General features: G+C 34.3%; 7 protein-coding genes, 1 long non-coding RNA gene and 1 pseudogene across 9 annotated transcripts; 8 read left to right on the top strand and 1 right to left on the bottom strand.

Annotated features, from left to right (window-relative positions):
* Nucleotides 1–28808: 28808 nt before the first annotated feature.
* On the bottom strand, nucleotides 28809–29834 carry LOC140007525 (uncharacterized). The gene is made up of 2 exons (XR_011814840.1): nucleotides 29721–29834; nucleotides 28809–29107 (listed from the first exon to the last, which is right to left on the bottom strand). It is a non-coding gene; the product is annotated as an uncharacterized lncRNA (long non-coding RNA).
* A 2653-nt stretch (nucleotides 29835–32487) lies between these two features.
* LOC113689409 (protein FAR-RED IMPAIRED RESPONSE 1-like) lies at nucleotides 32488–34663 on the top strand. The gene is made up of 2 exons (XM_027207183.1): nucleotides 32488–32554; nucleotides 32652–34663. Exons 1-2 carry the CDS (start codon nucleotides 32488–32490, stop codon nucleotides 34661–34663), a joined length of 2079 nt encoding a protein of 692 aa, XP_027062984.1.
* Nucleotides 34664–43712: 9049 nt separating this feature from the next.
* Nucleotides 43713–48768, top strand: LOC113689408 (uncharacterized). The gene is made up of 3 exons (XM_072050862.1): nucleotides 43713–44044; nucleotides 44129–44428; nucleotides 47960–48768. The coding sequence occupies exons 1-3, from the start codon at nucleotides 43768–43770 to the stop codon at nucleotides 48550–48552; spliced, it is 1170 nt and encodes a 389-aa protein (XP_071906963.1). The 5' UTR covers nucleotides 43713–43767; the 3' UTR covers nucleotides 48553–48768.
* A 6260-nt stretch (nucleotides 48769–55028) lies between these two features.
* LOC113689405 (probable polyol transporter 4) lies at nucleotides 55029–56476 on the top strand (annotated as a pseudogene).
* Nucleotides 56477–64084: 7608 nt separating this feature from the next.
* Nucleotides 64085–73836, top strand: LOC113690396 (DNA repair protein RAD16). Of its 2 annotated transcripts, none has more exons than XM_027208278.1 (16): nucleotides 64085–64324; nucleotides 64580–64678; nucleotides 66103–67307; nucleotides 67806–67928; nucleotides 68026–68099; nucleotides 68737–68800; nucleotides 68915–69061; nucleotides 69191–69276; nucleotides 69494–69563; nucleotides 70363–70485; nucleotides 71066–71296; nucleotides 71677–71781; nucleotides 71862–72014; nucleotides 73105–73193; nucleotides 73290–73370; nucleotides 73489–73836. In XM_027208278.1, exons 1-16 carry the CDS (start codon nucleotides 64297–64299, stop codon nucleotides 73559–73561), a joined length of 2751 nt encoding a protein of 916 aa, XP_027064079.1. In that variant the 5' UTR covers nucleotides 64085–64296; the 3' UTR covers nucleotides 73562–73836. The 2 variants fall into 2 exon arrangements, 1 of the variants encoding a protein (XP_027064079.1); XR_003448431.2 differs by having other exon boundaries at nucleotides 64137–64324; nucleotides 71848–72014.
* Nucleotides 73837–74880: 1044 nt separating this feature from the next.
* Nucleotides 74881–78376, top strand: LOC113690901 (uncharacterized). The gene is made up of 2 exons (XM_027209022.2): nucleotides 74881–75322; nucleotides 77839–78376. The coding sequence occupies exons 1-2, from the start codon at nucleotides 75046–75048 to the stop codon at nucleotides 78219–78221; spliced, it is 660 nt and encodes a 219-aa protein (XP_027064823.1). The 5' UTR covers nucleotides 74881–75045; the 3' UTR covers nucleotides 78222–78376.
* Nucleotides 78377–81354: 2978 nt separating this feature from the next.
* On the top strand, nucleotides 81355–81885 carry LOC113690450 (dirigent protein 22-like). The gene has a single exon (XM_027208356.1). It carries the CDS (start codon nucleotides 81355–81357, stop codon nucleotides 81883–81885), a length of 531 nt encoding a protein of 176 aa, XP_027064157.1.
* Nucleotides 81886–83542: 1657 nt separating this feature from the next.
* On the top strand, nucleotides 83543–84538 carry LOC140007322 (uncharacterized). The gene has a single exon (XM_072050052.1). The coding sequence runs from the start codon at nucleotides 83543–83545 to the stop codon at nucleotides 84536–84538; it is 996 nt and encodes a 331-aa protein (XP_071906153.1).
* Nucleotides 84539–114620: 30082 nt separating this feature from the next.
* On the top strand, nucleotides 114621–115160 carry LOC113689404 (pterocarpan synthase 1-like). The gene has a single exon (XM_027207180.1). The coding sequence runs from the start codon at nucleotides 114621–114623 to the stop codon at nucleotides 115158–115160; it is 540 nt and encodes a 179-aa protein (XP_027062981.1).
* Nucleotides 115161–144179: the final 29019 nt, after the last annotated feature.

The raw sequence follows: 144179 nt of genomic DNA, 5'->3' as shown, positions 1-144179 counted from the left end.
ACATTGATTATAACAAACTGATCATATAAAACATAACAAAAGCATATAAACACATAATATCACACAAACACTTAACACATAATCATGATATCTAGATGCAAGATCCTAAAAAAGCGATAACACATAGCACGTAAGCATGCAAATCACACAAAGCAAAAATAAAACAAATAAAGCCCTATCTATTACATTAAGGGGCCCTGACTACAATCTAAGGGGGGGAAGGAATAAAAATAAATAAATAAACTCCTAACTATTACATATTCTATCTAAATACAGATCTTGAACCCCCTAACTATTATAACTTGACATTTAAATGCCTTTCAAATAATTACATTAAAATAAACGCACAAAATTAAAGTATAATTAAATAATTAAAGAGATAAATAAATGAAAATGAAATAAAACATTCAAAATCATGCAATTACACACATAAGACACATAAGTGCACATAGAGTCAAATAAAGTAAAAATAAGGGATAGAGTGTACCTCCCTTGAGTTGGAATCCTAATGACACGAATTTACTTATTTACCCTCCAAAATAATAAAAGGGGTCAAGACATCAATTTAATTAGCAAAAAAAAAATCACATGAAATGGAAATAAAACTAAATTGAATCACTCAAAGCACCCAAATAGACTAAACAACCCATATTCAAAGGTTTAAAGTAGACAAGGACCCAATTGAGAGAATTATAAAAGCTTTAGGGGTCAATGTATTATTATTGCAAATGTTAAGGGTCATAAATGAAGATAAATTAAAATTAACGGCTTAAGAAGAAACCCATCAAAACCAAATGATAAAATTCATAAAAAATAAGTGAAGACCAATTTGATACGATTAAACAACAAAATTTCCAAAATTCCACAAAAAATCAAATCAAAACTATAAATCTAGAGAAAGTTCTTAAAATCTCCAAATTCATCCTAAAATCCATGAAAAATCTGTCCACAAATCATATTAAAGCATGTCAACAACAATTCAGATTTCGAAGGGACAAAATTGATTGCATTTTCCTAATTTGGGCCAAAGCAGCATTATGGGAAACTTGAGGGGTTAAAAAAAATGCAATTTTAACAATATTTCATGCAAGCTACGAAGGCTTTCTGCAACAGAAGCTATTCTTCTGCAATTCACGCCCGCAAAGTTTCTACACCTTTCAGCTATTCATCATGCAAATCTATCGCACAACAATGAAGCCAAGGGAACTACACCATGCCACTTTGATAGGAACAACAATCCCACCCCCCTAGCAACAAGAACATGAACCAAATTTCCCAACCTTGATAAACTAAACTTCAGGGATGGAAACATGCAATGCGGGAAAGAACAAAAGGAACAAGAGACTGGTAAAGCAACCATGCATGACCGAGATAATGCTAAATTGAAACCAGAATCAAACAAATGTGAGCTCAGACTTTGGTTAGAACAACTAAAAGTCTAAAAATGAAAGAAAAAGTCACGGCTGCAACAGTTTTAAACTACTTGTTGCAGTCTAATGGTATACTGCACATTGCTACTTGAAGTCGCAGCAAGCACATACATGGGGTACTATCAAACAACAAGCAACACCCAAAAGATAGTTCAAGCCATTCCAGAAACTTCAGCAGCCCAAAAGATCGATTTTTTTTTTTTTTTAAATATTGCTACAACAAAGTAGAGAACTCTAATTCTATTGCAGCGACTCTCGGTTCCTTACAAGAGTTCCAACATACTCAACCAAATATTGACTCAACGTATCAAGACCACTTAAGCATGAAACAGGGAGGGACCAAACGACGTTGGAAACAAAATGGTAAGAAAAGTACGAGCCATCAGACCTGGCTATACCCAAAACACAGGTAAACAATGAAAAGAAAGCAACTTTAGCCTGTGAAATGCAAGTGAAGGCAAAAAAAACAGCAAGCTGTCTCCCGTCTTTCGGCTACATTCACAGGTTATGAATTCCGGGACTTTCATGTCAAGAAGTTCAAACAAACACCAAACTTTACTCTAGCCATCAAGACACAGTATTTCAACATCTAAGCATGAGTAGGAGCCCAGAACCTCTGGTTACACAGACCAGATTTCATACGGAATGGAAATGGACAAGAAAAAGGGTTGAAGACTACCTGTTCACCGACTTGGATCTGAAACCTTAGCTTGAGTTTGATGTAGAGATCAACCCCAGGCTCTGATGAAGAAACCTTCTCGTAGCTTTCTACCCCCAGCCGCAAAGTTCTTCCTTTTCTTTTAGATTCTACTCTGCTTCCTTTCTTTCTGCTTTTTCTCCTGCCCAGTTCTCTTCATTCTCTGTTTTCCTTCGATTTTTCCGTTCCTTGCCCTCTCTGGTTCTTCCCCTTCCTCCTCTCGTTTCTTGCCTTTCCCAGGTTTTCTCCCTCAACCCCGTAACCTCTCCTGTATTTTTTTCCCTCTTCACTCGTAAACCTACAGTTTCCTTCTTTTGCCTAGCCGCCACTCTTCTTTTTTCCTATCTTCCTCCTTTCTATTTCTTCCCTTTTCTCTTCCTTTTTCCCTCTCTTTCCCTTCCTTTTTCTCCCACACGGTGGTTCTCTCTTCTATCTCACGGTTTTCTTTCAGCTATCGTACTTCCGTCACACACACAATTTCCTTTTCTCTCAAACCTCAGGCTCTCTCTCACTTTATCTCCCCTTCAGCCGTCACACCCCGATTCTCTCTATAGCCGTCACTTTTTTTCCTTCTTAAACCCTCTCATTTCGTGGCTTTATATAGGCATCCAAAACCTAGCATCTAAGGTGCAGACTTGCTGCCTTTTCCTTTGATGATTTCTAAGCCCTTTCCAGTCGTTTAGGATTGGCTTCTGTAAAATGCTTTTGGTACGGAACTATTGCTGTTTTCTATGCATAGATTGAGAAATTAGCTGGAAGAGATGGGAACAGATCGAGGCCTTGAGAATTAAAGCCACATATGAAAATGAACCAATCTTGAGGATTGGAAAAGGTGCAATCAACCTTAGTTGTCCTTTAGAAATAAGAAATAAGAGGGTGCTTGGTTGGAGGGTATAGGAATCAAGAATTGGATTGAACCCCAAAATTGTTGCTTGGCTAATGGGTATAGGTTTTGAAATCTTGGAATGATTCATGAAAAATCAGCCACTCTCTATACCCAAGTAGATTGGAGGGTTTTGATGAATCCCACATTTGATTCCAAAATCTTTAAAAAAAAAATTATTTTTGGGATTTTTTTTAAATATATACTGGCACTGTTTCTATATATATTAATATTTATTTATTTATATATATATAATATTTTTTATTTCAATTTTGTTTTATAATATGTATATTAATATATATTTAATATATATATTAATATACATATTATAAAAAAATTGAAATATATATTTATAAAATATTTATACTTATATATAAATATATGTATATTTATTTCAATTGATATAATATATCTAATATACATATTAATATCAATATAATTTTTATATATAATAAAATATAAATATTAATTGAAATATACATATTATAAAACAAAATTGAAATAAATATATTTATATATTTATATAAATACATAAAAATAAATTTATAAAGATATATAAATATATTTTAAACAAAAATATTTATATATAAATATATATTATTTATTTCATTTTATATAATAATTTATATATATAATATACATAAATGAAATATACATATTAATATATATTAATATACATATTATAAAACAAAATTGAAATAAATATATTTATAAAATTATATTTTATAAATACATATAAATATATTTTAAACAAAAATATTTATATATAAATATATATTATTTATTTCAATTGATATAATATATATAATATACATAATTGAAATATACATATTAATATTACTATAATTTATATATAATATACATAATTGAAATATACATATTAATATACATATTATAAAACAAAATTGAAATAAATATATTTATAAATTTATATAAATATACATAACTTCGTGATTACCATCTTTCTTTATTTATGCTACTGACAGTGTAGATCTACAAGTTTAGATCTTATTAGATAAGACTGGTTAACTTCGTGATTACCATCTAATGTATTCAAGTTTATTCTAATTTTGATAGTTCTGATTTCACAACTTTGGATCTGATTGAATGACATGGATCCAGTAAGTGCTAGCATCCGGTCCAGGTAAGACCATGGGATTTGGCTCTGTAGGGGTGTTAAGGTTCTTGGGACATACTCCAAGACGGGGAAGTGTCACAAGATCAGATTCAGGGAAAATGGGTTTTTACTATCAATTTTATGATTTTGTTTGGAAATATGGTCGTCATGCATAGTTAATCTTTCTCAAAAGATTTAGATCTATTCTCGTAGGTTTATTTTACTATCTTTATTATGATGGAAATATGGTCGTCATGTATAGTTAATTCTTCTCAAAAGGTTAGATCTTTTCTTGTAGGTTTCACACTATCCTTTATAATCTGATTAAGAAAAATAGTTTATCCTCCATGGATCCCGAAGGATTCTGTGCCAAAGGGAAGAGGATTATAAGTTGTTTAAATCTTTTTCTGTGTTTAAAAATTTTATTTTATTTTCTTGTTTTATTCGATAATGACTTCTCCAGTTAAAACATACTTTATTTCTTCTAATTCTTCTTTAAACAACAAACCTTTAAATAATCTTCAAACTAGAATTAATCGGATAGAACAATCAATTCTTATACAAAGAAAACTAGAAAACGAACCTTCTAAATTTCAGATTAATGAACAACACATTAGATCTGAATTCTTTGCAAACCACAATCATTTTAAAAGAAAACAATTTTTTGACAAATATCAGGGAGAAACCCGAAAAAATATACAAGAAAATTTTTATGACTTTTTGACAAAAACAAAACAAAATATTCATTTCTTTAACTGGTATGAGTCCCAAACATCTCCGGAGTCGTCCTCACCAGAACTCATAAGTCCAGTCCAAACAACCGTATCAAAACCTGCATGCTCTATGTCAAAAACCATAAAAACACAAGATTCTACACCTGATCTCATGGATCAGGTCCAAACTATGTCAAAAATCATAAATACTCAAGATTCCACATTAGATACCGTGGATCCAATACAAACTAAACCAGAACCCTTAGATCTATCCATAGATCTGCCTCAGACAACCCAGACACTACAATCCTCTCATAAACTCTCAGAATCCATAGATCCATTAAAATCAAATCATATAAACCCAACAGATATAGATCTGCCAGAAATCTATCAAATCCAATAGATTTACCAAACCAAGAGTCTATTGAAACTTTAAAACTTCTGATTTCGGGACAATCAATTAATAATCCTGTTAATTCTACTAGTCTTGATATTAGAAAAGACATAGGATATTCCTCAATAAATGTCTTAAATAAAAATCAACCTAGTATCAAATCTATAACTGATGAAAATGTTCAAACAAATATTGATTCCTTGAAAACAATTATTAAAGAAACTGTTGATATTCCTTTTCAATCTTTTCCCAAACCAATGGTTATTAGAAATTCACCAACAAATATTATTTCTTCTAAACAAGAAAACCAGTTAGTTGAAACCCAGTCAACTAAAGATATAATTCAAAATTCTTTACAAATATTTATTTCAAACTTATTTCGTGATTTTAATATCCCTTCCAATGATAAACATATTTCTCGAAAAAAATTCAAAAGAAATTCCTGCAAACAATAATCAGGAAGCAATTCCTAAATTATTTATATATTCTTTTATAACTAACAAACAGCTGCAACCTGATGAGTTGGAGGTATTTAATATTGAGTACCCAAGCCTCAAGGTGGAATTTCATACAGAAGAAACATGGTTATCCAGCAAATACAAGGGACAAACTGAGGAGACATGGATCTTCAACAAATTAAAGAGACAACCTCAAATACAAGGAGCATCTGAAAAATCGGATCTGACAAATCTATCTAGATCTCGAATCAATATTCCAAGATCTATCAGACCCAGTAAAGGGAGCCAGAAAACCCAGAAATCCAAGAAGAAATACATCCAGCCTTTATATTCTTGGAAGAATAGAGTTGATCATCCTTCTATTCAAACAAAAAATAAATGGCAAGCTATCGGACGAATCAAACGAAAAATTCATACAAAGTCTTCCTCGGCAAAATCAGTCACCAAACAAGAGAATCAGGCAGAGTCTGCTTCAACAAAATTGGTCATTCATGAAATTGAAGTCAGAATTGACCAAGAGGCAGCCTATACCCATGCCAAGAAGATTCTTACAGTCTATCCAGAAAAATACCTTTTCAATCTTTTTACCCAATTCATCCCAAAACCTCCTCTTCCAAATACCTATTTCTCAAACTTGCTTTTCAGACCTCTAGAAGACCAAAAATTTTGGACTAAACAAAACTTTCCAATTCCTTTACTCAAACAAGAGTTCAAAATTCAAAGAACTTTCTTGATCAAAACCATACAAAACAATCAAGGATCTTCTATTCTCAGTAAATCATATTCCAACTCTTTTTATACTTTCAACCGAGAAAACATCTACCCTCAAAAGATTCATTCTGATATAAAATCCAATATCCTTCAACACTCATACAATAAGGAAGACATCTATGAATGGAGCATAGATGGGATATTCAGATACAATCTTCCGATGACATCTCAACAGATGACAACCACAGCTATGTTTAATCAACCATTACGTGGATGCAATCAACTAATTGCTTATGTCCTATTCATAGGATTTATTGGGCAATTCAAAGGTTGGTGGGAAGAACATCTCATCATTGGAGACAGAGACAGAAATATTATTCACAACATTCTAGTCACAACCAACAAGGATGAATCTAATCTACAAGATGGGAACATCCTGCCAAAAACAATGTTATTTAATATCCTAGGTATATTCACATCTGGTGATGATTCTGGAATAGCCGAAGGGGATTCATCAAAACTATTCCCAAGCTCCAGAAGATATCAACATATATTCCTGGCAAGGTCAGACAGAAACAAAGTTCACAACAAAGATTTCTCCAAAAGCCTTATAGGTTTACAATATGTGAACGATAAGCCTTGGGAAGAAACAACTTGTGAACAAGACCAACAAACAGGCTGGTTTCCCAAACAACCTGTAGAAGAACAGTCACGAGAGAGAAATCTTGGATCCTCTTACAAACAGTTTGGGTCATTAAGTTGCTATACAAGGCCCAATAAAAAGTCCAAAACTATAGGCCTTAAAACCCTTTCTTCTCCCACAAAACAGCTAACCTTATTTATTCCCAAAACTCATCCATCCAGAAACACAACCCAATATTCCCAATACAACCAAAATTCCAATATTTTGAGACTAGCAGCCCAATTGTCAAATCCTCTAATCGAATCAGATATTATCAAATCTGAACGAAGAGAAGATTATGACAAATACATATCAATATCTTCTTTCCCAACCATTAGTGATGAAGATGAAAAAGAAGGACATATGATGACCAAAAATCAGAACATTCTTTTCAGCATCATTAAAGACATTCTTGAAACAAAACAACCATATTTAAACCAAATTTTGGATCCTTTGAAAAGTCTTCTCTTTGACATTCTAGAAAAAATTCCTAGACAAAATCCTTGTAAACCAGATACTGATGGTTTCCAAGATATTCCTGACAAATTCTTCATTCAACCCATGACCTTACAAAAAGAAACCATTAACCTTGAAAACCTGAATAACAATTCTCAGTTATTTCAGGAATATTCGATCCAAATACAATTACTAATTATTGATAATTATGTAATCAAAACAAAAGCCCTAGTTGATACAGGGTCAGATCAAAACTATATTCCTAAAAATCTTACTCCAATGCAACTTTTAGAATTCCTTAGAATAACCAATAATCCTAAACTTGATATTGAATTCAAATTTCCAAATAAACAAGATCAATTCTCAGATACTTTCTTCTTGACTGAGTATTTGACTAACCATATCATCTTAAGAGCATCATTTCTCAATCAATTGGCTCCATTCCTCTATAAAGGGATAATATCCCAATTTTTTAAACTAACTAATTCTTTGTGCAGAAACATGGCAGGTGAAGGAAGTTCATCATCATATTCAGAAGAGAAAAACTATCTCTTCGATGGATACTCTACTTGGGAACAAACATCCCACGAAGAAATATCCAGCATTCAAACTAATGAAGACCAAACATCATCAAATCAGAATCAAACTAATTGGGAGTGGATCCCCGAGGAATCATCTTCAAACTGGATACCTGCGGAATCTACTTCAAACTGGGTACCCAATGAAACAATCTCAAGTCAATTCCAAGTAATTGATGAGACTTCAACAATAAACTGGATTTAGGAAACTGAAGAAGAAGAAAATCCATTCCTAATTCCTGAAGATCCTACTACTCAATCCTTCCAAATCAAACTCAGAGACGATGCATTCTCACGCCTCTGGACAGAATATCACTACTTGGAAAACGAGCACAAAGAATCCAGAATCAGAAACTTTGATAGTGTATTCTTTAACCAAGACACCAGTGAAAGAATTCCTATCTATCATATACACAAATACAATCACGTTGGGGTAAGAGAATCAAATTACTCCATACAAACTTTGAAGGAACAATGCTTCATGCAGAGAAGATACATACAAAGAATGGTTCTCAACAAGTATTTACTTGAGAAACGAGGAGTAAATACACGACATTACAAACAATGGATCAAAGAAGCATTAGAAGAATTATCAGCAATGATTTGCTGAACAAATGCTTCTAGACGCATTCAAGCTGGCTCAATCGGAACAAAAATTCAGAAAAAAATCATTTTTACTGTAGCACCGGAAGTACTGTAGCGGTCCGGCAAGTACTGTGCATGCACGGCAACAAAAGATAAAAAAGCACTGTAGCGCGACTGTAGCGGTACTGTAGCAAACACTGTAGCGGGTACTGTAGCACTACGGAAAAATTTGCTATAAATACCCCTCAAACCCAACACATTCCACACACCATTTTTACACCATTTCTTCAAGTCTCATTCTCTCTCTAGCTTGAAGAAACTCTCCTCCCTCTCTCTACAAACAAATTCTTAGTTTTTATATTTCTAGTTTTAGAATCATACAAAGGAGCTTGTCCAAGCTTCATATCCTTGTAAGTTTTCTTTTCTTTTCTTTTATTCTCATATACAATCAATCAAATGGTTGGCTGAGTCACCTACATTCATATTCATTTACTTGTTTTATTTTATTTTGTTTATACTAACCATACATGGCTGGTTATACCGCCTGATCTAACACTCTAACTTGTTTTTATATTTTATTTACATTCTGTTTATACATGGTTGGTTCAACCGCCTATACTAACTAGTGGCAGTCCGACTGCGACCCACTTCCTAACTTTTATGCTTTCCCCCTCTTAATTCTTTACTTGTTCCTGGTTTAAGGGGTTAACCCTCTACTCGTCTATTACCATCTAATGTATTCAAGTTTATTATAATTTTGATAGTTCTGATTTCACAATTTTGGCTCTGATACCAGACGGGACAAGGGTTAGCCCCTTAAACCAGGAACAAGTAAAGAATTAAGAGGAGGAAAGCATAAAAGTTAGGAAGTGGGTCGCAGTCGGACTGCCACTAGTTAATATAGGCGGTTGAACCAGCCATGTATAAATAGAATGTAAATAATAGAATGTAAAAACAAGTTAATGTTAGCATAGGCGGTATAACCGACCATTGATTGTTAGTATAACCAAAAACAAATAAAAACAAGTAAATAAATATGAATATAGGTGGCTTAGCCAACCATTTGATTGAATATAAGAATACAAGAATATAAAAGAAAACTTACAAGGATATGAAACTTCAAGCTTCTTTGTTTGATCTAAAAACTAAAATATAAAAACTAAGAAACTTGTTTGTAGTGAGAGGGAGGAGGATTCTTCAAGTTAGAGAGAGAATGAGACTTGAAGAAATGGTGTAAGAATGGTGTTGGATTTGAGGGGTATTTATAGCAAATTTTTCCGTAGTGCTACAGTACCCGCTACAGTATTTGCTACAGTACCGCTACAGTATTTTTTTTGTCTTTGTTGCCGTGTATGCACAGTAACTTGCCGGACTGCTACAGTACTTCCGGTGCTTCAGAAAAAGTGATTTTTCTGAATTTTTGTTCCGATTGAGCCAGCTTGTATGTTTGTATTCTTAGCAAATTGTTGCGGATAACTCTTGTTTTGTTTCCTGAATCATTTTGTCAAACTCAGGAACTTGTATTCCCCCTTGATGCTTGATCCAATGTTTGTGAAGAATAAGTCTCTGAATTTTTCTTCGCCTCATGAAGCTTTGATTCTTCAAACTGCGAACTGTATTGTTTGTTGGTCTTGCCACAATGTTGTCATGTTGGTATTGAAGACATGGAGGAATGCTTTGTCCAGTTTCAGTGTTGTAGAATACAACATTGTAGAATCTTATCCTGTCTTCCCTGCATTGTTGTTTGTAGGAATAATATTCTTTTGCAATAGAATTATTAGTAAGGTAATTGGGTATCCATTCGTTGACTAGTGCTGAGTTTGTCATTGTTCCTGCAAAACAGAATCTGTTAGTTTTTTAAAGAAAGGTAGGAGGGCATTAGGATCAAGAAATTGGGGTATTATGCCCTCGTTTGTAGTAAGGTGAGGAATAAGTTTACGAATGAAGGGTATTCCAAAAGTAACATTATTGGATAATTTTTTGACTAGAAGAAAGGTATTTTGAATGGATAAGGAGGAAAACTGGATTTGGACATTAGTTAATTTGAAATTAACTTCAAGTTTAGATCCATTAGCTCCTCTAAGAATTTCATTGTTTTGTTCAAAGAATTGAGGTGGAATAAGGCTTTCCAGAATACAGTTTTGGTCAGCTCCAGTATCAAATAGAGCTTCAGTTTCGATCACATAATTATTGCTAATTAGTAATCGAATCTAGACCAAATAATCCTTGTCTTCTTTTGGTTTTTTAGATAGTTGTTCTAGAAATTCAGAATCCTCCTGGTTGATAGGTTCTTTTGATGTTTGGTTTTGAAGAACAGGGCTGTTAAGGTCTTGTTTGGCTTTGATTGATCTAATTTCTTCTTTAATTAGATCAATTTCTGTTTGAAGGTGTTGAAGAGTCAAAGGTTTAATAGGTTTAGAGGGAAACCTATCAAGAATTTCTGTGAGATTGTAGGTTTTGAGGATTCTAGGATCTCTGGCTAAAGGATTTGAAGAATTTGTGGCTTGGTTCAGGGATTCTTTGAATTTGTCTAAATAGAGTTGTCTCTTCTCTATTTCAGGAGTGTCTTCAATGATGTCAAGAAGAAGGTTCTGATCTTTTCTCAAAACATTGATGGTATGACCTCCTTCTTCTTTATCACTGGTGGGTTGTAAGGAAGAAGATGTTGAAACATCATCTTCCAAATGATTGAGATAATCTTCTTCTTCTCTTTCAGAATCAGTTTCTGAATCGATTAGAAGGTTTGAAATTTGGATTTTAACCTGATCATCTAAATCCAAGGTACTGATCCTTTGGTTGAGTTTACAGTAACGAGCTATATGCCCGGGTTTATGGCATTTGTAGCAAATTGGAGAAGAGTTTGGTATTTGAGGAGATTGTATAGGTAAAGGTTGTTTGGGTTGATATTTCTTTTTGTATATGGGTGGTTTTTCAAGATGTTTTGTAGGCTTGGGCCGTTTGTGAGGTTTTTTGTAACAACTAGGCAACCCAAACTGTTCACAAAAGGATCCAAGGTCTTTTCTCCTTTGGGCTCGGTCCTTAGCGAGTTGTCTGAGCATTTTGTCTTGTCTACATACTTTGAGTGCAACTTGTTGAATCTGACTGGTTAACTGTCCATAGGTTATTTCTTCCCATGGTACAGTTTCATTGTATTGAGTCCTTAGTTCTTCTCGAACAAGGTCTCGTAAAGATTTTGGAAGACCATCAAGGAATTTTTCTTTCCAATAGGCCTTGTTGCCATCTGTCCTGGAATATATTCTGGTTAAGAATGTATTCTTGTACCATCAGAAGTCTGAAAGACTTTTGCATTTGAGATTGTTTAGCAACTCCGATGATTTTTCCCTGAATATTCCTGGATCACCTACGAATGTCTTTGCAATAGTGAATATTAAGGTTGCTACCGCATCTGAGATAGTGTCTCCATCTCGAAGAATTGGTTCACCATTAGTATCCACCTTGACGGTATTGAGAATGTTGTCTTTGTCTCCTGTAGTGAGGTGTTCATCCCACCAACCTTTTAATTGCCCAGTAAATCCTGTTATTAGGATATGAGCAGTTAATTGGTCAGTGCAGCCATGCGATGTCCTGTAAGCTGTTGCCACCATTGTCATTTGTTGGAGGATTGTAAGAATGTTGTATTCAGAAATCCCATCAATGCTCCATTCATATATATTATTAGCATTATATGAATTTTGCAAGATATTGGGTTTTTCTTCAAGAAGAATATCTGGATAGGTGGCTCTGGAATAATATAGTTTTTGTGGATTTTTCTAGTTGGCAATTTGGTTCTGTGAAGAAGAGGGTAATTTGTTTAAGGTCAAAGGCTCTTGAGGTTCTCCTTTGGTAATGGTGCAAGCTGTTTGGCTAACACTTGTAGAACCTTGGTTATTTGACCCTTGTTTAGACAATGGGGTAGAAAAGGATTGTTCTATTTTGGCTATTCGTTTTTCTAATTGGGTTAAGGGTTTGTTTTGAAGTTCTTGTTGAAATTTGGTTGGTATTTCACGAGGTTTGAAAATTGGGTTTGATGAAGAAATGGTTGTAGAAGGATTTTTGGGAATAGGTCGGGTTAAAAGATACTCTCCAAGTGTTTGGAGATACTTGTTGGTGTAGTTGTTTTGCTCATAAATTCCCTGGATGTCCTTGCTATTAATTGCTCATTCATCCTGGATATTTTTGAGCTTGAATGGCTTGGCATGAATTTCTGTTGACTTGTATATGAAGGTTTTTGACTTGGATGGTGGAAGTTGTGTTTGGATTTCTCCTTCAGCTGTTTGCCACCTTGTTACCACATTTGTTGTTTGCCAAAAAGGATAATCAATCCCTTTTCTTTGTGAATATACTTCAAACCAGTCGAAGAACTGAATATGTTGATTTGTTCTTCTAAGAAATTCATAGAATTCTTCTTGTATCTTTTGTCGATGTTGTCCCTTGTATTTTTCAAAGAACCACATTCTTTTTGAATAATTGTTGTCAGCATTGAATTCTGTTCTGATATTTTGTTTATCCCAAGAAATCACCCTTAACTCATCAAGTTGAGGACGATTTTCTGTTATTGATGAATATGTAGGAGATCTAGGAAGTCCTTCTTGTTCCGCATCATCAGAGGATTCATCTTGGGCCTTTGAAGAAATAGGTTTGCTGGTTGCATACCTTGCCTGTGGAATCTTAGAAGAAAGATCTAGATCTTGTAGTCTGGTTGAAATGGAAGGATTCAGTGGTCTGTCTGAAACTGACCTTCTTCCTGTTGAGTATCTAGGCATATCTATACCAGTTGTTGATGATGATGATGCCCTGAAACTCATGGATCTGTTAAATTTGATTTGAACAGCTCCAGAAGCAAATTGTTGAATGCTTGAAACTGATGTATTTTGTATTGGATCTGCTGGAGCTACTTCTGGAAGAACCCAACTTTCTGGTAGTGAGATCTGGTTCCAAGTGATAGATCTTGGGACTGTAATCCTAGATCTGGCCAGATCTGTTTGGAATAGGACTGTTTCTCCTTTTTGTAATGTCTTTAAGGATCCTGTCCTGAATGCTAAATTCATGACTTTGTATTGAATTCTATAAATGATAGCCACAGGAAGAGTCCCAATTTTGACTCTATAATTGGCAGTTTTTATGTTTAAAGTTAAAGTATCTAGAATATTTTTGTCTTTTAAAGAAACTGTAAAGTTTGGAAAACAATCAAAATATACTGGTCCACCACAAAGGCTAGTTTCTGCCATACCTAGGAGGGAATCATTGAATTCTAAAAATCTGCTATCTCTAAAACAAAGGAGTAGGGATGTGTCGAGTCCTTTTTTTGTCAAAGGCTTAGCTGCAATTTGTACTAATCCAAAATGAATATAATTGTATTTTTCTTTATGTTTTTCTATTGTTCTTTTGGATAGTAGTTTAATTTCTTTATGATCAGCATCTAAAGCTATAGTTTGTTCTACTGTTTTAATTGTATAATCCGAAGTAGAAAACATCCATTTTCTATCTCTTTCATAAATATCAGTTTGAGTATATTTTGGAATTTCCCAATTGTCTATATCTTGATTGACATCTTGTATATGAATTTCTTCTTTTAGTTTGTTGTTTCAAGAAGAACTAGAAGATACAGAATTTGTTCTGAAAAAGGATGCCATGCGTAATGATAGGTAAAAATAAAAATAAGTTCAAATAAATGAATAAACTTTGTATTCCTCTTCCCTTTGGCACAGAATCCTTCGGGATCCATGAAGGATAAACTATTTTTCTTAATCAGATTATAAAGGATAGTGTGAAACCTACAAGAAAAGATCTAACCTTTTGAGAAGAATTAACTATACATGACGATCATATTTCCATCATAATAAAGATAGTAAAATAAACCTACGAGAATAGATCTAACAAATCAACATATTCAGTTCTTCGATTGGTTTGAAGTATATTCACAAAGAAAATGGATTGATTATCCTTTTTCGCAAACAACAAATGTGGTAACAAGGTGGCAAACAGTTGAAGGAGAAATCCAAGCACAACTTCCACCATCCAAGTCAATCATCTTCACATACAAGTCAACAGAAATTCATGTCAAGCCATTCAAACTCAAAAATATCCAGGATGAAGGAGCAATTAATAGCAAGGACATCCAGGGAATTTATGAGCAAAACAACTACACCAACAAGTATCTCCAAACACTTGGAGAGTATCTTTTAACCCGACCTATTCCCAAAAATCCTTCTACAACCACTTCTTCATCAAACCTCATGAAATACCAACCAAATTTCAACAAGAACTTCAAAACAAACCCTTAACCCAATTAGAAAAACGAATAGCCAAAATAGAACAATCCTTTTCTACCCCATTGTCTAAACAAGGGTCAAATAACCAAGGTTCTACAAGTGTTAGCCAAATAGCTTGCACCATTACCAAAGGAGAACCTCAAGAGCCTTTGACCTTAAACAAATTACCCTTTTCTTTACAGAACCAAATTGCCAACTGGAAAAATCCACAAAAACTATATTATTCCAGAGCCACCTATCCAGATATTCTTCTTGAAGAAAAACCCAATATCTTGCAAAATTCATATAATGCTAATAACTTATATGAATGGAGCATTGATGGGATTTCTGAATACAACATTCTTACAATCCTCCAACAAATGACAATGGTGGCAACAGCCTACAGGACATCACATGGCTGCACTGACCAATTAGCTGCTCATATCCTAATAACAGGATTTACTGGGCAATTAAAAGGTTGGTGGGATAAACACCTCACTGCAGGAGGCAAAGACAACATTCTCAATACCGTCAAGGTGGATACTAATGGTGAACCAATTCTTCGAGATGGAGACACTATCTCAGATGCGATAGCAACCTTAATATTCACTATTGCAAAGACATAAATAAATATATTTATATATTTATATAAATATAAATATAAATATATTTATAAATATATTTTAAACAGAAAATTAATATTTATATATGAATATATATATATATGGTGGATAGGTATGTGGAATAAGCATTTGAACGAGAAAAAAGAAATATATGAAAAGAAAAAAGAAATTAAAGGTAAAAAATTGATTATTAAATTTGATACCCATTGCTTACCAATATTTACCAAGCACCCCCATTTGTAATTATACCTTTGTCCAAAACCCATACTAATTTTTTGTAAATGATTCCAATTACAATTCCGATTCCTAAACATGAACCAAGCGGCCCCTAAATGTTTCATACATTGATAGTAGCGAAAAATTCTTTACACTAATAGGTCTAGATATAAGTCGTGTATCGAAGTGGAAAATTTAATGTGAATGAAGAATATGTGTCATGAGATTAGATCCAATCGTGTAAAAAACTTTTTCCACTAGCACAAGAAAAAACATTTTTAGTTCTAGAAACAGTAGATGTTTTTCAAAGAAAATATAACATCTATGGGCTAATTTCAACTAAGAACTTGCAAAATAGAAATTACATAAGAATATTTGTTAGCAACAGTCCGAGAATTTTATTTATCTATTATAGTATAAAGCGAGATATATGTGCAGTAACATAATAATATTCTTAATGAATTTTAATTCTCACAATGAAATATATATAGCAACATTTACAATTAATGATAATATAAGAAGGGCCTAATTAAGCAGATAGGTATTAATGACAAAATTTCCAAAAATACAATCTTAGACGTGCAGGAACTTTCACCAATTTTATTTAAAAACCAAGGTTAAAAAAAAAGAAAAGAAAAGAAGAAGATGATAATGAAAGTAAAGTGTATACAATTTTTTGTAAAATATTGAAAGTAACACATATAGTACACAGTTTTCTCTATGATGTTTTGTCTTTGTTTTTACCTTTTGACTTTTCCGTTTTCTTTTTTCGAATTTCTTCCAAACCTTTCTAGAATTAGAGAATAATGAGAATTTGGAAGAACTGCTTTTTTCTTTTTCTTTTTTTTTTGGAAGAACTGCTTCAAATTGGTAAAGGCTGCCAATAACTTTAGATAAGAGTCATCAGTGGTTCTCTTATGACAGGTTGTCGAAGCCTGTGCAATAATAAAACCTGCTCAAACTAAAAGTGATTTCTGTAGATAGCGGTGAGCAGGGTCGATTCTACAGGGATTGGGAGTAATTGTTTCTTTTCAAATTCACAGTAACCAGGGGGGTGTTTTTGTGCAGAGAGTGACAATCAAATAAATGCAAATAAAATCCAAGGAACTACTAGAAATTAAATAACAATTTACTAAAATCAGACGAGTGATAATTAAGGATCTAGCCAAGAAATAACTTCAGCAATGGTTCACCTAATTGATCATTGAAGCAAAGGCAATTCCAATTATTTACTAATAAATAAGTTATAACTGCCACACAAGCGATGACAGTCAACCCCTCCTTACTGTGTCGGTGATCAAGGTACGCCCATTAATCACTGCTCTAATTGGAAAACAATCCTAAGTACGCCCGTAGAATTTAATTCCCCAATTGCCTTACGTATTAGAGGAGCCCTATTCTAACCAAATAACACACTACCAGGGTTATTTTAGATTAGCCCGCGTATTCCCCTGACACAAACCTAATCATGCCAGTTGTCACTATTTTAGAGCAATTAAACAATTACGGATTTAATGCCCTAATTGACAATAGATTACCAAATCAATTAATTATCCGGATCCAAAACAATCAATTAATCAAATAATCATAAGTACTGCAACCAAGGAATATGCGAATACCAATAAATAAAAAAAAGATAAAATTAAATCGATTTCACAATTTTTAGGCGAATCACAGCCTCCGTTGTTCCTTGACTAGACAAGGGATTTAACTCATCCCTTGTCCACTCCTACGAAAAAGAAAAGAGACTAAAGATGAAAGGAGAAATCAAAGGCTAAACTCTCCTGACATGCGTAGGAAGAGTTACGATTTTTCCAATTGTTTCTCCTTACATCCGTGGAGAACCATTACTAAAAGCTAAAGAAACAAAAATCAAAGCTAAGAATGCTAAGTGCTGCCTCACATTCGTCAGAGAAAAGCCAGCGAAATTCCCCAAAAAGAAAAGTCAACAATGAACAATACTAGGCTCCTCCTCCCCTGCTGCAATTCCTCCCCCTTTATTTTCCTTTGTGCGGCGCTCTCCGAAGGAAAGAAGGCTTCGGCCCAAATTACCCAAAGAAGGGCTCGCGTCTTTTTTTTTTGTTCCTAAAATGCCCCTGAACTACGGACAGCTACTGAACCTCCTTTTCTGTCAAATTGGCTCTTGTTATGGTATTTTCGATCTACTCCCTGAAATAAATGTAAATTATGAAAAGTGAGTAGAATCTAATAATTAATCCATATCAAGTCAGGTAATAGGGGAAATTAATAATAAAATAAATGATAAAATTGCAACCTATCATCTTAGCACAAGTGAAATGAATTACCAGCTAGACGAGAACCTAGAGGATGATTGGCTGGTTTTAGACCGAATAGAATAAAGACTGTTCTCCAAGCCCTTGGCACCAAGTTGTAGCTAACTAAATAATGCGTTTGGATAGATTACGTATTATTTAAAATATTATTTGAAATAATTATTATTGTATTTTTATGATTAATATATGTGAGAAAAAAAGGTGATTGAAAATATTAAAAACTATGTTAGAAAATATGTTTATGATGCAAGTGAAATAATATTTAAAACATTTGGGAGAAATACAGTTTTGGATATCAATGTTTAGCATTTGTGCAATTTTGGTACTTAAAGTTTTGACAAAAACAAATTTAGTCTCTAATATTTGGTACTCAATATGACTTTAGTCCTTAAAGTTTTGGTAAAAACAAAGTCCCTAATGTTATCAATTTGAAGCAGATTTAGGACAATTAACCGATTTCTTCAAATATCAGTGGCATCAATCATGTGTAGCAACGTGTTTGTTGAATTAAACTCCTTGAAAAAGAAACAAAATAACGACTAATTTTGAAGTATAAGAATAACTCATGTGATAACATGCTAATAACTAATTAACCAAGAAACAAAAAAATTATTAATCTATATGAAAAAAATTAAATATTGCGATTTTTTTCTCCAAGCTGTGGGGATGGAGAGTGAAAATGAGTTCTGGATAGATGAACTGAATGTTCCAACTAGTTTTAGTAATTTATAGTTTAAAAAATTTTCTTCTATTTAGTAGCTAATTAATTAGCATGTGAGTTGTTACTTCTTAATTTTTGTGGTTTAAAGTCAGCTATTATTTTGCTTCTATATTCTGAAATATAATATAATGTACATATCACTACATGTGATTAAATTCTGTCACTAATTAGGAATACTTCTTCAAATGTCCTAAATATGCTTTAAATTGGATCTATTAAGGATCAAATTTGTTCTTACCAAAACTTTGGGAACTAAAAGTAAACATGCATTAAACATTGAAGACTAGATTTTCTTTTGTCAAAAATTTAAGGAGTAAAACTGCATAGAGACTAAACATTGCAAATTAAAACCGTATTTTCTTCAAAAAATTTTGTGTCCAAACACACATTATTAAGGCCCACTAAATTAGTTATAGCTAGCTCGATAGAGATATTGTTGTGTTTGGAACTTTGGATGTACCATTATTTGGCAAATTTTATTTGTTTGCATCACAAATAAGTTTTTAAATATTTTTTTATCTTTTCAATTCTCTCTTTTTATCTCACATACATAACATAACAAAAGTGTGCAGTAATTATTTTAAAAAGATATTTCAAATAATTTTCTATCGAATCACTCTTATTGGTTGATTTCTTGAAATATTTATCCTTAAAAATGTTTGAATCTTGAAAATTTTACTGGCATAAGTAGGTAGGTTCGTGTTGAGGTGATGAAATAACTATGGATACTAAGAGTTCACAAACTAACTCAATACGCGTGACATAAATTTTCAAAATAGAGACAGAATAAAACCTTACCTCCCATGAATGATCATCAAAAGTAGAACAACACTTTTATAATACATCCAGAGTTCTCTCAATTTTTTTTCTTTTTTTTACTTAATTAAATTTGGCCCTTTAAAGTTCTTTCATTTTCTTAATTTTATTTTTTCATTTATGTTTTAGTGGAAATTTTCGGAGACCATTTTAAAAACAAGAGAATTAAGAACCTTAATTGGTGCGAAATAGGGAAATCGAGGTCCATGTCACAATTGATTGACTGTGAGTAGAGTGACTCAAAATTTTATTAAATTTGTTTTAAATACAAGAGAATTAAGAACCTTAATTGGTGCGAGATAGAAAAATCGAGATCCATGTCACAATTGATTGACTGTCAGTGGAGTGACTCAAAATCTTATTAAATTTGTTAAAATTATTGAGAAATCAATATGTAAGGATGCATTCGAGTCCACTCGAACTTGAGCAGTGCACTGTTCGATGGCCGACAATACGTAACATTTCATCTCTTAAACTAGGAAAATTTGCCAGCAGTGTTTCAAATTGATGATGAAGGCTATTTGTAACGTCCACAGAAGTCAAATGGATCGCTGGTTCCGTCAAGACAACTGTAACCTTCACAGCAAGTTGACACCGACACGGTCCCCCAAGGAGGATTTGTCCTCGGACCCCTTAACTTTTGCAAAATTTGCATTTTATCTACATTAATTGCCCCCAAAGATGTAAAATGTACAAATTCTCCTTTCTATCTACCCTCCCCCTTAAATGATTTGAAACTTTATAGCGATCCAAGTACAATGATATCTCTGAACCAGTACAAACCAATCGTAATTATGCTCCTAAAGAAAATTTCCTCCTTTGATGCATAGCCTTCACTAAACATATATTACCAAACTTAAGCAAGTTAAGTAGTTATCCAAACCCTTCACTAAACATATAGTATTAGTTAAGAAAATACTCCAGTTTGTGTAAGCCCATTTTTCACATTCTTGATCTTCTCTACCGGCCTAGGTTACATTGCTGTTCTCACGATTTTCCTAGAACAATGTCCATTTTCGAGCCAGTACATGATTAAAAAAATTTTCATATATTCAAGTAGAATAAACTAGTTTAATTGCAGAATAAATGCTGAAACAAATACAAAAAGTGTACCGCAAAAGTTGTATATAACAACCTACTTTCCTTAATTCCTGAAACGTTATTTGTTTTCTTGAATTATTTGCTTGACCGTACCATGGAGTCCATGGACCTTGTATATATGACATTTGGATGTAATTATTACATTCTCCATTTGACAATAGAATCCAAGGATAATATATTAAATGAATGATATTATAATTTTGAATTTTTAGTCAAGTAGATGCTTATTCTAGGAGAAAAAAATAAACAAGAATATAAGACATGACAGTAACGTGTTTTACTCTTTTTTGGGCATAGACATAAACATAGTTAAGATTAATGGGAAAGATGGCATATATATCCACTATTCTTGCTACAAAAAAATAAAAAGGGATAATGGAGCAACATGACACCATTGAGATTTCAAAACGTAGGTTAAAAAAAAAAAAAACCATGCATGATCAGAATTCACAAGATTCATTAGGCTTGAAGGCCAAGTAAAGTGGACAAGAATAATTGTTGGCTAATATTAGAGAGTCTTTTTTATCCATTGCACCATAAAGCTTTAATTTATATTGTTCTGTAAAATACTACTAATCTTTGATGGGCTTAAGTCACGAAATGAAAACTAGCTACATTTGTATTAAAAGAGTGAAAGGGGATAGGACAGATCCCAACATTGCCAAATACACAATTTCTCGACCTTTTGTGTACCCAATTTTTTCCCCCAAAGTCACCTTGTACTAGGGAGGAGGGTGGTTTGGCACTAGGATAAGGGAAAATGATATTTTACATCCCAAAAGTTTGGGGGCTGGACCATTTTTCCTTTCTAAAGTTTAAGTGAAAAAACAGTTGGACCCTGTAATTTTAATTTTTGAGCAATTTAGTACAATTGACGTGAACCAGTTTGGACGGAAAAAGTTTAGAAATAGTTCATTTAATTCTTCAACTTTTTTGTGCAAAGTATCTTTTAGTCCCTAATGTTTTAAATTTTCTCATTTAGTCCTTTTATTTTTGTTTAACACCAAAGTAGTCTTTATTTCACCTCTTTCCTTCCACCACCAAGCCCGGCGTTGCCGGTGCCAAAATTTTAACTATATATCCTCTTTTAAACTGCTTCCTTTCCATTTAATTTTATTTTGCTTTTTTCTTTCTTTTTTTGTTTGTACTTACCTCAACCATTTTTCCTCTATTATTTTTATATAATTTATTCCTTTTGCTTGAAATAGAAAAGGAAGAAACTATATGTAAAAGATTAAGATTACTCTTCTATGCATTGTCAATGTATCTTTTTATATAAGCGATTGAGTTCGCCTAGTTCCTCTTGAGCGTTAACGATCTGGTAAATCACAGCGATATCCCCGACTACATGACTTGATCCTATACGACAATTTGGAAAGAAAATTTCGACATGTACCTGCTGTAAAGAAAATTTGAGAGGCTAGAACAGCGAGGAAGCTCGAAAGGGACGTGAAGGGGGACACAGAATTAATGGCGCATATAAAGTGAATCAGAAAGAGGACTGGAAAAGGTGCAATTAACCCGAAGTAATTTTAGCCCATGCATTTAGCGCGGGATTTTTTTTTTTGTTAGCTGTGAATTTGTATATGATATGAATAACTTAAGAAAGAAATATCAGCAACATTCTTGTATTGTTGTTCTATTTACTTTAGAACATTATTGTATTTTGGATGTTCAAATATCAGATTAATTCTTAATAACTTCTACAGTTTAGTTTATTATAATGTGATAATATCCATCAAATACTGCAATGCCGAGAAAAAATTATATGTATTCTTTGACATAGTAATTAAACTGTTACAATGATTATATATCTACTATCTACAACAACTATGTACTTATTGAATTGAATATAGAAGATGTAACAACCTATTTCCTCATGAGCGAATATTTAGTTTCTAGCAAAGTTAATAGATTTACCAATTAAGATTATACTGAACAAAGAATGGATAAGAAAAAAATTCAAATTTGTAAAGAAAAAAAGTTAAAGTTATTAGAACTAGAAGAGAGAAACGATGAGAGAAACCCAAATAGATTTTCTCTTCAATTAGATATAAAGTTAAAAATATAAATAATTATATATTTAATGAGAAACCAATTAGATAAAAGTTGTTGAATGAGGCTCAAATAGAATAATAGGCTGAGTATCTGGTTGCCCCATCAACTCTCTTTAATTAAACATGCCACCTTAGTGCTTTCAGACATGCGCGCACACACACACACATATATATATTTATAGAAATTGTGGAATAAAACTCTCGAGAATCTTAAATAGATTTCTCTTTCATTTATTTGCTTAAATTTATTCTTTTTCCAGCCTTACTTTTATGAGTTAATTTTTCCTGCGCAATCATTTTGTGCCACCTGATTAATGACACTATAATGTTCTTTACCTTTTACCACTTTAAAAGATTTAGAGTCATTTTTTTGACAATTAAGAAGATCAACAAATTAAGGAAGGGAAGATTGGTTTGGCAGTTAAGAAGTTACATTGGATTACCAAACTTTCATGAATGAGGTGTTGCAAGACTACGAATCGGCAGTGTAAAATGGGTTTTTATTGACGGTACAGGAAATATTTTTCTTTCCTTTTTTTTTAAATATGTTTCATTGGAATTTTCTGCCTACTATTCCATAGACAAGGTATTAGGAGATTTTGCAGCAATGCTTCAAGCTGATGACGCTGGATTACTTTTTCAAAAGTAATGGATCAAATGGAAATGGGGTAGGCAACGCCCTAAAGATTGATGGTCATGATTTGATTAAAAAAATATAAAACTCAAATCACATCTTATATATAGATTTCAATCTCCTTCAGAAAATTTTGGTTTATAATTATAAGTTATTGAAATCGAGTTACATTTCAACAAATGAAATTACATCATGTTGAATTAGAGAAAAATAGTTCGAAACGGTTTTTCTGGTGACTAAGCTTAGTAACTATGCCTTGGGCATCATTTTAGATGAGAAACATTGGTTTCCTTAGTGGCAAGTAAAGTCGCTTGTAAAGTTCATTCGAGCCTTTGCTCGTACTTGTAAATCTTTTGTCAAGTAATACAATCAATTATCATTTTGGAAAAAAAAAATTAGAGAAAAATAGTTCGAAACGGTTTTTCTGGTGACTGTTCGGGCCTTGGTACCAAGTCAATGATTGTTTACTCAAAAGGTCAAATGAAGCCTCCCAATTGATCACCGGCTCCATGGTCTGTACCAAAAAGTCGAACAAATACTGGCAAGTTGACTCCACCGATCACCAACACCGTCCACAGATGATGATGTGCGGGTTTTAGATCCAGCGGAAAAGAAAGACATTTTCTTCGGCCTTTACACTAATTTAATGTTCACCAAATTAGTTGAGCATCTTTAATAAATGTTACAACGAAATCTTACTTATATAAAATAATCATGGATAACAGGATAATAGTCTACAGCATTTCTCAATACATTTCTCAAGACACTTTGTAGAGAAAAGAAAAAAAAAAAAACTATTGCCTCAACCGCGGAAAAGTTTGTAATTCAATTACTTGGGACATTTGAAAAACGAATGTTGCTGAAGTGATAATTCCACATATGTTGAAATCGACCTAAAAAATTACTATGTTTTTAACCAAGAATAGGTTTTGTACGTCATGGCCATTATTCTGATTTGTTTACATGCACAAATTTGGATATATATTTGGAGATGTTATCAAAATTAAAATACCGAAATCATGTTAAAAATTCTCAACCAGAAATATAGGCCAGTTTGCCAATATCCCTAGTCTTCACCAGACTTGTAATGCATGGTTGTTCGACACGAAGGTGTAATCAACAATATAGATACTCAAAGCAAAGACTGCTACCTTCTCAATGATCTCATATTCCAACAATAAAAGCAAGAAAGGGGGAAAATTATTACTTGCTAATTGTAGGTACAAATACTTGATGGCATGGCCTATCATGAGTCCAAGACTAGATCAGAATCTTTCATAGACATTTCATACTTTTCCATTTGTTTTATGCCATTAATCAATTCTCGGAGCTCCATCACAAGAGCGAGCAGATGTGTAGGTGTCTAATAGTAAAGTACGCTGGAAGAGTTGGGTACCAATCCATAGCTGTGAATTTTAAGGGCAATCTATACTAAGTTATCGCCTCACCTCTACACCCACGGAAAATTTTAATAGATTTGGTTTTTGTGCAAACAAAGCTCTAAATATTTGTACCAAGTGGGTTAAATCTTGCACAATTGGAAAGGTATTATGCAAGTTATGGTCAGTAAAAAATAAGAGTTGTATTCTTAAAATTTATGCATGAGAAAAAGCGAGTTAGTACTTACTGAGTCACTTTCAGTAGTATTGAAAATATGCTCCAAAGATGCATCAGAGATTGACTTGGCGGCCATATAATCAATTTAATGGCTCCCGACTTCCCGCCACATCTCCCCAACGGTTTAGACGCGTTGAGTAAGAATTGCACATGCTTACATTAATGGTGTATTGACAATCTTAGCAATCTTGCATGGAAACCTGTATAAATGCCAAGTCTTATGGTGCAATAGAGCAAGCCAAAGTGAACTCCGAAGTGTAAACCTAGTTAACAGTATGGGTTCTCCTTCTAGAAAATGCTTTTTTGTGTTTCTTCTTCTCTTGAGCATTGTCTTAGACTTGAGCATAACAACTGCTGGTGATGCCAAACTTGAGAAACAATGGGGGGAAGATGGTTGTGGAATTGGTAGGAGAGGCTGTGGTAGTAGGGGAAGGGAAGAACGAGGGTTAGGTGGAGTTGGAGGAGGTGGAGGAATTGGTGGTGGTGCAGGAAAAGGTGGAGGGTTTGGAGCTGGAGGTGGTGTTGGTGGCGGTGCCGGGGGTGGAATTGGTGGCGGAGGAGGTTTTGGAGGCGGTGAAGGTGGAGGAGTTGGTGGTGGTGCTGGAAAAGGTGGAGGGTTTGGAGCCGGAGGTGGTGTTGGTGGTGGTGCAGGGGGTGGAGTAGGCGGTGGAGGAGGTTTTGGAGGTGGTAAAGGTGGAGGAGTTGGTGGTGGTGCGGGAAAGGGTGGTGGGTTTGGAGCAGGAGGTGGTGTTGGTGGAGGTGCAGGTGGCGGAGGAGGTTTTGGAGGCGGTAAAGGTGGAGGAATTGGTGGTGGTGTCGGAAAAGGTGGAGGGTTTGGAGCTGGAGGTGGAGTTGGTGGTGGTGCAGGGGGTGGAGTAGGTGGTGGAGGAGGTTTTGGAGGCGGTGAAGGTGGAGGAGTTGGTGGTGGTGCTGGAAAAGGTGGAGGGTTTGGAGCTGGAGGTGGTGTTGGCGGCGGTGCAGGGGGTGGAGGAGGTTTTGGAGGCGGTGAAGGTGGAGGAGTTGGTGGTGGTGCTGGAAAAGGTGGAGGGTTTGGAGCCGGAGGCGGTGTTGGTGGTGGTGCAGGGGGTGGAGTAGGTGGTGGAGGAGGTTTTGGAGGTGGTAAAGGTGGAGGAGTTGGTGGTGGTGTTGGAAAGGGTGGTGGGTTTGGTGCAGGAGGTGGTGTTGGTGGAGGTGCAGGTGGCGGAGGAGGGTTTGGCAGTGGTGGAGGTGGTGGCATTGGTGGTGGGTCAGGTCATGGTGGTGGACTTGGAGCAGGAGGAGGAGTAGGTGGAGGCATTGGTGGAGGTGCAGGAGGCGGCGGCGGCGCCGGTGGTGGTGAAGGAGGTGGTGTCGGTGGCGGTTTTGGCCATGGTGGAGGTGTTGGAGCAGGTGGTGGAGTAGGAGGGGGCATTGGAGGTGGAGCTGGAGGAGGTTCTGGACATGGTGGTGGATTTGGTGCTGGAGGAGGTGTAGGAGGTGGCGCCGGTGGAGGATTCGGAGGAGGAGGTGGTGGTGGAAACTAAAACATTTCTCCTGGGATCAGTTCAACATTGGTCCTTTGTTTTCTTGAACGTATGTATTACCACGACCCTAGGCTATGGTTCGGTGGAGCTCGTTGATTTCCTTGGATTAGTTGCATAATATGATGGAAATTTTGGAGAAAAGGACGTAGGTCCTGTTAAATAACAATTAATTTACATGTACTACTAAACGTTTCCTTGTTCCCCTTTCATGCAAGATCTGCTACTAGTCTTCCTCCTCCTTTTTTCTCTTTCGAAACATCCATTCTGGTTGACTCGTTTGAAAGCGAAAAGGTTTCACAATTACTGAAGTCAGAATAAACTCAAATAGTAATATAGTTTGAATAATATCATATTAATTAACATGTTCCCAGAATTATTAATTCTCATGGCTTATTGAAAGACAAATATATTAAGCAAGACAAAAGTAAATTGTTCTTCTTCTTAAGCAGGGCCTATGGCCCATTACTAAATTGTTGCTATTAGCTCTATGAGACTCAATTCTCGAGTACATGCGAAATATTTGAACCACATTATGGAAGTCGAAATGAATGAATTCGATGCATTTTGCTAAAGGAAATTGTTCAAAAAATTTTGACCACAACATGTATGATTTCAATTCTAATTCCAATTAAATTGAGGAAACAGCCTAAAACACCCAATTATTTGAGTTCACAATGACATACCTATATTGGCAAATATAAGACGTTGAATGTACAGAAAGACATAGATTTGATTGCCACTTTAAGTTAGCTTAGTTGATAAAGATGGACTAATTTCTTACAAAAGGTCGTATATTTAAATCTTGTTGTCAATATGAATGCATGCTTTAACCAACTGTGGTGGATTTGATTAGATTACAAGAATTAGGAAGACCCTAAATTACTGCTCCACTGCCTTTAGAACCTCCAAAAATCTTGCTAGTATCTATCAATTTTGTCTCTCACTCTTTACAATTTACAATTGAATACCGTAACAAAACACCCAATATATAACCCACAATATTCGATAAATAAGAAACAAATAAACCTGGACAATAAACTACTGAATAAAGACTTAATGGGAGTGTTTTTCAAAAACTAATTTTTCAAATACAATAAAAATTTTTAAAAAGTACTCTAAAAGGTAATCTAAAAATTAGTTTAAATTTTTTTAAAATTTTAAAAAATGTGTCAAAATATATTTTAGAAACTCTTTTACTCTTAAATATTTCAAAATATTTTCTGAAAATATCCCAAAATATAATCTAAAAACTCTGTTACAGCAAAATTTTTCAAAAACACGCTTAAAAAGAGCTAATCCAAACGGATGTTCTTGATCTCCTAAACAACTAAATTACCAACGCTTAGACCAGAACAAAAACTTTTAAACTAAAAATAGGAAAAATTATCCTTTGGAAGTTTGCTTTAATTATCTCAATTGTAGTTCTACTACCTTTAAGCCAAATCCAGGTGTCATGCTATAATTGAAGCCACTCTTGCAGTAGGAGTACTCCCAAACAGTCTCACAATTCTTGTTATAGCTCTGTAGCAATATAGAACTTGCGTCTGAGCTAGCCAGACTATATATTAGGAACCAGCAAGCGTCTTTCTCCTTATAGTTACTTTCCCTTCCCCACAAATTCTGGGTTTGTTGCATCCTAAAAGGCTGTTAGGCACCAAAAATTACCCTAATATCTACCTTCATCTTTTATTTTTATTTATTTTTATTTTTGTTTTTGGTTCTATCTTCATGATTAAATACAAATAGCGACCATGGACAATGTAACAAAAAATAGACTAAATTGGAAATTTACTCCACAAATAGTCTTACACTCAAGGAAATGTAACTTGCCCTTAATAAGACCAATCGGCTATTTTTCTTTTCTGTTGAAAATAAAAACAAATAAAAAGACCACGATTCATAACGCTTTAAAATGAATACTTTCAGAAACCATATACGTCGAAGCAGATATATTTTTACTCATAAAATTTCTGGTAATGCTTCTTACTTAGTCCTAAATTGGTCACGATTCTTTCTTTTAACATAGACTAATGAGCATCACTCATCATCAGCATGGGAGGACAATCTTTAGTGCTACGTAGATTTTGTATTACTAGGAGACGATCACCGCACTATGCGCGGTGTTTAATTGTAGAGTATGCTCGATGATGCCCAGTACTGTATAATGAAAGATAAATAACAAAATAAATAACATAAAAGTTACATTGAAATTGGCTCTATGAATGTAAATTTCAATCTTATCCAAAGGAAATAAGACATAGAACTAAAGTTATATTGATCCAAAAGTACATTAGTAATGTAAATATCAATCACGTTTGGAGGAAACAAGATATACAATAAAAAGTTACATTGATCCAAAAGTACTCTAGTACCTATACTTTGAACAGCTAACTATACTCTTGTTTCGTAGTGCTTTTTGGGCACCTCAAATTCTCAAATAACTTCTTCTGCCATAAGGTTTTCACCACAAAATACTCCAATATCAACATGCAATCAACAATACTCCTCCAATGAAACTAAGAGACTAAACTTCGCCTGTAATCCTTAGTTCTGATCAAGTCAGGTACAAGAAGAAAAAGAACTTTCAGAGAACATTGTGCAAGTTTCTAGTCTGGGGAATTGAAAAGTTAAAACATATATGACATAAATGTAGAAAGCAATTACGGAGAGCCAGCAAAAAAAAAAATCCCAGGGGCAAAAAGGAACAGTTAAAATTCATTAAAAAAAAAAATTCAGATTTTGATCAAAGCAAAATTATTATCAGAATCTGCTAATGGCAGTCAAGCATTATCCTACATCCATGATAATCCCATCAAATAAGAACTTATTAAAACAAACCACTATGATTGCATACTGTATCCAAACAAATTGCCATTTAGGCATTTGATTTGTCTCCAACAATTTCAGCCACATGGTTAATAATCTTCTATGCCAAGCATCATTGTATGCCTTGAATATCAAGAAAATGACTGGCAAAGCGTGAGACAACAAATTCAGAAAATGTGAAAGAAAAGAAAAAAATGAACTACACGAAGAAGATTTTTCACATTTAGCTATTTATGAAAGAACAACAAAATTTGAAAGAAAGGAAAAATCTGCTTTCACTGTGTTTGTTGACAAAATTATATATCTTAGATTAAATAATCAAATCTAAACATGCTACCTCTTGCTGTTCAATTCGAACCCATTTTGAGTGGCGTAAATAAATCTTAAAGCTTTTAGCAGAATTACCATCACTAATGCTTCAAGCTTCATCACGATCCACTTGAATTAACCTAAAGAGGAATAATATTAAATAGGTTAGTCGAGCAAAAACACAACTTGAAAGATAAGGAATCTAACAGCTAGCAAATAAGCAGCAAACAAACGAAATGGACGCACAAAATAAGTAACAAAAGGTAGTTCAGCATGGAATGCAAGGCTGCTTGTAATTTCTATCCTTCAGTTGTAATAGTACAGGAACCGGAGCTGAATAACTCCTTGTTAACCCAACATAGTCATCCAAAAATTTCGGAAAGAAGTAAATAAGCTTCCACAATTCAAAGCCAAAGAAGTGAGACTCAAACAAGATGCAACCAACGACATAGCAGAAAATACAAGTGATAGAGACCGAATCTAAATAGCAAAATATAAAAGAAAGAGGGAAGAGAGGAGAACCAGAAACACTAACCTGTTTGGCTGCAGAAAAAGCGACGGGGCAGAATCAAAGAAGAGTAGGCGATACCACGATAGATAAAATTGAGCATACAAAAGCTAATAGCGAGAAGAAATAGAACAAGAAAAAATAAATCCGTGTTAATAGACCAAGTGCAATGAAAAAATTAAAGGGATTAAACTGGTGCGGGAGAAAAGAAAGAAACCGTTCTTGAAAAAAGAAGGCAATAACTAAGTAAAATGACAAGCAATAAGAAAAAATAAGTAAAATAAGAAGGCAATAAGCTAATTATTTTTTGGAAAAAAGCTCAACAGCTGCAGAGAGACTAAGTAAAACGATCTTGGAGCAAGACACTCACCAGCAAAACAGCAGCAATAGCAACTTTGCAAGCTGAAACAAAGCCAGAAAATTAGCAATGAAAAAGTCAAAAAGAAGCAAGAGCAAGAGAAGAAGCAAGTTGATAGCTAACCTTTGTTCTGTCCAGCGAAAAAGCAACCGAAAGGGATTAGAAGGAAAAATGCAGCAGCTGCAGATCGACCACCGATCATGATGGTAAGCCGCCAAGGTCCTGCTAGGACAAACCAGGCAATGCTAACAACCATTGTACAAAGGGAAAACACAGAATTATCCCTGAACAGAGCAATGCTGAAAGATGATGTTTAGCAGAAGGCAACAGTGACGGCTACTCCATTTTTACAAACATGACCATGAGTAAGAGACAAAAAGAAAGAGAAATTGAGCAAATCGAAAGATAAAGGCTGGGTAGTATAGTAAAATAGAGGTCCCAACTTTCCCATCAAATACAACTCCCCACCAAATGAAAGTAATCGGAAGTGACGGCTGAGGATGCATTTGATTAAGATGCGCGGAAAGCAGATTAAAAAATCGATGCAAGCAACGGAAGAGTGCAACCTTCCAGACAAATATACGAAAGAAGATTTTGTTCAGGAAAAAAGATATTAATAGAGAGGCATTTTTTTGAACAGTTAAAAATGCAGGCCAACTAATTAATCATTAACAATAACAAATAAAAAGTGACGAGGAAAAACCAACAATTAAACATAATTTTGTTGGACAATAGGATAAATAAAACGCGTTATTAATTAACTGCCGACAATTAACAATGAGAAATTGATAGGTAAATATGAGTGTCAAGAGAAAAAGCAGTTGCACTTTTTTGCTAATCCAACATATTGGGTTGATAGGGTGTTAATTGTTAATAATTTTATTGTTAATTTTTCCCTTTGTCCTTGTCAAATATTGTTTTAATTATTAATATTTACTTATATTTGGTATTGGGATTTAATTTCAAGGAATGGAGCAGGAAATTATGAAAAAGGGGATAATTTCTGGAGAAAAGGGAGACTTCTAAAAAACTTCACAAACCTGGCCCACGTTGCTGAGAAGAAACGGACTTCCAGCTCCCTTTTGCCGCAACGGATCTTCTGTCCCATATTCTGTGTCACTCCCTGTCCCACTTTTTACTATATTGCTATTTCTCCTACATAAACATCATGTTTTAGTTCTTTTTTGTTTCCTTAAGATTCAATAACTATTAATTCAGTAATACACAAGCCTCTGAAGTCAACCTGAAGCCTCTGAACTCAAAGAATTTATGCAAAGGGATTAATGGGTTCCTTCAAATACTTACTCTTTTCCTCAGTCGTTAAGTTTCGGGATTTCTTTTTTGGGTCTCTGTTGATTAAAGATCTATTTGCTTAAGATGTTTTTTGTTCAAAAATTTTTGTGCTTTTTGTGTTTGTATTGTACCTGTTGATGCGTCTTGTTGCTTTTTATATGTCAAATAAAAGATGAGCATTCTGTGGTGGCTTTCACACGATGCACGATTCCATGTTAACAAGACTGGATTAAATGTTGGATGTTCTTCTGCTCGCATCATACAATCAGTGCCACCCTCTAATAAAGTAGGCTTTTTCTACTACTGCTTTAGATTTTTTTAAGTCCTATTATATATCTAGACATGTACAAGGAAGAAACAATTTTTTTGTAGCCTATATGCATTTAGTTATTAGTCGCACGAAGCCTGAAGCACCAATATGGTTTTAACTACTGCTGAATGGACTAATTAAAAATTCAACGTACTGTGATAGTTAACGTGGCAAGTCTACAGTTGGCTTTTATTTGTGCTTTGTTTACTAGAGCTCATATGCCCTTTGTTTACTGTTTGGTCTTTTTGGGAGGCCTTTTTCTTGTTGAGTTAGATTAAATCATCACTCTATAGTATTTTATTATGTCCTTAACAATTCTTCGTGTAATGCATGTTGCAGTGACCAGCATGCAAATTTCTTTCTGCTTTTCATTTCCTATGGTCTATGATACAGGTCATTTGTTGGGTTTTGGGGGAATATGGAGAATGATTTGCCAACTCATGAAGTCCAATCATGTCGTAAATTGGACTTTGAAGATGTTGACTTGCAGAGATAAATGAGAATGCCTTACCTCTTTGTATTACTGATGGCAATCAAGGAAATCAAATTTTTCTTCCTTTGGCTATACCAGATGACTTGGTCCCGAAACTTGGCATGGAATTCGATACTGAAGTAGCAGCCAAAAATTTTTACCAAAAATATGCTAAAGCATCTGGTTTTGGAACTCGATTGAGTAAGGGACATAAAGACAAAAATAGTGATTTGATGTTGGACAGGATTTTTTGCTGCTCCCGTGAAGGAAAAAAGCCAAAAGACAAACGCAATATGATTGTTAAGTATCCTCGTCCAGAAACAAGATGTGATTGTAGTGCAAGGATGAAAATTAGCTGTAGACAAGGTGGAAAATACCGTGTTGTGCAATTTGTTGCTGAACATAATCATGAGCTATCAACTCCAAGCAAAACTCATTTATTCAGATCTCATAGACAAGTGACAATGGCACACGAGGCTGAAATAGATATGGCACGAAGTTGTGGAATTACACCAAAACAATCGATTGAACTGATGTCGAAACAAGTTGGTGGACGAGAAAATCTTGGATTCATTCGAGATGATTTAAAAAATTACTTACGATCCAAAAGATCCATACCAATGATGCAAGGTGACACAGGAGGAGTCTTAGAGTACTTACAAGGGATGCAATTAGAGGATCCAAATTTTTTTTACGCCATTCAAGTAGATGAAGATGACTTGATAACTAACATATTTTGGGCTGATGCAAAGATGAGAACGGATTTTGCTCATTTTGGTGATGTGGTTTGTTTTGATACAACTTATAGAAAGCACAAAGATGGGAGGCCAATTGCATTATTCGTTGGTGTAAATCATCATAAACAAACTACTGTTTTTGGGGCTGCTTTGTTATATGATGAGACAATTGGAACATTTGAATGGCTGTTTGACACATTTGCTAAGGCTATGATGGGAAAAATACCAAGAACTATTCTTACAGACCAGGATGGAAGAATGGCAACGGCTTTGGCTTCTCAATGGCCAACAACGTATCACCGCTTATGTATATGGCATATCTATCAAAATGCAGCAACGCATCTAGCTGATGTCTTTAAAGATTTTCAAAATTTTGTGGCGGATTTTAGTCACTGCATATATGACTATGAAAATGAGAATGATTTTTTTGAGGGATGGAGTGAAATGCTAAAAAAGTATGGTCTAGAAGACAACAAGTGGTTGAAGAAAATGTTTGATATAAAAGAGAAATGGGCTTTAGTGTATGGGAGAGAAACCTTTTATGTTGATATGACCACAACCCAACGAAGTGAGTCCATGAACAGTGTGATAAAGAAGTATGTAAGTTATAAACATGACTTACTTGAATTTTTTGAACACTTCCAAAGGCTGTTAGATGATCGTCGCTATGATGAATCCGTAGCAGATTTTAGAGGCAATCAAAGTACACCGGCAATGACATTTCCTTGTAAGATTTTACAGCATGCAGCAAGTATATATACACATGAAGTGTATGAAAAATTTAAGGAGGAGCTATGCAAAGGGATTGATTGTAAATGGGAAATTGATGGTGAATTAGGAAATCAATTGATTTACAAAGTTACACCATATGGTAAGACTTCCCACCATCTTGTAACTTATGGTTCATCCATGAATTCAATTTCTTGTAGTTGTAAGAAATTTGAATTTGCTGGATTTTTGTGTTCACATGCACTAAAAATATTGATGACTCTGAATATTGTAACAATTCCGGATGCATATATATTGAAGAGATGGACAAAAGCAGCTAAAACAGGAAATGTACATGTTTCCAGTGAAAGTAGCCCGGAAATGGAGTTAAAGGCAAAATTAAGTTTTCGTTACAAAGAGTTATCCTATCTATATATGCAGCTGATGACAAAAGCTTCTGAATGTGATGAAGCTTATCAAATTGCTAAAGATGGATTTTGGAAAATGTCAGAACAAATGGATGCATGTTGTCTCTCTTTAATTATATCAGGAATTTGGAATTCCAATAGAAGACATTTACAATAGGCGAAATCCTAAAAACAGGACACAATTATTGCAAGTAAGCAAATATTATGCTTTTAATTTGTGTTGTTTCTTATTTATATTAATTTTTTTATAGTATTATACTTTTACAAGTGTATAGCTATTTTTATAATGAAGGGTGGTCTTCTATTTCTTATTTTTTGGGCAGACGTTGGACCCTAACTTCTACCAAGGCTATGATTTGATGTCTTCAAGTTCAATAGCACACCAGCAGCGTCAATGAGTTTTGTCCAAGTAAGAAAAAATCTTGATTAATTACTTAATCTTATATTCATCCTTCATAATCAGGAGTTATTATTCTGGATATGAAATTAGGAGTTATTATTGGCACTTCCGTTGACATTTTTTATTATTTGAGCTAGACAAAAATATTCATCCTTCATTGAGTTCACTATCACTCCCTTGCTATCAAACTATGATTAAAATGAAATGTAGGGGTGTTTTTATATTTTACATGTAGAAAAGTCAAGTGGAGTGAACAATTCTGTAAAAGATGACTTTGATAATCTGGTGCAAGTTGATCTACCGAACGAAAAAACTGTTGACAATAACTTTTTTCTGTGCATATGGTATATCTATATGGGATCAGGAATAATGCACTTTTTGCACGTTGAAGCTCAATGAAGGATGAATATTTTTGTGATAGTGAACTCAATGATAGTGATATTTTAATCACAGCTGACAATAACCTTTTCCTGCTTTTCATAATCAGATCATCCAAATTTGATGTATTTAGGGTTGGTATATGTATATGGGATCAGGAATAATGCACTGTATGCACTGTGAAGAGTTTTCTGCATATATTAGTTTGATAAGTTACACTTATAATTCAATACATTTGCTAACTTAGCATTTGTTTTTTGTAGGCACAAGAACTGGGAAATAATGATGATAGTGATCAACAAGTTGCTAAACATGAATGATCAGGGCAAAAATCTTGGATGGTGTGAAGTTATACATTTATACACCTCGGAATCTATCCACTATTTTCTTTCTGTTCCCTTGTAGAAGAGGGATCATAGATTTTTATACACATTCCATTTTGTTTTCCTCTTTCTGAGGTTTGAGCACAATGAAATTGATGATTATGCTGTCAAAATTCAAATAATGCTAAAAGTCGTAGAGAAAATGAACTAGAATGAAAAAATTGCTATACAAAATTTATATTGATGTGCAGGACATAATGAACTAGAATTGCGGAATCAAACCATAACGTTATGTTTTAAAGCCACAAAAGCAATCCATGGCGACCAAAGCCAATAATTTTCAACTTTGACATGAAATAACATCTTAGCTGCACTTAATCAGACAAGGGGAATATCCACAACACCTTCCCAGATATTTGGGATTTCACTTATCATCTTACAATCAAAGCAAAAGGCTAACGATCTCACACACAATTAACTTGAGTCTGCATAGCTCTAGTCTCTCTCAAAGATACTGCAACAATATATGCTTAAAACACGCGAACATTGAAGGGAAGCATGCCAACCCCTTATTCAGTAATAGTAGTGGATCGAAATAACATGAACCCCTAGAATGCAATCTCTGAAGCAGAATTTACTTCGGAAGTCTCTAGAATGCAAAAGCAAGACATTGTAAATCAAACCAATCGTAACAAGCTCTAGAATGCAATCTCTGAAGCAGAAACAGAAGGAGAGGCTTTGTGCAGGTCAGACACTGCAATACAGCATTGGCATATCAACTGCACAGTAAAATGAAAGAAATATTGAATATACTTGACAAATAATAAAAAATCCTATGAAATTTGTTTCAGTACATTATTGCATTAAGAGTCTGTACATTTCCTATATCTATAAAATTTTTCTAGAGCTATTGATATGTAAAAGCACAAGAAAAGCAGGAAAAATTTTGAAGAAATACCTGTTTCCACAATTTATAAGACCTCTTGGAGACATGTTGAAAACTTCATACTGAAAGGACTTCACAAAATCTTCATACCGAAATAGCATCTGTAAAATAAAATAAAAAAATTTATCCATAAACTTTCATGAATGACTAGGCCCAGAATACACCATTTAGATTCATCAATCAAGCAGCTTAAGAACTGGCAAACAAAATCTTTGCTGAAATGTTTCAAACAGATGCATTGCTCCTATTTAATATTTTTGCTCTATCTGTTTAAATGATAATAGAATTGCTCCTATAATTCAGACCTTAACTTTCTTATGCTGGTCAGAATTTACTTCTGAAGTCTCTAGTCTCTCAAGTTTTGAAGGCTTCATGAAGCCAATCATCTTCATAATTCCTATGCCAGTAACACCATCTTCATAATTCCTAGCATCTTTTGTTCGATTAATTTCTGTTTCATAACCAATTGTTAAGTAAACATCACAGATCAGCAGGGACAAATCAGAAAATGATGCTTCTTTCAGACTTACTAGACTCATAACAATTACTCTTAAGCCTCAGAAGAGAACAACTAGATACATTTCTTAGGAATAAAACTAAGAACAATTAGATATATCTTTCCAAATCCTTTATTTTAAATCACTGTAATTTTGTTATGCATTCTAGCAAAACTTGTTCAGTAAGAATTATAGAATACCGCAGTTAACCACAGTTCATATACCGAAGATAAGTTTTATATTCCTACAGTATATGCAGATACAAATTACATGCAAATGTGTTCAAAACCAATACTAAGATCATACCAGTACCAAACAGACTTGCACCGTTTACAGCGAGTTGTACTTTGACCCAAAGCATCCTGCACACTGATGAGTTGAATTGTTTGGCAAGCATAACACAGGGACAACAGTAGTAGCAGTCATTGCTTCAACTCTAAGAGATTCTTCAGCTGCCTGTTGAGTAAGCAAACTAACCCTCTCTTTTTTTTTCGTTGACTCGCTCCATTTTCCTAGCAAGATATATGTAACCAGGGGAAGCACAACAAAGACCAGAAACAAAGCTGGTATATTTAGTTTCCCTTGGCTAAAGCATGTCCTCACCAAAACAATCATGTCCCGTTTTCCTCTAAAACCTCTTTGGCATAGCAGATCGCACTTAACTACATGTAAGAATTATAGAAACAACACAGAGATCAGCTAAGTAGACCACATCATCAACTTCATCATTCAACTCAATTCACTAATCTGCTGCACATCATTATATAAGTGAGTATCAACCAACCATCACAGTTAAAGGCTATGACAGCTATAATTTGAGAACAGATTTCAGAAAGGAGTCACAACAAATCCGAATGACAGAATAATGGGCAAAGAAAACTACGGGAAAACAAAGGCAAGAAAAACCTACGAAAAAAATGATTCATGACGCCTAGGCATTTGATCGAACAGGTGGGGAGCTTCGTCCAGTTGCCCATTGATCACTCATAATCTGAAGAAAGGGCTCCGGAGAATGACCACGAAATTGGGGTTCCCAATGTTTCTCCACGCTATTAGAGATGCGCTAACCTTGGGATGCTTTACTCCTAACCCCACAAGGTTCCGAGATGGAGCACAACCTGAGTCTCGGTTAAGAACGGCGATTTTTGTGCTTTCACACGGCGCACGATTCCACCATCAGATTTCCTTCGACTTCGTGACGAAGGACATAGCATATGATCATCAGCCGAAATCATGCCACCAGGCATTTGAATTGTGAGTGATCTCTGATGAGCTGATGAGTGATATCTGACGGAAGCTTTTGAGGAGGAGTGAAATCTGATGGGATTCTGATTTCGTGGCCTTGTGGGGGGTTTTTTTTTTGTGCCTTGTTTAATCTTTAATTTTGTTTTTTGGATTTTTAGTTTAATGGATTTTGGTTATAGTGATTAAGTTTTTCAATCCGATTAATCGATTAAATAATTAAACATGATTCGAATTGGATTGTTTTAGGATTTGATTTATAAAAGGACACTTGGCAAGTTTAAAAGGGGTGGGACAGGGTGTGATACAGAGGATCCGTTGCGAGAAGGACATTGAGACCTTTTGTCTTTTCTTTTCCTTATCTTCGGCAGAAACAAACGGAAATAGTGGGAGGCTGAGTAGCATTTGGAAACGAAAAGAATAGGGAGAAAACAATTCGTCAGAGCCCCACTTTTACTTGTACTCTTGCTCAATTCGGTAGGGACCCACGGACTAAGGGGCATTAGTGATTCTTTTGGCTTTAAAAAAGGGGAAGAACGTATAGAGGCGGGGACGGTGGCTAGCATAGTTTAGTTTTATTCTTTTTTAGTTCTCTGATGGCCTGGACCTCAGTACAAAATTACAGGGAGATTTTCTCATGAGGCGTGGCTAAGTTTCTCATTTAGTCGAAGGTCAATTTGAGGACTCGGTTCCGAACATCTGTGAGATCTAATTATTTTATTTATTTCTTTTATTTATTGGTATTTGTACGTTTCCTGATTTAATTGCCTATGCTTGTTATGTTATTTGAATGTCAAAGACCCGATATTCGAGTTAACCTAATGATCTAATGCCAAATTAATTGATTGAATCCGTAATTGTTCAATTGATTAATACCAGTGGCGGCTAGCGTGATTGGTTTCATGTTAGGGAAACGTATGATCTAACTTAAACAAACCCTCGTAGCGTGTTTGTTGGTTAGGGTTGGGTTTTTCTAATTATTAATGCAATCGAGTAATTAAATCCTATGATCGTACCTAGGGTTATTTCTTAGTTAGGGAAATAGTTAACGGTTGTACCTTAACTATCGAGAAATTAAGGAAAGACTGGTTGTTCATCGCGTGTATGACAACTATAACCAATCTATTAATGAATAATTGAATTATCTTTGCATCGATGATCAGTTGGGTGGATCGTGTCTGAAAAGTTGCACCTTTGGCTAGAGTCATATTGGTTATTGATTAATTTCTATTTATTTCTATTAGTTGTTTTATTAGTTAGTTAATTAGTTATTTTATATTCTCAAAAAAAACCCCCCATACTTTGGACTTTAAAAGAAACGAATTATTCCCAGTCCCTGTGGATTCGACCCTACTCACCGCTATATACAAAATTTATATTTTTCTCGAGTAGGTAATTATTATTGCACAGGCCCGACACCCTGTCAAGAGAAAAAGCAGTTGCACTTTTTTGCTAATCCAACATATTGGGTCTAATCAGGCAATAAATAATTGTTAACAATCAATCGTAAAAAATGATAATTATTATTTGTTTTGGAAAAAAAGTTTTTTTTTTTGCTAACAATTGAAGGAATCGCTAATTAAACACGATCCATTGGATGACCAAAAAGAAAGACATTATTAAATAGCCATTAACAATTAATTACAAAGTATTGATAAATAGATGCAGTTTGGTGGAAGGAAAAAAGGGCCATTTTTTTGTTAACACGATCCATTGGAGCCAAAAAAAGAGCGGCCAAATAAACAATGAATCATCAAGAGGAAAAAAAAGTGAAATTACTAATTAACTAACGAAGCATTAATGGCAAAAGGGCATCTATTCGATAAAATCTAAAAAAAATCGATAATAAAAAAAATTTTTGGAACAAAAAAAGGGCCTTTTTTTGGCTAATAGCTGCAAGGAAGCGCTAATTAAACACGATTTATTGGATGACCAAAAAAAGGCACTATTAAGTAGCTATTAACAATTCATTTGTGGGAAAAAAAAGTAGCTATTAACAATTAAGCGCAAAGTGTCGGTAAATACATGCAATTGGGTGGAGGAGGAAAAAAGGACATTTTTTATTCATACGATCCGCCTAAGCATAAAAAAGAAGCGACTAACCAACAAACCATTAATCGGGAAAAATGAAAGTATTAATTAACTAATGAAACTTTAATGGCAAAAAGGGCTTTTTTTCGATAGCATCCATAAAATTAAAAAGGTGATAATTAATTTTTTTCGGGCAAAAAAGGCCTTTTTTTTGGCCTAACAACTGCAAGAAATCACTAATTAGACGCGATCCATTGGACGACCAAAAAAAAAGCATTATTAAGCAGCCAGCAATAATGAATTACAAAGTATTAGTAAATAGATGCAATTTGGCAGAAGACTAAAAAAGGCCAGAAAAAAGAGGACATTTTTTCGATAACAATCTAAAAAAAAAAACTTAACATTGCATTAACATCTAACCAATCAAAAACAAAACAATTCAAGTGAGCATAGAAAAAAAAAACGTTAGGGAAGGAAAAAAGAATGCCAAATTTCATCACAATTGACCAATCAAAAATCGCCACATCAAACAATTAGGAGGACTACCACCAATCGACGAATCAGAGGACGACAACTCATCAAATTGGAATCAATTGGAGGACTACCACCAATCAGCCAATAGGAGAGCGCCACGTCAGCAATTGGGTTCAATTGGAGCAATTGCATTCACACATAGACTATATGTTTTAATGACTGAATAAAATCCTTGTTTGTCTGTTTGTTTGTTTCTTGCCTTAAAAAAAAAAATCCTTGTTTGTTATCTTCAGTCCAAAAAATTGGAAATGCACCAGGTTAAGCGAAAAAGTTAACTTCAATCCTTTGAGTCAGTTAATGTAAAGAATACGCGTTTCTCTCAACGATGGTTTTGTGTGTTGCTTCTTCTCTTGAGCATTGCCTTGGACTTGAGTGCAATCGCTCGTGGCAATGGTGATTGTGGTGATTTTGGTCGGAAAGGTGCAGTGGCAGGGAGCAAGAATTACAGTGCTTCTTTGCAGAACCAAAAAAATTCACCAAAAATATATAGGAGATATATTTCACAAAATCAATGCATATGGAGAGACAATTTGCATACATAAAAATATGTGTGGAAGAAGAGAAATACTATCAATAATAATCTATTAATTACATTATAAGAACAAAACTCTTAATCCTTCGCTCTTCCCAACTGACAATAATAATAAAATTCTCTATTTATAAACTACATGACTTAGTAAACAAGTCTTATAACCATAAAATATTTCCTAATAAGATACTAATTCTTAAACAATGAAACTACCATAATTTGACTCCAATAGATTTACTAAAACCCTAACTTAGCTGAAACACTACTAAATAACAATATAAAAAATTTCTAATTTTGAGTCTTGATTTAATATGCCAACATTCTTGGAGCTAATAGAAATTTTGCTGTTGCTTCTAGTGACTTAATTGACTTGAAGATTGTTTTGGCAATTGATAGGTTATAATGGATTAGAACGTATTAGGATTACATACGTTATAACTTTGAGAGCTACAGGCGCTTATGAACCATTATAGGATTTCATAATTTTGATATAAGTTTGTCTCTCAATTTAATTCTAATCTTATCTCTAAAATTTTAGATATACCTATCCATGAAAAGTAAACAGTCTCATGATCTCATAAGATTCGAAAATTGCAGCGTCTTTGATGCAACTATAGTCCAAATAGATTACCAACTTTAATGAACGAGTTACTGCAAAACTATGAACTAAAGGACACACTTGCGTTTTTTTTTTTTTTTCATTTTTCAATATGTCTTATTGGAATTTTCTGCCGACTATTGTCAAAATAAGAGATGCAGGAGATTTCGCAGCCATGCTTCAAGTTGATGGTGCTGGATGATTACTTTTTCAAAAGTACTTGACAAATGATTCTATATTCAAAATGTCAAATAAAGACTGCCAATTGATCACTGGTTCTGTAGACTATATATAGTCACCATGCCCAAAATTAAGGTCAAACAAATACTGGTTAGTTGACTTCAATGAGCTTATTATCCAATGGGAAAGAAAGACATTTTTCTTCGGCATTAGGACAAAGTTAATGTTAACTAAATTAGTTGTAAGATACATCTTTAATAAATGTTACGAAGAAATTCTACTTATATAATAGTCATGCATAACAGGATAATAGGTTACAACATCTCTCAATACACGTAAATCTTCACACACACACACACACACAATTTTGACGAATCCATTTTAATAATGTTAATGCCATTTACTTCAATCACTTTCAATTGACTTTATAAACCAAAAACCTCCCCGAATCACAAGTTCAGAACTTAGTTCTCAACTAGTAGTTGTCTTTAATCTCTTTGACTACTTGAGCCATTTTAGCCGTCTAGAGTAACTTCTTTTACAACTTAAAATTGCGTTAGTTGTTTTCCACAACTGTAATTGTTGTCTAAGGGACAATTTTACGTGAAATTACAACTCCGAGGGTTATCGAAAATTCCCTTTTGTAAAGAAAAAAATTATTAGCACAACCATTGCAAAGTTTGTAATTCAATTAAAAAGTACATTTGAAAAAGAAATGATGCCAAAGTGATAGCTCTAGAGTATCATATGTCAAAATCCCCCAAAAAGCAAAAAAAAAAAAAAAAAAATGTCTTAACCAACAAGAGTGTTGTATGTCATGGCCATTCTTCCTATTATTTTGCAAGCACAATTTTGGATACATAATTGGAGATGTTGCCAAAATTGGACAAAATACTGGAATCGTGTCAAAAAATCTCAACCAGAAATACGGGCCATTTTGGCCATCCCTAGTCGTCACAAGACACGTAATGCATCGTTGTTCAACAATGGAGTTGTAATCAGCAATGTATGGCTCTATGCAAAGACTGCTGCCTTCTCAATGATCTCAGCGCCAAGGACAAGAGCAAGAAAAGGGGAAAAAAAATTATTACTACTTGCACGTTGTAGCATGGTAAAAATACTTGATGTCATGGCTTATCATGAGTCCATCTCAAGCAGATATGCAGGTGGCTAACAAATTTGGTTGCTGTGCAAGCAAAGTTCTAAATATTTGTGGCAAGTGGGTTGAAATTAACTTGCGCAATTTGAAAAGTAATATGCAAGTTATGTCTGTAAAAAACTAGAAGTTGTATTCTTAAACTTGAATGCATGAGAAACACCGACTCAGTAATACTTTTCCTTTTTTTTTTGTCAACATATTTGAAAATATGCTGCAAAGATGCATCAGAGATTGACTTTGATGGTCACTTCATTAATTAATGGCTCCTGCCATATCTCCCCAACGGCTGTGACGCGTTGAGTAAGAATTTCTAATGCTTACATTAACGGTGTATTGACAATCTTGGCACTTTCGCTAGTAAGGTGAAGCCTATATAAATGCCAAGTCTTGGGGTGCAATAGAGCACACCAAATTGAACTGCGAAGTGTGAACCTTGTTAGCAATATGGGTTCTTCTTCGAGAAAATGTGTCTTTGTGTTTCTTCTTCTCTTGAGCATTGTGTTAGAGTTGAGTGTAACAACTCTTGGTGATGGCAAGCTTAACAAAGAATTGAAGGAAGATGGTTGTGGAATTGGTAGGAGGGGTTGTAGTGGTAGGGGAAGGGAAGGACGAGGGTTATTTGGAGTCGGAGGAATTGGTGGTGGTGCTGGACAAGGTGGAGGGTTTGGAGCTGGAGGCGGTGCTGGCGGAGGTGCAGGTGGCGGAGTTGGTGGAGGAGGAGGTTTTGGCGGTGGTGGAGGTGGTGGCATTGGGGGTGGGTCAGGTCATGGTGGTGGATTTGGAGCAGGAGGAGGTGTCGGAGGAGGCATTGGTGGAGGTGCTGGAGGAGGAGGCGGCAGCGGCGGCGGTGGTGGAGGAGGCGGCGGCCAAGGAGGTGGTGTCGGTGGCGGTTCTGGCCATGGGGGAGGTTTTGGAGCAGGTGGCGGAGTAGGAGGTGGCATTGGAGGTGGTGGGGGAGGCGGTGGTGGTGGAGGTGGAGGTGGTGGAGGAGGAGGAGGCCTCGGAGGAGGTTTTGGACATGGTGGTGGATTTGGTGCTGGAGCGGGTGTAGGAGGTGGAGCAGGCGGAGGCGTTGGAGGCGGTGGAGGATTCGGAGGAGGTGGTGGTAGTGGTGGTGGATTTTAATTATGTCCAGGCAGGACTAGTTCAAGTGTTGCACTTTGTTTTCTTGAATCCCATGTCTAAGTATTACCTCCCTGGCCTATAAATGGTGGGGTGGAGCTCGTTAATTTCCATAAATCAGTTGCATATTATGGAAATCTTGGAAAAAAAAAAGTATGTATGTCCTATTAAATAAATAACTAATGCATGATTTTCATGCCCTACCAATTAAACACTTCCAGATTTCCTTGTTCCCTTTTTGTGCCAATCATCCGTCATTTTATGCACTTGTGTGACGAGACCTATAAAACCTCACTGATTTCCGTGAATCTAATTTGACAAATATTGTGTAAATTTGGTATCTAACATATTTTACTGCCAAAAGGAAACCTTTTATTATGTGTAAATTTACTGAAGAACCAAAATTATACGAATTTACTGAAACATTTGGACCTCGTTTGGCTCTTCAAAATTATACCAAAACAGGCTTATTAATTAATTCCAATCTTTTGGTTAAAACTGATTTCATTGATAGCTGATTTTGTCTCTGCTGTGTGCTGTTTCCTTCGGTTTTGATGAGAATAAGCAGTGCTAAATTTCCTTCTAGACAATGGCCTTCGTTTTACAAAGTGCATTGCTATTATGTGCGAGGCTTTTGAACTAAAGACAATTCTATACATTTTGCTAAAGACAATTGTTCAGAATTTTTTTTTTTTTTTAAAGTTGTATGATTTCAATTCTAATTCCGATTAAAGTGAAGAAATAGCCTAAAACATTATTTCCTTGACACAAATATTTGAGTTCGCTATATTGGCAAAGCATATTTTACGTCAAATGCTTAGCAGAATGAAATATATGAATCTTATAAGATTACAAGAATTAGGAAGACCCTGAATGAATTACAGCCTCCGGTGGCTCAGTTGTTGTTATAAATGAAGAAAAGGTTTTTTAGTACATATAAAACTACGTATTAATCTAACGTTTATAAAACACATCTAAGTTTCATATTAAGCTCGCCTGAATTCTAAACAAAATTGCCTTTACAATTAATACTCAAACTTTCACTAGTCTCTCTTTTGCCTCGCGCTCTTCGTAACTAAATACAATAACAAAAATTTGAAAATAAGAAATAAGCAGGAAATAAACTACCAAATAACAGCTTAATTTCCTAAATAGTTAAATTACCAGAAATTATATTAGAGCAAAAACTTCACAAATCAGAATAGAAAATACTATTAACTTTCAGAAATTTGGTCTAATTATGTCGATAGTTATTCTACAACATTTTAAGCCAAGCCAAATCCAGGGGCCATTTTTGCCGTAGCAATACTACAAACAATCTCACAATTCTTGTCATAGCTTAAATCCAATTATCTTTCCCCTCAAATCTTGTTGCACCCTAAAGGCATTTAAGCTACCAGAATCGCCCTAATATTTACCTTTTCATCAGTGAAGTTCTTTTGGGTTCTACCTTCATGGCTAAAATATAGATACCAACGGCGGACATTGGAACATAAAACAGACTATTTCAGAACATGGTTGGAAGATAATGGTAGGAAAAATTAAGTCAAAAAAGGAAATCAAACTGACTTGCCCGAGTAATACCAAACCTTTATTTCTCTTTTCTCATGCAAAAAAAAAAAAAAACCATGAGTCTTGAGCTTGGAAAAGAATACTTTCAAAAACCATATACTTCAAAGTAAATACAGATGCACTCATATAAAAACTAACTGGGCGATGCATCTTAGGCTTTTTCTTTTTCTTTTTCTTTTTCTATTCCTAAATTGGTATAGACTAATTAGCATTATTTGTTAGTATTATTTTCAATTAAAAAGTGCAAATGCACCAGGATAAGGCGTCAACGGTTGACCACCCTAACTGTATACAACCATGTGAACAGTTGATCCGCCGCTTTTTTTCCCATAACGGCGATCAGATCGCCAGTATGGAGATTTTCCGTGGTCGTTGACATTGAAATTTGATCTAGTCAAACGTACATTAATGGATATTTATTTCAAAGAAATTTAAACTTGACCAATGTACGTTAAAGTCTAATTATTCGACAGTATTTGACAATGGCTACATTTTTTTTATTGACAGTATAATGGCTACATTTAAGTAGCTGGTAATCCTTCCATCCTAATAATTGGCTTGGTATTGTTTTAATAATGAATCTTTTCTACGCTTCAGCATTAGATGAATGACAACTATACAAATTTTGAATTTGAAATTCAACTTTTGTATACATATCATGAATCTAACGGTATAGTGTATACACTGTCAGTATTTACTCTTGTTTTAATATTTGACCTCAACAATTGTCAGTGCCAAATGCATATTGCATTAGACAATATAGATCATAAAATAGTAATTTTAAAATAATAAATGCAGATATTAAAATTGTAAAAAAAAAATCTATCTCTACACATAGTTTTTAGAGGTTTAAACATTTTCTTGCAACTTTAAATATTCCTCTTTGACCCTCAAAACAAGGGTAAAAAGATACTAACCTCTCCAAAAAGAAAAAAAACACACACACGCGCGACACACACGCGCTTACACTTGATGCCTAGTCAAACTTACTAATTGCAGCAAATAACCAATACTTTCCAACAAAACACGCTCTATTGATGAACTTAACATAACTTCAAATGACTACCATAGATTTTTTTTTTCTTTTTCTGTGTACCCTTTTCTCTAGTAAATTTATTTTAAGTTATCTATTTATTGAACTACTACAGAATCAAATTTTCTTCAAATTCCAACTTTACTGTTCATTATCAAAATGCTGGAATTTTATCATTAATTGCCCTCAGCAATTGCTCTAACAATTATTAAACCCATCATCCGAGATATACCTAGTTTCACTTAATAGGATACAAACTAATAATAATAATACACTTGCAAAAACAAATAGAAAGGTTTAAAGGGGAAGGCCATTTACTTCAAGAACGTAGTTTCCATAAGAAGAAATTTATGGCCGATTGGCCCCAGTGACCATAGTTTCCATATGCATTAATCGTAGCGTGTCAATTTGGAGTAAAATAACTTAGTAAATCCTTGTCGGTGGAATTGAAAACAAGCACAAGCGATCCATTGGATTTGACTTTGAATATCTCTTCATTTAATGTTCCCGCCTCAATTTCTCTTATCTTCCCAACAACTCGAACGCGTCGTACAAGCCATGCAACAGTGCATGCATTAATTACGTAGCGAGAATTGAAAACCCTATTGCCAACTTACTACTTTTGGTAGTACCTTTAAGGAATTAAGCCTCTATATATACCCATGTCTAAAGGCCAGTAGAGCAAAGCAAGTTTGAAAGTTTGAATTCTTGTAAGCATTATGGGTTCTTCTCAAAAATGGTTTTGCGTGCTTCTTCTTATCTTGAGTGTGGTGTTAGAATTGAATGGAGGTGGTGGTGTTGGAGGAGGTTCAGGTCATGGTGGCGGATTTGGAGCTGGAGGTGGTGTAGGTGGTGGTGGAGGACTTGGTGGTGGTGCTGGTGGAGGAGGAGGAGGGGGTAGTGGTGGAGGCGGTGGCCTTGGAGGTGGTTCAGGTCATGGAGGTGGGTTTGGAGCTGGTGGAGGTGTAGGTGGTGGTGCTGGAGGACTTGGTGGAGGTGCTGGAGGAGGAGGTGGTGGCGGTGGAGGAGGTGGCATTGGTGGTGGCTCTGGGCATGGAGGAGGGTTTGGAGCAGGAGGTGGAGTAGGGGGTGGCATTGGAGGAGGAGCAGGTGGAGGTGGCGGCGGAGGAGGAGGTGGAGGTGGAGGTGGAGGCGGTGGTGGCATTGGAGGTGGTTCTGGCCACGGTGGTGGATTTGGTGCCGGAGGAGGTGTTGGAGGTGGGGCAGGTGGAGGAGTTGGAGGTGGTGGAGGATTTGGAGGTGGTGGTGGTGGTGGTGGAGGAATAGGGGGAGGATCAGGCCATGGTGGTGGTTTTGGAGCTGGTGGAGGTGTAGGAGGTGGAGCTGGAGGCGGTGCAGGTGGTGGTTTAGGAGGTGGCCATGGAGGTGGAATTGGTGTTGGGGTTGGAGTAGGCATTGGCGTAGGGGCTGGTGCTGGTGCTGGCAAGGGCGTTGGTGTTGGTAGTGGTTCCGGCAGCGGTGGAGAAGGTGGTGGACAGTAGAGATGCTGCTGCTTGTAAACCCATCCATGCAGATTCAAAGTTTCAACCCACATTCTGCTGTCAAAACTTAAATGAGTGCTACTTTTTTGTCCTTTTTTCTTTTCTTTGTTTTCTGCTTGAGCTGCAAAAAGTGTACCAGTAAAATGAATATGTTCTCGTGATTAATTGTAATATCATTACTACAACTAAAGCAATGCAATGCCATTTTCTTCCGTATCTATACAAGATTTAATTATTCCATGCAGATTGAACTATGAAAGTCCACTGGAAAATGGCAGCACAATCTTGTAATATAAAGAAAAATCTCACACTACTACTCTTTGTTTTCTTTCTAAACTTGGGTAGGAAATGGAAAGAAGAGCCCAGAAAGAGGAATGGAATATGTAACAATAGAACTATATATGGTTTTGACGTGGGTAATAAGAGTTCTTAACCATTGATTTAAGAAGAAAGTGGAACGTACAGACAATTGATATGTATAACAAGAGTTTCCTTACCAACAATTTCTAGGAAAACGTTATTTGCACTTCTATTTTTGTTAATCATGCTTTCACTATCATTTTAATTATATATTTTTCATATATTAATTCATATAATAAAATAAATAATGAGACTGCAAATAACAAACAATGGAGTACAAATAACATTTTTCAAATTTTTATAATGCTAAAATTGCATCTAAATGTATTGTCAAAGATAAAGTTGCCTTTGAAGAAGATAAAATTTTTCCCACTCTATTTAATTTTTGGGACGTCAAAGACATCAAGAAGTGCAAGAATCCTTTGTTGGTGACATCCTTAGTTGCGGAGTACGATGTCTCTGCATATTCATATCAACTTTTTCTCTTGACCTGTATTTGCCATGCATTGGGCAAATCTGAGTTTACAATTTATTCAAAGAAAAGATATACTAGTTACTTTTGGACCCATTTAATATGGAAAGCTGTCCCAGTCTTAACTATATTAATTATTTCGAAGAATAATTCATGGGAGTCAAAAGCAGCAATTTTTTTTCTTGAAATTTTTTCAAAGAATTAATTAAGAAGTGTGTATGGATAGGAGATTACTTCAAATATTATTTGAAATAAATACTGTAGTACTTTTTTGGAATGTGATATATATGAAATAAAAATGTGATTAAAAATATAAAAAGTTGATTAGAAATTGTGTTTGTGATTACGCAATCGAAATAATATGCTTTGCTTATAGGGACCTTATGGATCCTCACACATCTTCTTATTTTACAGGCTAATATATATTTTATAGCTCATACTATTTCCATATGATTATTGGCTTGTTATTTTCAGAAATAGATGTTATTTCCTCTTTCTTTTTTGCTTTTTTGGATCCTATGGACTGACTTGTTACATTGGAACGAAACCAGGCATCGCAACACAAATAACATCTAAAACAAGAAGAGATTTGAGAGAGGATAACTTTTTTATATACTGCCAGTGTATAATTTTTTCTTTACACTAACATATTTAGATTCTATTACATATATGAATTCAAATTTGAAATTTAAATTATGTACATATGGCATATATTTAAAACTATTAGTATAAAATATTCACTCCACTGTCAGTACATAAAAAATTAATCGTTTAAGAGATGCTAGTGGTTCCCCTGAACTTTGGAACACCTGTTTGGCACGTTGAGACTCATTTTAGCTAGACGATCGGCACAGAAGTTTATTTTTCTCCATGGGTGTCAAAATAGATATTTAGTTCTTAAGTCGATCGTCAAAGACTGTGGAATAGTTAATTAATTACCTTGAAAAGTTTCAACTAATAGTAATCTTTGGACTATATTACTACATGCCAGTCGTTTTCATCTTAAGAATAGTCCATAGGTTGCTATATTATGTTCCCCTGTGACAGAGGATCTTTGTCATAAGAAGTGGTTCGATGTCACCGTCGTTACAAAAGAGTAAATTTTATTTACTCGTGGGAAGTAAACGGAAATTGTGAATTTTTCATAGTGAATCCGCCCAACTTTTATTTAATTAGTGTAGTTATTTTGTGTTCTTAGTAAACCATGATGATAGAAACCATTAATTATTGTATCATGCAATAAGGATTAGGGGTGTATATTGTCATATGCAGTACAAAAATGAATGTAGACACAATAAAAATTAGTAATGGCAGAAGAGTGCAATGTAGACACTATAAAAATAAGGATTAATTTTATACACACTATCAGTATATGCACTATCATCATTAAATGACATATGTGCAAAATTTATTCCTGTGTCATTCATCTAACTGTAACAGTGCATGCACTGACAATGTATATAAAAGTTACTCTAAAAATAAATGTAGACATTAAATAATAGATGTAAATATTAATACAAAAATAGGTAAAAGCACAATAGATTTTCTCTCTCGTTAAAATTTGAGTCTAAAAATTTGTTGTAATTTTTAATCTTATTATATTAGTGTCCACATTTACCATATTACTGTTTACATTTATTATATTTATTTATACTCTATTGTGCTGTAGTCACCCGTTCCTTTATCCATGCAATAATACTTGTCCATGTCAAATATGTCCAAGTGGTTGAAGTTTCAAACACTTAATGCGTATAACCAGGGGTGGAATTAAGGTGGGGGCACTGGGGCACGGGCCCTACTAATCCCCTTAAATTCCTATAATACTTATACAATTTTAATATAATTTTAAGTGTGCCTCCAGAATTTTCTTAGAAAGGATGTGAAAGAATTACGTGATTTTTTAAGTTAGTTTATAAACTAAAATTCTAAAAAGATACGTGGGACACATTCCATTTGAAATAATCTAAAAAAAGCTTTTTCATTTCAACTAGCAAGTACTAATCATATCATTCACTTTCTTTGGGCTCCACTCTCCAATTTCCCTTCCCTCCTCTGGTCCCCTATTTTTTCCTCACAACCGAGAGTCAATACCTTCCACAACCAAGCAGCTAGCTACTCTTTTTCTTGATCAATTCATCTAATCATATCATTCACTTCCTTTGTCCCCATTTTCCAATTTCCCTTCCCTCCTCTGGTCCCCTATTTTTTCCTCACAACCGAGAGCCAATACCTTCCACAACCAAGCAGCTAGTTACCCTTTTTCTTGATCAATTCACCTAATCATATCATTCACTTCCTTTGTCCCCACTTTCCAATTTCCCTTCCCTCCACTAATCCCCCATTTTTCCTCCACAATCGAGAGCCATTCTTACTTCCACGACCAAGTTAGTTATCAAAATATAAAAACTCGCAGTAAACAATTTTAAATAGTTTAGTTTTTTTTTTGAAATAAAATTATTATTATATTAATAATTTTGAATTTGTCTTTTTATGTTTTTCATGGAATATATGCATCATTTGTACTTGTTGGTGATTTTTTTTTTGTTAAAAAACTAGAAAAAATGTAGATAAAAAATTTTAGTATTGCTTTTACCCCCACTAAGAATTTTTTCTGGCTCCGCCACTGGGTATAATTAGGTAATGGCAGAGTGTAAAAATAAAATTTTGACTAGCCGAATTGTTTAAACGAGCTAAAGCACTTTTTCTCTAATCAACATGGTTACTTGATTGGGTCTAACAATTTTTAGTTCACTAAAGTTAAAGTTTATTCAGATTTTACTTATTGATGTAGTGACGTTATAAATTTTTAACAGAATAAAGGTAAAAGATTAGTTAAAAGGAAACAGGGATTTAGTTCTCTAAGGCGCAATGTAGAGTATGAACAAAACTCAAGAAAATTAAGGGGTGCAGTAGAGAATATAAAATTTCAGGCTGTGCTTGGATTAAGTGTTTCTAAAATATTTTACCATAGGCTTTATTAGCTAAATATAACTTTATATAGTATTTTTTTTGGAGTGTTTTTTCAGTTTTTTGCGTAGTTCTTAAGCATTGACACCCTTCCTCTTCCGGCCAACCATTGCCTGCCGTCACTTTCTTTCCTTTCCCCTCCTTGACCCTGCCTAGAGTTCAAATCACGTTTCCCTTTCTTCCACCAACATCAAGCTAGCAGCAACCCCTCCCCTCCACACCCTAACTGGCCACCCTGTTTGCTGTCCCTTGCCACTCATTTCTTCTCCCCTCTCCTTGATCCCAACTGACACTCCCCGTAGTTACCTTTAGGAACTGTCAACGGACCAGGTTTTCAGGAACCAACTCGAACCCGCTCAATATTTTTGGATACGGATATAGTTATAATTCTATTGACTCGAACTTGATCCAGACCCTTTATACTAATCTGAAAATGGGTTGGTTACGGAATATTGAATTTTGACCCGGTTCGAACCGAATATGTTTGAATAAGTAATTGTTTTGACCATATGTTTGGGTATTTAATATTTGTTTGGATCTTCTAGGAGTTGTAATTTGTAGGCCTTAGAATAATTATCTAAAGTAATTTGTGATGTTTAATTGGGATTTGTGGTGTGTAATTAATATTTTTTTTTAGAAAGACATTTTCTTCATTTCTTTGCCTAAGATTTTTTGTCAGGCATACTTGACTTGTATCTGAACCTGATCGGATCTAGATCCCAGAGAATAAGTTCAAAACTCGTCGGGTATTTGGGTTAAATCTAGTACAAGTATAGTTAAGAGAGACTAGATACGAAATATTCAATTCCGATCCGGATCTGACCCAATGATAGGCCTAATCACTTTTAACCCTATTCCTGTTTCCTCCCAATTTGGATGCGACAAAATATTGGTCCTATAATTAACTAAATACACGTCTCATCATGACCCTTAGAAGAAAGAAAACTATTTCTATATCTTATGTAACAAATACACCAATCTACACCCCAACATGACCCAATGATTTTTTTTTAATCATTCTATCCCTTCTCGTACCCTTCCAGCCTTGATTGTGCACATCAAATTCTGAACCTCACAATAGATAGACTCTAAAAGTCCTCTCAAAACCACTAGACTGGCCCTAGTAATTACATAGTCATCATGGTTCATTTATTACTTGGAGAGTTGTTCAAATTATGAATTCGCCCTTATGGTTTAGCCAAATTTTATTGCCTTTCTCTATTATTTTTAAGATCCAAATCCAAATGATGGAAAAAGTGAAATGACAAAAGTGCCTATTGCTTAAGCATAGTTACCTCCCACATGATTGGTCCAAGTCAAGGAAAACAACAAAAAAAAAGAGAAAGAGGGGGAGTGGGAGTTAGGAATAAGGCTAATGGTCCCCTATGGGCACCATTAGTAGGTGGAGTTTTTGAAATTTTTGGGTTGAAGGTTTAGTTTGTTGGGTTTTTTTTTTCTGATTATTTTACTAGGTTTAAGTGTTGGTATACTATCTTTTGTCCATATTGCCCTTCATTTTGTTTGATTTTTGACTATCTTACCCTTGTTGGTCTTTAATACCCTCGTACTTGCATTGGAGATTGTTATGTAGGATACATTTTTAGTCTTTTTCTCTTGTTGAAATCTAACAATATTGAATATTCAAATTTTCAAGCATCATTTCCAGCACAAATTCATGCGGTGCTAAGTACGGTGGTAGCGGTAGTTAGCGGTGATGTGCTGTGTAGTGCATGTACTATGAGCATTGGATTGAAGTTAGGTTTAATCTGATAGTTAAAGTGATCAATATATACACTACTCTGGTTGGAATTGTAGTTACATAAATGTCAGTGGAGACAAATATATATGTTCACAGTGAGATCTTCAGGAGATTATCTTAACATTTGGTTTGAAATTGCAATTTACAAAGAGGGTCAGCCATTGGTTAGTTTAATTTTCATTTGTTTTATGCTTCTTAGTATACTATGTTAGTGGAATTTCGTATAGTTTATCGTTGATGTAAGAATCATTGGGTATCTTTCAACTGGCCTCATGTTCTTAGTTGCATGTGTTCTATTTGTGCAGATATTATCTGTGCTCTATGAATCTTCTAGTATTTCAAGTTTTCCTGAATGACCAGTTTCTACAAAGGGGCGATCCTGAGGTACTCGAGGACAAGCGAAGCGGATTAGGGTAAAAAAAATAGCGATTTGATATATTAGAGTCGGATCAGCCATTTGTCGATCGGGACGGGTACTTGACCCGTGCCCATCTCTAATATTTATCCAAATACCAACATTGGGAAAAATGCACTTTTCATCCTCAAAGTTTGGGTTGTTGACCAATTTCACCTCAAAGTTTCACCCAAAACACATTTCATCCTCAAAGTTACGTTATTTTGGCCAATCAAGGACAATTGACAGAAAACGAAAGATAATTATTTAATTGGGATGGAACTTTGCACGTGAGAAGCAATTTCCCGTCAGATCCAACTTTATACCGGACAAAATCGGGTCAAACCAAACGGAGCCAATTTTTCTAACGGATGAAAATTTGGAAAATAGCAAAAGGGAAAAAGCTGCATTCTTCTCCTTCTTTCTTCTCCATTCTTCAGCCCTAAAAGTTTTTTTGGCCAATCTCACCGTCACAATTTTGAGCATCTGCTGGCAAGAAGGCATAGACAAATATTCATTAAATAACCTCCATCCCTAAAATTTCCATTAATTTTGGGATCCTGCTTGGTTATGTTTCAAATTATGCCTTCTCAGGGCTGCCCGTACACACAAATTGGAGGATCATGCTTGCCGTTGGGATTCTCCCTTCAGCTTTCACCTGTTTTGCTCTGTTTATCATCCCTGAATCTCCGCGGTGGCTAGTAATGCAAAGCATGACGACCAAAGCTAGGTTGGTGCTTCTCAAAACAACTGAAAATGCAAAAGAAGCAGAGGAGAGAATAGCTGAAATACAACTAGCTGCAGGGCTCGCCAACGCTGGAAAGCACGAGGAGAGATCTATATGGCGTGAATTACTAAATCCGTCACCCGGGGTTAAACGGATGCTCATTGCAGGTTGTGGAATTCAGACTTTCCAACAGATCACAGGTACGGATGCAACTGTGTATTATAGTCCTACAATCTTTAAAGTTGCCGGGATCAAGAGCAGTTCGGAACTTCAGGCTGCAACAATTGCCGTGGGGTTTACCAAAACAGTCTTCATCCTGATAGCTATTTTACTTATTGACAAAGTAGGTAGAAAACCACTTCTTTATGTGAGTACAATTGGAATGACTGCTTGTTTGTTCATTATGGGATTAACTCTCTCCTTCCTGGGGAATCGTCCAATTGGGATAAAGTTGGCCATTCTCTGTGTATGTGGAAATGCAGCATTCTTCTCAGTGGGAATTGGCCCAGTTTGTTGGGTTTTGTCCTCTGAAATCTTCCCTCTAAGGTTACGAGCTCAAGCATCCTCCATTGGGGCTGCGGGGAATAGAGTTAGTAGTGGCCTGGTTGCTATGTCTTTCCTAACCATTTCTCATGCTATATATAGCAGGTGGAACCTTTTTTGTCTTTGCAGCAATTTCAACTCTTTCCGTTGCTTTTGTTTACAAGTGTGTCCCAAAAATGAAGGGGAAATCACTAGAGCAAATTGAAAAGCTTTTTTAGACTGATGCGCATTGGAAAGGAGGCGAAGTGGAGCTTGGAGATGTTGAGCATCTAGTGCTGAAGCAATGATAGTGATACTGGCTTGAATGTTTGCAGTCCTGCAAATATAAATCTAAGGACCAATATTTATAGACAAATATTTCTTACGGGCCACCGAGAGCAACCAAGGAATCTTCTTCCCGGATTCTCGCCACGCCAACAGATGCTCATTTTTGTTCTCAACCCACAATTGCAGAATGGAGTTGATGAACCACTAGAGACTTCAAAACTTCTGCTCCTCATTCGGCAAAAATGAGACTTCAGAACCACTGGCAAATGCTCTAGGATGAAATGTTTAAAGATCCAAAGTAGAATTTTGTGGTTGCAGAAAGGCGTATGCAAATTCCCGTCAATTATTAGTGGTTCTAAAGTCTTGTGGTTCTGAATATCCAGAGATTGGCAAAAAAATTTTGTGGTTGCAAAAAGGCAGGGAAGAAGGAGAAGAATGTTGGTTGTCATCCGTTGCAAATTATTGTTCCGTTAAATATGGCTCCATTTGGTTTTACCCATTTTTTGTTGGGTTTACAGTTGGTTCTAACGACAGATTTGCCATTTCCCGTCAATTGTCCTTGATTGGCCAAAATAACGTAACTTTGAGGATGAAATGTGTTTTGGGTGAAACTTTGAGGTGAAATTGGTCAACAACCCAAACTTTGAGGATGAAAAGTGCATTTTTCCCTACCAACATTACCCTCACTAGTCAACCTCATATTTTCATTGATTTTGTTAAACCTATTATCCATCAATTACTCCTTTTCTTCCTCTTTCTCATTAACATAACATGGTTTTGTCAGCTTCTCTCACTTCCCCTCCAATCTTGCCTTCCAATCTCTCTCCATCTTTCCTATTTTATAATTTTTTTCATTTTCTTGAAACTTTTGCAGCATGTGGTTCAAGATATTTTGCATAATACTCTTCTCTATTTCGCTCTTGCTATTTTTCCATCACTATCAATAAGTTTTTCTTGGCTTTTTTTTATTCCATTATGTTTTTATTAAATAATCTCTGCTTACAATTTTTTGGAGTGCCATAAATTTCGATTAAATTTGCAATGCAATTTTGTTGCAATTCTAGAGAGATTCAAGTTTTCATCTTTTGAGTAATTTTTGTTGCAATTATAGCAATATATATATATATATATACATATATATATTTGCTATTCACTCAAGCAGCACTGTGAAATTATAGGCTCTGTATAGAGTTTTTTCACGTTTTGCATCAATATGAATTTGGGTTCAATTATAAATGATGAGTAAGACCTGTTACTTGCATAGGAGTTGTTTATGAATAGGATATTATAAAAAAATATATATATATGTCTATGAGCTATTGGAAATCGACTTAAGTACTAGAAAACTTTTACACAAGATCATAATAGTAATTTAGCTTGTAATATTTTAGTAGGTATATAAAATCTAAACCATACTTAAATGCATGTTCTAATTTATGGCCAGAATATTAGATTAACATTTTTCTGAGTTTCCACAGAATGAAAGGTTATCAACCTGACTTCAGGAATCCTTAATCAGTTAAGAGCGTATTTTGTTTCATGTTCCTATCTCCTACTTAATGTTATAAATAGACTGTAACTATACTATATATCATCTCACGTTCTTGTGAATATACTAGGGGGAAAAGCCCACACGACGTGTGGGAGTTTAGTGCCTATAATTAAAAATGATTAATAATCATTATTTGGTATTTTGTAGTATAAGAATTGAAATATGACAATTTTAATATATGATATTAAACAGAAAAATCATAAGTTACATATTGAGTTAAAAAATATACTAATATGCAATGAAACAGAATTATAAGATATGATCAACTACTTTGCACCTAACCTAATAAAATAAAAAACCTACTTATATCTGCTCATGCACTTTATGGATATTAAAATCTATTGTTTAGTTTGAATTTGATCTTAATATAAGGGCAGTCCATCACATTATCTTGTCATATAAGTGAGATTTGAACAATTAGCATATTTGAAAAAAATTATTGCTAGTGGAATTTCGGTTCTTGCAAGCCAAATTCTTGAATTTATATTGATTCCAAGAACATATCATCATGAGACCTCCACATTCACCAATCAATCAATTATGATTTATTGTATAATTTAGAACATATAGTAAAGCATCTCCTTCTTGATAGGGATTACAATCACTAAATATCAGTTTTTGATCTAGTTGCAAAGATATACAACAACTAACATACTAATTTAGAGGAATAACCACATCAAATAAAGTACTAAAACATCTTAGACCACTCAATTCAAGAAAACAATTAAAAGTAATAAAGTACATACTTTAGATTTACAGCCAAATAGTTCTAAGTAGATAGCTAAATCTATTGGCAAATCAAATGAAGTGAAAAATTTGCCTAAATGAAATCATCAATTAAATAGCAAATAATTTGAAAATTATCATAACTAATAGTTAAAACAACAAAAGTAGATGCAATCTGCATATGGATAAATTTATGATGATAAACTTACTTTAAACCACAAATAATAATTAACAAATGTGATCTCCTCCCTATCATGCTTATCTAACATGGACAATTGAATTAAAACACTAAAAAATTATCGCACATACAACCATCAAGATTACAGATTTTTTACAACCAAAAAATAGATTGGTTAAAGAAAACATACCTATTGAGATTTCTTACAACTAAAAAGTAGATTGGCTAAAGAAAATATACCTATTGAGAAATGTGTTGCAAAATGGGGAAGAGGAGTAGCTAATGTAGCAACATCCGAATTTAATAGGCTACATGATTGTGATGAAAAAAAGTTGTAAGTAAATGAAATGAATTTGAGCAGATGGGGTAACGACCAAGAAAACAAACTTCTCCACTAATTGGCATTAATTGTGTCTTAATATCTATATATCATAAGTTTGCAAATAATTGATGAGAAATGCTTTAGGAAATTAAGAGACTTAGATGTTAATACAATTAAATGATTAGAAGAGCTTTTTATGTAATTTCACTAAAACACAAGCTGAATTTAGTTATACCTAGTGTTCAATCGGATATCTATCACCCCTAGCTTTAAATTTCTAAAAGGACATCTAAGTAATTACAACAAAACTAAATTAGCTATAATGACTTGTATTTAATACTCCAATTGCACTTCAAATACTTTTACATTCCCAAAATAGCCCTACCCTTACGGTTGAAATCCAAAGAATATTTTTCCTCTAAACTCATTCTTATATAGTATAAGGATATTTGTTTCTAGATTGTGCAAATGGAAAATAAGGTTGGTAATTAATCAAGTTCGAATATAAAAAATTAAACTAAAAGAATTACAATATAAGAAAAGACATGATAAAAAACTCAAAACCAAATCAATGTGTTATGAAAACAATAGATAAATAAATTAAAGAGATTGAAGAAGTAGTCAAGCTTCTCAATTAATTAGAGAGAAGAAAACTAGGCCTAACAAAATCAATGAGAGAATATATAAGGTTGACTAGTGAGAATAATGTTAGTATTTGGGGAAAATTGCAGAAACCTCCCCTGAGATTTCTGACATTTGCACTGACCTCCCCTATCAATTTTGAAATAGCATTAACCTCCCCTAGAAAAAGTTGGAGTCAATTTAAAAGGTAAAAGTGTGTGAATTTACTAGAGTACCCCTAATTGTATTGACTTTACCAGATGAAAGGTTTGAGTACTTTCATCAAAACCAACGTTTAATTTGTTAAACAAATTAAACTAATCAAACTATTTCTGTATAGTTAAATTAATTAACTAATTAACTAATTAACTATTAACTAATTAACTAATTTCTATTTATCTAATTAACTAATTAACTAATTTTTGTTTATCTAATTAACTAATTAACTGATTATCTAATTAACTAATTAACTAAAGCTGTTGTTTGTCGGAAACTAACAAACTATTTGCATGTTAAACTAATAAACTAATTAATTGCTTAACTAATTAACTAACTAATTATCTAATTAACTAATTAACTAATTTCTATTTATGTAATTATCTAATTAACTAATTAACTAATCAAACTATTTCTGCATAGTTAAACTAATTAACTATTAACTAATTATCTAATTAACTATTAACTAATTAACTAATTAATTAATTAACTAATTAACTAATTTCTACATAGTTAAACTAATTAACTAATTATCTAATTAACTAATTAACTAGTTAACTAATTAACTAATTAATTAATTAACTAATTAACTAATTTATGTTTATCTGATTAACTAATTAACTAAAGCTGTTGTTTGTCCGAAACTAACAAACTATTTGCATGTTAAACTAATTAACTAATTAACTGCTTAACTAAATAACTAACTAATTATCTAATTAATTAACTAATTAACTAATTTCTGTTTATCTAATTAACTAATTAGTTAATGCGCTAATTGGTTAATTAGCTCCACAGGCCAACGAAATTGGTTAATAGCGCATTAAATATAAAACCTGCCAGTTTCCCATAAAGAGCTGGCATGTTATGGGCAATTTTTTTTTAAACATTCACATATTTAATTTATGTTAAATACAAAACATACTAGTTTTCCTTTGAGTGCTATTTAACCAATTTTCCCCATAAAGAGCTGGTATAAAACATACTACAAAACCTGCCAGTTTCCCATAAAGAGCTGGTATGTTACGCATTATTTAACCAATTTTTCATATTTAAACAAATTTATGAAAATTAAAATAACGTATTTGAAAGTTGCATTTTTATTTGGAAGAATGCATTCTTTCGATGCGTTTTCCACCCTTTGGGAAGAGACTCAAAAATCGCCACCCTTTAGAAAGTTAGTTTAAAAACTCTCTCTTTTTGAAAATTTACTCCTTATTAATACGGTCACTATATTTATTTTCTAGTATTAATTTTTGTTATGGTTTATGATTTTCTTATATTTTATCAAAAAACTTAATAATTATTGTAGTTACAATTATGGAGATGTTAATTTGTCATATGTGTAATTCTTTTGTTTTATAAGAATTGTTATATCAGGGATAAATTTGAAATTTAATTGCATTTAATTCCAAAACACTCATCAAACCAAGCTAGATATTGGAATGAAAAATATGTTGCATTTATACCCTCTAAACTTGCTTGATCCTTAATGCCTATGCCTCTCCCTTGTTAATACTAATTATCAAGCAAGATCAGGGCAAAATTGGAAGAAATTTATTATCTCATTTCTACAAATAATTTTTTAATGGGACATCAAGCCTCAGGGAAGGTTTCTGCAACGAATTGTTCCTGTTCGGGGGTGCTGAATGCCATTTCTAAACCTAGAAGGAAGTGCAAGTGTCAGAAACCCCAAAGGAGATTTCTGCATTTATCCCTAGTATTTGAATAAATATTGCTCTGGCAAGAAGATTTTAGCTCTGGGAGTATCGGTGGTATCGCCAACCAACGTCACCTAACAAAAGAAGAAGAAAAGGCTACTGCTTAGAAATTGCTGAGTTATTGCAGCAATAATTGGTTGAACACTTATACCTTCGTTGAATACAAAAAAGAAAAGAATTAACAATAGTCTAATCAGCCTTTAATGCTCAAAGATGAGAAAGGTGAACAAATTCATTTCACCAAAAGTTAAAGCATCAATAACTTGTACATAATGCAAAAAACATACATCTAGATATGTTTCTATGGATGGAATCCAACTTGTATTATATATTTTTGCATCAATTATTGTTTCCCAAGGCTTGATGCTCTATGGTTAATTTATTCCTCTTTTGTGACAATTTTTCATGAAAATTTGTTGGTTGTTGGAGAAGTTCAGAACTTGGTTAATTGAATGACAATGGAAAGACATAGTCGCTAATTGTGACATATCCAAAATCAATTGAATATCAATGGATTGGGTTAAGGAAAAGAGAAGTGTTATCCATTTGTAACTAACACCTCGATTGGAAATTGACATGAAAAGCCTAAATTCGTTACAGGCTTCTAGTTAGAAACAATTTTGATGTTTACATTGGCGGCTAACAGGCTTTTGAAAGCACTCCAAATCCCTCAAAAAAAAAGGTAAAAAAAAAAAGCACCTATGGTAATTCTAATACACAGAAAAGCTTCTCGTGATTTCAAAATATACAACATGACACGCCATACTTTGAACTAAATTGTAAAGGTGATGGAATCTGTTAAACTTAATTGATGAAATGACTAAAATGCTCGATATAATTAAGCAAAAGACAGCTCAAAAAATCATTTGTTTTATTCTCTAGATAGAGATAATTGAGTGTTAAGGGATAGAACATGTATATTTGTTTAAAATTAGGTATAAAATTTTTTTTTAGGTTCCAATAAATCATTTCCGTTAAATTTAATGAATTCCGTCACCTTTACAATTTAGATCAAAATACGGGATGTCGTGTTGTATATTTTGAAACTACGAGTGACTTTTTTGTATATTAGATTTATCACATGAGACTTTTTTGTATTTTACCAAAAAAAAAAAAACACTCCAAAGTCCATCAATCAAAGAATAACTCTTTTGATTTAAATCACAAATCAAGACAAAGGTGGACATGAAGAGAAACGAAAACAAAGACCAAGTTTTGGAACTTTACCTTTGTATGATACTAAGCATATTCTTAAACTTTTTCATGTCCAAGGATATTTGTGGAAGCCAAGCCAAGACCTTGGAAAAGACATGGAGGCCACAAAACCCTTTACATACGGGCCTACTACCAACTCCAACAGCATATTTACCACCCCCCCCCCCCCCCCCCCCCCAATTTTTGAACAAAATTTCATCAAAATTAATTTTGGACATACCATTCCCATGAGGATGCCATTACATGAAAGAAGCCGAATTAGTTTAGACGAAGTTGTCAATCATTCAACCTGCATTTGCTTCATGATACTTTGTGGAGGAACTTAGATATAATCACTAAATTCATATCTCTCTGTGTTGGGTACTGGAGTGAAGTGTACCCTTTACAAGAAGATTGTGGAGAACAACTTAGCAATTCACTTTTACCCCAAAAAAAAAAAAATTAGCAATTCATAGTGCTGATTGGACTACTTTCAAATTAGATTATCTAGATTAAAATAGATAATTGTGGGCTATTTTACAAAGATGAAGTTGTGGGCTACTTTCAAATTAGATTATCTACTTTCAAACTAAATACAAGGGGGAAATTGTGGGCTATTTTACAAAGATGAAGATGTACAACTTTCACAGGATGGTATAAGGGTTACTCTAAAACCTTTTATTTAGTCATTGATGTCCAATTAAGGATAGATGAGCCGCTTATATGTCCAAATTGGATTATAAATTATTTGAGATAATTTCGAAAAAAAATACTGTAGCATTTTTTTGATATGATGTATGTGAGATAAAAAAATGATTGAAAAATGTGTTGATGATGCAAGCAAATCAGTGTATGTAAATAAGGTGTAATAACATACAATCCAAACACATTCTACATATAAAGGAGTTTTAGTTCAAAAGTAGCAGTATTGACACTTAACGTGTTCTTCAATATGTACTAGTGAACATAATAACATTTTAGAGCATTTACTAATTGCATATATTTAGTTTTGTTAATGGAAACAAAAAGGCATAAGATATTTTCTATTTCAAAGTGTAGGAATCAAAAGTAAAACATCCCATAAGTTATAAAAAAGAAAGCCTTTTTTTCCCTATAATATATCTATTAAGAATGAATAGCAAGATAAGACATTGGTTGCTTAAAGTACAATAATTACTTTTTTTAGTAAAAAGAGTCCAATATGTAAATTTCACCTTCTTCCTTTCAAAATCAAAAAATTACATCCTCTCGCGTATTGCCAGTCCACAACATTTTCTTTTCCAATTCTAAAGGACTTGTTTAATTTTTGTACATATGCAAATATGCCCCAAAAAAAATTCTATATTACTCCATTTTCGAAGAATTCAATTAAAATCCAAAGCGCTGATATCCTTGTACACATTGCATCAATACTTGTACCTCTGAAAATAAAAAAGAAACAAAAAGAGAAGAAATTCTCATTTGTCCTTAATCCTTTTTCCACAATATAAAATGTATACTTTCCCGCCGCGGAGACGAAGTAGCCTTTCTTTGCTCTCTTTTTCTCACTCTTCCCCACACACTGACACAGTCACACGGTAGAAAGACAAGAAAACACGCACACGACTGTTGAGTGACCCCTTTCCCCCTTCTTCTTCAAAGTCAAGAAAACCCACCAAATTTTCGTTCTAATTTGGAAAACCCAGAAAATCCCTAATCCTACTTTTCATTTTCCTTCTTGTTTTAGGGATGAATCTCCGTTCTCGAGCTTCAAAAGGTACCGTTCCAAGAACCCTGCTGTTTATTGGTTGCTGACTTGCTGTTTGTCTTTCTTTATTTCCTTATCTACTACTCTTTGCTTGATCATTTGGTTCATTCAAATCGAAATGGGATGTCTTTTATTTAGCTTTCATATTTCTGGGTTTTTTGTGGAAATAGATTTATAGATGCTTATTGTTGTTTTTTGAATTCTTCTTCAAAAGACGTGTCCTTTTTTTTTCTGGGCTGAATTTTGATTATGATGTGGATGCAGGAAAAGATATTGTTCAATATATAGAGAGCTCTGATGATGATGAACAAGGCTGTACAGATTCTTCGGATTCTGACATTTATATAATAAGTGATTGTGAAGGTACAAATATGCACACACAGATAGTTTATATTACTTCAATAAAAATTGTATTTTTGCAAATATGAATGCCAGGATGAAAGATTTATTGATTTGTCTCTTTTGGATTGTTTAATTATATTTAATATTAATTCGACTAAATAGATAATGACGAAGGCCAAGCACAAGGACCTCTAGTTTTTGCCCTTTTGATACTTTGGCCAATTTTGTAGTGGAATGCACACGATTGTAATGAGAAACATGGAGTACATTTTTTTTTTTTTTTTTTGCCTATTTTCCTGTTTGAAAGTTTAATTATGTTAATAATCACTGCTGTAGTAATGCATGTAAAAGCTAATGCTTTGGTGTCATGAAACTGTGAGTTTTACTATGGAAAAATTTGGTAATTGGTAAGTAAATTGTCCGATAATAACTGAGATGGTGAGTTAGATTAACTCTTAAAATGTCGGAGGTACATTACATTGTGGGGATTTTGCACGCACATGTCTTTGTATCTCTGTGTGCGTGTGTATAGGGTTGTAAACTTTGGCGGTTTCTTAGTAGTATGAGAAAAGACTGTAGCTTGAGATAGAGCTTTTGTGGAGTTAAGTGTATGTGTACGAAAAATGTAAATAAGTTTTGCTGGGACGAGTCTGTTATCCTATTAAGAATACTATCTTAATTAGTGAAAGCCACATGGATTACCTTGTGGCTCTAGCTGTGCTGAGCTGTCTAAAGTTCATGAAAAGCTTCTTGTCTAAATCTCTGACCCAAGGAATAGGAATAAACCCCTTTTTGGGTGCTTATAATAGTTTTGAGGTTGTTATTGGATGAATGGCAGTTTGTTCCATCATCAATTGCAGTTTCAATTTGCTTCTTCACTATACGAGTGTGAACTGCTTTTTTCTTTTTCTTGGTTCGCTTTATCACAAGTTGGACATTTTCAAGTTGGAAAAGATTTTATGATTTGGTTAGGAAATTTCAGCATTAATTAGTGTTGAATGGTATATTCTTGGCACGGTTACCATAATTTGCTTTCATGAATCAGATTTAAAGATATATAGTCGGTCTTATACGTTGGTGTCCTCTGCTTTTGGTGGGGTATGAGTCATTTGGGAAACATTAATTAAGAAAATCTGGACTACATTAGCTTGCCTGCTTGTGCTGACTTGTTCAATTATTTGCAAGTCGTATTATTGCCGTGTTTATCCATCAAAGATGGTTTTTATATTAGTAATGGCAGCTTGAATTTTCTGTATTGTCTATGGACTAGCATTTTCTTGGTATGATCAGCATGAGTTCAATACATGGTCACATTTGAAAGTATCTTCATGCTTTTGATTTAAATCACATAGAAGGTACAGGAAGACAATCCGGGAAATTACTTCTTATTAGTCAGACTAGTTGTTAATTTCTAGCACTTTTGTGTAACTGATTTGGGTATGCAGATGAAGTATGTATGCACATGTTGGATGAGCATGAGGGAAAGGATATTCCAGACATAAATCTTGAACCAACTTTTGAGATTTCTGACGATGATATCCAGGATAAGGTGTCAAAGAGGAGGAAAGTGGGGCCTGTGAAAAGGAGGGGAAGGCGGAGGAACAAAAACTTGGATGTGGTCCTTGTAAGTGTTGACAGAGATAGAGAGTGCAATCAGATGGATACTGTTTTTGAGGATGTAGCTGATCAATCTGAGGAGAAAAGTTTGAAAAGGAAGAGTAAAGGGCATAAGAGGCCAATATTAGTGTGGGAAGTATTGCAACATGAAATTGAGAGATGGATTAAGGAGAATGAAGCTAATGATGTTGACTTGAGTAACCAGAATGAAATTTTGGCAGAAACTGTTGAGCCACCTGCCAATTTGATTATACCACTGCTCAGGTACCAGAAGGAGTGGTTAGCTTGGGCACTAAAGCAAGAGGAGTCCACCACAAGAGGAGGCATTCTTGCCGATGAAATGGGGATGGGAAAGACAGCCCAAGCAATTGCACTAGTTGTGGCTAAACAGGAGATCCAAAAGGCAATCAGTGAACCCAGTTTAGTAGCATCTGCTCCCAGTTCCTCCAGCACATTTCCAGCAGTCAAAGGCACTCTCGTAATATGTCCATTGGTGGCAGTGGTTCAATGGGTAAGTGAAATTGACCGTTTCACCACAAAAGGTAGCAATAAGGTTCTTGTTTATCATGGATCAAACAGGGGAAGGAATATTGACCAGTTTTCCGAATATGATTTTGTTATTACCACCTATTCCATAGTAGAGGCTGAGTACCGGAGAAATGTGATGCCACCTAAACATAAATGCCAGTGGTGTGGAAAGTTACTTTATGAGCACAAGATGTCTGTTCACCTGAAGTATTTTTGTGGGCCTGATGCAATCAAAACGGCTAAGCAGTCAAAGCAACAGAGAAAGAAGTCAAATTCAAAAACAACAACCTCGAAGCAGAACTTAGAGTTTGATGAAGATGATGCCTTTGATTCGAATGGTGATATGCAAAAGCGAGGTCGTAAGAAGGGTGCAAAGACTTCGAATGGGATCGGAGGGTCAGGAAATGCTTTCGCTTATGGTATTCCAGCGGATATTGGAGAGTCATCTTCTACAAAGAAATCTATCTTGCATTCTGTGAAATGGGAGCGCATCATTCTGGATGAGGTAACCGTTTTGAGTCTGATGTTATGTACATATCAATACAGTATCAGAGGCGTCAAAACACAATGTTTTTCTTTTTTTTATTTTTTAATTCATTCTCTTTTCAAATATTCAAACTTTTTTGTCATTTTTCATAGGATCCTATTCATGTTACGGAACAAACTGGTAATGTTGTTAACCATGTGCTCTGTGCTAATAAAAAAAACTTCACATCTATGATTTTTAATTATTGGTTTGTGTGTATGTTGACTTCTTATTTTGAGAATAATTATGACCTCATGTTTTGACGATTGCTGTATTTGTTGCTGGGACTTTCAGATTGTTTTGGTTTTGTCACTTATGGCAATTTGCAGTCTGGGGTGAACCCAATAATAAGTTCTTTAGTGAAATTGCATTATTTTTATTAGCATTTTGAAATCTCTTCGCAGAGATGTGTTTCAAGTGCAACTGATTAATATTAGAAAGATTTACTTCTCAGTGGTTCATTATATTTTGAAATAGGCTCATTACATAAAAGATCGACGCTCTAGTACTACAAGAGCGGTGTTTGGTTTACAATCTTTGTACAAATGGGCACTCAGTGGTACTCCACTCCAGAATCGTGTTGGTGAACTCTACTCCCTTGTAAGTGTATTTGCAAATTGTAAGATTTTTTTTCCACAAAAAGCAATTGGTTTGTTTTAGATCTATTATTCATTGACTTTGTTTTCCTTAATACAAGGTACGCTTCTTGGAGATAGTTCCTTACTCTTATTACTACTGCAAGGACTGTGATTGCCGATCACTTGACTACAGGTATTATCTAACCTTGTTTAGACCCTCTACATTTACTGTCAAATAAAATAGTGAAAAGACACATTTTGCATGCATACAACTAGAGACAACTTCACTTGTCAAACAAAATCTGTCCTCCACTTTTTCATTACAGCTAAATTGCTGTACAATATGGTTGAAACTCTTACACATGTTTAAGAGCGAAGGCAAGATTAGGTGTTGACTGATTAATGATTATCTGGAGTGAGTTGTAAAATAGTATAATCAATACAAATGCACTTGATTTTGTTCCAATATGCGCCCAAAAAAAAAAAAACAATTTATAAAAGATAAAGTTGTTTATGATAGGCAGAGGATTTGGTGTTCATGCGGCCTTGGCACTTTAGTAGCTTTGAAATTGCAAGCTTTCATGTCTTCTTTGTCATTGTATGTGGGGTTGTTCACTGGATTTTAATAGGATTATAATTGACTTATGCACCTACTGATTTATAATTTTTAACAGAATATGCTTGTTATTATTTGTAGAAAGCAGATTATAACTGTACTGTGATTGATGTTGCATCATGGTGGCATTGTAATTTTTGCTGGCTGTTAGAACATTTTAATTATTTGTGTTTTATAACTGATATTCTTCAAAGAATAATTTTTTGACTTGCAGCACCTCAACTGATTGTCCACACTGCCCCCATAAATCTGTCAGGCACTTTTGCTGGTGGAACAGAGTATGCAATTCAGTTCATCTTTTTCATTTTTGTATTTTTCTTTTTGCTTTTTTACTGGGGCTTGAGTGGTATCTTTTACTGAAGTTATCTGGTAATGAAATGTTGTCCTCGTAGCATGTTGCTTCTCCAATAAAATATGCTGGAAATCTTGGGGAAGGGAGAAAAGCAATGCTGTTGCTGAAGCATAGGATTTTAAAAAGCATAGTGTTAAGACGTACTAAAAAAGGCAGGGCTGCTGATCTGGCACTTCCCCCTAGGATTGTAAGTTTAATGTGCCTCTGATGACTATATGCAATCTCTAAATGTGTTTAGATTTCTGTTGAAGATTTTACTCTATGTCCTTTCTTTGTTGTAACACATTTTCCTTCTCTTATCTGTGACACATTTCAGGTTACCCTGAGGCGGGATGAACTTGATATCAAAGAAGAAGATTATTATACATCACTATATAATGAAAGTCAGGCACAATTTAATACGTATGTGTTTTAATGCGTCTCTCTTTTTTGGTTTAGGTTTGACAATATTATTATTCTGAGTGTATACTGGGAGCAGTTGCTTGTTATATGGCTATATTGTTGATTTGACACAATTGTTTTCTTATATTTGTTGGTTGATTTTCAAAGATTATCCTCTGAACAGAGCATTTGATTATTATTGTTACTTTTGGTTGGGTTACCTTTCTTTCATGTGCAGATATATTGAAGCAAATACTTTGATGAATAACTATGCCCACATATTTGATCTTCTCACACGCCTGCGGCAGGTTAATTAAAACTTTAGTAATTTTGACTTTCTATGACTTTGATACCCATTATTCCCACTTTCTGGACTTTCTTTTCTTTTCTTTTGCTTGCCTTACATGGTTGTTCCATGGTTTATTGGTTATTTTTGTGTCTAAATGCATATACCAGTGCACTGGTTGTATCATTTGAAATGCCTTCTTCTGGCTATTACTCTCTCTCTCCTCTCTCTCTCTCGTTCAGATGATTGAGATATTGTAATTTATATCTGATTGTTAGCCGTGATAATTTGGTTTTACCTGTTGCTCAGCAGCTGAATGTTTTTTTTCCCTTCTTTTGTTCAGCAAGCAGCTGGATGCTATTAATCTTTGACTTATGAGTTCATTTTATAAGAATCTATGTGTTTCTTAAGATTACATGCGATCCATTTGACAACGCCAAATTATGATAGTATTTCAATTTGCTGCTCTTTGCCTAATCTAAGTCCATCATGTGAACCTAGAGTTTATTTTTACCAAGGCTTTGTTTCCAATTTGCTTCATTTCTTCTAGTGATGGCTTTGGATAGTTCTGCTAATGCGTAATGCCATTGGCTTTGCTGAATATTTATGTATACATTATTTGGACTTAAGTAGGAATTGACAAGTTGGTAGATGCATCTCATGAATTTTCTAAGGTACTACCAAGTATATCCCTGGTAATGTATATCCACTTATATTGTGCTGCCTTAGATTAGGACGGTTGAGATATAGATTCAAGATTTTTCAGTTTTTCAGGAAAAAATTTGTTCCACTGTCTGATGAATTTCGGTTTGTGATTGTAGGCTGTTGATCATCCTTACCTTGTGGTGTACTCTAGCACAGCTGCTGGAAGAGGTGGAAGCATAAGGAATGCTCCCAGTGGTGAAGTATGTGGCTTATGTCATGAGAATGCTGAAGATGCTGTGGTGGGTATATTATTTGCTTATATCCCTTGCTACTCACTGATCTTTTTCATCCGGTCCAGATTTGCTTTTTCTTGACAACCATGCAAGGGAGTTGGAACTCTTGAAGTTCAGCTCAAGACAGAAGATTTAGGTTTTGCAATAAAAGAAAAAGGAGATATTTGAACTTGCAAGTAGAACTTAGAGAAAAGCCCTCTCTTGGCGGTTAATTAGTAGATATTCCTTGCCACTTTTGCAACTGGAAAAGGGACTTAGTGTTTGCAGAGCTGAAAAAGCCCCATATGTAAGCTCTCTGTAATTGATGTAAAAGGTGGGATGCAGGTGGAATGCTAATAAGTGAGATTGTCATGGATTGTCTAGCCTACCAAGAGTGCTGATTGTTGAATAGAGAATGTGAAGTTTTAAGCACTTGTGAAGCCTAATTTTGCTTCAAATCACAAATAATTGATGGAGTTTTTGTTCTGAGCTAGCTTTATTCTTTGATGATCGTGAATTATGGCCTACATATTCAGTTGATTAGTTTTTAGAGGGTTAAGATGGTCAGCAGATTAATCAGTTAAGTTGTTGGTTTTCATTGTTTCAGGTGACTTCATGCACTCATGTATTTTGCAAGTCTTGTTTAATTGATTTCTCCGCTAGCATGGGACAGATATCATGCCCATCTTGTGCAAAACTGCTTACTGTGGACTTCACAGGAAACAAGGAAAATGAGGATCAGATGCCTAAAACAACTATTAAAGGATTTAAGCCATCAAGTATTATTAATAGAATCCGGCTGGATGATTTCCAGACAAGCACAAAAATAGATGCTTTGGTAAACCTCCTATTATGATTTTGTTGTTTTCATTTAATATCTGTTCATGTTCTCATTCTTTTTACGCTCATCGGCAGAGTTCCGTTGGTTTTGCTTGTAACTGGTTATGCTCAGTTGTGCGTTAAAATTTAAATTAGGCTGAGGTTTATGCCTTTCAATTTCTATAGCCTTGAAAGGTTAGAGAATCATGCTCTAAATTTTTGTTTTTCCACAATAAATGCACAGCAACAGCATTTGCTCTCAGTGGCTTGCATGTCTTGGAAATATGTGAAAAGGGATCAAAGTAGAAATAAAAAATGTTAGACAAGCAGGCTTTTTCTGTATTTTACAACAAACTACTTGTGGAACTAATTTTCTTTATTCTCATTTTTTGATGTCAGAGGGAAGAAATCAGATTTATGGTTGAAAGGGATGGGTCTGCAAAGGGAATTGTTTTTAGCCAATTCACGTCATTTTTAGATCTGATACATTACTCCCTCCAGAAGGTGAAGTGTCTTGTGCTTGTTTGTTGATTTATATTCTGTCAAGCAATGAAACTCAAGAAATGGCAGGTACCCTTTTGCAGTCTGGGGTTAGTTGTGTTCAATTAGATGGATCAATGTCTATGACTGCTAGAGATGCTGCTATAAAACGATTTACTGAAGATCCTGATTGCAGAATATTTTTAATGAGTCTCAAAGCAGGAGGTGTTGCACTCAACCTCACTGTGGCATCTCATGTAAGTCACCGTTTCTTGTTCCTGATGAGACTGCTGTATCACTCTCCTGGACTAAGTCATTAAAAGTTTTCCAGTGCTTGATTACTGTTAGGATACTGACCTTTAAATACATGCAAACCGGGTCCTGTATCTTTCCTTCCTTCCTTGGTTCTAAATAATACCAATAGTATTGAATTAGCTGCTGGTATGATGAATTGCTAATTCATATCGGCCAGCTTGTGGAATTTTACTGCTTATGCACAATCTTGTGAGAAATCGTGGTGGCAGGATAAACATGAGAGGCAAGTTAGGAAGAAATAAGGGAGAAATATCTGGGTGAGTATGATTTCTCAAGTGTAGAACGAACTCAGGTGTTAGGAAGGGAGAAGAAGGGTTTCCTTTTCTTCTTAATTACTTTGGAATTTAATTTGTTTGAAAAGGAATAGAGGAAGAAACTAGTGCTGCATTCCTGGCCTCAGAACACTAATTTTTGGGTCAGTGGATATGAGCAATAACTTGCTGTTTATGCGTTCATAGCTAGGTTACCTGTAGATAGGGCTTTTTTTAACACAAACATTTGTTGAGAAGAATATGGAAATGAATCACTCCCAAACAAGCACTACTTTACGCGGTGAGGGAGTAAATATTCATCTTCGTGCTTACTGCTTAGTGGCACATGAGGCTTAACTTGAGAAGCTCAGCATTTTTTGGTTAGATCTATATGTACCCATTTCAGCTTCCTTTGTGTCTATGGATGCATTACTGTTTTATTTACCTGGAAGCGGGAATCTGACGTAGTAGAGGTGTGACCGACGCATAATGCATGAGAGAGAGAGAGAGAGAGAGAGAGAGAGAGAGAGAGAGAGAGAGAGAGAGAGACTTACACTCAAACATGCACCTCAATGTGCAAGATACTCTGGATTGATTGAGCTTTATCTTGCAGCCTTCGAGCATCTGTTGTTTCATACTACGAAAGTGGGTATATTTATTCTGTCGGCGGATCAACTCCAGATTTCTAATATAGTAATGAGATACTATGCTGTGCTCACTTACATTCTTTTGAGACTGTCATTCAACTTCATCGATGGCTTATCTTTCCCACTTTTTTTAGGTTTTTTTGATGGATCCGTGGTGGAATCCTGCAGTTGAAAGGCAAGCCCAGGATAGAATTCACCGAATTGGACAGTTTAAACCAATCAGGCCTGTTTGCTTTTCCAATACATAATACTTTTATAGTCTGCCTTAAGGTATATATGGTGTTTCAACCTATTTACAGTTTAACTTGTACCCTTGCAGAATTGTGAGGTTTGTTATCAAGGATACAGTTGAGGAGAGAATCTTAAAGTTGCAAGAGAAGAAGGAACTGGTCTTTGAAGGGTAAGTTAATCTTCAATCAACCTTTGGTAAACACCTTTTTTCTTTTTTTCTTGTAATAACTGCCAAAATTTTGTAGGTGACTAAGTCTATTTGTACATACCTTGTTGATCTTTTGCAGGACTGTGGGTGGCTCTTCAGAGGCTTTAGCAAAACTGACGGAGGCAGATCTCAGATTCCTGTTTCTTACTTGAGCAAAGACCCCAATTTGCAATCCATGTAATGCTTTTTGGTGGGTTTCTCCCAACTGTCTTATTTTGTAAGCATCTTAATAGACTTTGGAACTACCAAAACTCGACCGCATAGCTGCTGTTAAGTTTGTCCTTCTGGGCAACTGCTTTTAATCTATCCCTAGAACCTGGTCATACCATGAAACCTGTCCTTTTCTTGTTTGTGATATTGGAAATTTGAACTTGAAATAGCCTGTTTGCTATTCAGCTATCGAATGTGAATGATTGTGTTTGGACAACCCTTCTGTGGCCAACCCCCACAATACTTGAGTTTCCATCACCTTCAATGTTTCAGCAAAGGTTGAAGAAACACTCAACATGACAGAGGCTGATTTTGTTCAAGAAAATCCCAGATAGGTCGCTTTGCCTAAACACATTATCAGAAGCCATTGAAAGAAACATGTAGACTACAAGAACTATAGTTTTCGGGTTCAACTGCTGAACAAGCAAACCGACTTGAAAATCACAACGCAAGACTTTGTTTTACAAGAATCAACCACAAGAACATGGAAAATAGTGATGGAATGAACTTATTGCGGAATCCGGGGGCTGGTTTAGGTGGGGATGTTTTAGCCATTTAACCGGAATTGTCTATTGCGGCTCTATGTCAGCACACGTTAATAAAACAAAAGGATTTGTTTCAGAAAATTAATTTTATTTGTCCGGAAAAGAGTGAATACTATTTATCTTTAACGAGCGTGTGTTTAGTGCCTGTTAATCACTTGTCATAAAACGAGTCAATTCAATCAAATCTTCAATTAAAAATAAAGTCAAGAGATTGTAAAGGAAAAATAAAATGTTATTTTCCATGTTATATATGGTTTTTAACTATTTATTCTATTCTAAAACAACTAAAATTTTTCTTTGTTTTCATTTCTTATATCTAAAATTTGGGTGAAAATTTTTTATTGATAAATGATGTCTATACTCCAAAATAATCTTCCGACCTTCACTGACAAAAGGGTAGAGGATGTCAGAAATTATTTTTGAAGTGCAAATATCACTTCGTAACAGTCTACCCTATTTGTATGCGTAGCTGGCTTCCGAAGTCTAATTTTTTTGCATTTTTATGTGTAAAGCATTTTAGCTATTGCTCGTTAAGGGAGGACGGATGGGTCTGGATGGCGTGGGAAAATGAGTGTAAGTGGAAAGCGTTGAGTTCGAAATTTTTCACTAAAATTTTAAAAGAGTTATTGCTCATTAAAATAGTAAAATTTCGTTTGCCAAATCCAATAAAGAAATGCCACAATGGTTCTTTAGCACTACTTACAGACACCGACAGCACGCGCAACCCACACTGAAACAACCGGTCAACCTTCACACATTCAAATTCCAGCAACCCATGTAGACTCCCCAAATTTCCATACAAAACCCAGAAATCCCTTTCCATCCCCCTTTCTATTCAGCCAAGAATTGAGAAAATTCAGCCAAAAAAAAAAAGAAAAAAAATGATACAACTGTTTTTCACTGTGATATTCTGTGAAATGGCAGTGATTTTGCTGCTATTGTTCAAAACCCCCTTGAGGAAGCTTGAAATCATGGCTCTTGATCGAGTGAAGCGTGGAAGTGGACCTCTTGTTGTCAAATCTGTGGGTGCTACAGTTTTGGTGATGATGACTTATTCAGTATACACGATTCGAGAACTCAATTCTCGACCCGTTGAGTCCTTCAACCCAACTGATCAAGTGCTCTTGGCTTATGAAGTTTTAGATACTTCACTTATGGGTAAAAATTAGTACCCTTTTTCAATATCAGATACTAGTTACCTAGTACTTTATTTTTTTTTAGCTTTTTGTGTGCGTAAATTTGTGGTTCCCCCAACCCCTCCTCCTAACAATGGGTTTTTGCTCAGATTGTTTGATTATTAAGTTATTTGGTGGGAAAGGGAAAAATGTTTTGTCCTTGAAGGGATGGAGAAATTACTCGATTAATCCTATGTATGACTGTTCTGCAGTTGGTGTTTGTATATGTTGTTATTATGTGAAAATGGTTTGATGTCAACGAATTTTGAGGTGCAGGGAAAAACTAGTGGAATTGGGCTGTAAAGTTTATTTTTCTGTGTACAGTTTTGGCTTTACTCGATTAATCCTATGTATGACTGTTCTGCAGTTGGTGTTTGTATATGTTGTTATTATGTGAAAATGGTTTGATGTCAACGAATTTTGAGGTGCAGGGAAAAACTAGTGGAATTAGGCTGTAAAGTTTATTTCTGTGTACAGTTTTGGCTATGTAAAACTGTGTGACCTTTTTTTTAGGGTTTTCATTGTTCTTATTTATTTCCGGCTTAGGCAGAAGTGATCGAGATAACTGTTTTACAGGTATTAAAGTTGTGATATTCAGGTTGTTGGTCAAATGCTGGTACATAGAAAGCTTGAGGTTGAAGTTTTAAGGCAGTAGAATTAGTTCTCTTTTACAATTCTAGGTGAAGGAAAAGTTAAAATGATGATGAAAATGAAAAACAATTTTTCATAAAGCTTCGCCTCTTAAGTTGAATTATTAGCTGTTGTAGGAAGACGTTTAAATTGAACGAACTGATGGAAAATGAATTCTGAAAAATTGTATCAATGGAATAGAACTATTTAAGACTCTTGAGATGCAGTCCCTGAGAAGAATGTTTGTGGTGTCTTAATATAATGTTTTAGATGAGAGATAAAAATGCACTATAGTTAAATAAGATAAAGAAACATGTTGCTATTGTGCTACTGTGTCTTACGTCGGAGATACGGTATATGGTGAAGGAACTGTTGTCATGCTGGTTGAAGCATTGAATGATAAGATGTATTAGAAATTCAACCTCGTAGATTTCAATGGATCGGATTGTGAGCAAGTATTAAGCAAATATAGGATGGCTGACTGCGAAGCTTGATTGTTGCAAGTAAATTCTAGAATGCTTTCCTGGTTTTTCCTCTCCTTCTTAACCATCAAGTAGTGGGAAGTGGGCTACTTTTATGAGGACGGCCTGCAACACAGGTTCCCTTTTTGAATGGTGACCTGCACTTTAAGTTTTAAAGACTGACAAAAAAAAAAAAAAACAATGCGATGATTACAGATTTGGGTCTCTTCAGAAGGGAGGATTACTTGAATACAAGTCTCAAGATTTCATGGATTTGATGGTCCTTCACTTTAACTTCCTCTCTTTTGTTTTTGTGTGCCATCTGTTGGTCAAAATCACCTGTGTTCATTCTTCACCTTCCTTAGTATTTTCTAAAGGAAAGAAGGTCTTTTTGTCATCCCTCGAGTTATACTGGATCGTAAAATGGATAAGAGGTTATAACTTACAACACACAGTTGATGCTTGACCTGGAATTGTTTGAAGATGTTTAAACCTGAAATTGTGAACAGAGATCAGCCTTTGTGCATCAGATCTCTTCTACACTGGTTATCTGTCAAACTGGCTGCTGAATTGCATATAATTGCGGGGCAGAAAATTTGGAACTTCATGGGGTCAAACTAAAAAGCTAGAAATTTGTGAAAAAGAGAATAAGAATCCCTAAGCTTTTGTGATAACAATGAATGTATAATGACAAATATTGATTTTTGTAAATGTTGATTGATGAATATATTAGTCTTTCTAATCAAACTACTCTACTAAGCAAATGTTGGATTGCTTGTATGCATAGAAATTTGTGAAAAAGAGAGTAAGAATCCCTAAGCTTTTGTGATAACAATGAATGTATAATGACAAATATTGATTTTTGTAAATGTTGATTGATGAATATATTAGTCTTTCTAATCAAACTACTCTACTAAGCAAATGTTGGATTGCTTGTATGCATAGAAATTTGTGAAAAAGAGAGTAAGAATCCCTAAGCTTTTGTGATAACAATGAATGTATAATGACAAATATTGATTTTTGTAAATGTTGATTGATGAATATATTAGTCTTTCTAATCAAACTACTCTACTAAGCAAATGTGGGATTGCTTGTATGCATGTATTTATCATGATGCAGCAATAGTAGTGCATAATTCGATTCATCGGAAGTTTGATGAAGGCTGTAAAACATATAGGGTGAGAATGTTTTCTTTAGTTAAGCACGATAAGTACATCCATTTGGTCCTGTTGTTCAACTGTGACAAGCTATTAACGGTTTGAAGGATCCCCAAATTGGTAATAGTATATTTTCTCTTCATTTAATCTTGTCCTAGATCTAAGAAATACAAAGTTTTGCCCCCAATCAGATGTTTCTTACAACTCCACTCTCCTATTTAATTTTATTAATAGCTATTCATGCTATGTAGGATTCTCGCTGTTTCTTGCGCTTATGATAGACAGGCTACACCATTACATTCGCGAGCTTCGTATTCTCAGAAAGACCATGGAGGCTGCTAAAAAACAAAGCAGAGAAGTTGATGAGGGCAAAAAGGCAAATGGAGCAGAGGTCAATGCCTTAAAGGAGGAGGTAACTGCTATGAAGACAATGATTAATATTCTGGAATCTGAGTGCAAGGCCAAAGAGAAAGAGTTGAAAGCGGCAGAAAGCAATTCTGAGTCTCTTAAAAAGCAATCTGAAGGTTTACTTCTTGAATATGACCGCTTGCTGGAGGACAATCAAAGTCTCAGGAGCCAATTGCATTCACTTGATCAGAGCTTGGCCAATTCTGATGGCAAGAAGAACATGTAGTAGTTCCAAACATATGGTCATGGGAAACCAGCTTCTATGGCTGTTCAGAAGCTGGTTCTAAGTATGTAACCAGGAACATTTTTTGAGGTATTGTTCTGTTGCAGAGACTTTTGTACGAGATTTATGTGGAGGAATCCTAATGAGCTTTACTTAAATGGTGGCGCCAGTATGATCATAATCACAGTTATTTTTATAATTGTTGCGATTATTATTGCATCTAATAGGGTTATGTGATTAAGCAGTTGCCTGGATCAGTTATCTTTGTATGTCCTATTTCTGATGCACTCGGTTTCTTCAAGGCAGTAGGGTATCCCCCTTTTCTCCAAGAAAATCTAATGATAGATAATAATGTCGTATAAGCCTTTTACATCTTTACTGCTCTAATCGAAGGCGTCAACCTGGAAATTTCTGTATTGATTTGCCAAACATGGTTGGAGAACTCAATTGTATGTGCCACCCTTGCCATCAACTTCAAGTCTCAGAACAAAAAGCAAGTAGTTATGCTGCCTGTCTTGGTTGGTTGGTAATGCTATGAATTGGTTTAGCAGTACTTCGTCAGATACGGATGGGTCTTGATGGGCTCAAACAATCTTCATTTTTTGATCTTCTGGTGCAATTGACCACCAATAATGGCTTAAAGATAAATTCTAGAAAAAGGTATTCATCAAATTTGCTTTCCAGTTTTCATGCATTCGCATCCTAACTATGATGAGATACAACTAATAAATTCGTGTGGACACCACATGGAATTCTTCCTGCCCAATTGATGTCTAAATAGATTCCCTACTATAGTTTATGTTTCCATTAACCTTTATCTCTAGGTAAAACATCTTTGTAAGTCACATTCAGAAGTTAATAAACGCCTTTTTTTTCACACAACCTTATCAGTAATTCATAAAATTTTGATTTAGTACGCTAAAGGCCCTTTATTCGAAGTTTTCATTCGCCTAGCATTGGTTATTTTAGTTCCTTTAACACGACTATTCTAGTGCAAGATGAAGAGTTGAACACGTCTTATTGACACGATTATTTTAGTGCAAAATAAAGAGTTAAATATGAATACGATAGGATAAAGTGAAGAGTTCAGATAATGTAAATAAGTTTTTTTTTTTAATGTGATACCAAGGCTTCTTTAGCGCAAAAAAAAAAAGTAATTCCCTTGTTGGCATAAAGTGATATTTTCTCGAGGAATCGATTGCTTGGAGTTTATCATCCCCGAGGGATTTCTTGAAAACCTACTTCACAAAAAGGTACCTCGAAAAGAATGCTTGTGTCAACTTTAAGCTCTCGTAGATTGAGTACCTCAATAGAAGACCAGAATTATGGAGTTATACACTCAAGTACGATATACTCTAGGTGCTTGCTAGTTATTTTGTCTAGAAGCATTTTTGGGTAGAAAACTAGAAACAAACACATCATAGGATTTTCGTTGCTATCCACAGCCTGCTCTAGGATTAGGTGTTGCCTCTATTGTCAAGAAATGCTCACAAAAGGTGGGCAATTGGATTTTTTTTTTCTCTGTTATGTCTGAACCAACTTGTATTTACCCCCCAAGGATTCATTCTTTACATATTTGGTCTTGATTTTCTGGTCAAATCTCATGCCTATATCTCCCATTTCACTTTTTACACATTTGATCCCCAAATATAAGGTTTTTCATAGGTCATTTACCAGCATTCGTTTATTAAACTTCATCCACCGTTTTTCTCCGAAAAGTCTATATTGCAAAGATATTCTAAATTTTAAATTTATATTTACGTTAGTTATCATTTATCTAATGTTGTATACACTATAAATGTATAAAAAAATTTTTTTTCTTTATTTAACCAAAATTTAAATGCCCTTAAAAATACTAAAAAATACGTTAATGTTATAACATCGGATAAACATTCCTAATCGAGACATATGTTGAAACTCGAAAGTGTGAATTGGGAAATGCGCAGTAACGTACTAGCAGTGCCAGTACTACTACTGAAATTCAATCGATTACTAACCAATGATTGAATCACATTTCCTCGTCAAAAGGATCGATTTGATTATTCTTTATTTAGTTCTCAAATGTTATAAGTCAATTCTAAACTGTTGTATCCAACGATTTAGAATGGTTTTATAACGATTTAACCATTATTGACGGGGAGGATGGAATTGGATTGGATGATAAGGCAGGACGGATTATAAATAGAAGCTCTTGAATTCCCTTCCACTTATAAAAAAAAAATAAAAATAAAAATAAACCATTATTGATAACCCAAACATAATGGTTCAATAATTTTTTCCTAGTTAACCAAACTGTTAACACATGTAGTAATAATTCTTGATCACATATCTTTTGAAGACATCTGGTGACGTAGTAAAACATTATATAACATCAATATGGCAAAACTTCATGCGTTCAGTCTTAAATAAATGAAGTTTAATAAAATAAATTTCAATTTAAGAGATTAAATGTGTTAAGTTGAGAACTTATGGGGCTAACCAACTACGAGTAGTTGGCTATCAAGAGAATTTTTTAAATGCTACTTGGGTGTAGGTCAAGAGATCAAATCTCCTTACCTACATTCTAAAATTCAGGTTTTTCTGAAAATGTCATCAGCGGGTGTGTAGGCATCCGTCTGAATCGGTGATGGTTCAATTCTCTTCAAATTCTCCTTCCGCCTCTTTTGGTCACCCCTCCTCTATTATAGAAAAAAGAACTTATGGGGCTGGACACTCCTTTTTTTGGGCTGACAAAACAACCAACAAATAATTTTATTGTCAAGGTGGTGTTGGACACTAGATGTGTTTTCTCTCAATGGACAGCCCGTCTCTATCCACATAAAAAACAAACATGAAGTCAGAAAATCGTAACCATTGCTAATCTATTACATATAATGGTTCAGAGCCACTTGATTCTCATTTCTTCATCCCTATGGGGGAAAAAACATATTTGAGTATCTAATCTATAACTTCTCAAAATTGGAATAATGAAACAATGCAAGCTTTTTTAGTAGTTACATTTCTTATGGCCGGCAATGTTCTACGTTTCCTTCCCCCTCTTCCTCTGTAAACTATATAAGCAGGCAAATTCCTCAAGAAATGGACACCATAAGTAATCCAATTGTCAATCTTTGCCCATACTTGTAACCTTTTCTCAATGGCTTCAAACTCAATCAAACTCTATTTGCTGTTGATCCTTGCTTTAGTCAGATGCTCAAAAGCTGAATTAGGAGAGCTCAAGGAAACAAGCATGACCATATATTTCCAAGATCAATATGGAGGGCCAAATGCCACTGTAGCCCAAATCCTACCGGAAAATCCAGACGGCCATCTTAGTTTCAAAAAGTTTGGGGCCATTTTTTGCACTGACGATCTCGTAACAGAAGGCTTTGATGTAAGTTCAACCCAGGTTGCAAGGGCCCAAGGTGTGTATATAACCTCAGCATTAGATGGTTCTAATACTCATGTTCTGGTGTCAATTGTCTTCAATAATGGTGAATTCAAGGGCAGCACATTGGAGGTACAAGGTGCTAGTGCTCAGTTTGAGAGGGTGAGGGAGGTGGCAGTCGTCGGCGGCACCGGAAAATTCCGGTTTGCTCGTGGATATGTTACTTTTGAGACTATTCACATCAACTCAGCAGCTAACCTTGCAGTTATTCAGTGCAACATCACAGTGTTACATTACTAAAAGCACTACTTTCCTTTATTCTTATGGAGCAAGTTTCCTAGTCGTTGAATTTGACAAAATAATTAGCATATGATGTTTGTATTTTGAGTTTGTTTAATGTTGTTCTTTACGCATTTTATACACGCACCATGGCTAATTGATATTGAATAAAATTCCAAATTCTAGTACTACTATTTTGCTAAGTTGGTTTTGTTTGGCAAAGGTGTTTACAAGTAATAAAAACTAAAAAGATGTGCCAAGAAAAATTGGAAAGTGAAGGACAAAAATCATGGAAATTTGGTCTACCTTGTCCCTAAACTTTTTCACTAAAATCGATTTAGTTCTTTATTATTATTATTATTATTTTACTAATTTAGTCCTCAAACTATGTTTCTTAGTTCCAATGTTGGACTCTCACAACAGTGCCACCACATTTTGCGTGTTAGGGATGTCGCGGAGGAGGTAAAATAGGAGGCTCATATCTGATTTTCTAATTTTAGGGATTAGAGCAGATCCCCTGTTGCTTTTCTCTCAAAATCTCACAAGAGAGAATCCTAGGAATGCTGGAGACTATTAGAATATATTTAATGGAAAGGCTCAGAACAAAAAGGGAATGGATGAAGAGGAGGACTCATGATATTTGCCCACAAATCCAGAAAAAGCTGGAGAGAGCGAAATTTGATGCTGCTGCCAACATTGCAAGATGGTCCGAGGTTGATAAGCTCGAAGTCACTCACGTGTGGAGGCAAATATGTGGTGGACTTGGAGAATCAGACCTGCATCTATAAAAAATGGGAGTTGACTAGGATCCACTGTTGCCATGTTATTTGCTGTGTTTCTTTGTCAGGATAAAGTCCAGAAAGCTTAGTTCATAAGTGCTACTCAAGAGAGAGCTATATGAAGGCCTATGAACCAGCAATTTGTCCCATAAATGGTCCAAATGCTTGGGCTAAATCTGACAAGGAACCTGTGTTTCCACGCATTAAGCTGAAGTTAAGAGGTAGGCCCAAGAAAGTGTGGGAAAAATGGCTATATCCATTGTAGAGTGAATGAGAAAATTTGTTCTCATAATGGCACTCTTGAAAGAATCCAGGATAATTATCTATCATCCATTCATGTATATAGGATTCATGTGTATTAATTATTCATACATGATTTTGGATAGGATACATGTACTTAATACATGATTTTGGAGTTATCTTATTGAGATACATATATGCACATGAATGTGGTCCTTTGATAAACGTGAAGATAATTATCTGGAATTTAACACTTGTTGTCAATTTCTAACAGTCACCCTTGGCCAGCATCTATAAATATCTTTTTTTTTTGTTTCAAAAGCAAGCGTGCTCTCTCTCTATTTTTCCTTCTTGCATCTTCATCTTTTATATTGTTCCATATTGCTCTAGTTCGAGTTCGCTGTGGTGAAGAAAGTTTGGTGTTGACATATTCACCTTTAATCCGTTGTATCCTGGGAAACAGACGCCTACTTAATTTCGAGCACTCTACCTGGAGGGGGCGAATCTGTTTTAAGAAAATTATGCTCACAAGTCTCGGATTGTTATTATTGTTATTTTCGATTATTTCTTTCTTTCTAGGTTGTATTTACTCTTCTCTATAGTCTATCTGCCTATTTTTTATTATTTCACTAACAGTCTTAAAACAGATTCGGTTCTCAATGGCTGACAATACAGGAAGAGAAACCAACACATCTACTTTTGATGCCTCTGCCTCTGGCACAATTGTGAAACAACCTAAAGGAAAGATTACTCCTATGGTTTCTACCAACCATAATGAGAAACCTGAGAAGTTCCATGGCTCGAACTTCAAGACATGGCAACAAAAGATGTTGTTCTATTTGACAACATTGAATCTCTCGAGATTCTTAAGTGAGGATGCTCCAAAACTGCCTGAAGGCTTAACTGATGCACAAGCTGTCAGTGCTATTGATGCTTGGAAGCACTCCGATTTCCTTTGTCGAAATTATGTCATGAATTACTTGCATGACTCGCTGTATAACGTGTATCAAATACACAAGACGGCGAAGGCATTATGGGAATCCTTAGATCTGAAATATAAAACCGAAGATGCCGGGGCAAAGAAATTTGTCGTTGAAAAATTTCTAGACTATAAAATGGTGGATTCCAAAACTGTTATCAGTCAAGTGCAAGAAATTCAGATTATCTTGCATGAGATTCTAGCTGAAGGCATGATTTTGAGTGAAACCTTTCAAGTAGCTACTGTTATTGAGAAGCTACCTCAAGGGTGGAAGGATTTCAAGAAGTATCTCAAGCACAAGCGCAAAGAGATGAGTATGGAGGACCTTATCGTTAGACTTCGAATTGAAGAAAACAACAGGGGTTCTGATTGCAAGGCAACAACTTCTATTGATGCTAAAGCAAATATTGTGGAGTATAAGCAAGGGCAAAACTCCAAAGGCAAAAAGCCAACTCGAAATCTTGGGGCAAAAGGGAAAATCTCTAAGCAGAAATTCCAAGGGAAGTACTTCAACTGTGACAAAAAAGGTCACAAGTCCACTGAATGTAAGCTTCCAAAGCAGAAGAAGCATGAAGCAAACTTGCTTGATAGAATCGAGGGAGACATGGAAAACATGAACCTGACTGCTATGGTCTCTGAAGTATATATCATAGGGTCAAATCCGAAAGAATGGTAGATTGACACTGGAGATATAAGACATGTTTGCACAAACAAACACCTGTTCACTACCTTCGAAAAAATTGAAGGTGAAAAAATGTTCATGGGGAACTCTGCCTCATCTGCTATTGAAGGTCAAGGGAAGGTGTTGCTAAAGATGACTTCTGGCAAAACATTGACTTTGAACGATGTTCTATATGTGCCAGAAATCCCCAAGAACCTTGTTTCTGGATCATTGCTGAACAAGCATGGCTTTCGCATGGTTTTTGAAAAGGATAAAGTTATATTATCCAAATCTGGGATGTATGTAGGGAAAGGATATACAACCGATGGGTTGTTCAAATTGAATGTAATGACCATTGTGAATAATAAGAATAAGTCTTTTGCTTATTTGCTTGAGTCTTCCAATTTATGGCATGGTAGACTAAGTCATGTTAATTATGATACTTTGCGTAGACTAATTAACTTGGATCATATTCCTTCCTTTCACATCAATTCAAACCATAAATGCGAGATTTGTGTAGAAGCAAAATTAACAAGGTCATCTTTTCAAACAATTGATAGAAACACCGAACCCCTTGAATTGATTCACACAGATGTCTGTGATTTGAAATTTGTTCAAACAAGAGGTGGTAATAAATATTTTATCACTTTCATTGATGATTGCACAAAATACTGTTATGTGTATTTGCTCAAAAGTAAAGATGAAGCCTTGGAAAAATTCATTCTCTACAAGAATGAAGTTGAAAATCAACTTAACCAGAGAATTAAAAGGTTAAGAAGTGATAGAGGTGGTGAGTATGAAACACCTATTGGTGATTATTGTGCAAAATATGGAATTGTTCATGAAGTAACTGCACCTTACTCACCACAATCGAATGGTGTTGCTGAACGGAAAAATCACACACTAAAGGAAATGATGAATGCGATGTTACTAAGTTCAGGATTGCCTCAAAATATGTGGAGTGAAGCTATTTTGTCAAGCAATTATCTTTTAAATAGAGTATCCCGAAAAAAACAAGATAAAACTCCTTATGAGTTATGAAAAGGTAGGAGACCATCCTACAAATACTTGAAAGTGTGGAGGTGTCTGGCAAAAGTGGCTATTCCAACACCAAAGAGAATAAAGATAGGTCCTAGAACTGTGGACTGTATCTTTATAGGCTATGCACATAATAGTGCTGCCTATCGATTTCTTGTGTATAATTCAGAAATTTCGGATATACACAAAAATACGATAGTGGAATCAAGGAATGCTTCATTCTTTGAAGATATGTTTCCTTGTAAATCGAATGGTGCATCAAGTTCATCAAAATGAACACATGAAGTTATGAATCAAGGAAAACATGATCATGACTGAACTGAGACGTAGCAAAAGGGCTAGAGTGGAAAAATCATTTGGAGATTATTTCACAACTTTTCTATTAGAAAAGGAACCACAAACCTATATAGAAGCTGTAAGTTCTTCTGAAGGATTTTTGTGGAAAGAAGCAATAAAAAGTGAGGTTGATTCTATTTTACAGAATCATACATGGGAGTTAGTGGATCTTCCTCCTGGTTGTAGACCTTTAGGGTCCAAATGGATCTTTAAAAGGAAAATAAAACCTGATGGCTCTGTCGATAAGTATAAAGCCAGACTTGTAATCAAAGGATACAAGCAACAAGAAGGTTTGGATTATTTTGATACTTATTCTCCTATTATGAGAATAAATTCTGTCAGAATGATTCTTGCTATCGCTGCATTGAGAAATCTGGAGATACATTAAATGGATGTAAAAACGGCTTTCTTAAATGGTGATTTAGATGAAGAAATCTACATGGAGCAACCTGAGGGTTTCATAACTCCGGGAACAGGAAATAAAGTTTGTAAATTAGTCAAATCATTGTATGGACTAAAACAAGCGCCAAAGAAATGGCATGAAAAGTTCGACAATGCAATGATAACTAATAAATACAAAATAAATGAGTGTGACAAATGTGTCTACACTAAAGAAACAGAACTTGGCTATGTCATCTTATGTCTTTATGTAGATGACATAGTTATTGTTGGTAGTAATGACAAAATGGTCAAGTCTACCAAGGACATGTTGAATTCAAAATTTGACATGAAAGATATGGGGCTTGCTGATGTAATTTTAGGAGTTAAAATTACAAGAATACCAGACGTGTTGGTCTTGAGCCAAACTCATTATGTGGACAAGATTCTAGAAAAATTCAATAAGAATGATTCTGAAATTGCAAGAACTCCATTAGACAATAGTTTCTATCTATCTAAGAATAGAGGAGAGAGTATTTCTCAAGTAGAATACTCACGAATCATTGGAAGTCTAATGTATTTAATGAGTTGTACTAGACCTGACATTGCATATGCAGTAAGCAAATTGAGCAGGTTTACAAGCAATCCGAGTGCTGATCATTGGAAAGCAATTTTAAGGGTACTTAAATACCTACGGTACACTCGGAACTATGGACTGCATTACACTAGATACCCTGCTGTTTTAGAAGGGTATGCTGATGCAAATTGGATTTCTAATATAAAAGATTCAAAGTCCACAAGTGGATATGTGTTCACACTTGCCGGTGGGACAGTATCCTGGAAGTTTTCTAAACAAACTATTGTAGCTAGATCTACAATGGAATCTGAGTTCATTACCTTGGACAAATGTGGAGAAGAAGCTGAATGGCTCCACCATTTCCTTGAAGATATTCCAAAATGGAAAAAACCTGTGCCACCAATATGTATTCACTGTGATAGTCAATCAGCAATTGGAAGAGCACAGAATAACATATATAATGGTAAGTCTAGACATATACGTCGTAGACATAATACCATTAGACAACTACTCTCAACAGGAGTTATCTCTATTGATTATGTGAAATTAAAGGATAACATAACGGATCTGTTAACCAAAGGATTGAATAGAGAGTTGGTTGCAAAAATGGCAAAGAGAATGGGACTAAAGCCCATAGAAGGCTAAGTGTTATAAAGGAAATCCAACCTAACTGACTGGAAATCCCAAGATCTAGGTTCAAAGGGATAACCTAATTATAAGGACTTAGCATAGTCATTGTGGGAGGATATCCCTAGACCCATTCCATAATGAAACAATGACGCAAAGGAGAATTAAGGATAGCACAATGGTGTGCTTTAATGATTCTTAAGTGAAGTAATTTATTATTGAAGACTTAAGAAAATCACCTATGTGAGAGTGAAGTGGGGCCGCTTCAAAGAGAATTGTTTAGGGCTCAATTCTTAAAAAACTCTTGCTGAACCAGGTTGATGTTCATGGTCAAAACGAACATAACTATGAGAACTGAACAAATGGAGCATGATTCCTGTGTGAAATATATGGTTCATTTACACTAAAAAGCGGGACAGTTCAAAGATATCATGTCTATTGGATTGCTAGTAAAGTAAGTGTATTTCACAAAAGAAGGTTCAATGGGTAACACCAACCTATCTTATGCAGGTTTCAGTCGTGGAACACTACTATAGAGTCAAATCAAAACAATTTTTCCATTCATGTGGGGGATTGTGGGAAAAATGGCTATATCCATTGTAGAGTGAATGAGAAAATTTGTTCTCATAATGGCACTCTTGAAAGAATCCAGGATAATTATCTATCATTCATTCATGTATATAGGATTCATGTGTATTAATTATTGATACATGATTTTGGATAGGATACATGTACTTAATACATGATTTTGGAGTTATCTTATTGAGATACATGTATGTACATGAATGTGGCCCTTTGATAAACGTGAAGATAATTATTTGAAATTTAACACTTGTTGCCAATTTCTAACAGTCACCCTTGGCCAGCATTTATAAATATCTTTTTTTTTGTTTCAAAAGCAAGCGCGCTTTCTCTCTATTTTTCCTTCTTGCATCTTCATCTTTTATAGTGTTCCATATTGTTCTAGTTCGAGTTCGCTATGGTGAAGAAAGTTTGGTGTTGATATATTTACCTTTAATCCGTTGTATCCTGGGAGACAGACGCCTACTTAACCTCGAGCACTCTACCTGGAGGGGGCGAATCTATTTTAAGGAAATTGTGCTCACAAGTCTCGGATTGTTATTATTGTTATTTTCGATTATTTCTTTTTTTTTTAGATTGTATTTACTCTTCTCTATAGTGTATCAGCCTATTTTTTTATTATTTCACTAATAGAAAGTGAGAAGAAGGGAGCCAGAAGAAGCAAGGTCTAATGCCTAAGGTGTTACAAAGCTCCCCAGATCTGGGCTTGGAAAAATAAGCTGTTCAAACTGCCATGAAGAAGAACATACCATTAGAAAATGTCCAGCTCTTGTACCAGAAAGTGAGCTTCCTTGACCTACTAAGAGGCCACCACTATCCAACTCCAACAGGTGCAGCAAGTATAAGGAACTAGGCCACGACAAGAGAACCTACCCACAAGGAACTACTCAAGCGGAGAGTGATGCTAGTGAAAGACCACAAGTATCTGGTAATGATGATGGCTGTTTTGTTATGGTTGATAGTGTGGACATCGAATCTAAAACCAACTTTTGTCTGCAGGTCAAATGAAAAAGGACAATGTGACAATTGAAGAACCTCTAACAGCTGGCTCAGTACATGAAGCTCCTGCTGGTTAGTTGGTCATTTTGTTACTTTTTTTTAAGCTTCGGTTTGCTGAAAGGAAATGCAGTTGTAATTGTTTGGCTACATTGTTCTCTTAGGTGGACGTATAGATGCTGGAACTGAAGAGGCTAAGGTGATTGAAGCAGTTCCTGATGTACCTGGGAAAACTACCAAGTGCTCCATCTGTCTTCAAACACGACATAATGAACAGACTTGTGACACCGGGCAGGGCCACGCATGGCAAAAAAGACATGCTGCTATGAGTGTTTATGGTTCATTTCCATCTAAAAAGGGAAACAGACTAGGAAGAAGCAGAAAGTTAGTTCATGGTTGAATGTTGACTCTATCATTTTGTTACATGGTCAAAGTTTCATGATCGTCTTCATTTATTCTCACAAATTTTGATAGAGTATTATTTGAAATATTATTTGGAATAATTACTATAATACTTTTTGTGATGTGATGTATGTGATATAAAAGGATAGTTGAAAATATAAAAAGGTGGATTGCAAAATATGTTTATGATACAAGCGAAATATTATGTAAAATAATTCAGCAATCCAAACACACTCTGTTGTGTTTTTAGTGCATAGGTTGTTAGATGAAGAAGATGATGGGAACCATCATTCAATCCGGCTGGTGTATTACATTTGGCTCAAGTTTAATGGCAGTGGCTCATTTCTTCTGCTAACAAGATGGCTGTTTTGCTGAATGATTGATGTCCTTATTTCTTTTGTAATTGGATTACCAATATTTATTGAATCTGGATTTTTGTTTGGGCCAAAGCTCAAGAAACATAAGCTTGTTTGGATTGCATTTTGTCAGAACTGAACTAGTGTACTGATGTAAAACTCAGAATTCAGGTTTACTTGATTAATTTGCTGACAAATGGAATTATATAATGTCAAATTTTGCTGGAAGAGCAAAGGAAGTTTGGTGTTATGGATTGCTAAAAAATCAACCGAAACTTTATCCAATTTTTTCCAGCTATATTGCTGACAAAATTCCATTAAATTGCATAGACATAAATTACATCAGCCATTGTCTGCATTACAACGCCAAAAATCCTACTACCTATCTCCTAGCTTTATAACACATAATATACTACACCTAATTCAGTATTTGAGGTTCGCATTCCTTTCTTTGACACTATCCAGTAGTGTAGCAATAACACAACACAAAAGCAAGCTATTCCCCTCACCAGCCACTTCATTGTTGCTTTTATTTTTCGAATTTCACTCTTCATGAGCTTGTTCTCTTGTTCAAGCTTCAAGCCTTCAATTTTTAGCAAATTATTCTCTTCTTCAGGTTTCCTCTAATTCTTGAAACATTTCGCCACTATATTTTTCGCCATCTTTGACATAGGTGGATCACACCACAAAAAGTAGCTGCAGGCTTTTGGTGACTACAATAACCATTAAGGTCTTGTTTAGTTGCACAGGTACATTTCTAGAAAATTATAGTATCAGGTTATGAATATTTACCCACAATTTATGCATCCATCAAATCTTCTGCCTGGGTTGGCTTTTGTCTACGATGTCATAATTTGACATACTTCGCAGTAGTAATAAAATACCGTCTCATCCCCATTGTAGAATTCCATCCTTCTCCTTCTGACATGCCTGGTGATTGGCCTTTTACTCGACATTAATTGCTTGAGTGTTCACTGCTGCATGAACTTTTGGTGCCATTTACAAAGCTCCATCTTTGCTGCATTTTACTTACTTCCTTATCTACTGCAATTGTTTGAACAAGAATTCTTACTTCCTAGCACTAGCCTCTCGAGCAATTTGTGAGATGTTGAGAGAAAAGCAATAGGGGATTCATACTAATCCCTAAAACTAGAGAATTAGATGTGAGCTTCCTATTTTACCCCTTCCTCGATATCCCTGATACGTAAAATTTGGTGGCGTTATCGTGGAGCCCAATATTGGAACAAGAAAAATTGTTTGAGGACTAAATTAGCCAAAAAAAAAATAGAGGACTAAATCGATTTTAGTGAAAAAAAATTTAGGGGCAAAAAAGGCAAATTTTCCCAAAAATTATTCTTATAGATTCCAATAAAATTATAAAATTGATTTATCATCCATTTTAATTATGAGTTGACACATAGAGATATCAATTTTTTGCAATGAATGTGAATGTGGACTAAGTCCAAAATGGAAGGTGAAAGGCTGTTTGGCTTAATACTTCCAGTATTTGCATAAATCATTGAGTTTTTTTTTTCTTGAGACAGAAAATAAATTTTTTAGACATTTCATTTGAAGAGGATCTAAACCAGCTAACACTCCATCAATAGTGAGAAATTTTTTAGACATTACACAATTTTATTGGTTGAGAAATTTATGAAATAACAATAGCTCAAAATTTTTTAAAATTGTAAGATGTCTTAACATTCACTATGTCTAATTAGCTTTACACGAGATTTTTAAGAAGAACTGTAGAAACCGAGATAAAATAGATGGATGAAGCTTCAAAATGTTGTTGAATGAAATTATTTAGAACTGGAATTAGATGGTATTCATTTTAACTTAAATTTCTATGGAAGACAATTCTAGTCATTTTTAAATTTATTAAAGAGTCAAATCCAATATAAACTTTCTTATTCTATTAAAGTACATTATTGGGAGTAAGGTTTACTTTTGAATATCTTAAATTAAATAATACCAAGAAGATTCTGCCATCATTCCATACTTTTAGACTGGAGTAGAAAGATTCTAGAAGTTGAAATAAAACCAATTAGTTTTGTTATTCTCTTTTTAAACCTATAGTCAATAAACTAGCAATAGACGACTTGCATCAAATAGACTCAAATCTTTATGCATTCATATAATAATACTCTCCAGCAAAGCCTAACATTCTATGATAGCATAAGTCCAAATCAGTACCATTTTCCACATATATGTTGCTACTATTTCATATGAACTAATGAGTGCTTCTATTCAGGGCACTGTTGATGTACAGATGGGGGATCTACAACATATAGCCATTGTGCTGTATGTAAATCAATTCTTCTACCTATAAAATTGTGAAAATTTAATGCAGCCAGTGCGAGCACTTTTAAGCTTTTATTGTACATTTCTTCTATTACAAAGTTGCAACTTTTCCTAACATTGGATTTGAATAGTATCTAGTGAATTTGCTAATTTTTTGAACTTGTTACTAAATCTTCAGATGTCAGACTTTGAGATTCATAGCATACGCCATGCAGTTTTCAACTAACTACAAAATCACACCCTCATGAAGGGACAACTTACAAAAAAAGATAGCCCACCATATAAATTCTTGGGCGGATATTCAATATTTGATTAACCATGTAATTAGCAAGTAGTAGTAATTAAGAACCTAGAACACTAGAGTCAACAAACACAAAAAAAAATCTCAAAACAAAAAGAGCTAAACAATTTTGTATTAGAAATAATAGCATACTAAAAAATATTTTGGCACATTGATTCTAAATATTAAACATCTTACATCTTGAATAATTAGAATTCAAAAGGAATATGAAGGGAAATGCAATTGTTAGCTTGTAAAAGGGAAAAAAAAAGAAAGCGAATATATAAGAAAAGAAGTTTGTTTGTATAATTTCTTGTGTATACTTTGGTTTCATAAATAATACTGATAAATTGGGAGAATTTCAATGTGACATCTTATGTTTGATTGGAAATTGGACTTGTTTGAACAAATATATCACAATTTAAGTATCAAAAGCAATCTAGGATTGGCCCAAGTTTACAATAATGTGTATAAGGGGCAATAATGGTTGCAAACCGTTGCTTTTAGCGCCTATTCTTAAAGGTGGATGACAAAGATTGGCTCATTCTAAAAATTTTAAAAATACTTGGAATAATTCGTTGTATATCGTTTTTGATATTATGTGGTAGGTCTTGCATAGAAATGCAAAAGATATGCCTACTATCTAAAATAATTTAAAAAATAATGATATTTGTCACAGGTCATATGCTCATTGTTGGTGTGGATTTTAGTTTCTTTTTTTTTTTCATTTTTCTTGAGTAATGATATGGTGACTATATTTGGACTAAATATTATTTTAACCAAATTTATAATGCTTAATCTTTCTTCCAATGTTACCTTAAATACTTCCTATACGATCTCAATTGAGATCTGACATTTGCAAATTTCTAAATAATCGACTTGCTACTGATTTGGGACACTTCTATGACTTATGCTTTGTGTAATGTGGAGCTAATTATTCATGTTTTTTGCCAAGGAATTCGTCGTGCACATATTGAAAGTGATTTAAGTAAAACTTTCTACATCATTTCTTTCTTCACGTCTATTTCCTTAATCCCTTCTAGCACTCCATAACAGAGATCCAAAACAGTCGCCAATGCACATGCTTTCTACAGAGTTATGTGTGTCTATGGTATATTTGTTATTTTATTATTAATTTATTGTTGATTTCTACAGTAGGAGATTTGGTATGAATATATGCTGAATAAAGTAGTGAAACTGTCATATGTAAGCTATGTCTAGGAGCAAGCTGACCTTTGTATGTAGTAAAAAGGGATGGAAGCATTATGCTTGGTAATGTTTTGTTGGGAAAGGGGTACTAGTGCAAACACACAATATCAGAGTTAACCCAGAATAAAATTTTCTTTTCCCAAGTACCAGTTAAAATAGGAATAAACCAAATCATCAAGAAGCAATGCTAACAGTAATAATAAAATGAAAGAAAAATAAAAGGCATAAGATACCAAGATTTTTACGTGAAAAATCCAAATTGAAAAAAATCACGGGACTTAGTCTAGTCAATAAATCTCTACTATCACAATAATGGAAATACACACGTTCATCTGGAATATCCAGATGACAATAATACCACCAATATCAATCAAGTCAAATCACTACAAAATCACCTCCAAAAATTGTGACAACCCCACCTCCTCTTAAGGTGTACCCTGAGGGTTAGCGAACTGCCTGTCCAACTCTTGCCAGGACTACTGAACCAAAATTCACATAAAGTATTAAAACGCGCAATTTAACTTCCATTCATCAACCCAGAACTATATACAATGGAGTCTGTCACTAACGTTTCAAACTTAAAGTACCAACTAGAGTATACAAACTTATACAAATACATGTGAGATTTACTAATACAGAGGAGTTTAAAACAAGACAAAGCTATAACTGACTCAACTCTTTCCCTAAAAACTATGCTTCTAATCTTTGTCCCCTGTAAGGAAAACAAAGGTCACAGGGTGAGTTTCGCCCAATGAGATACCAAAAGGTCACGCAACCACGAATCACATAGTTAGAACTTATTCTATCAAATATGTGCATCAAATAGAGGAATAAGTAAACATTACAACTTAAACAAAGTAGTTCAATTAAAAGATATAGGTGGCTCTCAAGAGCCAATTTTCTATTGCATTAACTTGATCCAAACCCGTTAACATTCCGTCAATGTTTAAAGAAGCAAAAACAATGACCATAGATCTCCACTTTACACCAGTTTCCGTCTATCAAACATACCACTTACCAGGTCCGAACACCAAATAGAAACACTAGTGGTAATACTCGAGTATACCAAATATCAGAAGGTTTCAAGATTCAGTGAATCAGTAACAGTTTGCTCATGGTTTGTCAATCTATTTCAACCAAACCCTTGCTGCCTCGATTCGATTAACTACCAATGAGATTTGAACTCAAATTTCACATTAAGGTCGTTGGATATTAGACTCCAAACGACATCAATTCATGCACAAGTAACAGATTTCAATGGCACAATAAACCAGTCAAACAGCCAAGGGAAAACGAGTGTGATAAAGTACACGCTCGTCCCGTCCAGAATAAACTAAAGCCACAATCATTCAAATTATCAATTTCATTCACAAGTAAATCAGTTAAGCAACAAGTCATGCGAATCACTAGTTCAAGCAAAGTAACGTCAAAAGTTCGCCCCCGAGTTATGCTTTTGATCACCAACAAACCCTAAGAACAACCAAGATAAAGTATTATGGTTTAACCATTCAAAACTTAGGTGAACCAAAGAAAATCTAATTAACTACTAGTACAAAGATGCAAATATGATTTTGGGAGTGAAAAGTGAACATTTGGACCGAAGGAACATAAGTAACCAAGGAGTTCCTCATTCCAATTCATGGCTGGAATTTCCAGCAGCTAAATAATAAAGAAATAACCAAATCTTGAGCTTAAAGTGGAACAATGCAACTAGACGGCATGCTAGAAGAAAAATCATTACTTTTCCTCTTATTTCACAAATAGTTTTGTCAAAATTTCAACTTATACACCATCACCAAAGTGCACTCAAGAAATCACATGTAACCTAAGTCCAACCAACCCAAAATCGCCCATCTAACATCACTTATTTCAGAAGAAAGTGAGTAATAAAAATTTCAGCAGCACTTCCCCTTATTTTCTTTACTTTTCCATCCAAACTCAACACATATATTCATATCAATCCAATCTCAATCACAACCACAAGTTACAAACTATAAAGCACACTTGTTTAAGGTCACAAAACCATCCAAAATAGCTAATTTTTTAGCTCAAAAACCAACCACAACAAAGCTAAAATTTGAAACCCTAAATTGAAATTTTGAACTACAAGCTGAAATTTTCCATAGGCAACCCAAAATAACATATAAAAGCTAGAAGATTCACATGACAAAGCTATTAGTTCATGGCCAAGATCAAAACATCATATCAAAGCTGAAATTTCACCATCAAAGTTGAAATTTTTGAATCACCACTTAAACCATGAAATTTCTCATGAAAACTACCAAAATCAAACCTTAAATCCACTCATAAGCAAGTAATAAAAGAAAAGAGAGTTTCTTGATATAGTTACCTTAATACCTTAAGAAGAAATGGAAATCAAGTGCTTCTTTCTCCCAAATCATTCCATCAAATCCCTTAATCTTCCTTAGATGTCACCTTTTATGGAATACTTTGCAAACTTAAGTTGAAAACCAAAGGATTCAAGCAAGATTTGGTGGTTGAAGATGAAGGTTTTTCTCTCTTTTTCCTTGCTCAAAAGTGGGCCAAATGAGGAAGAAAGATGATAGGATTTTGGCCAATTTTTTTATTAATAAAAGAGTAAGAAAAGTCTTAGTCAAAAGTCAAAGGTCCATGGCTTTTGTGACAAATGTCCATCCAAGGTTAATTCTCATCTCTTTTGTTTTCCAAAGGTTAAAATATCTAGTCAATTTCTAATTATCTCTTAGCACCTTATAAAATAATATTTCTTTGTACAAAACTCCACCTAATCTTCAAAAATTTATCGTACATACCACATTAGTGGGTCCTACTTTCATAATGCACTTTAAACTTAACATGTACCAACTTATAAAAGAAAAATGATTTAAAACTTGATTCACTTATAAAAATATCTAGAAAATTAAGGCAATAAAGTAAAGTAAAGAAAATATATTCGAAGAAATAAAATAAAATCAAGAAATTTTTCGTATCCTCACAAAAACTACAACTGTCAAAGAAGTGGGTTTGAAAGGGTGTTACCAAACGAGGAGGAAATCCAAAATCTGAACCAATAGATGAGTAGAATTTGACGAGAGAATCGCTTGGGTAAAATTTCGTCTCAATCGAATTTTGAGTCACCCTCCAATCAAGACTTTGAAGTGTCTCTCTCTCTCTAACTTCTTTACTCTTTCCCTCTCTTCATTTTTTTCCAAGCAAAAAGGTGGTGGCTGTAGTTTTTCTCACAAGAAGATGAAAGCTTCTCGTAGCTGCTGCTGGTATTTACCACTTGAAAACCCTCAAGCCTTATTAACTTGTGTTTAGGTTGGCCCACAAATGGGCTGGCCCACACAAGTCTAGCAATCTCTTTCTCCAGCTCATTTGGTGGGTATAGTCAAACTTGCTTCCTATCTACAAAACAAGAGTTTCTCCTTAGGCAACATCTTGGTCAGCATATCAGCACCATTATCATTAATGTGAATTTTCTCAAATGTCAATAACTTGGAATCCAGTACTTCCTGAATCCAATAATACCTTACATCAATATATTTGGATCGAGAGTGAAATGTAGAATTTTTACACAAATGAATGGCACTTTGACTGTCACAGTAAAGACTATACTTCTTTTGCTTCATACCTATCTCCTGAAAGAATTTCTGCAACCAAAGAGTCTCCTTACATGCTTCAGTGGTTGTGATATACTTTGCCTCTGTACTGGAAAAGGCGATACATTTTTGTAACTTATTTTGTCACGACACTGCTTTCCCTGCAAAAAATCATCTAGTACCCAGATGTGGATTTCCTATTATCAAGATCACCTGTCATATCTGCATCGGTATACTCATCTAGCATAGTTTTACCATTGCCAAAACGCAGACATAATTTAGAAGTTCCCTTGAGATATCATTGACAGCATTCCAATGCTTCTTACCAGGATTGAAAAGATACCGACTGACTATTCAAATTGCATGAGTAATATCTGGCCTAGTGCAAACTATAGCATACATTAAACTACCAACAATCGAGGCATAAAGAACTTTTTTCATGTCTTTTTTATTTTTCTCACTTGTAGGACACTGCTTGATACTCAATTTAAAGTGACCCGCAAGTGGAATAGAAACTTCCTTAGTTTTACTCATGTTAAACCTATTAAGTACCTTTTCAATGTACTTTCTTGAAACAACCAAAGCTTCTCATTTTGACTGTCTCGTGAGATTTTCATCCCTAGTATTTGTCTAGACGGACCCAAATCCCTTTTCAGCTTGTCAATTTTCATAGTATCATGGCCAACAATCAACATGTCATCAACATATAACGAGAGAATAATAAAATCACTATCTGAAAATTTTTTCACATAAACACAGTGATCAAATGTAGTCATGTGGTATTCGTGATCTGTCATGAAGGAGTCAAACTTATTATACCATTATTTCGGTGCCTGTTTCAACCCATACAAACTCTTCTTGAGACAACATACAAGATTTTCCTTGCCACTTTCTTTGAACATCTCCAGTTGTTCCATGTAGATCTCCTCTTTTAAGTCAATATGCTAGAAGGCTGTCTTTACATCAAGTTGTGTGATTTCCAAATATAAGCTAGTTGCAATTCCCAGAACAACTCAAATTGACGACATCTTTACCACATGAGAGAAATTTTTTCAAAATCTACACCCTTCTTTTGGCTAAATTCTTTCACGACTAATCTTGCTTTGTACTTTGATTGTGAACTGTGTTTCTGAGTCTTTAACCTATAGACCCATTTGTTTTTCAGAGCTCTCTTGCTCTTATGCAGTTTTATTAAATCATAAGTGTGATTCTCATGCAGGGACACCATCTCCTCTTGCATGGCTCATAGCCAATTTTCTTTGTTTTCAGACTCTAGAGCCTCACAGTAGAACTTTGGCTCTTCTCCATCTGACAACAACACATATTCATGAAAATTATATCTGCTAGAAAGTCTCCTCTATCTAGTAGATCTTCTAATCTCATCTTGTGGTGGCGGTGGTGGAGTAGGTGGTGCCTCATACTCAGGTTCATCAGCAGTAGGATTATCACCATCATCAACATCTTCTCTCTGCTTTGTCTCAACTCCCCCTTAATTAAAATCAACAAGTATTGGAATTGGTCCTGGATCTGAATTTGAACTAGTAGGAATGTCATTTGAGAATTTTGGGTTGTCACCTTTATTAATGACTTCAATGATTTGATTTTCAAAGAAGACAACATCTTTGCTGCTGATCACCTTCTTATTAATAGGATCATCAACCTATAGCCAAAATCTTCATGTCCATTACCCTAGAAAATACACTGCTTTGATTTTACATCAATTTTTGATCTCTCATCTTTGAGAATATGAACAAATGCCTGACAACCAAAAACTCCCAATTGCTTAAAAGATACATCATTTTTTGTCCATACTCTGGAATATCACCATTTAGAGAAACTGATAGAGAAAGATTAATCAAATCGACCGCAATCCTCATTGCCTCATCCCAAAATGATTTTGGCAATTAGCATTAGAGAGCATACATCTGACCCGCTCAGTGATGGATCTATTTATCCTCTCTGCTACTATATTCTCTTGAAAAATTTGTGGCACAATTTTCTCCAATCTGATCCCATGGGACTTGCAATAGATTTCAAATGATCCTTTGTATTCACCATCATTATCAGTACATACACACTTTAACTGCTTGCTAGTTTTTCTTTCAACTTTGTTATGAAAATCTTTAAACATATCCAAAACCTGATTTTTGGATTTCAAAACAAAACACCAAACCTTTCTAGCAAAGTCATCAATAAAAGTTATAAAATAAACAGTATCATCAAGAGACTTATATTTCACATAACAAACATCAGTGTGCACCAATTCTAACGGATTCAATTTTCTAGATGGAAAAAATTTTGAAATGCGACTCTATTGGCTGCGTTTGAATTGAGTGTTTTTGCACCTGTTTTTGAAAAATTGTTTTTCACATTCCAAATGTTACAGTAAATGTGTATTTCAAAAACAACTTCAAAAACACCATATCCAAACAATATATAAAAAACAACTCCAAATATATTTCAATTATGTATATTTAATTTGTATATTTTAATAAGTATATTTCAATTTGTATATTTTAATTATGTATTTTAATATGTATATTTCAATTATATTTTAATATGTATATTTCAATTATGTATTTTAATATGTATATTTCAATTATGTATATTATATATATATTATATTAATATAAATATATTTATTTCAATTATGTATAATATTATATATATTATATCAATTGAAATAAATATTATATATTTATATAAATACATTTATTTATATATAAATTTATAAATATATTTATTCAATTTTTGTTTTATAATATATATTAATATATATTAATATGTATATTTCAATTATGTATATTATACATAAATTATATTAATAATAATGTATATTATATATATTATACATTTCCAATATTATATATTTATACATACATATTATAAATATTTTATTTTATTTATAATATATTTTTATATATTTATAATATATTTACATAAATATTATATGTTCAGAGCCAGAGGGGGAAGTGGGGTGATGGCTATTTTTCTTTACTTATTATGATGTTGTTAATGTAGATTTACAAGCTTATATCTTCCTGATGAGATTTATTAACTTCGTGATTACCATCTTTCTTTATTTATGCTACTGATAGTGTAGATCTACAAGTTTAGATCTTATTGGATGAGACTGGTTAACTTCGTGATTACCATCTAATGTATTCAAGCTTATTATAATTTTGATAGTTTTGATTTCATGACTTTGGATCTGATTGAATGACATGGATCCAGTAAGTGCCAACGTCCGATCCAGGTAAGACCATGAGGGATTTGGCTCTGTAGGGGGGTTGAGGTTCTTAGGATGTGATGCTCTAGGACGGGGAAGTGTCACAAGATCAGATCCAGGGAAAATGGGTTTCTACTATCAATTTTATGATTTTGTTTGGAAATATGGTCGTCATGCATCGTTAATCTTTCTCAAAAGATTTAGATCTATTCTTGTAGGTTTATTTTACTATCTTTATTATGATGGAAATATGGTCGTCATGTATAGTTAATTCTTCTCAAAAGGTTAGATCTTTTCTTGTAGGTTTCACACTATCCTTTATAATCTGATTAAGAAAAATGGTTTATCCTCCATGGATCCCAAAGGATTCTGTGCCAAAGGGAAGAGGATTATAAGTTTTCAAAATCATTTAAGTGTTTGTTTATTTTACAATGACTTCTCCAGTTAGAGCTTACTTCATAAATTCTAGTTCTTCTTCAAACAATAAATCTTTGAATAAACTTCAAACTAGAATTGCTCAAATTGAACAATCAATTCTTATACAAAGAAAACTAGAAAACAAAGCTTCTAAATTCCAGATTACTGAACAACACATTAGATCTGAATTCTTTGCAAACCACAACTATTTCAAACGAAAACAATTTTTTGACAAATATCAGGGAGAAGCCCGAAAAAATATTCAAGAAAACTTTTATGACTTTTTGACAAAAACAAGACAAAATATTCATTTCTTTGACTGGTATGAGTCCCAAACATCTCAGGAGTCATCCTCACTAGAACTCTTAAGTCCAGTCCAAACAACCATATCAAAACCTGCAAAAACTATAAAAACACAAGTTCCTACACCAGATCTCATAGATCAGGTCCAAACTAAGCCAAAAGTCATATCTCAAATAGATTCTACACAAAAACCTTTAGATCTATCCATAGATCTGCCTCAAACAACCCAGACACTACAATCTTCTCATAAACTCTCAGAATTCATAGATCCATTAAAATCAAATCATATAAACCCAACAGATATAGATCTGCCAGACTCTCCCAAAAATCTATCAAACTCAATGGATTTACCAAATCAAGAGTCTATTGAAATTTTAAAACTTCTGATTTCGGGACAATCAATTAATAATCCTGTTAATTCTACTAGTCTTGATATTAGAAAAGACATAGAAAATTCCTTAGATATAGGATATTCCTCAATAAATGTCTTAAATAAAAATCAACCTAGTATCAAACCTATAACTAATGAAAATATTCAAACAAATATTGATTCCTTAAAAACAATTATTAAAGAAACTGTTGATATTCCTTCTCAATCTTTTCCCAAACCAATGGTTATTAAAAATTCACCAACAAATATTATTTCTTCTAAACAAGAAACCTAGTCAACTAAAGATATAATTCAAAATTCTTTACAAATATTTATTTCAAACTTATTTCGTGATTTTAATATCCTTTCCAATGATAAACATATTTCTCGAAAAAATTCAAAAGAAATTCCTGCAAACAATAATCAGGAAGCAATTCCTAAATTATTTATATATTCTTTTATAACTAACAAACAGTTGCAACCTGATGAGTTGGAGGTACTTAATATTGAGTACCCAAGCCTCAAGGTGGAATCTCATACAGAAGAAACATGGTTATCCAGCAAATACAAGGGACAAACTGAGGAGACATGGATCTTCAACAAATTAAAGAGACAACCTCAAATACAAGGAGTATCTGAAAAATCAGATCTGACAAATCTGGCTAGATCTCGAATCAATATTCCAAGATCTATCAGACCCAGTAAAGGGAGTCAGAAAACCTAGGAATCCGAGAAGAAATACATCCAGCCTTTATATTCTTGGAAGAATAGAGTTAATCATCCTTCTATTCAAACAAGAAATAAATGGCAAGCTATCAAACGAATCAAACGGAAAATTCATAAAAAGTCTTCCTCGGCAAAATCAGTCACAGAACGTGCTTCAACAAAATTGGTTATTCATGAAATTGAAATCAGGATTGACCAAGAAGCAGCCTATATCCTTGCCAAGAAGATTCTTACAATCTATCCAGAAAAATACCTTTTCAATCTTTTTACCCAATTTATCCCAAAAACTCCTCTTCCAAATACCTACTTGCTTTTAAAAGACCAAAAGCTTTGGATTAAACAATACTTTCCAATTCCTTTACCCAAACAAAAGTTCGGAATTCAAAGAACTTCCTTGATCAATACCATACAAAATTTCCAAGGGTCTTCTACCCTAAATAAACCATATTCAAATCCTTTTTTACAAAATTATACTTTCAACCGAGAAAACATCCAAAAACTATACCACCTTCAAATAATTCGTTCTGATATTTTCAGAATAAAATTCAATATCCTTCAAAACTCATACAATAAGGAAGGAATCTATGAATGGAGCATTGATAAAATGTTCAGATACAATCCTCCTATGACATCTCAACAGATGACAACCACAGCTATGTTTAATCAAACATTACATGGCTGCAATCAACTAATTGCTCATGTCCTATTCATAGGATTTATTGGGCAATTCAAAGGTTGGTGTGAAGAACATCTCATCATTGAAGACAGAAATATTATTCACGACATTCTAGTCACGACCAACAGGGATGAATCTGATCTACAAGATGGGAACATCCTGCCGGAAACAATGTTATTCAATATCACATTTGATGATGATTCTGGAATAGACCAAGAAGATTTATCAAAACTATTCCCAAGTTCCAGAAGATATCAACACATATTCCTGATGAAATCAGACAGAGACAAGGTTCACAACAAAAATTCCTTCAAAGGCCTTCTTGAATCCCAATACAAGAAGATTAAGTCTTGGGAAGAAACAACTTGTGGACAAAACCAACAAGCAAGCTGGTTTCCCAAACCAGCAGAAGATCAGTTCCAAGGAAGAAATGTTGGATCTTTTCACAAACAGTTTGGGCCATCGAGCTACCATATAAGGCCCAATAAACAACCCAAACCTATGAGTTCCAAAACCCTTTTTCCCTCTAAAAAACAGCTAGCCTTATCCATTTTCAAAATCCATTTGCTCAGATACACAATCCAACATTTCCAATACAACCAAAAATTCAATATTTTAAGACTAGTAGCCCAATTGTCAAATCCTCTAATCGAATAAGATATTTTCAAATCTGAACGAAAGGAAGATTATGACAAATACATTTCAACATCTTCTTTCCCAAATATCAGTGATAAAGATGAAAAAGAAGGACATATGATAACCAAAAATCATAACCTTCTTTTCAGCATCATTGAAAATATTCTTACAAGACAACCATACTTAAACCAAATTTCGGGTCCTTTAAAGGGTTTTCTCTTTGACATTCTAGGAAAAATTCCTAGACAAAAATCTTGTATACCAAAAACTCATGGTATCCAGGAAAATCTTGACAGATATCTTATTCAACCTATGACCTTACAAAAAGAAACCATTAACCCTAAAAACCTGAATAACAATTCTCAGTTATTTCAGGAATATTTGATCCAGATACGATTACTAATTATTGGTAATTATGTAATCGAAACACAAGTCCTAGTTGATACAGGGTTAGACCAAAACTATATTCCTGAAAACCTTATTCCAATCCAATTTTTAGAATTCCTCAGAAAGACCAATAATCCTATACTTAATATTGAATTCAAATTTTCAAATATACAAAACCAATTCTCAGATACCTTCTTCTTGATTGAGTATTTGACTAACCATATCATCTTAGAAGCATCATTTCTCAATCAATTGGCTCCTTTCCAAATCATCTATAAAGGGATAATATCCCAACTTTTTAAACTAACTAATTCTTTTTACAGAAACATGGTAGGAGAAGGAAGTTCACCATCACACAATCCAGAAGAGAAAAACTGTCTCTTCGATGGATATTCTACTTGGCGACAAACCTCTCACGAAGAAATATCCGACATTTAAACTAATGAGTGCCAAACATCATCCAATAAGAATCAAGCTAATTGGGAGTGGATCCCTGAGGAATCATCCTCAAACTGGATGCCTGCGGAATCTACTTCAAATTGGATGCCCAATGAAACAATCTCAAATCAATTCCATGCAATTGACGAGCTTTCAACAATAAACTGGATTCAGGAAACGAAAAAGGATGAAAATCCATTTTTAATTCCTGAAGATCCTATTACTTAATCCTTCCAAGTCAAACTCAGAGATGATGCATTCTCGCGCCTCTGGACAGAATATCACTACTTGGAAAATGAGCACAAAGAGTCCAGAATCAGAAACTTTGATAGTATATTCTTTAACCAAGACACCGGTGAAAGGATTCCGATCTATCATATACACAAATACAATCACGTTGGGGTAAGAGAATCAAATTATTCCAAACAAACTTTGAAGGAACAATGCTTCATGCAGAGAAGATACATACAAAGAATGGTTCTCAACAAGTATTTACTTGAGAAACGAGGAGTAAATACATGACATTACAAACAATGGATTAAAGAAGCATTAGAAGAATTATCAGCAATGATTTGCTGAACAAATGCTTCTTGAAATATTCAAGCTGGCTCAATCAGGACAAAAATTTAGAAAAAATCGTTTTACTGTAACACCGGAAGTACTGTAGCGGCCCGGCAAGTTACTGTGCATGCACGGCAACAAAAGACAAAAAAGCACTGTAGCAGTACTGTAGCGAACACTGTAGCGGGTACTGTAGCACTACGAAAAAATTTGCTATAAATACCCCTCAAACCCAACACATTCCACGGACCATTTTCTTCAAGTCTCATTCTCTCTCTAGCTTGAAGAATCCTCCTCCCTCTCTCTACAAACTAGTTTTTAGATTTTTAGTTTTTAGTTTTCATCAAACAAAGGAGCTTGGACACAAGCTTCATATCCTTGTAAGTTTTGTTTTGTTTTCTTTTATTCTTATATTCAATCAAATGGTTGGTTGAGCCGCTTTATATCCATTTGCCTATTCTTACTTTATTTGTTTTGTTTATACTAATCATACATGGCTGGTTATACCGCCTGAACTAACATTCTAACTTGTCTTTAAATATTATTTACTTTCTGTTTATACATGGCTGGTTCAACCGCCTAAATATATAAATATTTTTGTATATTTATAATATACATTTATATTATGTATAATATATAATATAATACATTTATACATTTATACATTTATATTAATATTAATTTTACATTTATACATAATATTAATACATGTATACATTTATATTAATTATATTAATACATTTCTACATAATATTAATATATATTTATAATTTATTAATTTATACATTTATATAATATTCATTTATAATTTATACATTTTTAATAATATACACTTATACATTTAAATATACATTTATATTATGTATTATATATAATATTATACATTTATACATTTATGTTAATATACATAATATTAATTTTACATTTATACATAATATCAATACATATATACATTTATATTAATTATATAAATACATTTCTACTTAATATTAATATATATTTATAATATATTAATTTATACATTTATAATAATATACACCTATAATTTATAATATATTTATAATATTCATTTATAATTTATACATTTATAAATATATTTATTTTATGTATTATATATAATATAATACATTTATATATTTTTATATTTTTATATGAATATATAAATATATTTATTTATAAATATCTATAAATGTATTATAAATGCATAAATGCATATTTATATAAAAATATAAAAATTATAATTTATAATTTATACATTTATATAATATTCATTTATAATTTATACATTTATAATAATATACATCTATACATTTGTAAATATAAATGTATTATAAATGCATAAATGTATATTTATATAAAAATATAAAAAATTATAATATTCTAAAAATACTCAAAAATATGTTTCAAAAATACCTCTAAAAATAATCCAAAAAAATCTACAGTAAAAGTTTTTCATATAGTTTTTGAAAAACAACCCCAAAAACAACTAATCCAAACGGACTTGTTTTTCAAATTCAAAATGCTACAGTGGTGTTTTTGAAAAACAAACCCAAAAATAGCTAATCCAAACGGAGCCTATGTTGTTTTTCATAAATGTAGTCAACACAAGATTTAAATGCATTACGTCTAACTTCAGGTAGGATCTGTTTGTGAACAAGTGTCTGAATCTCCTTTTCATCCATGTGCCCAAGTCACCTACGCCAAAGGTCAATTGATGAATCACGAACTGTATTCACTTCTCCCTTCCTCAATTTGGCTTGCATCACGTAGAGGGTACTATGCCTCTTTCCTCTGGAAATAACGAGATTTTTTTTGCTGAGTTTTCATTTGCCTCGACCTTGCGAGTTATGATAGCCTTCATAATCAAGTTTTTCTGTAGAAATAAGGTTAAGGCGAATATCAGGAACATGTCGACCATTTCTCAAGATCAGCTGGCACCTGGCATCTTTGTCCAAGTATATATCTCTCATGTCAACAATTTTGCACGAGACCTCATTTTTCATCTTAACATAGCCAAAGTCTCCTTCGGTATAGGTTGAGAAGAAATGCTTATGTGAAATAACATGGTAGGATGCATCCAAATCAACTACCCGATCACTGTCATAACAGATAATATTCACCTGATCATCATTACAGAACACAAATATATAATCATGAGCTGCCACAACTGTTGTAGTTTTCTCATCATCTTTTTCCTTCATCTTACCCTTTTTCTTAGCCTGACCCCGTTTTAAATTCTGCACTCCTTCATATAATACCCATTCTTTTTACAATAATAGCATACAATATTTTTTCCATGACTCAGACCTATGTCTGGATTTGTTATTCTTGTTATAGGATCCTCTATTTTTGCTTCTCCCTCTTCTTTCTTTCTTTTTTTTCTGTCACCAGCTCTTGGGAGTCATAGACAATTTCTTGTTTTTTTCCCCTGAACTCTTCACTCATCACAAGTTCTTTTGCAATAGTCATAGTCAATACACCATTGGCAGCTGAATCGCTGATGGAGACCACCATGATTTTTTCAACTATCCAGTAGTGAACTGAATAATAATAGAGTCTGCACCTTATCATCCAAGTTCAAATTCAATGTAGTTATCTGGTTTATTAATTCCTGAATATTACTCAAGTGTTCAGTCATATCTTCCCTATTTTTATATCTCATCCGAGTAATCTGTTTCAGATAACTAGTTTTGTTCAAATCGATCTTCCGTTCATACATGCTCTCAAGTTTTTTTCATGATACATTTGCTCTGGTGTCATTAGCAAAGTGCTGAAATATACTCTGACCAATCCATTTTATAATATTACCAACAGTTTTTCTGTACATGACAACCCATTTTTCATCACTTATATCACTTGATCTACCCTTATCCCTAGAACAGGTTCAAACAAATCTCTATAATAAAGGTCGTTTTTTATTGTAAGTTTCCAAATCGAATAATTAGTTACATTCAATTTTATCATACAACTACTATCCAAATCATCTATTTTATCTTGTACAAATGAGCAGCCCAACCCGATTGCTCTAATACCACTTTGTTGGGAAAGGGATACTATTGTAGGCACACAATATCAGAATTAGTCCAAGACAAATTTCTCTTTCCCCAAGTACCAATTAAAATAGGAATAAACCAAATCACCAAGTAGTAATGCTATAGTAATAATAAAATGCAAGAAAAATAAAAGACATAGGATACAAAATTTTTGCTTGAAAAATCCAAATTGAAAAAAATCACGGGACCTAGTCCAGTAACAAAATTTTCACTATCACAATAATAGAAATACACACATCTATCTGGAATATCCAGATGACAATAATACCACCAACATCAATCAAGTCAAATTGCTACAAAATCGCCAATAAAAACTAAAACTGTCAAAAAAGTGGGTTTTAAAAGGGTGTTACCAAACGAGAAGAAAAATTCAAAATCTAAACCAGTAGATGAGTAGAGTTTGACTAGAGGATCACGTGGATAAAATTTCATCTCAATCGAATTTTGAATCACCCTCCAATCAAGACCTTGAAGTTTCTCTCTCTCTCGCTAACTTCTCTTTGTTTTTCTCCAAGCAAAAAGGTGAAGGCTGTAGCTTTTCTCACAAGAAGAAGAAAGCTTCTCGCGGCTGCTGCTTGTATTTACCATTTGAAAACCCTCAAGCCTTGTTAACTTGTGTTTTAGGTTGGCCACAAATGGGCTGGCCCGCACAAGTCAAACATGTTTGTCATGCGGGGAGAATGTTTACGACTCTGTTGATGCCTTCACCTCAAAATCTGTTCAGATCTTTTGGAGCCTTCTTCATTTGTTCTAAGCGAATGCTTATTTGAAGTGGTGTGGTGTTACCGGATAATGAGCATGATTTTGCATTCATGACATAATTTTGAAGCAAAATTCTTAGTTTCCCCTTTTGTTGATGTTTCCATATTTTTAGTTTCTGTTCTTCCTAGAATTTTTTTCCCCCCTTCTTCTGAAACCTCCACAACTGTATTATATCATATTGGTTTATGTTTTTCTTTTTTTCTTTCCCGATTCCAGAAGCTATTAGCGTCCTAAATATCAGTGTTTGAATGCTTATCATTTATGGCATGATACACAGATGATGGCTTCATTAATTGCATACCACATAGATGGAGATCAATTTATCTTAAGGGCTGAAGTATTTGCATTAATTTTGGTTGTTTTTGACTGAAATAGCAAAGAGACTTCCGCGGCCACCTGCTTCATGATTTTCGAAATGTCCACAACACATTTCAAAATTGTGCATTGCAACTTTGCTACCGTCTGTAATATCGTGTATATTAAAGAGGCATTTAGTTTGACTACTTTGTTGTGTACTGTGTACTTTTCGGCCAACTGTTTTATCTCCATGTTTTAGTTAAATTGGGCTGTGTGTGTCTGCGTGGGGACCTCTCTTTAACTTTGGGGAAGGAATTAGGTGCATGCATGTCCTTGGGAAAAGATGTCCTTAACAGTACATTTTTTGTGAAAACATTCGAATTGCATATAAAATTTGTGCTCGATGGAAAAGTTACCATGATTTTAACATATGTTACTACCTTGTTGCGACTAGAAATTGCACGGAAATTAGGGATAATACGAGGATTTTAAAAAGAATTGGAAGATAAATTTGCACACATCGTAGCTTTTCACCAAATATTAGGCCTATCAATCGGGTCATATGAGCTGAACTTTCATAAATTCAAATTCAACTTATTTAATTTGTGATACTTTCAGATTTCAGACCATGAGTTTTGGGTTAATAAATGTGAAGATTATATTCAACTCACAAAATATTCGGATTTTGAGCCTTATTCGGGTTTAGTCCAAATTCACTTATCACTTCTCAATTTTCTTAATATAATTACTATAACTATTAAGTTGTAAAATTAATTTAACATTCACAGGACTATAACATTAAAATTAAACATGAACAAGTGATATTTTTTAAAAAGTACATAAATAAAAAAATTTCAAAAATATTTATATCTAATTCGTTCAAAATACATAAAAATAGTAATAAAACATGTGATTATAAGCTAAAACATTTTTCAAAGGTTGAAACTTCTTCATAGCCTTGTAACTTAAATCCAAACATGCTTGATGATTTATATTTCTAGATCAAAATAAAATCAATCAATATTATGCCAACATAAAAATTTACTCAACCAATAAGAAAAGTTAGAGTTTTTGTTATGCATTACCAATATGGGTTGATAAGTCGTAGTTTTGTTATTTATTTTATAATTAATTCCCTCCTATTATCTTACCAACTGTGCATTAATTAGCGGATTCTACTCACTTTTGAAAATTTATATTTATTGCAGGGAGTTGAACAAAATACTATAAAAAGGTGCTAATTTGACGATAGTCAGTAGAAGAGTTTGAGTAATAAAAGGGAACAAGAGTCCAAATAGAGATTGTTTTCCTTATCCAGTGGTCAACTGCGGCAGTCCAGGAGAAAATTTTGGGGAACTTCCCTTTTTCCTTTCTTTTGGTAGTTTCCAAAGAGGACAGTGGTCCAACTCAACTAGGAGTCTTCCCTTTTATTCCTTTGGTAACCGGATAGGAAGTAGGGAATTAGGGAGGAAAATGGCAGACAATCTTGACTACTTTTGTTTTTGAGTTTTTCGTCTTACTCGTGTGACTTATTCCATCGAATTCAATCATCTCAACTGAGGAACGATGTATGCGACAATTCTTTTTGCGATCTTGTGTGAGATTATTCTAATAGAGATGAACTAAATCTCTTTTTCTAGTCAATAAACAACGGAAGTTTTGATTTATCTAAAAATTGTGAGATCGAATTAATTTTATTTACTTATCTTATTTACTGGTATTTGCATATTCTCTGATTGTAGTGTTTATGATTTTTTTATTAATTGAGTATCCTGAGCCCGAACGTTGAATTAATTTAGCAACCTAATGTCAATTGGAGTGTTAAATCCGTAATTGTTTAATTACTCTAAAATAGTGACAACTGGCATGATTAGATTTGTGTCAGGAGAATACGCGGACTAATATAAAATAACCCCAGTAGTGTGTTATTTGGTTAGAATATGGCTCCTCTAATACGTAAGGCAATTGGGGAATTAAATCTTACTGGCGTACCTAGGATTATTTCTCGATTAGAGTAGTGATTAATAGGCGTACCTTAATCACCAACACAGTAAGGAGAAGTTGACTGTCATCGCTTGTTTGGCAGTTATAACTTATTTATTAGTTGATAATTGGAATTACCTTTGCATCGATGATCAATTAGGTAAATCATTGCTGAAGTTATTTCTTGACTAGAGCTTAGTTATTATTAATTTGGTTTTAATAATTTGTCATTTAATTTTTAGTCGGCTATTTATTTTTATTCGAACTGTTTAATTATTGCCATTGCTATAAGACAACCCCCCATTGTTAGTTTGAGCTTCAAAAGAGACAAATATCCCCAGTTTCTATGGATTCGACTCTACTTATCACTATGTACAGAAATTATATTTTGTTTGAGCAGGTATTTATTATTGCACAGACTCGACAACCTGTCATGGGCTCTCAAAAAAAACTAGTAGAGGAGTTTTCATATGTATTTTTATGTTTTATAATTTGCATATATTTTAATATTTAGTAATAATATATTTGAATATATAATCATACATAATATCAAAATATAAATATTATATATATCATTATATATATAAGTAATTAAAAGGCCGGCCCTATATCGAGTTTGTACCTAATGAAATTCAAACTCAGCTCATATTCAATTCGGGCCTATTATTTAGACCCAAATTCAGACCGAATCACTGAATGGTCGGATTTATTGGGTTTTTTCTGGGCCGAATGAGTTGAACTCGGGTTGGCTTAGCCCCCTTGATAGTCCTACAAAATATTCAATTTCGGATCGTTCAAATGCCAAAAAGAATCGATTAATGTCTCTAAATCACGCAACCTTTTCAAGAGCATGGCAATTCAAGAGTTGACATGTGATTTGATAACTAATTGTGCGTTATGTAAGGTTAGTGATTGAACTTTCTTTGTCTATTTTTTGAGTAGCTAGTCATTGTGTATTGAAATTAAATTTTCCCCCTTTTAACTGAGTTTGTAAATCCTGGACTGATAACTGTCAATTGATTGAGACTAAAATATGAAATGGTTTATTTTTCTGAAGATGTCTCACATCTCTAAAAATTGATCTTAATCCAAATTTGATATAACGCATAGAAGTACGTGGTAATAGGATTGAGTTTGATGTTCGTATCAATTCTTTTTACCTCCACTTATCTGTCTATTTATGTGTATATATGTAACTAAATCCTTTAAAAGTAATTTGATTATACCAGTATTTTCATTTTACTGAGTAGATTAGTATACTTAAAGTCATTCGAGAATGCTTTATCATTAGCTTTTCACAAAAATTTTTGATATTAAAACAGGAGTAAAATAATAACAAGTTTATAACAATTAATCTGTTTTCTTTACATGACTTTGTAATAAGGCTGCAATATTTTTTATTACAAGAAAATGACGAACAAATGGCAAAACTTAGTGAATTTTTTTTGAAAAGCAAGAACTTTAATTTTATTTCAATTTCTATGCGTAACTCAAATAAATAAATCAGGCATATTAAGAACGGTTGCAATTTTGCAAATGATTTAAATAATTCTAAGATTAATGTTAATCTTGGGAATCCCAATCACTAATTGAAAATCTTCTATTGTTTCATCAGTTGTAACTTTCCGAATATTTGGTTGAATGAAATATCTTACAACGTCTTTACTAAAAGAAAATAGAAATCTTGTGTATTCACGAAACTAGCTTGAATAATGCATATTTTCTATATGGATCCCAAAACAAGGAAGAAAAAGTAATGCATAGTATCTCGAGCTTCCAAAACAAGGAAGAAAAGGTAAGTTCCTAAATCCAACTCCAAAAATATGTACATCCTCCAACCCTCCTCACTTGCATTCAATATTTAAGTTAATTAATTTACTAGTGTTTCATAATATTCTAGTGTTCCAATCACAAGATCGATCATATAGTGGGAATTTGATGTCAGAGAATCCATAGCCGTTGATTGCGTGACCATGAATAACTTAGTAGATGAGGATTGTGCATCCAATGTTATTCCTTTGCTCAATGTTAGCCACGGCAGCATGGCAAAGGTTGTACGTTAGCAAGCAGACGAAACAGTCTCTGACGAGAACAAGAAGAAGTTTGATGATCAATTTTTAACATGGCAACATCGGATATCTGATTGGCCTTATCATGGCAGCAAATTATCTCAACACCAAGCCACTATGAATATGTGTTGCACACGTATTGCTAGTACCAATAGTCGCCGGAGGAAGTTCGACAGATTTTAAACGTTGCTAACAATTATTCCCTTGAAGAAGAAGAACCAGTTCGCAAGAAAAATGGTAGGCTATCCAGGGCATTGATGCATATACTTATACATATATATATATATATATATATATGTATATATAATTTTTGATCAAGTAGTTTATTATCCTGGAATTTGGATTTTATATACCAGGGCTTTGCCAAAAATGTTTAATTAATTATATAGACTTTCTTATTATTATTGTTTTTCGGGTTTCTTATAGGCCTTTACAAGTAAAGACAACTCAAGTTCAGACCGATAAAATTACTTAGTTTTCAGGAATATTTATTCTAAGTTGACAAGTGGGCGTATCAGGTAAAGTCCTCGATATATTGTTAACTCCCGATCAAGTACTTGCAGGATCACAGTTAAATTGTCTTTCATTAATTACTTCAATATTTTTATCCATGAGTTTATGAAAAAACAGGAACTAGTTAACTACAAAAATAGGAAAAGCAAACAGAAAAATTAAAGAAATTTGCTAAAAATCATGTTGGCTCGCCATGGAGAACCGATTCCAAGACCTACAGGACCGGACCTGGAGCCATATCATGATCAGAGGCTTCGAACAATTCAACTAGGCGACCAGCTTCCGATCCGGCACAAGGATCAGTAGGATCTGGCGCCGGTTCTAAAATAAATCGTCTCGATAAACTTCTATTCTGGATCATTTTCATGCATGACCTCTTGGCTTTTAAACGAGCCTCCTTAGACCCCATATCGTAAAGGAATGTTCTGCATTAGAACCCCACCCCCACCCCCCCCCCCCCCAACACAAAAAAAACTTCAAAAGATTCGACCCCAAATATTACAGAAAAATTATTAGGGATATTTCTATGGCTTACCATTAGTGTGTTGTGGAAATACTTATGCTTGCCTTTTTTGGCAAGCAAGAAAGTTTTAAAATACGGTTGGTGTAATTTGAATTGTAGAAAAATTTAATGTTATCGAGCTTCCTCATGCACATATGATACATTTTCGAAAATTTTTTTTTTTCTACGCAGTTTCTTTTTCACGTCTGTTCCCTTAATTTCCTATGCCACCACTCCATTACAGAGATGCAGAACAGTCGCCAATGCACATGCTTTCTACAGAGCTTCGGAATGGTTGCCAATGCATATACTCCATTGAGCATTCGCATAATTGGTCCCTCCCTGCTGCTGGCGCCACCCTAGGGCCCAGGCGCCGCCCAAATGGTCACCTACTCCTATATCCTAAATGCATCACCATAAATATACATCCCTTTCCACAAACTAGTTCTAACTTGCGTTGCTGCCTTCATTGTTTTTGTAACATATTTCTGCAGTCAATTGATAAAACAATGGCAAAAACTTTAGCTTTGAGCACATCCATTCCAGTTATTGTACTACTTTTATTAACCGTGATAACATGTATACAAGCTGAGCAGTATCAGCTTAAGGAAACAACGATGTCTATATTCTTTCAAGACTCTATGATGGGACCAAACGCCACTATCGTAGCGGTTGCTGGCATTCCGGGCAAGCCCCGGGATTTTTTCCAGTTTGGAACCGTCTTTGTCACTGATGATCCCATAACAACCTCTATCGAACGCAATTCCCCAGAAATCGGTCGAGGCCAAGGGATGTACGTAACGTGTTCCCTAGATGGAAAAAACACTTATGTCTTGGTTTTCGTTGTTTTCTCCAATCCAGAATACGGTGGTAGCACGTTGGAACTACAAGGACGAAGCATACAACTTGCCCCGGTAAGGGAAGTTTCAATAGTTTCCGGCACCGGAAAGTTTAGATTTGCAAGGGGATATGCTACCTTTGAGACAGTTTTCGTAGATTCCTCAACTGGTCGTTCTACTGAATGGTGTAATATTAGTGTGCTATACTAGTGATTTCTTCTTTTTTTTTTTTTTTTTCCTGGTAAGGGATTAGAAATCCCTCTGGCCAGCCTGATAGATCGGCTTAATAAATTAAATGGAATTATAACCTGATGAAATGTGTTAGCTTCAAGTGCAGATGTTTATTGATAACACCTACAACCTATTTGGTTCTTGATTTTATAAGCCATTTTAACAAAAGCAATCTCATGATCAATTTTCCATTTCAGACACTACAAAGACGTAATATTTATACAGTTCTATGGAATATGATTTTTGGTTTAATAGATTTAAGCCAACTGTCGGGTAAAGTAAGTGTAGGAGTTAAATCAAAATTAGCTTATTTTATAGTAATTGGTTTCCCCATGTCTTTGTCCAATTGCGTTTTGATGATTTTCCTAATTGTTGGGGTTTCCTTAAGCTCATCGGTTGCTAATCCAAGTCCAATTGTATCTCGGTTTCTTTAGTCGGCTCGAAACCACAGTGCACAGACATTGGGAAATTTGACTAGCCTATATGAATATGTGATATTAGTCTGCTTCTCAATTATAGCGAGATTATAAGATGAATAACTTATCGAGTTGCCTCCCAAATTTCGTCTCTGTCTTTTCTTGTTTAATTGAATTGCAAAGCCTTGTGGCTTATATTGATCCTTTTTTGAGGGTCTATAGTAAGAGTTTGAATTAGTTCGACTCATATTGCCATGGATCTTACATGATCATTATTGAAGAGATGTCTGAATTTAACAATTGCATCAACTTGTAATGGACATCAAGAAAATCTTTAACATCCCCCCTCGCTTGCTCCCTCCCTCCCCCCGTTTTAAGAATATCAATACTCAATAATCATAACAAACAAATCAAGCATGCTAAAATATGTTATCAACCAATTTGTCAAAAATAAGAATTGAAATGGTAGAGCAGAACGGCTTATTTATTTATTTATTATTATTATTTTGTTGGGTGGATTAGGTTTAGAGGTCTTGAGTGGCTGTTTGCCCAATAGTTCACCAAACTTGATGTTCAAAATGGACCGCGTCAGATATGTAACCAAACCAATGGGCCTGATATTTTAGCGTTCTAAATTAGGCTATGGATCTTGCTGAAACTCGACTTTGAAAGTCGAATTGGCACCCTCAAAATAAGAAGTATATAGAGATCACATTAGAAAATAAGGAAGGGAGGTTATATTTTTCAAAATTCAAGGGTATCAAGTGATATTATCACAAATCTCAAGGAAGGTTTTTGAAATTATCCCTTAGTAAAATTGGGAAAATATAAAAACATAAGAAAAATGGGGAAATATATAGAAACTTTGAAGAAAGCAAAGTCTATTTCTTATGATATCTTCAATGTAGAAAAGTATAGGATTTTAAAGGCATTAATTATATACGAGTATAAAAATCAAAGAATAATCTACTTATTCTAGTTCCTCCAAGAATTAGTAGTCCTAGGTTTTAATCCCTCTTCCCCCCCTTGTTTCTTAAATCTCACCTCTTTCCTATTTAAAAAAAAAAGAAAAAACTTATTCTAATTCAATGAGTGATGTCATATTATTTTTTTCTATTTTCATTTTTTGTGAAACTAATGGCATATTATTTAAGTAATTTATTTAACTCAAAAATCCAAATTTAAGTCCTTTGAGGTTCCATGGTGATGAACTACTACTAACATTGCTAGGGAGGCCTTAGTCAAATGACTAAAGTTGAGTTCTTAGGACTTAAAAGGCTTGCATTCAAATCACTTTCTTCTTTCTAAATTTTTAAATCTCACATCTTTCCTATTAGAAAAGGGTTTTTTCTACTATGTGCCTCTAGGACATAAGATAGGTGTACAAAATATAAGGGTGGACCTATTTTAAATTTTAAACATTATCATTTACCCTCTAAATTCAAGAAACTTTAGCCAAGAAATTTTAAACTTTTACGAATAACTAATACTCTGACCCATCTCTTGTCATATGCCCTGAGTGCATAGAATAGAAGAACCTTAAAAAACTGTTATTGACATTGGATGTGGAAAGGAAGTTATTGTCTTGAAGGAGAAGAAAAAGTATAACCTAATAGAAAATGAGTATAGCCCCATAGAAGCCATTTAGTGTTGGTAGATAGTTTGTGGAATGTTATAAATTGACGTGTGCAGTAAAGCTAATTTGCAGTTAAGTCAGTTAGGATAATTGAATGGGAGGGATCATTCCCATCTTGGTTATCAGAACTAGCTAGGAAAGATATGGGGATAGTTACCCCGTTTTGTAATTAACTCTTGTAATTTCAAGTGTTAATATATATAAAATTGGTATCGTTTGTCAAAAAAAAAAAAAAGTAAAGCTAATTGAAGAAGGGAAAGTAAGAGATTTAATTGAAGATATAAAAATGTCATGAAAAACCGTAATAAGCAAAGAATATAGGGACTCACATTATTCAAAAATCTATAAAACAACGGAAGAATTCCTAGATTAAAAGGAGGGAGGAGTGAATGTCATGAAATTTTAAGTATCCAAAAGAAAAAAAAAATTAAGTGGTCCAATACTACAGATCCAAGTAGATGGAAGAAAAAAAAAAGTAGATGAAAGAAAATGATACTACTAGACGCAATAAATATCTAAACCAGATAAGAGTACGATCATGAAAACATCTTGGAAACAAACAATTATGTTACAAACATTTGGTACTCAAATATAAAGCTCTGTGCCACAAGCATGATTAAGATGGACTCACAGATGAAGAGTATGAAAATGAAAAATTTATGGGCGACGAAGGACAAGTAAATGTTGAAGAAGAAGAAACTTTTACCGTCAATCCAAATTAATCTTGAAATATGGGAAAAATAAACAGTTAAGTTTTAGAGGTAAATGATAATCATTGGAGGGGATCCATAACGTAGTAGCTATGTCACATTATCGAAAAGATTGGTTAAACAAAAAAAATTTATTAGACAATATGGCTGTACCGTTGGATTGTCATATTCTCATTTGTTTAAATGTTAGGTACCAATTGAACAGAGTGAGCATGTGTGCTAGATTCGGCTAATTCCTTTGTTTATTATCTAAAGAACAAAAAATCGCAACAATAATGTTTTGACAATGTTCTGGTATAGAACTATACCTACCGAGCTGATTAAGCTTGGCGAGAAAAAAAAAATTTTTTTTTAGGTTATGCTACCGGATTTAGTCAGCTCGAAAGCCTAGTAAACATTTTTCTGACAGGCTGTTGGGCTGGTAGATTTTTTTTTTTTTTCTAAATGTTTGCGGCAGCCACTCATAATTTTCAAAAAAAGCTGCCGGGTTATTATTATTATTATTGTTAGTATTAAAACTAAGCCCGGCTGCCTTTTTGGTTAATTTTTTTATAGAACACTCAAATATCCCACGCATTAGGAGATTAATAGAGTCGGCTGGCACTGGAAAATTTTGACACTAACTGAAATGGGTAGAGGGGTAGTTTGACGCTATACTGACAATTGAGGCTAATGAATCAAGGGGCCAGACTACCCCACGGATTCGCTTTTCACAGCTGCTTGTATCAAGGCAGCGACTGAAGCATTAAGCTGTTATTCAGGAAATTTATACATAGCTGTTTTTGTGAAATCTTTTGGCATTCCATGTTGCATTTACTATGCCGAACCTCTCTTATTCTTTAGGTTACTGATACAGGTCATAGCATTTACTATGGGCTCTCTATATTAAAGGAAAAACAAGGGATAATTTCAGAAAAACTCCGCTGAGGTTTTTGACAATTGTAGAGACCTCCCCTCAAGTTTATTAAATTACACTACTTCCCTTGCTTTTACTGTTTATATAACAATATAGACCCAAAAGGTTATACATTTTTTCAAAAACCCTAAACTACCCTTTTGGTTCAAAATAAAACAAATATTATTTTGCCAATTGCTTTTCTCCATATTTCAACCAAACCCACTATACTAACAAACTAGTCTAACAAATAGTCTAATTCCAAATTCTAAACTCAAGCAATTCCATCATCATAGTCATAAAATTGCTTCTCCCAAAGTATGAATTCAATTCTGAAGATTCGTTCCATTTTTCAGAAATATTCTCACCATATGGTTCCATATAATGATCAAACTCACAATCAGCTGCTCTTATACTTGCATAATCTTCAACATAGGATGACATAGTTTGGTTCCATATAGTGGCTTAACTCCTACTACATGAACCACATTATGGATTTGAAAAAAAAATCCTTTGGGGAGATTTAGGTATGATTGGGCTTATAATCAAGTTTAAGAGAAGGAAAAGCATCATTATGACTATAGAAATCTTCAAGAAATTCATTTTGCCAAAAACCAAAATTCTATTTACAACTAATCACACCCCAAACTTCAAATCCAATGCCCATACCTTCTCAAAACAAAATAATGTAGCCTACTACTAAATCTCCAAACATGTTAACGTCTTAAATATAGAGAAGAAACTCTATATCTATAGCGAAACCACAACCAAAAATTGTCAAGCATAAAAGGAAATATAAATACACTTATTAATGTTTTAAAAAGTTTTTTGAATGGATGATAGACAAATTAGCAAATTTACCGATTTCATCCCTCTTCCACTTTTGGCCAATGATTGCATTATTTGCTCCATTATTATTTGTGCCTCTTTATCTCCTTTTAGTTTGATCATGGAATCGAATTTTACTTCAACTATCAAATCTAATCCCTCAGCTAAACTTGTGATTTGGCAATTCCAAATAAACGAAAGGAGGAATAGGAATATATAGTAGAGTTTGAGGGATCACTTGTGGTGTGATTGGCTGCAATTATAAGCAATAGTTGGTAGTAATTTGAAAGCGAGTTATAGGAGGAAGAGGTTGATAGATGAAAATGGAGTGATAGTAAGTGAGAGAGAATCGTCATTGGATGTAATTTGTAGACATGATAACAAAAGAGGCTAGGTTTATTTTTCTTTTTCTTTTTTTTAATCTCATTTCATTATACTGTGAATTGTTAATTAATTGAAGGTCATTATAGTCATTTGATAGGTTGTCGAGCATGTGCAATAATAATAAAAAAATCTAACTACTACTAAAAGCAGTCAATAATCAATTCTAGGTACTGGAGCAGGGACTCTAGGTGTGCAATGGGTTATTTGATTCACTCTGTTCCCGAAAAGTTTGCTTAATCCGATATACCAGAATTAATTAGTTGACAAAATTTATTAACTAGTAGACAGTGACAAGCAGGATCGTCTCCTCAGGGACTGGAGATATTTGTCTCTTTGAGGTTCCAATTGGTAAAAGGGGGGTTTTATCGAAATAAAGCTAAAATAATTAAGCAATTCAATTAAAACGAATAATTAACTAGCACGAATGTAGACAGGAATTAAATCAAGAATAAATAAATTCTAACCAAGAATACAACTACTCAGACACAGTCCATTCATCCGATCTTGATGCAAGGGAGATTTACTTAATTTATTAACAGGTTAGTTATAGTCGTCGACGAGCTCTGACGACCAATTTTTCCTTAATTTATTATTAACCAAGGTACGAACCCCTAACCAGAAAATACTCCTAGGTACGACCGTAGGAATTAATTCCCCAATTGCATTAAGAACTAGAAAAATCTAACCCTAATCAATAACATGCTACGAGGGTTATTTAAATCAGATTGCATGTTCCCATAGGGTATAAAAACGCTAGTTGCCACTAATATTAATCAATTTAAACAATTACGGATTTAATTGACTAATTTGGCAATTAACAAAATAATCTCATAGGAATTCAAATAGACAACGTGCAAATATTAACAAATTAAGGAACGCATGAAAATTAATTCGATCTCATAGATATTCGAAATTGCGTCGTCGCGTTGATCCTTGATTAGATGGAAAGCTTAACCACGTCGCATAAGTAAATTTCCATGCAAATTAATTGATTGCAAAGGCATCACGTTTTTCACTAAAAAGCGAGAAGTCAAAGCTGTTTTCCAAAGGGGAATATCGTCGAATGCTAGGAATGCATGAAAGGAAAAAAAAAAGAAAAAGAAAACTATCCTATTGCTCCACAAAAACCCGAGCCTCTGTACGTTTGTTTCTAAACAAATGACTCCTGTGGTCCCCGCCGAATTGGGAGTAAAAGGGCCCAAGAATTGGAGCTCTGCCGAAGTCCTTGTTTTTCGTTTCCTCTTCAGAGGAAGACTCCTAGTCAGCAACTCTTCTAATCAGCAAAAGAAATGCAATCCGTCTGCAGCATCATGTGGGCTAGGTTTGTGAAGCTTTTTGGAGTCTCTCATGTGTGGAGCAATTTTCTCCGGCAGGTCCCCTTTTTAGCATTTTTCAGTTCCCCTTCCTGTAGATAGGTCCAAATACTAAATATAAGTATATATTAACAATTTAAAACAATATTTGGCAAAGATAAAAGGGGAAATTAACAATAAAATTATTAACAATTAACACTCTATCATCATTTTATTGTGACAAGGGAGATCAGTGTAATTTGTAAAACTTGAGGGGAGCCGAGTGAAATTGTCATAAACCTCAGGGGAGATTTGCAAAATTATCCCAAAAAAAACTCTGAATTTTCATTGATGGGTATCAAGGAAACAGAAATAGATTGATTGGGAGAGCTTCTAATGAAATTGTATAGTACATCTCTGGAAGAATGCTGCGTAAGAGGAAGCATGGAGTTTCGGCCTGCTGATGGAAGGTTCTGCAAAGACTAGCCTTACGATTTTTGCTATTAACAAAAGTCCCAACGATATTGCCTCGTCTATCAATCAATAATTAACAACAGTGGTGGCTTCATGAAGATGAGAAACAAAATTGTAGCATAACCATAATCGAACAAAAAAGGGATAACATATCATCTTACAAAGTCCAGATCTTACCCCATGTGATCAATGGAAGAATATTAAAGCAACTTAACGAAGGGACGCAATTGGAGAAAGGAAGGGGAACCGTTATGAATTTGGCTGGAGAGTGGAGAGACCAATACAGCATTAAAAATTACTGGTCTCCATCGAGCCTTTTTTTTTTTTTTTTTCTTTTTCATGACGGCTGCCGGCTTGTGTCAGGCCGGTGGCCATCATATTTAATATTTTTTTAAAAAATCTTGGCCGTCGGGCAGACTCTTATACCGTATTCATGTCATTATTGTTGCCATCTTTTCTTTTTTGAGTAATAAACAAAGGAATTAGCCGCCAGATTCGTACTATTTATTATTATTGTTTTAAAGTAAATTTGCCAGCTAGTTGTTGGCTTTAACAAAATCAGTTCAAATTAATTAGCTTTGTTCTTTAATCTGCTTAAGGCTATTCTGAGATACATTAATCTCATGCACATGAATCAGCGGTAATTGGATATTTGAACACAACTAAGACATTTTAGTATTAGTTTACAATTTTGGTTGTGGTTTCGTACAGGTCTTTACAAGTTATGAGACCTCAAATTCATGCCATTAAAATTACTTATTTGACATAGTAGGAATCTTAATTCTAAGTTGACAAGTAGACATATCATTTAAAAGTAAAGTCCTCAATAAATTGTTAATTATTTAAAGTTTGATGGCTGGATGTAGTTTTATTTGATAGATGCAGACTACTAAATCAAATTGCAAGCCACATAATTTAAGGTAGTTTTCACATAGGGAAGGTGAAATTTTGGTCAATAGAGTTGATCAAGTTTGAATATCACTCGTACAATTGTTTATCTTCAGCATGGCTAATTAATTATTTGGGTTCCACCAATAATTTCAACTATAATCAGTCCTCAAAGATATGATCTGCACTTCAGTTTTTAAATTGCCATTTCAATTATAATACGTTAAGTTTTACGCCCTTAGAACTTCACCTAATACACAATAAAACGCAGCCCATAGTTTGAGTAGGTTGGCACAACACTTTTTGTCATTGAAACCGCACTCTTAAATAATAAAATCTTTACTTTTAGAAGAACTCAAAAATATAAACTACTTTCGTAACTTCTAATAAAAATCGAATTATTTAGATAAATGACTCAGAGAATATTGGCCAGATCCCTTTTTTATCTTATATATTAACACGCTAATTGTGTAGTCCTATGTCGGATAGTTATTTATTTTTCAGAAATTAATGGCCTTCAGAAAGCTCTTAAAAATAGCCTATCAACATTGCAATTTTAGCTTTTGGGTGTCATTTTTCAACCTAAAGAAAGCTGGACTTATATTGTTAACGTAAAGTGAATGGTCAGGAAGATTCCCTTCTTATGTCCAAACAGCCTAATGGGGTCCAGAATTTAGGGCCTTCTTTGATCAGAGCTTAAGAAAATCACAGCTATGACCTAGTACAGTCAATTGTACTTCACTCCAGTCTAGTCAAATATAAGAACAGTAGTGCCGGTAGGATTGGGGCGAGGACTTGTGTTATGTGCGGTTGGTTTGTGTTCAAATTTTTGATATATAAATATATTATAATGTTATATTGAATATATATCAAATATTTTACTTATATCACTTTAATTGCGAGTACAATAACGTAACACAGTTGCATATCAAATAATAAAATATATAACAATCAAACCGAACCGCATTGATTTTTCCCTCGGATAGAAGAATGTACTACTTAATTTAAGGTTACGTGAGAGATATGTTATATAAAGAATAATTGCATAAATCCCTTCTAAGATCTCCGACAATTTTATTTGGCTCTCTTATAGTTTTCAATATTACGTTTACCTCCCTTATTTTCATTTTCAATGTAATGATGAAGCCCATACCTATAAAGCCCTAAAAGTATTATTGTCATTCCCAAATTACCATTCCATGGCGTGAACGAAATTTATAATAAAAAAATTTTTGTAGGGCAGACTACAAAGAGTTAAATTGGTTGTAACAAACAATTGAGAGATTTATATGGAAAAAAAATGAAGTAACAAAATTATCTTATGAAAAAAGGCTTGAACTTGCAAAATAAATAAGGGAGAGAAATATCCCCTCCTATTAATGATGTAGTAGGCTACATGATAACCATTTAACGGTCTCCGTAAGATAAAGAGCATCAACCAAAAAATGACTTTAAAAATACAATATACCTAGCAAAAAAGCCCAAAACCCAACAACCCGCCCAACCCACCCATTAATTTTAAAGGATGGGTTGGGTCAATTGGGTTATGAGTTTTATTGGGTTGGATAAAAACAATCCAACTTATTCATTGGGCGGGTTGGGTTTTTTATTTGGGTATCCAATACCCAACTTATTTAAAAGTAATTCAAAATAATAAATACAAGATTTAATACAAATATGCCCAACTATTTACATTTGGACATGTGTTAATAATTCATTAATTAATTTGTATTCAAAATTCTCATATATATATATATATTTTTTTCAATCAATTTTTTTAATTTTTATTTAAAAGAAAAAAGAAATTTGAAATAAAAACTCATGGTTATTTTACTTTTATATGTCTATCATAATAATTATATGTCATTCGACATGTGGAGCAATATTCAGCTATTGTGTGTGAAAGAAGTGATCGATCTACAGGACATTTTCGTAGACAATCCCTTGAAACGTCTGCTTATTGCATATGGTTTTCGTAGATCATATTTGACGCATTCCCTGACATTCATTCTATTTGAGTTGAATGACGTAATCAGATATTCACCTTCGCATACTAATTATTATTACTTTTATATCAATTAATTTCGAATAAATTCTAGTAATTTGTTCGAGTTTTGCATCATTGGCGTATTCCCGTTCCACGCCTTTATTTCAAGTATATGTCTCTTACTTACATTTTCAAGTATAATATAATATAGCATTCAATAATTTAAATGCATAGAATATTACAATTTACAATAAAACAGATATGAATAGTAAAAGTGTTAATAAGTTGTGACAAAAATAAGTTTCAATCAATTAGTAGTATTAAAAAAGTACAAAGTAAACAATTTTTTAAGCTAATCCATTTAAATGTATAATTTATTATCTAAAATTCACAATACAAGCAATATAAAATATTATTCTATTTATAATGTGTTCCCAACGAACTTAAGAAGTGAGTGTGTGTTTGTGTGTGCGAAAATACATTATGTATGTGAAAATGTGTTTATATGTGTGAAAAAAATCTATTTCATGTGTTAAAATGTATGTAAAAAAGTTTATGTATTAAAATGTATTAATTAATTTGTTGGGTCATATTTGGGTCATGGGTTTGAGATAACCCAATATGACCCAACCCAAAATCAACTCAATCTAAAGTTGGGCGAGTTGGGTAAACCCATTTAAGTGAAAACTCAATATTAACCCGCCCAAAACCCGCCTAATGGCCAGGTATAGATATACCTATGCATTGGATACAAATATTGGAATTCTTAAAATCAGGAAGTAAGTAATCTTTTTAGGTTATGTCTGATGTATATTTCGTATGACGCTCAGAGTATAATTTTCTATATCTTAATTAGCCCAAATGAACTTTAATATTTTTCTAAAATGTTCCTAGGGAATAGGCATATTTATTCTCTCGATGGCTTGGTTCATTATTTGCCTCATTAGCTTTGCATAACTCATTTTTTTAAAAATCAACTTTCTCCCCTTTATTGCATTTTCCAAGTCCTTTCGAAATCAGTTGAATTTGCGAGTATTCAAGGGTAATTTCGGGAAAAAAGCTTGTATGCATTTTATGTGAATTTTCTTGATAAATAGGATGCCTTTGATACATTGGAACTCAAAACTTATGGCACTCTTGTGTGTTTGTGGGTCAGTAAGTTTGGGGCTGCTGTTATTTTCTGGTTTTTAGCTCAATGTGATTATTTTTAAGGAATTTATGGTTTTGTGGTTAACATATTGCTAAATCAAAATATAATACCCTTCTCATCCTATTTAAAGACTAGTAACATGTTTTAACGAAGGAACATTGCAACATGAGAAACATTTTAGGGATAGTGTCATTGACAAAAGAGCAATGCAAGAATTTAGTGGGATTAAGATAGATACAGTTGGGTCTCTTTTTCTTTTTTTTTTTTTATTTAAAAAATTCACTCTCCCACTTTTCTTCGCCTCATTTTCATCCTCCTACTCATTCTTATACCCTTCCCATTCCTAACTGTCGAGTTTAGGATTCGAACCTTAAACTTGACATCGGAGCTAATCACTGGGATCGATACAGTTGGTTTTTTTTTTGCAATTAATGTAGTTATTGTATTTCTTTCAAAATTTAGTATATGCTTATAATCATAATTGTACTCATATATTGGGCTGGTGTACATAAACAATAATCACGCTATAACAAAGTAATCACATCAAAACCTCAATTGTAATTGTCCCAAATCCCAATTTGTTGACTTCATAGATTAAAAACAGATCAACACAAGAAAGAAGTCCTAGAAGCACAATAATGGTTCCTAAAGGTTGCCAATATGGGAATTGGAGCGGGATAAAATTTCATTCTGTTGGTTCTTTCTGTCTTATTGTTCCTCCCCACTTTGCTCTGTTAATTTACTCCTACTTAATTTGGTTCTTTTACTGCTAATTGGAAAGAAAAACGAGATAGACCCTGCATTGGAAGTGTTTAGAGGAAGTCAAGGTCATGCTTCTTGGGTCCATCATTCAAGCTTTTATATTTACATATTTTCTCAGCAATGCATGGACGGAAACAGAATGGCATGGTTTTTATTTATAAACATACTTCTGATTTATAGCTCTTTCTGACAAACTTTATTTTTAGGTCTTCCAAAAATACTTTATTAACGTCATTGGTTTTTTGTTTAAAAAAGAAAATTTTTAGCAGGGGAGGAGAAGGGAAATTTGATCTCAAGATTTGTTGGTCCAAGGGATCTCAATATTAGTAATTAGTCACTAAATTAAACCCTCCACAGTTATTAATGTCAATGTTTATAATTGCTGGTAGCACACTATAATAATCACTTGGTCATCGTTGAACTCATTATAACGTATGCCTTTTAATGGTTAGCACTAAAACTGATTTCATATAGATTGACAAATTTGGGCTTGTTGTCGATTGATTATTGATTACTTAAATGTATTTTAGATTATGATTTTGGATAATCAGTTTTTGTGATGTTATCAATTACTTTTGTATTCTAATTATAGACTTTTTTTAATGACCAAAAAAGCTAAAATCTATAACTGCTTAATTAAAGAGGAGCTTTTGCTGATTCTTATTATTCTCTATAATCAGTTTCTATAACCAAATTATGTAAAATCTAAAGCAATTGAAAATAAGGCCTATGTTTATTTTAAATGATTATAGATTCTGATTTTGGATAATTAGTTTTTTGTGATATTCTCATTTGCTTTTCTATTTAGATTAAAAATTTTTTAATAACCAAAAAGCTAAAATTCATAATCAATAGTAGCTTTTACTGGTTTTGATTATTCTCTATAATCACTTCCATAATCAAATTCTACAAAATTTAAAGCAATCGAGAACAAGACTACAGGGCAGAGTGCTTGCAATTCAGTAGTTTCGGCGTACATGTTATTGCTGTATTTGCTTAATATTTCAAGCTGGGGTTTTTAAATCATTAATCTCAAGGTTTATACACTCATTTTTTTAGAGTAGTTGTTAAATCTGTCCTTCAAAAACAATATTAGGTAATTTTAATTCTACCCTATATTAGGTGGCTATAAGGCTACGGAGGTCAGTTCTTAGCAAGTTTGGTATGAAGAGCTAAGAGATTCATAAAATATGGAAGCATTAGTTATGGATTATCACTAGGTTCATTTGTGACAGGTGTCGAGCTTGTGCAATAATAATTACCTATTTAAGAAAAATATAAATTTGGATATAGCGGTGAGTAGGGTCGAATCCATAGAAACTGAGGATAATTCGTTCCTTCTAGAGTTCGAAGTATAGGGGATTTTTGGAGAATATAAAATAAGTAATTAACTAACTAATGAAACAACTAATAGAAATAAATAAGAATTAATCAATAACCAATACGACTCTAGCCAAAGGTGTAACTTTTCAGACACGATCCATTCAACTGATCATTGATGCAAAAATAATTCAATTACTCATTAATAGATTGGTTATAGCCATCAACAAGTTCTGATAGCCAACTTTTTTTACTTTATCGTTAGCCAAGGTACGACCGTTGATTATTTCTCTAACCAAGAGACAATCCTATGTACGACCGTAGGATTTAATTCCTCAATTGCATTAAGAATTAGAAAAGCCCAACCCTAACCAATAAACACGCTACGAGGGTTTATTTAAATTAGATCATACGTTTTCCTAACATGAAACTAATCACGCTAGTCGCCACTGGCATTAATCAATTAAACAATTACGGATTCAATCAATTAATTTGGCAGTAGATTATTAGGTTAATTCGAATATTGAGCCCTAGACATTCAAATAACATAACAAGCATATGCAATTAAATCAGAAAACGTACGAATACCAATGAATAAAAGAAATAAGTAAAATAATTCGATCTCACAGATGTTTGGAACCGAGCCCTCAAATTGACATTCGACTAGAAAATGAAAATTTAGCTACGCATCCTAGAAGAAATTCCGCTAGACTCCATGGAATCTAGTTACAATTGGTTTTCCTCTCAAAACTAATGAAAGCAAGCCGAATTAGCCCAAGCAAGTGACGGCTCCCTTTTTGCTTCCCTTGCGGCCGAAACTAATCAAATCTCTTGCAAGGTTGTTGCTGGCCAACTCTTGATTATGTGGGAATCCGGCTTTTTTCCTCTTGTTTGCTTTGTTTCCTATCAAGAACTAATACCTCAGCCTCCACTAACTAAAGGCCCGCAAAAGAATAAAACTCCAATTCTAATTGAAAAAGGGAAACCTCCTAAAAAATAATGCTAATTATTCCCAAATAAAACATCTAATAAAAGGTGGCTGTTTTCTAATGTTCAACCAATGCTCCACGTAGACTCCATCTTGAATTGGAACACTTACGCTTGACAATCAACTCCAAGAAAATTACCTCTTTTTAGCACTTTTTACTCCAATGCCCTACAATTAACATAAAACACCAAATATAAGTAGAATCCGACAATTAAAACAACATTTGGCTAAAATTAAGAGGGAAATAATTATAAATTTAGCAACAAATTATGACCTATCAATTTCCCCCACACCTAAACCATGATTGTTATCAAGCATGAGAACAACAAATCAAGCAATCAAATTCAAACAATGGCTATTGCTCAAATCTTTTATTGCCAAGATAGAATTAAAACACATGTCAAGTGACAGGTGCCGAACCTGTGCAATAATAAATACCTACTCGAGAAAAATACAGATTTTGTATATAGCGGTGAGCAGGGTCGAATCCACAGGGACTGGGGATAATTCGTTTCTTCTAGAGTCCAAGGTATGGGGGGTTTTGGAATAAATGCTAACTAAATAAATTAACTGTAGAAAATAATTGATTAAGAGAAATAATTAAGGGAAAACTCTAGCCAAGGGTACACTTCAGAAATGGTTCAGGCACTGATCATTGATTCACAGATAATTCCACATTTATTAATAGACCATTTATAGTTGTCATGCGCGCGATAAACAACCAACCTTTCCTTAATTTCTCGATAGTTAAGGTACGACCGTTAACTATTTTTCTAACCCAAAAACAACCCTAGGTACGACCGTAGGATTTAATTTCTAGATTGCATTAATAACTAGAAAGGCCCAATTCTAACTAACAAACACGCTACGAGGGTTTGTTTAAATTAGATCGTATGCTCCCCTGACATAAACCCAATTACGCCAGTTGCTACTGAGATAAAGATAACGAACAATTACGGATTCAATTATCCCTATTTAGCAAAATAGCCTATGTGAATAATTAAATACTGCGCATCTATTCAACCACTCACACGAGCTATAGCAATTAAAAGCAGGAAACATATAAATACCAATAAATTAAGGAAGCAATTAAAATAAATTAGATCTCACAGTAATTGTTGAACCAAATCTTCAGTTGTCCCCTTGACTTGAATTAAGAGGTTAGTTCTCCATTAATGGAGAACAACCATGCGAAAGAGCTAAGAAAAGAAAACTAAAACTATGCTAAAAGTCTAAACTAAAACTATTGATTCCTCCACCTCTCGTACGTTTCTCCCTTTTTAAAGCCAAAAGGAAGTCTAATGCTATCTCTAGTGGTCCCCACTCCAAATTCAAAGTCTTGTACGTTTCTTTTCCTAGAGTCCAAATGACTCATGCTTCTTATCCGTGGTCCCCGCACATGTGGACAAAGCCTCCAAAGTACTTGTTGTTCCAAGTCTCTCTACGTTGCTTTCTTTGAAAAGCCCAAATGACTAAATGCCTTGCACTAGCTTGTGGTCCCCACCAATTCAAGGACCCAAAGGTTGAAGCCCTTAGAAGTCTGCATTTTTCCATACAAGTCCCTCCTTTTTGGTAATTTTCTGCTTCACTCCTGAAATTGATTCCAAATACCAAATATGAGTAAATATCAGCAATTAACACAATATTTGTCAGGGATAGAAGGGGAAATCAATAATAAATTTACTAACAAATTATACCCTATCAATTCCTCCCACACCTGAATCATGCTTGCCCTCAAGCATGGGGAAAGTATACAGACACCAAAATTTGATAATGGTCATTGCTCTATCTACCAAATTGCCAAGATACCAAGAAAAATAATAATCAAGCATCAATGGTCAAGATCCAAGAAACATCACTCCGGTTAGCTTCTAAACCACAAACTCCCCCAATTTCAGGTTAATTAATCTAAGAAAAAGGAATGACGCATAACATTTATCAGCAAATGGTCCAACTATTAACCAAAATCTCAACATTAAATCCATAATTCGGCAAGCTAACTTTTATTACACACTAACACAACCTTCACTTTTTTTTTCACACATTTTTTTTCTACTTTTCTCTCTTTTTTTTTTTTGAATCTTCTTTCTTCAATAGTAACAAAAGACTTAGTCGCTAGCCATTTGAGCCTTTTGACGCGAACTCCAACATTGGCCAGATGAAGGAGCCCGGTTACTCAGCTTCTATCGCCACGTGACCACGTACTCATAGCAATTACTACTTTTTGACGCGAGAATTTACACTTTTAGGTGCAGATCCCCGGTTACTCAGTAGTAACTAATAGCGGAGTACAGTCAAGTTTATTTATAGTTAAAAATCACAAAAACTCAATATAACACAAGAACCAAAAAAAAAACTTGCATCAACTAGCCTCATTTTCAAACATGGAGAACTAAAGTTAATAACCGGACCAATTCACATGAAAATGCCAATAATCATTCCCTATGCCTAGGAAAGTTAACCAAAAATTATAAGAGTAAAACAATCATCGATATTCACCAAAGAGATGTTTTTGGATTCAACCACATTAACTTGATACCCTTTTATTATTAAAATTGGCAATAGTAGAAATAGAGGCAATAATCCAACATCAAACCTTGGCATGCCCTTACGAGCTAATCACTAAAAAGAAGAAAAAGAAAATGAACGAAAACACCAAAAACCATAACTGCTCTCCCACACCTAAATCCTACATTGTCCTCAATGGAGGTAATAAAGTAATGAAAGCGAAGAGAACAATGAAACTTCCCTGTTGAACAGCTAAGGGATAGGAGGGAACAATGGAGGGGAGCCGAGTTCTGAGACATCCTTGCCACTTGGCGGGTGATGTTCGTCATTCGCTCTTCTACGTTGTGAACCTGTGCTTGTAAGTGGCGCCACTCACCATTGTCGCCAATTATCACCCCAAACCACAAAAGACAGAATATCCAACAAAGATAGCAACCAACAAATGCAAATCCATAGTCACTGGTGTTCCCCAACAAAGAAAGAAAGAAAGAAAAAGAAAAAGAAGAAAAAGAAAAGAGAAAAGGGGAATTGTTTTTTTTTTTTTAAACTTACGCTAATGTAATCGTCCCAATTGGAAATTGCTGAAATTTTTTTTTTGTAATAATAAAATTTTTGAATTTTTTTTCTTTTTTTTTTTTTTTTTTGAGAGGGACTCCTGTCTTAAGCGTGGGCACGCTCAACTGCTATAGAGTCCGCAGATCCTGAACGAGAATTTCTTTTCCTCAGGCGTGACCACCTGGCGTGGGCACGTCTAACTGCTACAGAATCCGCAGATCCTGAACGAGAATTTCTTTCCCTCAGGCATGATCACCTGGCGAGGGCACGTCTAACTATCAGCTTCCTGCCACAAAAGCAACAAATCACTAAATGCAACTAACACTTAACAAAAATTCCAAAAAGCATAAGAAAACTAAAATAAAGAATCTTGGGTTGCCTCCCAAGCAGCGCCTTTCTTTAATGTCTTTGGCTAGACATTGACATATTTATTCATGGAGGATAAAATCGTGTAGCTCGCTTCAGTGCTTCATCTTCTATGTAATCCTGATAGCCCTCGTAAATAAAGTAATTCTTGAGCACACGAGCTACGGTCTTCCATGGGCTAATAGATGGCGCCAAACAAACAAGTGATGATCTTAAATCTTCACCCACTCCTCCATCACGAGCACTTATTGGTTCGAAATATTTTGCCATCATGACTCTTAACTTATTCCTGACATGAAATTCAAAATCGTCTGGTATAATAAAATCAATCTCACAAACAGGAATTAAAAAATAAGAGTCAGGAAAATATTGATCAAGGAATGGAGGAGATGTCACCGCATTTGGAGATTGTTCACTGGATTCATTCACTTGAACCATTTGATGTTGGGGTCTCAATTTTTGCTCTTCAACTTTCTTTTCAACTGCATCTTTAGATTCTTCTTCTTGAGACTCTTGCAGTACCATGTCATTCGTCAGGATAATTGCACTCTCATATTTCTCATGGTCGATAATAGTTTGTGAGGGCAATTCTTCACTCATTCGAGAAGCCAATGACGTTATCCTAAATGTCAATTGATCCATTTGATCTGCTAGGTTACGCCTGCTCACTTGTGTCTCCTGTTGAATTTGATATGTGTTAGTAGCTATTAATTCAACTATCTCTTCAAGAGACATACCTGACATAGATGATGATTCTTGAGACTCAAACTGCTGAAAATTCATTGGTCCTGTTGTATAATCATAACTGGAGTTATCCCACCATCCTTGATCATACCCGTTTGGATTAGGGTTATACCACGTTTGAGACCAGGGTGAAAAATCTCCATAATTATTGAATGGGACACTCAGATTATCTTGATATTCGGGGCACATACCGGTTGAATGATCCCTGGCATAACAAATTTCACAGGTTGCAGCAGCCATTTTTTTTAATAGAGTTTATTGCCTCTAAATATGCAAACTTAGAAAAACAATCAATCTCATTGCCTTCCCCGAAAACAAAATCCAGTATATCACCAAAATACGGAGTGTTAGAAGCCATAAACTATATAATAAAAAAAATAAGAGAAAAATAAATAAAAAAAAATAAAAACAAGATGAACTCAAAAAAAAAAAACAAATTAATCTGACACCAGTCCCCGGCAACGGCGCCAAAAATTGACAGGTGCCGAACCTGTGCAATAATAAATACTTACTCGAGAAAAATACAGATTTTGTATATAGCGGTGAGTAGGGTCGAATCCACAGGGACTGGGGATAATTCGTTTCTTCTAGAGTCCAAGTTATGGGGGGTTTTGGAATAAATGCTAACTAAATAAATTAACTGCAGAAAATAATTGATTAAGAGAAATAATTAAGGGAAAACTCTAGCCAAGGGTACACTTCAGAAATGATTCAGGCACTGATCATTGATTCACAGATAATTCCACATTTATTAATAGACCAGTTATAGTTGTCATGCACGCGATAAACAACCAACCTTTCCTTAATTTCTCGATAGTTAAGGTACGACCGTTAACTATTTCTCTAACCCAAAAACAACCCTAGGTACGACCGTAGGATTTAATTTCTAGATTGCATTAATAATTAGAAAGGCCAAATCCTAACTAACAAACACGCTACGAGGGTTTGTTTAAATTAGATCGTATGCTCCCCTGACATAAACCCAATTACGCCAGTTGCTACTGAGATAAAGATAACGAACAATTACGGATTCAATTATCCCTATTTAGCAAAATAGCCTATGTGAATAATTAAATATTGCGCATCTATTCAACCACTCACACGAGCTATAGCAATTAAAAGCAGGAAACATATAAATACCAATAAATTAAGGAAGCAATTAAAATAAATTAGATCTCACAGTAATTGTTGAACCAAATCTTCAGTTGTCCCCTTGACTTGAATTAAGAGGTTAGTTCTCCATTAATGGAGAACAACCATGCGAAAGAGCTAAGAAAAGAAAACTAAAACTATGCTAAAAGTCTAAACTAAAACTATTGATTCCTCCACCTCTCGTACGTTTCTCCCTTTTTAAAGCCAAAAGGAAGTCTAATACTATCTCTAGTGGTCCCCACTCCAAATTCAAAGTCTTGTACGTTTCTTTTCCTAGAGTCCAAATGACTCATGCTTCTTATCCGTGGTCCCCGCACATGTGGACAAAGCCTCCAAAGTACTTGTTGTTCCAAGTCTCTCTACGTTGCTTTCTTTGAAAAGCCCAAATGACTAAATGCCTTGCACTAGCTTGTGGTCCCCACCAATTCAAGGACCCAAAGGTTGAAGCCCTTAGAAGTCTGCATTTTTCCATACAAGTCCCTCCTTTTTGGTAATTTTCTGCTTCACTCCTGAAATTGATTCCAAATACCAAATATGAGTAAATATCAGTAATTAACACAATATTTGTCAGGGATAGAAGGGGAAATCAATAATAAATTTACTAACAAATTATACCCTATCAATTCCTCCCACACCTGAATCATGCTTGCCCTCAAGCATGGGGAAAGTATACAGACACCAAAATTTGATAATGGTCATTGCTCTATCTACCAAATTGCCAAGATACCAAGAAAAATAATAATCAAGCATCAATGGTCAAGATCCAAGAAACATCACTCCGGTTAGCTTCTAAACCACAAACTCCCCCAATTTCAGGTTAATTAATCTAAGAAAAAGGAATGACGCATAACATTTATCAGCAAATGGTCCAACTATTAACCAAAATCTCAACATTAAATCCATAATTCGGCAAGCTGACTTTTATTACACACTAACACAACCTTCACTTTTTTTTTCACACATTTTTTTTCTACTTTTCTCTCTTTTTTTTTTTTTGAATCTTCTTTCTTCAATAGTAACAAAAGACTTAGTCGCTAGCCATTTGAGCCTTTTGACGCGAACTCCAACATTGGCCAGGTGAAGGAGCCCGGTTACTCAGTTTCTATCGCCACGTGACCACGTACTCATAGCAATTACTACTTTTTGACGCGAGAATTTACACTTTTAGGTGCAGATCCCCGGTTACTCAGTAGTAACTAATAGCGGAGTACAGTCAAGTTTATTTATAGTTAAAAATCACAAAAACTCAATATAACACAAGAACCAAAAAAAAAACTTGCATCAACTAGCCTCATTTTTAAACATGGAGAACTAAAGTTAATAACCGGACCAATTCACATGAAAATGCCAATAATCATTCCCTATGCCTAGGAAAGTTAACCAAAAATTATAAGAGTAAAACAATCATCGATATTCACCAAAGAGATGTTTTTGGATTCAACCACATTAACTTGATACCCTTTATTATTAAAATTGGTAATAGTAGAAATAGAGGCAATAATCCAACATCAAACCTTGGCATGCACTTACGAGCTAATCACTAAAAAGAAGAAAAAGAAAATGAACGAAAACACCAAAAATCATAACTGCTCTCCCCACACCTAAATCCTATATTGTCCTCAATAGAGGTAATAAAGTAATGAAAACGAAGAGAACAATGAAACTTCCCTGTTGAACAGCTAAGGGATATGAGGGAACAATGGAGGGGAGCCGAGTTCTGAGACATCCTTGCCACTTGGCGGGTGATGTTCGTCATTCGCTCTTCTACGTTGTGAACCTGTGCTTGTAAGCGGCGCCACACACCATTGTCGCCAATTATCACCCCAAACCACAAAAGACAGAATATCCAACAAAGATAGCAACCAACAAATGCAAATCCATAGTCACTGGTGTTCCCCAACAAAGAAAGAAAGAAAGAAAAAGAAAAAGAAGAAAAAGAAAAGAGAAAAGGGGAATTGTTTTTTTTTTAAACTTACGCTAATGTAATCGTCCCAATTGGAAATTGCTGAAATTTTTTTTTTTGTAATAATAAAATTTTTAAATTTTTTTTCTTTTTTTTTTTTTGAGAGGGACTCCTGTCTTAAGCGTGGGCACGCTCAACTGCTATAGAGTCCGCAGATCCTGAACGAGAATTTCTTTTCCTCAGGCGTGACCACCTGGCGTGGGCACGTCTAACTGCTACAGAGTCCGCAGATCCTGAACGAGAATTTCTTTCCCTCAGGCATGATCACCTGGCGAGGGCACGTCTAACTGTCAGCTTCCTGCCACAAAAGCAACAAATCACTAAATGCAACTAACACTTAACAAAAATTCCAAAAAGCATAAGAAAACTAAAATAAAGAATCTTGGGTTGCCTCTCAAGTAGCGCCTTTCTTTAATGTCTTTGGCTAGACATTGACATATTTATTCATGGAGGATAAAATAGTGTAGCTCGGTTCAGTGCTTCATCTTCTATGTAATTCTGATAGCCCTCGTAAATAAAGTAATTCTTGAGCACACGAGCTACGGTCTTCCATGGGCTAGTAGATGGCGCCAAACAAACAAGTGATGATCTTAAATCTTCACCCACTCCTCCATCACGAGCACTTATTGGTTCGAAATATTTTGCCATCATGACTCTTAACTTATTCCTGGCATGAAATTCAAAATCGTCTGGTATAATAAAACCAATCTCACTAACAGGAATTAAAGAATAAGAGTCAGGAAAATATTGATCAAGGAATGGAGGAGATGTCACCGCATTTGGAGATTGTTCACTGGATTCATTCACTTGAACCATTTGATGTTGGGGTCTCAATTTTTGCTCTTCAACTTTCTTTTCAACTGCATCTTTAGATTCTTCTTCTTGAGACTCTTGCAGTACCATGTCATTCGTCAGGATAATTGCACTCTCATATTTCTCATGGTCGATAATAGTTTGTGAGGGCAATTCTTCACTCATTCGAGAAGCCAATGACGTTATCCTAAATGTCAATTGATCCATGTGATCTGCTAGGTTACGCCTGCTCACTTGTGTCTCCTGTTGAATTTGATATGTGTTAGTAGCTATTAATTCAACTATCTCTTCAAGAGACATACCTGACATAGATGATGATTCTTGAGACTCATACTGCTGAAAATTCATTGGCCATGTTGTATAATCATAACTGGAGTTATCCCACCATGCTTGATCATACCCGTTTGGATTAGGGTTATACCACGTTTGAGACCAGGGTGAAAAATCTCCATAATTATTGAATGGGACACTCAGATTATCTTGATATTCGGAGCACATACCGGTTGAATGATTCCTGGCATAACAAATTTCACAGGTTGCAGTAGCCATTCTTTTTTTAATAGAGTTTATTGCCTCTAAATATGCAAACTTAGAAAAACAATCAATCTCATTGCCTTCCCCGAAAACAAAATCCAGTATATCACCAAAATACGGAGTGTTAGAAGCCATAAACAATATAATAAAAAAAATAAGAGAAAAATAAATAAATAAAAATAAAAACAAGATGAACTCAAAAAAAAAATAAATTAATCTGACACCAGTCCCCGGCAACGGCGCCAAAAATTGACAGGTTCCGAACCTGTGCAATAATAAATACCTACTCGAGAAAAATACAGATTTTGTATATAGCGGTGAGCAGGGTCGAATCCACAGGGACTGGGGATAATTCGTTTCTTCTAGAGTCCAAGGTATGGGGGGTTTTGGAATAAATGCTAACTAAATAAATTAACTGCAGAAAATAATTGATTAAGAGAAATAATTAAGGGAAAACTCTAGCCAAGGGTACACTTCAGAAATGGTTCAGGCACTGATCATTGATTCACAGATAATTCCACATTTATTAATAGACCAGTTATAGTTGTCATGCACGCGATAAACAACCAACCTTTCCTTAATTTCTCGATAGTTAAGGTACGACCGTTAACTATTTCTCTAACCCAAAAACAACCCTAGGTACGACCGTAGGATTTAATTTCTAGATTGCATTAATAATTAGAAAGGCCCAATCCTAACTAACAAACACGCTACGAGGGTTTGTTTAAATTAGATCGTATGCTCCCCTGACATAAACCCAATTACGCCAGTTGCTATTGAGATAAAGATAACGAACAATTACGGATTCAATTATCCCTATTTAGCAAAATAGCCTATGTGAATAATTAAATATTGCGCATCTATTCAACCACTCACACGAGCTATAGCAATTAAAAGCAGGAAACATATAAATACCAATAAATTAAGGAAGCAATTAAAATAAATTAGATCTCACAGTAATTGTTGAACCAAATCTTCAGTTGTCCCCTTGACTTGAATTAAGAGGTTAGTTCTCCATTAATGGAGAACAACCATGCGAAAGAGCTAAGAAAAGAAAACTAAAACTATGCTAAAAGTCTAAACTAAAACTATTGATTCCTCCACCTCTCGTACGTTTCTCCCTTTTTAAAGCCAAAAGGGAGTCTAATGCTATCTCTAGTGGTCCCCACTCCAAATTCAAAGTCTTGTACGTTTCTTTTCCTAGAGTCCAAATGACTCATGCTTCTTATCCGTGGTCCCCGCACATGTGGACAAAGCCTCCAAAGTACTTGTTGTTCCAAGTCTCTCTACGTTGCTTTCTTTGAAAAGCCCAAATGACTAAATGCCTTGCACTAGCTTGTGGTCCCCACCAATTCAAGGACCCAAAGGTTGAAGCCCTTAGAAGTCTGCATTTTTCCATACAAGTCCCTCCTTTTTGGTAATTTTCTGCTTCACTCCTAAAATTGATTCCAAATACCAAATATGAGTAAATATCAGCAATTAACACAATATTTGTCAGGGATAGAAGGGGAAATCAATAATAAATTTACTAACAAATTATACCCTATCAATTCCTCCCACACCTGATCATGCTTGCCCTCAAGCATGGGGAAAGTATACAGACACCAAAATTTGATAATGGTCATTGCTCTATCTACCAAATTGCCAAGATACCAAGAAAAATAATAATCAAGCATCAATGGTCAAGATCCAAGAAACATCACTCCGGTTAGCTTCTAAACCACAAACTCCCCCAATTTCAGGTTAATTAATCTAAGAAAAAGGAATGACGCATAACATTTATCAGCAAATGGTCCAACTATTAACCAAAATCTCAACATTAAATCCATAATTCGGCAAGCTGACTTTTATTACACACTAACACAACCTTCACTTTTTTTTTCACACATTTTTTTTCTACTTTTCTCTCTTTTTTTTTTTTGAATCTTCTTTCTTCAATAGTAACAAAAGACTTAGTCGCTAGCCATTTGAGCCTTTTGACGCGAACTCCAACATTGGCCAGATGAAGGAGCCCGGTTACTCAGCTTCTATCGCCACGTGACCACGTACTCATAGCAATTACTACTTTTTGACGCGAGAATTTACACTTTTAGGTGCAGATCCCCGGTTACTCAGTAGTAACTAATAGCGGAGTACAGTCAAGTTTATTTATAGTTAAAAATCACAAAAACTCAATATAACACAAGAACCAAAAAAAAAACTTGCATCAACTAGCCTCATTTTCAAACATGGAGAACTAAAGTTAATAACCGGACCAATTCACATGAAAATGCCAATAATCATTCCCTATGCCTAGGAAAGTTAACCAAAAATTATAAGAGTAAAACAATCATCGATATTCACCAAAGAGATGTTTTTGGATTCAACCACATTAACTTGATACCCTTTTATTATTAAAATTGGCAATAGTAGAAATAGAGGCAATAATCCAACATCAAATCTTGGCATGCACTTACGAGCTAATCACTAAAAAGAATAAAAAGAAAATGAATGAAAACACCAAAAACCATAACTGCTCTCCCACACCTAAATCCTACATTGTCCTCAATGGAGGTAATAAAGTAATGAAAGCGAAGAGAACAATGAAACTTCCCTGTTGAACAGCTAAGGGATAGGAGGGAACAATGGAGGGGAGCCGAGTTCTGAGACATCCTTGCCACTTGGCGGGTGATGTTCGTCATTCGCTCTTCTACGTTGTGAACCTGTGCTTGTAAGTGGCGCCACTCACCATTGTCGCCAATTATCACCCCAAACCACAAAAGACAGAATATCCAACAAAGATAGTAACCAACAAATGCAAATCCATAGTCACTGGTGTTCCCCAACAAAGAAAGAAAGAAAGAAAAAGAAAAAGAAGAAAAAGAAAAGAGAAAAGGGGAATTGTTTTTTTTTTTTTAAACTTACGCTAATGTAATCGTCCCAATTGGAAATTGCTGAAATTTTTTTTTTGTAATAATAAAATTTTTGAATTTTTTTTATTTTTTTTTTTTTGAGAGAGACTCCTGTCTTAAGCGTGGGCACATCAACTGCTATAGAGTCCGCAGATCCTGAACGAGAATTTCTTTTCCTCAGGCGTGACCACCTGGCGTGGGCACGTCTAACTGCTACAGAGTCCGCAGATCCTGAACGAGAATTTCTTTCCCTCAGGCATGATCACCTGGCGAGGGCACGTCTAACTGTCAGCTTCCTGCCACAAAAGCAACAAATCACTAAATGCAACTAACACTTAACAAAAATTCCAAAAAGCATAAGAAAACTAAAATAAAGAATCTTGGGTTGCCTCCCAAGCAGCGCCTTTCTTTAATGTCTTTGGCTAGACATTGACATATTTATTCATGGAGGATAAAATCGTGTAGCTCGCTTCAGTGCTTCATCTTCTATGTAATCCTGATAGCCCTCGTAAATAAAGTAATTCTTAAGCACACGAGCTACGGTCTTCCATGAGCTAGTAGATGGCGCCAAACAAACAAGTGATGATCTTAAATCTTCACCCACTCCTCCATCACGAGCACTTATTGGTTCGAAATATTTTGCCATCATGACTCTTAACTTATTCCTGGCATGAAATTCAAAATCGTCTGGTATAATAAAATCAATCTCACTAACAGGAATTAAAGAATAAGAGTCAGGAAAATATTGATCAAGGAATGGAGGAGATGTCACCGCATTTGGAGATTGTTCACTGGATTCATTCACTTGAACCATTTGATGTTGGGGTCTCAATTTTTGCTCTTCAACTTTCTTTTCAACTGTATCTTTAGATTCTTCTTCTTGAGACTCTTGCAGTACCATGTCATTCGTCAGGATAATTGCACTCTCATATTTCTCATGGTCGATAATAGTTTGTGAGGGCAATTCTTCACTCATTCGAGAAGCCAATGACGTTATCCTAAATGGCAATTGATCCATGTGATCTGCTAGGTTACGCCTGCTCACTTGTGTCTCCTGTTGAATTTGATATGTGTTAGTAGCTATTAATTCAACTATCTCTTCAAGAGACATACCTGACATAGATGATGATTCTTGAGACTCATACTGCTGAAAATTCATTGGCCCTGTTGTATAATCATAACTGGAGTTATCCCACCATCCTTGATCATACCCGTTTGGATTAGGGTTATACCACGTTTGAGACCAGGGTGAAAAATCTCCATAATTATTGAATGGGACACTCAGATTATCTTGATATTCGGAGCACATACCGGTTGAATGATCCCTGGCATAACAAATTTCACAGATTGCAGCAGCCATTCTTTTTTTAATAGAGTTTATTGCCTCTAAATATGCAAACTTAGAAAAACAATCAATCTCATTGCCTTCCCCGAAAACAAAATCCAGTATATCACCAAAATACGGAGTGTTAGAAGCCATAAACTATATAATAAAAAAAATAAGAGAAAAATAAATAAATAAAAATAAAAACAAGATGAATTCAAAAAAAAAACAAATTAATCTGACACCAGTCCCCGGCAACGGCGCCAAAAATTGACAGGTGCCGAACCTGTGCAATAATAAATACCTACTCGAGAAAAATACAGATTTTGTATATAGCGGTGAGCAGGGTCGAATCCACAGGGACTGGGGATAATTCGTTTCTTCTAGAGTCCAAGGTATGGGGGGTTTTGGAATAAATGCTAACTAAATAAATTAACTGTAGAAAATAATTGATTAAGAGAAATAATTAAGGGAAAACTCTAGCCAAGGGTACACTTCAGAAATGGTTCAGGCACTGATCATTGATTCACAGATAATTCCACATTTATTAATAGACCATTTATAGTTGTCATGCGCGCGATAAACAACCAACCTTTCCTTAATTTCTCGATAGTTAAGGTACGACCGTTAACTATTTTTCTAACCCAAAAACAACCCTAGGTACGACCGTAGGATTTAATTTCTAGATTGCATTAATAACTAGAAAGGCCCAATTCTAACTAACAAACACGCTACGAGGGTTTGTTTAAATTAGATCGTATGCTCCCCTGACATAAACCCAATTACGCCAGTTGCTACTGAGATAAAGATAACGAACAATTACGGATTCAATTATCCCTATTTAGCAAAATAGCCTATGTGAATAATTAAATATTGCGCATCTATTCAACCACTCACACGAGCTATAGCAATTAAAAGCAGGAAACATATAAATACCAATAAATTAAGGAAGCAATTAAAATAAATTAGATCTCACAGTAATTGTTGAACCAAATCTTCAGTTGTCCCCTTGACTTGAATTAAGAGGTTAGTTCTCCATTAATGGAGAACAACCATGCGAAAGAGCTAAGAAAAGAAAACTAAAACTATGCTAAAAGTCTAAACTAAAACTATTGATTCCTCCACCTCTCGTACGTTTCTCCCTTTTTAAAGCCAAAAGGAAGTCTAATGCTATCTCTAGTGGTCCCCACTCCAAATTCAAAGTCTTGTACGTTTCTTTTCCTAGAGTCCAAATGACTCATGCTTCTTATCCGTGGTCCCCGCACATGTGGACAAAGCCTCCAAAGTACTTGTTGTTCCAAGTCTCTCTACGTTGCTTTCTTTGAAAAGCCCAAATGACTAAATGCCTTGCACTAGCTTGTGGTCCCCACCAATTCAAGGACCCAAAGGTTGAAGCCCTTAGAAGTCTGCATTTTTCCATACAAGTCCCTCCTTTTTGGTAATTTTCTGCTTCACTCCTGAAATTGATTCCAAATACCAAATATGAGTAAATATCAGCAATTAACACAATATTTGTCAGGGATAGAAGGGGAAATCAATAATAAATTTACTAACAAATTATACCCTATCATCAAGTATTAGTGGCAATTTGCAAGAAATATCTCTCCAATTAGCTTTCAAGATCAAGGACTCTTTCAATTTATGAGTAACTAATCTAAGAATATAAAATGTTCAAATAGCATCCATAAGAAAATGGTTCGATTATTAAGCAAAATCTCAACATTAAAATTCATGATCAGCGGCTAACAATTCATTCACATTTTTCACTATTGGCAATTTTTTTTTTTTAAATATCCCCACACTTGAATGATTTTTTTTTTTCAGGGGGAATGCTTAGTCTTTATCCATTTAAGCGTTTTGACGCGAATTCTGACATTGGCCAAATGAAAGAGCCCGGTTATTCAACTTTTATCGCTAAAGGACCACATACTCATAGCTATCGTTGCTTTTTGACGTGAAAATCGACATTTATGATGAAGACCTCCGGTTACTAGGCAACGATACTAGCGGAGTATAGCCGAATACTGTTCATAAATAAGCACCAAATTAAAATTAAAAATCACACAAACCGGCTTCATTTCTTAAACCTGGAAAACTAAAATTAATAGCTGAACCAATTTGCACAAACAAAATACTAGATAAATATTTACAATACTTAGAGAAGTTAACCAAAAAGTGCAAAAATCACAAAATCTCAAATATTCACCAAAGAGATACCCTAAAACTTAACCATGTCATACGCAACACCTTAGAGTGTAAAATCTTAACAATAGAAAAATTTGAGACATTTAATCATCGTTTATCAGAAATAATCACAAATATACACAAAAATGGGCAAAAATTGGATAAAATTCAACAAAGTCAAACAAAAAATTCCAATAAAAATGCTTACACTCTCACTTTTTCAATAAAATACCA

This window comes from Coffea arabica, chromosome 5c (genome assembly GCF_036785885.1).
Source record: "Coffea arabica cultivar ET-39 chromosome 5c, Coffea Arabica ET-39 HiFi, whole genome shotgun sequence".
Classification (NCBI taxonomy): Eukaryota; Viridiplantae; Streptophyta; class Magnoliopsida; order Gentianales; family Rubiaceae; genus Coffea; species Coffea arabica.
Note: the sequence above shows the minus strand (reverse complement) of the source record. Positions and strands in the feature narration are given on the sequence as shown.

What these genes read in the sequence shown, in the direction of transcription:
- LOC113689404 (XM_027207180.1), top strand. Translation starts at nt 114,621, where the DNA reads ATGGCAAAAACTTTAGCTTTGAGCACATCCATTCCAGTTATTGTACTA.
- LOC113689409 (XM_027207183.1), top strand. Translation starts at nt 32,488, where the DNA reads ATGCATGTTGCAGTGACCAGCATGCAAATTTCTTTCTGCTTTTCATTT. An exon ending in TCCTATGGTCTATGATACAG is followed by an intron (nt 32,555 to 32,651) that starts GTCATTTGTTGG and finishes GTTGACTTGCAG; the next exon opens with AGATAAATGAGAATGCCTTA.
- LOC140007322 (XM_072050052.1), top strand. Translation starts at nt 83,543, where the DNA reads ATGGCTGACAATACAGGAAGAGAAACCAACACATCTACTTTTGATGCC.
- LOC113690450 (XM_027208356.1), top strand. Translation starts at nt 81,355, where the DNA reads ATGGCTTCAAACTCAATCAAACTCTATTTGCTGTTGATCCTTGCTTTA.
- LOC113689408 (XM_072050862.1), top strand. Translation starts at nt 43,768, where the DNA reads ATGGGTTCTTCTTCGAGAAAATGTGTCTTTGTGTTTCTTCTTCTCTTG. An exon ending in CGGAGTTGGTGGAGGAGGAG is followed by an intron (nt 44,045 to 44,128) that starts GTTTTGGCGGTG and finishes GTGTCGGAGGAG; the next exon opens with GCATTGGTGGAGGTGCTGGA. An exon ending in AGGATTCGGAGGAGGTGGTG is followed by an intron (nt 44,429 to 47,959) that starts GTAGTGGTGGTG and finishes GTAGTGGTGGAG; the next exon opens with GCGGTGGCCTTGGAGGTGGT.
- LOC113690396 (XM_027208278.1), top strand. Translation starts at nt 64,297, where the DNA reads ATGAATCTCCGTTCTCGAGCTTCAAAAG. An exon ending in TTGGTGAACTCTACTCCCTT is followed by an intron (nt 67,929 to 68,025) that starts GTAAGTGTATTT and finishes CCTTAATACAAG; the next exon opens with GTACGCTTCTTGGAGATAGT. An exon ending in TTCTCACACGCCTGCGGCAG is followed by an intron (nt 69,564 to 70,362) that starts GTTAATTAAAAC and finishes TTGTGATTGTAG; the next exon opens with GCTGTTGATCATCCTTACCT.
- LOC113690901 (XM_027209022.2), top strand. Translation starts at nt 75,046, where the DNA reads ATGATACAACTGTTTTTCACTGTGATATTCTGTGAAATGGCAGTGATT. An exon ending in TTTAGATACTTCACTTATGG is followed by an intron (nt 75,323 to 77,838) that starts GTAAAAATTAGT and finishes CATGCTATGTAG; the next exon opens with GATTCTCGCTGTTTCTTGCG.